Source organism: Dipodomys merriami, unplaced genomic scaffold (assembly GCF_024711535.1).
Source record: "Dipodomys merriami isolate MVZ:Mamm:240054 unplaced genomic scaffold, mDipMer1.0.p SCAF_17, whole genome shotgun sequence".
Lineage (NCBI taxonomy): Eukaryota > Metazoa > Chordata > Mammalia > Rodentia > Heteromyidae > Dipodomys > Dipodomys merriami.
In genome coordinates this window covers 10,250,050-10,393,227 of record NW_027203048.1, presented here as the reverse complement: position 1 = coordinate 10,393,227, position 143,178 = coordinate 10,250,050, and the positions used below count along the sequence as shown (strand labels likewise).

Sequence of the window (143,178 nt, the reverse complement as noted above, 5' to 3'; positions counted from 1 at the left end):
GAAAAGAATAAATGCCATGGAACCTCTATTTCCAGAGGTAGTTTAATATGCGCAAACCAGATGTTTTAGTTTTACAAAATATGATACATTGTGAATATTACAGAATACCGTCTCCTGTAACAAAATCAAAACAAAGTGCTGCCAGCCCCCATGAGAGGGGGGCCATGAGAGGCTGCTGGATGCTAGGAAGTGAGGTTTTCATAGGTCCCACAATGTCCCAACAGCCCATTATTAACCTCCACATACATGATACTTACCCACACATGTATCTCACACATCTCACCTCCCAACTTGATTCCTCTTGGCAAAAAAAAAAAAAAAAAATACAAATGCACCATGGAAAATCCAATCATTCAACATCTCTTCACTAGTCTCCACCATAAATGAGATTTCCCTATCCTAATTCTGGTCCAGCAGAGCTACAGTTAAAGAAATCCTCAAACTGGGCACTTGTGGCTTATTCCTGTTATCCTAACAACTCAGGAGGCTGAGATATGAGGATCAAAGTTCAAAGCCAACCTGTCCAGAAAAGCCCATGAGATTATCGCCAATTAAGCACAAAAAAAGCTGAAGTAAAGCTGTGCCTCAAATGGTAGAGCACTAACCTTGAGCAAAGAAGCTCAGGGACAGCTCCCAAGCCCCAAGTTCAAGCTCCAGGACTGGCACCCCCCAAAAAAAACAAAACAAAACAAAATGACACTTTTCCATTAAACATTCTTGTTAGTTGAAGAATATTTTCCAAGTTTTTCTACATGGAAGTAAAAAAGGAGCTGGGGGTATGGTTAAGCTCAGCAGAATGCCTACCTAACGTGGAAAAAAGCTTTAAGTTCCATCCCTGGCACCACTCAAAAAAAAAAAAAGGTAAAAGGAAACTTGTTTAACTGAGAAGCAGATTATTTAAATGAACATAACCAGAAGTCACTAGTCAAGATTAATAGAGCACAGCTTTATTTATTCAGGAAAATCCCCTCCATCCTCTGTCTCTACTGAATTCAAAGAACACTTTGTCCATGGAGTTGTTCAAGGCAATGTGGAGTCCACAAGATGCAAGAGAGCCTAACTTAATACACCATGAGGTACTTGTGTAAATGTCGAACATGCACACACCCAAGGACATTAAGATAAAGGCAACAGCATTGGCTACATGAGGCCTCAAAGAAAGGATAAAGGTTGGCTTCTAAAGGAGCAGCTTTTGGACAAACTAAAACTAGAATGATGGGAGGAGACAGGAAAGACCCTTGGGCTCCCAGGCCTTTAATACTGGGCTGACCACAAAGGAAAGCACTGGTTTTGTTTAAAAAATAAGTTTCTAGAAAAGGAAGCTGTGCCCATGTAGTAGAAAGAGCAGGCACTTGGATTTGGAAGGGTTAGTTTTAGACTTTGGCTCCATTATTAGTCAGCTATGAGTCTCTAAGCACATTTCTAAGAATATTCTTTTCTCCTTATGAGAAAGAACTCTATTTCCTTTGCTGTCATATACACAACAAGCACTCAATTTGTACTAGTTGAACTGAAATGACATGTTGCTATCCACAACCATAAATATAAATTAATTCTATCAAAACATTTGCTGTTAAATTCACAGAACAATGATTCTGTCAAGTTCTTTCCCTACAGCTAACCTACATCTATTGTCTCAGTTAAGTCTACATTGCCTTGTTTACTCATCCATAGAAATGAAACTGACAAGTTTTCAGTCTCTTTATGATAAACAGTTTAATAAGCTTACACCTTAGCCTTTAATCCTTCCTCCTTGGAAATTAGCAGCTAGTTTTGCTTTTCTGTGTTTTTTCTGTGGGTTTTGTGGTGGTGGTGGTGGTGGTGGTGGTGGTGGTGGTGGTGGTGGTGGTGGTGGTGGTGGTGGTGGTTGTTTGGTGGGCTGTGGGGCTTGAACTCAGCCTGGGTGCTGTCCCTGAGCTCTTTTGCTCAAGGCTAGCACACCACTTTGAGCCACAGTTCCACTTCTGGTTTCTGAGTGGTTAACTGGAGGTAAGAATCTCACAGGGGAGCTGGGAAAGTGGCTCAGTGGTAGAGCGCTTGCCTTGCATGCACGAGGCCCTGGGTTAAATTCCTAAACACCACATAAGCAGAAAAAGCCAGAAGTAGCACTGTGGCTCAAGTGGTAGAGCACTAGCCTTGAGCTGAAGAGCTGAGGGGACGGTGCCCAGGCCCAGAATTCAGGCTCCATGACAGACCAAAAAAAAAAAAAGAATCTCAGGGCTGGGAAGGTGGCTCAGTGGTAGAGCACTTGCCTTGCATGCATGAGGCCCTGGGTTCGATTCCTCGGCACCACATAAGCCAAAAGAAAAAAGCCGGAAGTAGCACTGTGGCTCAAGTGGTCGAGCACTAGCCTTGAGCTGAAGAGCTGAGGGACAGCGCCCAGGCCCAGAGTTCAGGCCCCACGACCGGACCCCCCCACCCCAAAAAAAAGAATCTCACAGAGACTTTTCTGCCAGAGCTGGCTTCAAACTATGGTCCTCAGCTCTCAGCCTCTGAGCAGCTAGGATTACAGGCGTGAGCCACCAGCGCCCAGAAGCAGCTAATGGAAAGGACAGAGGATGACATAGCTGCTTCTTGTCACAGAGTTCTATGAAATGTTTTTAACCTGATTTGACTCATAAAATAGACAAAACATTATCCTAAACCTAACTTTACTCATCACAGTAATACATGATGAGAGAACTATCAAACTATCTGGTACTCTAGACAGACCTCAAGGTAAATACCTTTATCACAAAAGTCTACAAAAGCATCTATTGGCAGAAAGCATGGCAGTTTCCTATTCCAGAACATTCTCTTCTGCTGTACTGCAAGGCTCTGCAAAGCCCTGACCTTCTTACTAAAAAATTCCTGTCTATTTGAAATTTATATATGAATATTTCCTTCTACTTTCTGAACTCATGGTCAAAAATGTTTACAGCTGTATCCTTTTCCCAATCTCAAAACTTTGACAAATGCTAAGTTCCCACTACCTACTCCACATGGATGAAAACTCCAATACATTTGTACACATAAACTAGCAAAGAAGTTTATTCCATCAACAGTAATTAGTGCTGTGCAAATTCCTAAATGTACTCTAAAAGAAAATTACAGAAAGCCTGGGCACTGGTAGTTCATGCCTATAATCCTAGCTACTCAGGAGGCTGAGATCTGAGGATCACAGTTCAAAGCCAGCCCAGGCAGGAAAGTCCATGAGACCCTTATCTTCAACTAACCACCAGAAAATCAGAAGTGGAGCTGTGGCTCAAAGTGGTAGACAGCTAGCCTTGAGACCCACAACCAAGCGCCCCCCCAAAAAAAAAATTCACAAGTTATTTTATTATACAGTTCATCACTTTTTGAGTTTCCACCCACTAACATAAAAAAGCAGAGAAAAAAACACCAAATTAATCCAGTAACAAATTTTTCAGGCTCAAAGAATGGATCAAGCAGTGCAGCAAATGCTTAAGAAGCACAATGCCCAAGTTCAAATCCTAATACCACCACCAAAAAAAAAAAAAACCAATAACTCTCCAAATGAAGAATCATCCTGAAATTGACTTCTAATCCTCAAGTATCAACCTAGAATTGCCTTTTTATTCTGAAATAACTAAAATTAATAACACTACAAAACCATGAGGGAATTTATTGCTATTAAAGAATGGAATTCAAGTAATTTTAAGCTGACAACTGGACTTCTCAAGAGATTTTTTTTTAACATCTCATATTATACAATCTTTCTCTTGCCTTTAAGAAGCAGTTATGAAGGGCACAAAAATGAAGTCAAAAGAACAGGAGGAGCCGGATGCCGGTGGCTCACGCCTGTAATCCTAGCTACTCAGGAGGCTGTGATCTGAGGTCCACTGTTCAAAGCCAGCCCGGGCAGAAACATCCATGAGATTCTCATCTCCAATAAACCACTAGAAAACCGGAAGTGTGGCTGTGGCTCAAGCGGCAGAGTGCTCTCCCTGAGCTGAAGAGAGCAGGGACAGGACCCAGGCCCAGAGCTCAAGCTCCACGACCGACCAAAAAAAAAAAAGAACAGGAGGCACTGCTCAAGTAGTAGAATTGTTGCCTCCAGCACACAAGGCCCGAAGTTCAACCCCCAGGACTCAAATTTTTTAAGGGCAACACTAATTAGTATTGTGCACGTTTCTAAATAAACTCTAAGAGAATTAAAATCAGAGAAAGTTATAAAGTTGTTTGCTAGTTTTGTACAAATCTGTCCACCAAATTCAGAAACAGGATGGACTTCTACCAACAGCCATCAGATTCTGACTCTACTTGGTTTGTGAGTAGACAACTGGCCAGGGGGAACACTAATCTTTTTGGGGGGCAGTTGTGGGGCTTGAACTCTGGGCCTGGGCGCTGTCCCTCAGCATTTCAGCTCAAGGCAAGTGCTCTACCACTTGAGCCATAGCACCACTTCTGGTTTTCTGGTGGTTCATGGAGGTAAGGGTCTCAAAGACGTTCCTGCCCAGACTGGCTTTGAACCTCGATCCTCAGATCTCAGCCTCCTGAATAGCTAGGATTACAGGCATAAGCAACCAGCGCTCAGCACATTTATCTCCTTTAAATAAATATTTCTCCCTACTGAGATCGTAAGTGACTAGATAATCCAGAATTTTGGTACATGGCACAAAATGGAATCAACTTCTCTGCCCTTGTGCACCAACACATAGGTACATATATCCCTTTGACTCACATCTGGATCCCAGAACATGCCATTGTCAGACACCACCCTGGCCTCCTCAAGACCCTTTGTTTCTAGAACCCTACACCTTCTCACCTTCATGTCATGGTAAACAATCCCCACTGGGAGACTCTGCTTAACTATCCTAGCTAATATAACTCATCCCACCATCCACATTCCCTCCTACATCTCCACATCTCCATCATCTCTGGCTAACAGCATTTATCAGTGTCACTTTTCCCCTCTCCCTCTCCCTCTCCATCCAGACTGTAAATGCCAAGAAAAAAGGGACAGAATCTCCCTGGTATCTTGGCTTATGCCACATCTGAACAGTACATGTGACAAAATTGTCACAGACAAATAGTCTAGAAAGAAGGTAATAGGCTTTGAAGGTCTTTGAACATATTGTGGAATCACTTCTCTGAATCTTACCAATTGGATCATAATGCAAAAGAGTCAGTTTCTCTCGGAGTCGGCTTCTCTTGGTGTTGAAGGAGAAACCTGTCCCAGCTTGGCTCACCATTTTCACCAGAATGGTTCTAAGATTAAAGAGTAAACTGTTACAAGCTGAGAAAACACACTGAACTGCTGTGAGTAGAGATCCCATTTTGAACTCTGAAATCACAGTGGTTGTAGATATCAGGTGGCCCAAGAAGGTTCAGTCCTAAGACAACCTACACTCCTATAAAACCCACTTTCAATTGATTCAAATTTCAAGGTTTAGTCTTGACCTGAGTGATTTGGTAATGACCTAACCAAATCAATAAAAAACAAGTGTGTGTGGTCACTACAGCTTTTAATAACTGTGTTGTCTGTTACTTTTCATTTGTCTTGTCTCCCCACATACACCATGTTATTTCTCATGTAATTACAAAACAAATTTCAACTATTTCAGACCATGTTACATACCACTCCACTGCTTTCACTGTACAGCACAATGATTAAGACAGACAATAATCAGTCATCTATTCAAGAAACATTCAAACAAATCTACCCAAGCCAGGCACTGGTGGCTCACATCTGTAATCCTAGCTACTGAGGAGGCTGAGATCTGAGGATTATAGTTCAAAGCCAGCCTGGGCGGGAAAGTCCTTGAGACAATTATCTCCAATAAACCACTCAGAAAACTGGAAGTGGTGCAGTAGCTCAAATGGTAGAGCGCTTGCCTTGAGCTGAAGAGGTGAGGGACAGCATTCAGGCCCAGAGTTCAAGCCCCATGACTGACCAAAAAAAAAAAAAAAAAAATCTACCCAGTGCTGACTAACTCTGTGAAAAACACTGCAGGAAGCATAAAGCTACTCCAGCCAGGCACCAGTTGCTTATGCCAATAATCTGACCTACTCAGAAGGTTGATACCTGGAGGATGGAGGTTCAAAGCTAGACTAGGCAGAAAGCCCACAAGACTCCAAAAATAACTATCAAAAAGCAAGGGTGAAAGTGTGGCTCAAGTTGAAAATCAACTGTCAAGCAAGTGTGAGGGAGATGCTGAGTTCAAACCCCAGTACTGACAAAGCAAAAACAAAAACAAAAAAAAAAAACTAGCTAAAAGTATGCAAGGTGAGTTGGTGTATAAAAACTAAAGGTAGGGGCTGGGAAGGTGGCTCAGTGGTAGAGCGCTTGCCTTGCATGCTCAAGGCCCTGGGTTCGATTCCTCAGCACCACATAAGCAAAAAGAAAAAAAAAAGCCGGAAGTGGCGCTGTGGCTCAAGTGGTAGAGCACTAGCCTTGAGCTGAAGAGCTGAGGGACAGCGCTCAGGCCCAGAGTTCAGGCCCCACGACCGGACCCAAAAAAAAAAAAAAAAAAAAAAAACTAAAGGTAATATATATCTGACAAATGTCACAAAATGATAAAAACATGAAATGCAGGGGATCCTTCTATATCCCAAAAAAAGCACAGGATTATTACAGAATCTAAAGGTGGGGATTTCAGACATAATAACGTAAGAAAAATTATGATTCTACTATTGAATAGTCAAATAAAGATAAAATATTCAGCCTGATACCATCGTGTGAATGCAGAGCTTTTGACAGAATCTAGACTTCAAATATCTTTTACCAGAGTAGCAATAGGTAAAGATCCTTTAGAGATGCTGGACAGCTGCTACTACTCCCTGTCACCCACAAGACACAGGGAAAGCAACCAATACAGCATACTGGGATGCTAGCTGTGATCTTCTGTAGGTTAGGTTTACTAAAGGCATTTCAGCTCACCATATTTTGAACCTGTGATGGGTTTTTCTGGAGGTAACACCATCACAAGTCAAGGAGCATCAGGATATCTTGAAAGAATTCATAAGGACAAAATAATTAAACAAACAATTAACCCTCAAATCTACTGTAAGAAAATTAAAGTCGGGCACCAGCGACTCACACCTGTAATCTTAGCTACTCAGGAGGCTGGCCAACTCAGGAAGAAGAGTCCAAGAAATTCTTATCTTCAATTAACCAGCAAAATCCCAAAGTGTTGGTGTGGTTCAAGTGGTAAAGCAGAAGCCTTAAGCAAAAAAGCTAAGGGTCAGAGCTTAGGCCCTGAGTTCAAGATCCAGTGCCAGCATTAAACAAAAAAGGAAAAGACAATCAAGGCAAAATGCTTAGTCTAATATAAAGAAATGCTAATTACAACAACTGGATTAACAAACCTCACATAAACAAAGTTCAAATGAAACAAAACCTTTTACTTACTTTGACTTGCTCTTGGCAACTTTTTGTGTAACGGTTGAAAGAGAAAAATACAAGTTTATTATTTTTATAAACAGTAATAAAAAAAAAACATTTAACTCATGAAGCATGCCGTAAGCTTTCACACTATTTTCCCTCAATATTAGGGAACCCACGAGCATCTTACAGGACCAGGATTGATCAGACCCACACAATGAGGAACGCAATGCTTTGCGCACTCACTGCAATGGGCTGGATATTGTTCAAGTCTTCCTAAAGTAATACTGGCCCCATTTTTTCGTCTAGGGTGTAGCTGGCTGCACTGTACAAGCCTCTGGTTGCACAGATCACTCTTTGGAAACGGTAGCGGTGGAGCAGGGACAGCACACAAACAGGGGGCGAGCCCACCTGCAGGAGGGGGCGCCCGGGACGGGAGCGGGTCCTCGTCTTTACGGTTAGAAAGCCTGCGATCCTTTCCAGCTGGGACATCGACACGTGCCCGCAAAGCCCCTGCAGGACTTCCCCACGCTGCCTGACCTAACTCCGGCGAAGCCGCTCGGCGGAGCCCAGGACCCGGGACGCCACACGGCCCCGCGCCCCCGCCCGCCCTCACCGCCCCGCAGCACCCGGCGCTGTCCCCCGCCCCCGCCGCGGGTCCCGCCACCACCACCGCCCCCCGCCCCCCTTACGGGAGACGGCCGAGAGCAGCATAGTGACCACAGCCCGGAACCGTGACCGGCAAACAATTGCTTCCGGGGCATCGGCCAATTCCGGAAGAGGATTTCTGGGATTTCCTAAAGCCACGCCCCCAGGCGGAACCTGCCAATCCTCGGGCCCCTGGTTCTCTCCTCCGTGTCTGTGGGAGCTGGGGACATAGGGTCCTTCGCTTGGCCTTTGGTGATTGAGGGCCGGCCAGTGGCTCCCTGTTCCACCCAAAGGCCCGCAAACATTCCTCTTCTTTTTCTTTTTTCTTTTTGGCCAGTCCTGGGGCTTGAGCTCGGGGCCTGGGCACTGTCCCTCAAAGCTAGCACTCTACCACTTGAGACACCGGCACTTCCACCTTCTTGTGTGTATGTGGTACTGAGGAGTCGAACCCAGAGCTCCATGCACGCTAGGCAAGCACTCTACCACCAAGCCACATTTCCAGCCCCCTCAAAGATTCCTTTGGGAACAATATACAATCCCCTAGTTATCAGACCTATTTAGTCAACAAGTATTTGGTATTTCCTTAACTAGCACGTTCTTTGTGTTTATTATTTCAGACCCGGCACTGAGCCACTTTTGAGAGGGAGAAAGGGCAGAGGGGGTTGTCACAGAGCACTTTTGAGAATCATCTAAAACCTATGGTTTATCCCTTATAGAAAAATACAGTACGCCCACCCACTATTTCCCTAAATGGTCCAGTAGGCCTCAACCTTAAATGGGATCACCTGGGAAATGTTATTAACTATTATTAGTGCCTGCCTCCTTGTAATTGATTTTGATTATTTATCTGTGTTTGTGCTGCCAGGCCTGGGCCTTGTGTACTCTAGGCAAACGTTCTACCACAGTTTGTCTTCAGCCTCCATAGAGCTTTTTAAATTCCTTTAGAATATTTTTCTGATGCACTGCCATTATTGAAAAGTACTGAACTTCATGCATTGTGTTAAGTACACAATCATACACCATCTATTACAGGTGTGTCCATTTAATTAACTTTGTGTGAGGAACAGCACTTATCTGGATAGAGAAAGGAGAGAAGAGGAGAGAAGTGTCAATTTGAAAGAATGAAAAAGTCTTGAAGCTGTAAACCAATAAAGGAGGCGCACACATGCATTCAGTAAGACTACAGAACACATAGCAAAGAAGAAGCTCTGACCCAGAAGAGTAAGAATAGGACATATGCTTTCTGGAAAGGTGAATAGAAGACTAGCAGACAACGCCCTTTCCACCCACACACTTCACCTGACCTGCTTCACTCTGAAAAGGCTGGCAGGCTTAGCCTTTGGGGAAAGTCAACCAATTACAGGTATGGCTTGATAGTTTGGTGAAGCAAAGGAGGGAGGATGGTGTCTATGGGAGCTGAAGTAAAGCATCAGAAAGGGTGTGGAGGTTTGGAGGTAATGGACTGAAACACTCAGCCTGTGGATGAAAAGGGTGGAGACTGGTCAAGGAGAGGCATTCCTGCAATGGGTGGGAAGCTGAGTTGCATCTCAGGCTGCCAACAGAGAGAAACCACACAAGCACTGCAGGCTGATTTTTTATTAGCCATGTGACTCTGAGCAAGGTCCTGGCCTTTGAGAGGCAGGCAATTGACAGTAATAAGGGGTAAAATCAGGACTTCACACCTGCTAGACAGTAGTGCTACACTTAAGCCATATCCTCAACCCTTTTTACTTTAGTTTGTTTTGGGGGTGGGGGTGAGACAGAGTCTGACATTTATGCCTGGGCTGGGCTGGACCACGATTCTCCTATTTCTACTTATTGGATAACAGATAACAAGTGTCAACTGAAGTAACCACCTGTACCCAGTCCTGGGTCTCAGTTTTAAAGGAGGATTTATGTGTTAACTTGAGTGAAGGCCACATTCCCAGATCATCTAATGCTTACTCCATTGTGAAATCTCAGAAATTTTGGAAAGTTACCTTACTCATAAGGGTAAGGGTGTGTGTATGAGAGAGAGAGACAGACACAGAGACAGAGACAGAAAGAGATCACATGTAATACTTTTTTTTATCATGGATTTCAAGTTCCTGTGATTTGCATGTAAATGGCAGACTTCCCTTAGTGGAAAAGACTTCCCTTATCTCTGGAAAATCAGTAGATGATGCCCACACTGCTGGCTGCACAGCCTGACCACTCCAAGTGTAATCCAAGCGGCGGCGGCAGCATCATTTGGGAGCTGGCTGGGAACATAGACTTCAGGTCTCACTTTGGGCTTATTCAGAGTCTGCAATTTAACAAGATCTCCATACGATGGGAAATAAATTTTGAGAAGCAGTGCTCTGAGAAAAAAAAAAAAAGTGACTTACTGATCAGACAACACAGATTGAAACTCAGAAACGGGAGAACAAACGTCATTTATGTGAAATGAAGTAGTAGGAGCTGGGGTTTAGCTCAGCAGAAGAGCACCTGCCTGGCGAGCACAAGGCCCTGAGTTCTGTCCTCAGCTCTGGAAAGAAAAAAAAAAAAAGCTATAAAAGAGCAAAAAAATAAGGCAACTTAAAATGTAGTAGTCAAAGAAGGGCAAAGACCTCTCTCAGTGTTAGTTGCTGTTACACATTGAAGCGCAATACAATGCCTGGTACATAATAGATTCTCAATAAATATTTGTCAAGTGGATGGACAAGAGCCGAGACCTCTAGAGCCAGAAAAAATTCCAGTGTGGGGCTAACAACCACTGTGACTTGATATTAACAACATGGAAAAAGTCTTCGTAGCCCCTATCTCTAGAACAATGTTAGTCCTTATTCTGGCACAGAAGAGAACTCATGGCCTGTGGATCCAGAGCAGGTTAAGTTACCTCCATTAGAGAGATTAAAAATCTACATAGAAAAGTAGGCAAGAGGGCTGGGAAAGTGGCTCAGTGGTAGAGCGCTCGCCTTGCATGCTTGAGGCCCTGGGTTCGATTCCTCAGCACCACATAAGCAGAAAAAAAAAAGCCAGAAGTGGTGCTGTGGCTCAAGTGGTAGAGCGCTAGCCTTGAGCTGAAGAGCTGAGGGACAGTACCCAGGCCCAGAGTTCAGGCCCCACGACTGGACCCCCCCAAAAAAAAAAGAAGAAGAAGAAGAAAGAAAGAAAAGTAGGCAAGAAGGTGAACTGGCTTCTCAGGCAGGTCTGCTGTAAGGATCAGAGGCTGAGCCAACCAATGGCAGAGTGGTAGCTAGAGAAGAGCTAGACCAAGAAATAACTAATCTACATGGGTGATTCTATATAGCTGCCTTCAGCACATTTGTAGTAGGCAAAATGTATCAATTTTGGTTCTTATTCTTTCCTGTCTTCAAAATAAATGTCGATATGACATTTCCCACAGTCAAAGCAACCACTACGACTCTTGGCAAAATTCCCCATGTTATAGGTAGATGGAGAAAGGTTTGTTATTAACTTACCTTAGAAGAGTGGATCAAAAATGTAACTGAATTGATCACTATTCCTAAGCTTCAGGGGTACCCATCCCAAAAACAAAGCATTCTTCAAACTCCAACATTGCACAAAAGAAAAAAAGTTTAAAATAACAAAGCATTTGTATTTGTGTTTTCTACATGTTGTATTATCCAGACTTTCTGGGTAACATTATAGTAGAAGGTAGAATTCAGGCCAAAATATAGCCACTTCTATCATGCCTTAGACTTTTGCACAGATTCTTCCTAATGGCAGATTCTTTTTCCTAATGATTATTTTTAAATATACTGTGAACAGAAAGGGGGGTGTGTGTGTGTGTGTGTGTGTGTGTGTGTGTGTGTGTGTGTGTGTGTGTGTGTGTGTGTGTGTGTGTGTGTGTGTGTGTGTGTGTGTGTGTGTGTGTGTGCTAGTACAGCTCTACTTCTGACTCCACTTCTGGTTCACTGGAGATAAAAATCTCATGGACTTTCCTGGCTGGCTGGCCTCAAACCACAATCCTCAGATCTCAGCCTCCTGAGTAGCTAAGATTACAAGCATAAGCAAGCCATCTGTGCCCAGTGAGAACATTACTGTTAAGCAGTGTTGTTTTTCACGTTGCCACAGTGGATGAACAGTAATTGTGCATTCCCAAGACCTCATTTGCCTCTGCCTTAGGCTGGATCCCATGTTTAAGGTAAAATGACATGAATGTGCTAAGGGCTCATCCGCCATGGCAGAGCTCCCAAGAATAACTATTTGAAAAGGCATCCTAATTTTACTGTTTCCACTGAGCTATCCTTATTTCTAACTGCCCCAGAATGGCCACAGAGCAGAGGGATGACGGGAGGGGAGGGTGAAATTTTGTCCCCGCCTGGTGCTTAGTCTGCCAAGTAGAGGGAGTAAGAAATCAGACATTGAATTAGTGATTTCAGATCCTTGAACACAACCTTCTTGCTATAGAACCAGGGAACTCTACCCTAGCTTTTTTTTGTTAGCTCATAGAAAACCAGGTAAAACTAACTTTCTTTTGAATACCATACAATCGGAAATTGCAACATTCATGCAAATTTGTTTTTTGTGGGGTTTTTTTTGTCTGAAACAGGGACTTGAATTTGATATCTGACACTTTTGCTCATTGGCTGGAGCTCTACCATCTGAGCCATGCCTCCGACCCCCAAATTCTGCATTTTTAAGCCACTTTTCAAATGTGTTTCTGTTGCATTTTGTTGACCTAGAGAGACAAGCACTTGTCATGTTCGCAAGAATGACCTAACTTGAGCTTCTGCGGTTTGGGATCCTGCCTGCGTGTGTTTCACCCTGTTTTGCCTCCAAGGCAAGAGCCCGGTCTCAGAGCCAGATTGTGGTTAGTTTCCTGGCCTCCACCCCAACCAGGGACACACCTGCACCCCTGAGGGAGGGAGAGCCTGTGGAGGGTCCTGGAGGCCAGGGCTGAATCACTCAGCTGGAGACGTGTCAAAAGGCATTGGAACAGCACTTTGGCACTTAAGGAACAAGAATCTACACAGAAATTTTTCTGCATGCTAACAATCTAGTCTGTTTTCAAGCTAAACAAAGAAAAGTCACAAAAGTTTGCTGTCCTCAATCTCCACATCAATGTTTTCTCTTCATATGGAATCACTCCAAAAGAAATCTCAGCCCTACCTGAGAGTCCAGGAAGACCCTGTTTGTCTTTGTTTGTTTTGTTTTTGTGTTTGATTTGGTTTGGTTTGGTTTACTGGTCCTGGGGCTTGAACTCAGGGCCTGGGCACTGTCCCTGAGCTTCTTTTTGCTTAAGGCTGGCACTCTACCACTTGAGCCATAGCACCACTTCCAGCTTTTTCTGTGTATGTGGTACTGAGGAATCGAACCCAGGGCTTCATGCATGCTAGGCAAGCACTCTACCACTAAGCCACATTCCCCAGCCCAAGATCCTGTTAATACTTCATCTCACAGCCTTTCCTGTCCACTCCCTATGGGCCTGGGCTAAGACTATGAGTGTTAGGCCCAGAAGGCTCCTCCCTCATAACTTAACATGCTATTTCCCTGGGCAACACTAGGCCCAGTAGTAAAGGCAACAAATGACTGGCCTCTACCCCCTTCACTCACAGATCACCCCTTTGGGATAACTATGACCATATAAAGCAGCAAGATCCCCCAAATCCTGGAAGTTATAAAAGGTCACCTGAGACAGTAGCCGGCACTTCTTCTCATTCCCTCTCACCTGGTGAGAAGGAGTCTTGCCTGTCCTTCACTGACAGTACACCCCTTTACTAGCAATAAATCTTTCCTTTGTTCTTCATACCTGGATATCAGCATGGTTTTCTGGCAGAGTCTAATTTACTCTAACAATAAGAATTCAGAAAATCATACTGCAAGCCATCGTGTTCGGTTAAATCACTTCTCTCTCCTGGAAAATTTTTGAAATGAAACTTGAATAAACCTGAGGCTTTTTCCACACTTGGGAAGGCTCACTTCAAAGGGCTGGTATGGCCAGGTATTGGTGGCTCACGCCTATAATCCTAGCTTCTTGGGAGGCTGAGATCTGAAATCATGGTTTGACAACAGCCAGGGTAGAAAAGTCTGTGAGATTCTTATCTCCAATTAACCAGCAAAAAGCCAGAAATGGAGTTGTAGCTTAAGAGATAAAGAGCTAATCTTGAGCAAAAACACCAAAGGGATAACACCCTAACACCCTATCCCTGGATTCAAGATCCAGTACTGGGGGCTGGGAATGTGGCTCAGTGGTAGAGTGCTTGCCTAGCATGCATAAAGCCCTGGGTTCAATTACTCAGTACCACATTAACAGAAAAAGCCAAAAGTAGCTCAAGTGGTAGAGTATTAGCCTGCAGCAAAAGAAGCTCAGAGACAGTGCCCAGGCCTTGAGTTCAAGCCTCAGAAATGGTTTTTTTAAAAAAAGATCCAGTACTGGTACAAAAAAGAAGGGCTAATATGTAACTCAGTGGTAGAACATTTGCCTAGCATATACAAGGCCCTGGATTTAATCCCCCAAACTACAAAATTAATACTAATACTAATACTAATAATATACTAAAGGTCCACCTTCACATGATGTTCCAGTCAAAAGAAACATAAGTTTCACTCTGAATATTCTACAACTACTGTACACTTTACTAAGTATCTTGAAGAGGTGGCCATTTTTCTACCCAAAGTCTCACCAAGTCATTCTCAATACAGACAGAAGCTTCCTGCCATCGCTTCTGAAAATTAATTAGCCTTTTTGATTTATTATTTCATCTTAACCATCACCTCTACCCAGTCCTAGGGACATGGAGGTAAGGATCCAGAATCCTCCCCAAAGGTTGGGAGAGAAGAAAGGTTGTATCCACTGATGCCTCAGGGTCTGGGTCCCTGTACGGTTAGTAAGGGCTTCTGTCTCAGACAAAAGAACAGGGAAAAGGAGGCAATAGGTTGGCCTCTGGTCTGCTAGTGCTATCCTCACAACGGCAGCCTCCAGAGCAGGCTGGGACCCATCATAGCCGTCCTGATGACCTGCTGCAGGTGAAGGGCGGGGCACGGCTGCCATCAGAGTAACCCTTGCCTCCACAGTCCTGGGACAACTGACCCCAAACAAAGAGAATCATCCCAAACTGTATTTATTTCTGTCTCCACAAAGCAAGCACTTTTTGAAAGATTGAAATGATGTGGATGTAATATGGTTTGCAGCTAAGAGAGAAAAACCTGACCTCGTGACTATTTGGATGGATGGAGGAAAAGCCTTTGAAAAGACAGCTTCCATATTTGGAATAATTGGGTCCAGTTTAATTTGGTGCGTAGCGAAGTGAAAGAGCTGCATGATGGCTTCAGTGTCTTTTTGCAGTTTCCCGTCACTAATTAGCTCTATGACTTAAAGGTTAATGAGATAAAACATCTATAAATCAAGTTGATGGCTAATCAAGTTGATGCAAAAGAAAGCCCCCAACTTCTGTTAGCTCTGTCGCCCTCTTTCAGGCTGTCCATTTGATTAAATTTGATTATGTGCAACTGCCTGCAAACAAATGTATAATTATAAACATTGTACTGAAATCATAACTACCTTGCCCCAGGCTCTTTTGTTGTTGTTGTTCTAGTACTAGGGCTTGAACTCAAGTAACTAGGTTCATAGGTGTGAACCACCTGTGCTGGGCTTTAAGGCTCATTTCAAAACACATTTAATACCTGTAAGAAAATAAGCAAATCATCAAATTAATAACAAAAATAATCATATCAGAATTAAATCGATTCATTGATAGGTTTAGCAGCACATCTGCCCACACAGAGAAGAAGTTCCTATGTTATATTAAAAAATACATTTCTTAAAATTTGGACATGAATAAATTTGTTAATTTTCAGATAACTTTTCTGTCATTTATTCTAAGTGGATCTTCTTTTGCATTAATTTAAATTCCATATATCTTCGTGGCATAAGTCCGGCCCAAATCCCCCTGAAGAAACCTTCCTTATATTCATTAGATCCAATGTACATTATGTAACTGTGTAACTTGAGGGTAGGAATGGGAAGGGGAAAATAGGAGAGAATGATGGGAGGAGTGACAGTGGTCAGTATGCATTGTCCTTATAACCTGACATGGGATTGAAAGCTTTATGTACAATTACTTAATAATTTTAAAAGAAATAAAAAGAAAAACTATTTGGACATTAAAAAGTCTTCCACTCTCAAGGCAGAGACAAAAGTATTAAGATTCAAACAAAGCCAGATGGATCAAAATATTAGTAAGACCCTATCTCAAAAACAGCCAAGTATGAAAGCTCATGCCTGTGGTCTCAGCTGCTTGAGAGGCAGAAGTACAATTGCGGTTTGATGCCAGCTGAGGGGAAGCGAACAGGACACCCTATCTGAAAACAAACTAAAAGTGAAAGGACTAGGAATTTGGCTCAAGTAGTAGACCACTTGCCCTGAGTTCAACCTCCAGTACCTAAAAAAAAAAAAGAAAGAAAGAAACTTTACAAACTAAAATAATTTGTTTCCATCAATTGAAGTTATAGGAGAATTGGGGATTTAGAGAACACTCTCCTGAGTCCTTTCGGTTTTTTTTTTGTTTGTTTTTTGTTTTTTGCCTTTTTTGGAGGGGGGTCTGGTCATGGGGCCTGAACTTTGAGCCTGGGCACTGTCCCTCCGCTCTTCAGCTCAAGGCTAGTGCTCTACCACTTGTGCCACAGCACCACTTCCAGCTTTTTTTTTCTGCTCATGTGGTACTGAGGAATCGAACCCAGGACCTCAGGCATGCAAGGCAAGCACTTTACCACTGAGCCACCTTTCCAGCCCCTCCTGAGTCCTTTTGTAGTCTGACAGATTCTATCCCACTTAAATTCTCTAAATGGCTCTGCCATTTACTATCACTGAAGTCTTAAGCCAAGTTACTAAAACCTCCATGCCTCAGTTTCTGCATCTATAAAGTAGGGATAAAAGTGGACTGTTGGGATGGGAAGGTGGCTCAGTGGTAGAGCGCTTGCCTTGCATGCAGGAGGCCCTGGGTTCAATTCCTCAGGACCACATAAGCAGAAAAAGCCGGAAGTGGCACTGTGGCTCAAGTGATAGAGTGCTAGCCTTGAGCTGAAGAGCTGACAGCACCCAGGCCCAGAGTTCAGGCCTCACGACTGACCCCCCACCCCCCAAAAAAGAAAAATGTGGACTGGATCTTTTTTGTGTTGTTTTGTTTTTGTCGGTCGTGGGGCCTGAACTCTGGGCCTGGGCATTTTCCCTCAGCTCTTCAGCTTAAGGCTAGCACTCTACCACTTGAGTCACAGTGCCACTTCCAGGTTTTTCTGCTTATGTGGTGCTGAGGAATTGAACCGAGACTCATGCATGCAAGCCAAGCACTCTACCACTGAGCCACCTTCCCAGCCCTGGACTGTATCTTATAAGAGTATTTTTTTGTTGTTTTTTTTTTTTTGTTGGTGGTGGGGCCTGAACTCTGGGCCTGGGTGCTGATCCTCAGCTCTTCAGCTCAAGGCTAGCACTCTACCACTTGAGCCACAGCACTACTTCCGGCTTTTTCTGCTTATGTGGTGCTGAGGAATCGAATTCAGGGCAAGACCTCTACCACTGAGGCACCTTCCCAGCCCATAAGGGTATTTTTGAGGATAAATATGATAATCATGGAAATTACTTAGTCCAGGACTTGGAGCATAGTAAATGCTCAGTAAATTCTGATGATAGGGAATGATGTGGGGCCTTACCGCACTTGGACTCTCCTTCTTGAAGCCTTATTCAGGGAATATGCCACTTGTGTGTGTGTGTTTTTGCAGAGTTTCCTGCCCAGGCTGGCTTTGAACTGCAATCTTCGAATCTCAGACTCCTATGTAGCCAGGTATGAGCCATTGCACTCAGGAAAATATGCAATCTTGAAGTGTGGATTTTTTAGTGAGAAAAAAAATTGTGTAATTTCTTTTTTGTGTGTGTGTGGGGGGGTCTGGTCGTGGGGCCTGAACTCTGGGCCTGGGCCATAGCACCACTTCCGGCTTTTTTCTTTTTGCTTATGTGGTGCTGAGGAATCAAACCCAGGGCCTCAGGCATGCAAGGCAAGCGCTTTACCACTGAGCCACCTTCCCAGCCCTAAATTGTGTAATTTCTGATGGATGTATAGTTACTCGTTGTTATGCTAGCTTAAGTGCAATATTCAGCAACTTGCCTTTTATCAAGGACTTTTTGCTCTCTCTCACTATGTAGCCCAGGCTGGCTTTGAACTCACAATCCTCCTGCCGCCATCTCCCAAGTGCACACTTTTACTTTTCCCTACTGCAGAATTTTTCTAACTTAAAATATTAAAGGAAGCCGGGCTCATGCCTGTAATCCTAGCTACAGGGGAGGCTAAGATCTGAGGATCATGGTTTAAAGCCAGACCAGGCAGGACTGGCTTTATCTTATCTCCAATAATCCACCAGAAAACTGGAAGTGGCACTGTGGCTCAAGTGGTAGAGTGCTAGCCTTGAGGTGAAGAGCTGAGGGACAGTGCCCAGGCCAAGTTCAAGTCCCATAACCAACCAAAAATTAATAAAATAAAATAAAGCAGTTAACAAGTTCTAAGCATCCAGATCCTTGGAGATAGGAAAGTAATTTAGAGCCTCATTTCCCTAACCAGGGGCCTTGAACAGAAATGGCATTTCCAAGGGCATTATTTTGGCCTTACAGAGGGAATTTCTGGATCTTCTGTTCCTTCTGGCTGGATCCATTTCCTCCTGGAATAGCTCATAGGAAGTATGGTTGGATGGGAGTAGATTCTCTACAATTATCCCATTCCCAGGCTCCCCGCTGCGTGTGTTTTCAGTCAACAAGGCTCTGCTCTGTGGCTACTGGTTGAACAACTACATGAATCCTAGACTAAGTACCATCTAGCAGCTCTGATGCTCAGATAGTCAATTCCATTTTAGCAATAAGGAGAAACAGTCTTGGAGAAAAGAAGAAGTTGAAACCCTGCAAAGAACAGGGCCTAGCAGCTGCAGCCCAAGTTGAGCCAGCCCTGCTGACCTTGTCTTTGTCCTTCAAGAACCACACAATGCCTGTTGCATCAGCTGCTACCCATCTGCCCTTCCTTTCCTCTCCCCAGAAGCAGGAAACAGTAAGGAGGGTTAAGCAACAACCGATGAGGCAACCACACAGGGAGCCTAGAGTCTGAGGGAGCCCAGCATTGGGGAAGATGGCCTTGCTCCTTTCAACCAGGCACTCCTTAAATCAAATTCATGAAAGGAAAGCATTCAACTGATCACAGTCATTCTACCTCACCAGAGCTGGGCACTCTGCTATAGCTAGGATAGACCCAGAATCTTGGAACTTTAGGGTTGGAAAGCCTGTGGAGCAACACCCCCATTCTACAAATGATGCAAGTGAAGCCCAGCTAGGTGCACCAGCCTGCCCAGACTAGAGATCACATCTCTGTCTTGAACAACAAACAGCAAAAGAATCAACATGCTCTCAGGGTTGGCCACACAAGCAAGGAGTGATCTGCGAAGTCTTCTGGGCTGGGCCCAGTTTTTCGGGAGATTCTAACAAGTGAGGCTCAAATCCATTTAAACCTATGCAGAAGACTTTTTCAAGTGGATTGGAGGAAAGCAGGCCAATGTCAGGCTGATATGGGCCCAGGGAAGGCTGTGGGGAAGGAAAGGGATCCATTCTGCAAGTCCAGGAAGCCCTACCTATACCTGGGTCCTCATGCCCTCAGATCCCCAGGATTCTGGGAAATACTGACGCTGCCAAAGCAGGTAGATGGATCTAGATTGACTGCAACTGCGCCCACTGAGGGGGAAGAAGGGAATGAACAGAGAGAGAGCAGTAATCAATACAAGGGGTTTGATTGGGATTCTAAAGTACTGGATTATGATAATAATAAAAATATAGTGCATGTGACTTAAAGGTATGTAAGCCATAACCACATATACACATATTTTATTTATTTTTATTTTTTACACACACACACACACACACACACACATATATTGTTGTTGTGGGTGGTGGTGGTGGTGGTCATGGGGCTTGAACTCTGGGCCTGAACACTGTCCCTCAGCTCTTCAGCTCAAGGCGAGTGCTCTACCACTTGAGCCATGGCACCACTTACGGTTTTCTGGTGGTTTATTGGAGATAAGAGTTTCACATACTTTCCTGCTGGGCTAGCTTTGAACCACGATCCTCAGATCTCAGCCTCCTGAGTAGCTAGGATTACAGGCATGAGCCACCAGCACCCGGCTACACACACATATTTTTTTTTAATTTTTTATTGTAAAGATACTATACAGAGGGTTACAGTTACATGAGCAAGGTAATGAGTACACTTCCTATTGAGCATTGTTACCCCCTCCATTGTTTTCCCCCTACCATCCCTTCCCTCCCTACCTTCCCCAGGTTCTTTTTTTTTTAATTGTGATTAAGTGATTACATAATTTCCCAAATGTCACAGTATTGTGGAATAATGATGCTCATTTAAAGTCACAAGTTCATTCTAACTTTCCTGGAGCAAATTGTCTATCACAGTCTATAACATATAACGGTGTACACATATACACCATACATGTGATCAGCAGCATGAGGATATTTAGTAGTGGTTCGACCAGATGAGTGGGAGTTCTTTGTTTCTTAAGTCCTGTTAATTTTGTCATATCACCTAACATTTTGGATTTAGCATCCACTTATCAGGGAGACCATGTACCGTTTGTCTCTTTGCTCTTGGCTTACCTCGCTCAACATGATTCCTTCTAGTTCCATCCATTTCCCTGCAAATGCCATTATTTTGTCATTTCTAATGGCTGCATAATATTCCATTGATGCACATATTTTTTAAAATTAAGAATAATGTGTGTTGCTGGGAGCAGGTAGTTCATGCCTGTCATCACAGCTACTCAGGAGACTGAGAGCTGAGGATCCTAGTTTGAAGCCAATGTGTCCAGGAATGCCCATGAGACTCTTAATTCCAGTTAACCCTCAAAAAGCCAGAACTGGAGCTGTGGCTAAAATGGTAGAGTGCTAGCTTTAAGCACAAAAAGATCAAGGATAGTACCCCGGCTCTGACTTCAAGCCCCAGCACAGTCTACCCCCCACACACACACTGCGCCTCTCCCCACCCCCCACCAAAAAAAGTGGTTATACTCTGTGTTAGAGTATATTAAACGTTGCCAGAAAACCACGCAGACCTCCAGGTACAAAGAACAAAGAAAAAGTTTATTGCCGGTAAAGGGACTGGCAAGACCCCTTCTCACAAGAGAGGAGGGAGACGTGCCGACTCTTGTCTAAGATGACCTATATAACCTACTGAGGCTAGGAGGGGCTAGAAGGGGGTAGGAGGTGGAGACCCTGGTATGGACGTGAGGGCCAGGGTCTCTGCCTTGGTGGATTTATGGCTGCTGTCCAAATAGTAGATAAGGGGCCCTGCGGCTGTCCAGACCTGAAGGTCACTCTAAGGGACTCTTATATGTTGCCTTATATGGTGGTAGCTACCCCAGAGAAATGCCATCTCAAAGCAAAGGGGGTTGGAGGCTGATTATTTACTGCCTTTACTACCTGGGCCCAGTGTTGCCTAGGAAGGGAGCATGCCAAGCTGTGGAGACGGGAAGGAGTGTGCTAAGCTATAGGAAGGGAGCTCATTGGGCGTGCACTCTGTCTTGACACAGACAAGGTAAGGACATTCAGTCAAGATCTTCATTTTACAAAGGAGAAAACTGAAACCCAGGGAAGTCACTCAGTAGGTTATGTGCACTATAATCACTCAGCCAATCATAACTGAGCTGGTGGGACTGGAACTATGGCTAGCTCTTAGTCCCACGTATTTGCATTTTCTTGCCTTCTATACAATTCAGTAAGTTTCTAACTGGTTGCAAGGGCTGCTTTATGAGCGACAGTTTGCCTTGGAGCGCCCTCTCCTGGCTCTGAGCAGCCAGTGAAGCAGCCGCGGTATAGATAGAGATCCTCAAACTTGAACCTACAACAGACCCACATGTAGAGCTGTGCTGACAACACTGCTGGTCGGGCTCCAACCTCGGAGTTTTTAACTTTGTAGATCCAGTGGCTCTCAAGAACTTACATTTCAAACAAGTTCCCTAATCAAAGATGCCACTTACGGGGCTGGAAAGGTGGGTCAGTGGTAGAGTGCTTGCCTTGCATGCCTGAGGCCCTGGGTTCGATTCCTCAGCACCACATAAGCAAAAAGAAAAAAAAAAAAAGATACCACTTGCTGACAATCTTCTGTGTAGGCAGAAGAGCACTGATTTAGGAGCTAGAATACTTAGGAGCAAATCTCAGCATGGGAGACTGTGTTCTGTTAGCTTGAACTTAATCTCTTGGCATCTTGATAACTCTTCTGGAAAGATGACACTACAAACCAAAGGACATCCATAGTGACAACAGCATTTCTTTTAATATTACATAAAAAATGCCACAAATCCAGAAAAATAGCATTTCTCTTTCCACAGACTTTGCCGGGAGAATGATTAGGTCTTGGTACTGTGTTGAGCGCACAAGGTGTATGGTGCAGTCTCTGCCCTGAAGGAGCCACTAGGAGGATGACAAACATGCAAATCCTAGTAATTATCTTAATGGGTGAGGAGCCAGGAAAGGAACCCTGTGCCTTGGAGCACCGAGCCACGAACCAAGGGAACCAAGCCAGGCTTTGAAGAAGCATCTGAATTTTAAGCAGGGTTTTGAAGGAGGGATAGGAGTTCTTTAAGAACAGAGTGGCAGTGGGCACTCTAGGTAGAGGAAATACAATACCCCTCTGGTGGTTCTCCATGGCTGGAAGCTCTAGGAGTCTGCGAAAGGATTTGGCAAGGAGGGCTGGGACAATATAGTTCAGAATCCTGGTTCCCAGGCTTACAATCCTGGGCATGATCTGAGTGTGGTGGAAAGCCACAGAAAGACACCCCATACCTTTCGGAGGATTCTTAAAAACAGAAAAATGAATAAATGTCCCCAATGAGCCCCCATCTTCACAGTGCCTGGAACTTCCCCTGCCAGGAAGCTCAGTCCAGAAATTCCTCCTTAAGGAGGAGGGCCCCCCCACACACACCCCAATCAGCCCTACTGGAAGGCCTGGCTGCCCTGGGCCCTCTTCCCTCCATCAGATATGGCAGCACTTTCCCCTTGGGTTTCCTCATTCCCTCCTCCACGGGTGTGGAGTCATTGGAGAACAAAAGGATGTTATCTAAAGCTAATAAGTTCTGGGAGAAAGGGGGAGGGGGAGGGAGGGGGGAGGAGGTGGGAGAGCCAGTCCTTCAGCACCTGATGCAATCCAGGAAGAGGCAGGTGGAAACCCACACTTGGGAGCAAAGCCTGGGCCTCACTGAAGACCGAACGGAGCCCACGCCTTGGCCCTAGTCCTATAGCCAGCTGCAACCTGGCCCTCAGTCCCTACTCCTGACTCCAAGAAGCAAGGTCCTAGGGTAGGCCCTCCTCCTGTCCTCCTGACCCTCTCCCCACTCTCCTCCCAGACCCGTTTTAAAACGGATTGTTTGGTTTCCAAATGGATCTATAATAGGGATATGCAAAGTGACCTCTGCTATTTTTGGAAAAGCAATGGGGCCGAGAGGGGACAAACTGCTATTTTAGGATGCTCGGGTTTAGGTTTTTATTCCAAATCTTCTGTCTCTTGTGGAGGTGGTAGCAACTTACTCTTCTGGGAGTAACCTGTTTTATTTTTAGGAAAATGTTTTAATAGGTCTTTGGGTTATGCAAGGATAAACCAGGAACCACCTCTTCTGGAAAGGAGACAATGCAATAGGAGACAATGCGAAGCGTGGGTTCTGCGCAGGCGCGGGGAGGGGGCTTCTGTAGGGCATCTCTGGCGGGTGCCTGGCATCTGCGTGAAAGCTGTGTTTGGGGAGTCATTGTATCCGCAGGACCAGCCAACAGGAGGGGCTGGCGACTAGTAGGAAGGCATCTGGACCAGGGGAATAAATTCCCAGAAGTCCTAGCAAACACCGGAAGAGGGAGCCAAGGGAAGGATGGGCTGGGGTTGTTTCTGTTTGGTAACATAAAGAGGCCATGACCTTGAAGGCAGGTGACAGGTGACTAGGAGTTGTTCCATACTGGTCCCCGAATTCACTGAGTCCTTTCTTTTAAAATGACAAATCCAGGTGACACTAGCACAGCGGATTCTAGGCTCCTTTCCTGAAGGAAGAGGCGCTCTCCCACTCTGCCATGAGGGGGTGTGGGTAACCCTAGTTTCTTAGGTCCTAAAGTCTTTGAACCACTTGTTTTCCCTAAATATTTGACCTTGAAAAGATAAAATACATTCCCTGGAAAGGGTTGTTATACGATCTCCCAGGATTGAAGAATGTCAGTCCTGGGCTGGGAAGGTGGCTTAGTGGTAGAGTGCTTGCCTAGCATGCATGAAGCCCTGGATCTGATTCCTTAGAAAGTCAGTTCTGGCAGGCTTAGGGAGGTGGAGTCCGCTAAGAACTATGGGAAAGAAGATGTGAGTATTTGAAGGTTAAGGTGCTTTTGTGTCATATCAATATAAAAATTACACTAATATTATTTGTATAATAATGTGAGCATAAATACATGCTATAGTGCATATTTATATTGTTTATAATACATTATAGAATATCCTTACTAGTTGATTATACCAAAATATATTTTCACCTAAGTATAATAAACTACCTCATACAAAATATAAAAATACATGTGAGCCTCACTTTTTTTTTTTTTTTGGTCCGGTCGTGGAGCTTGAACTCTGGGCCTGGGCACTGTCCCTCAGCTCTTCAGCTCAAGGCTAGCACTCTACCACTTGAGCCACAGCGCCACTTCCAGCTTTTTTCTTTTTGCTTATGTGGTGCTGAGGAATCGAACCCAGGGCCTCGAGCATGCAAGGCAAGCGCTCTACCACTGAGCTACCTTCCCAGCCCCGAGCCTCACATTTTTGTAACCCTAGCTAATCAGGAGGCTGAAATCTGAGGGTTGCAGTTTGAAGCCAGCTCCAGGCAGGAACTAACAACCAAAAAGCCAGAAGTAGAGCTGTGGCTCAAGTGGCAGATCACCAACCTTGAGCAAAAAATGCTCAGGGACAAAGCCCAGGTCCCGAGTTCAAGCTCCAGGATCAGCACACACATACACACAAATATATCAATTGCAAAATCCATAAACCGTACCAATTATCATACCACTCAAAATGACCAGTTATCGGTATTGTAACGTATTATTCAGACCTTATTCTAGGCATGTAAACACAAAAGCAGACAGGTATACTGAACATCTACTCATACTCATTTCACAATTCTAACAGAGAAAGAACATTCTTTTTCAATTCAGCAAAAGTCCCAGAACCAGCTCTCATTGGCCCATCTTGGGTCATGTGTCTATCCTGGAGTGATTCTCCCTTAGGAAATGTCAGGCCTAAACTGAAAGTTGAGTGTAGAAGTCTTCCCTTTACCTCCAATCCCAAAAGTCAGTGTGGTGATATCCAAAAACAAACAAACAAACAGCATTCTTTGTGGGGCAGTCACAATTAACATGTCTACTACAGGATGTCACTGAGTTCCACATATCAAATTATCCATTGTGCCTTCATATGTGGGTTTGTGATGATCTCTGCACAAAGTTCCCTGCTATCACTTCCAGTTTTCTGGTGGTTAACTGGAGATAAGAGTCTCACTGACTTTCTTGCCAGGTCTGGCTTTGAACCACGATCCTAAGATCTTAGCCTCCTGAATAGCTAGGATTACGGCGTGAGTCACAGGCACCCAGCAAAAATGTTTTTTGAAGTTACAGCCACAGGGGTACAGAGAATGAATGAAAACAAGGGCACCAGTGTACAAGAGTGGTCAACAATTGTAAGGTGACCGAAGTGTTTCAGGAAAGCCTAAAAGTTGGCAGATGATAACTCAGGCACACGCTCAAGCAGGAGGTGAGACCCGATCCTCAAAATACCAGTGAAAAACAGAGCAGAGGCATGACTGAGCAGTATGGTGCCGACTCCGGCCTAGCAAGCCTGAGGACCTACCCTCCATACCACTAACAAGAAACAAGTTGTATGTTAAAAAAGAAGTAATCGCAGGTCGACAAAGAGCTCTAAAAAACTGAAAAACATGGTTCCTAAAACAAAAGATTTGATAACAGCATATAGAAAATGAAGTTGAGAGATCACCCAGAAAATAAGAAAAAAGATAAATGAAACCAAGAAGAGAAAATAGCATCAGAATTGAAAGAGTTTCAATATCTATATTTAGTTTCAGGAAACAAACAAACGAAAAGCTAGAAAATGCTATATAACAAATAAGCCAGCAAGGGGTGTGTGTGTGAGGGAGAGATGGGAACACACATCTACACATGCCTGCCTAAAAGCCCTGTGATCAGGAAAAGCTGATGCTCAACCTGGTAAGAAAAAGGCTGCCGGAACTACTTGATCAGAACTAGCTTGACTGCTTGACTGTATGCTTTAAGTAATTTTTGAGAAACTGCAACTGATGGAATAAATAGAAACTCAAAATACCTGTGCTCTAACCTGGAACTAAAACCCAGAACCCAAGTGCTTTTAAAGCATTGCACTCCGGTTGGTCTTGGCTCAGACTATGGAATAGGAACATCTAGGAGCCTGCTGGCATAATGAACCTGAATTTTCCAACTCTCCTAGTGCCGCTTACTTCTTCCCAGAGTAATTCTTTCACAACACCTGCACTAGAGAGACTGAAGGCAGGAAGATCCCAAATTTGAAGCCAACCTGGACTAGATACTGAGAGATGCTGTGTCAAAAAAAGATAATAAAGTAATAATAATAAAAAAATATTTATTACTATTATTATTAATGTAAGACAAAAAATCCCAAAAGTGAAGACATAAATCTCCAGATTAATAAGCCTTGGTGCATTGACTCAAACCTGTAATCCTAGCTCTTGGGGAGGGTAGACGTCTCAGTCCAGTTCAAGGCGAGCCCAGACCAGGTGCTCATGGCTCAAGCCTAGAATCCTAGCTACTCAGAAGGCTGAGATCTGAGGACTGGGTTCAAAGCCAGCCCTGGCAAGGGAAGTCCATGAGACTTTTAGCTCCAATTAACCACCAGAAAACCAGAAGTGGCACTGTGGCTCAAGGTGGTAGAGGGCTATCTAATGACCTCAGGGTTGAGAAAAATCTATGGAGGCATGGGCAAAGGTGGCAAGGAATTTTTATTTAGCAGGCCGTGACTGCCTCATCCCAGGACCAAGAGCAGCCCCAAACACCAGCAGGGCAGAGCATATATATATAAATACATATATACACACATATATGTATATATACATATATATGCACACACCTATATGTATGTATATATACATACATACATATGTGTGTGTGTGTGGTGTGTGTGTGTGTATCTCAGAACCAACACAGGTGGGAGTTCACAGAAGCTCAAAGATGATTGGGGGGGTGGGATATTCTTCAGCTGTGGTCAGGATCAGACAGACAGTATTTTGGAGGCCAGAGATTCAGGATTATAAGGGGGGATTATCAACAAATGAAAAAAAATCTGGGTTATTACAGCTAGCCTTGAGCAAAAAGAGCTCAGGGACAGTGCCCAGGCCCTGAGTTTAAGCCCCACAACCAACAAAACAAAAACAAAAGCTTCCATGACACACATTATGTGCCATGTACAGTGGCACACAGCTGTCATCACAGCTATGGGGAGAGCATAATGGCTGGACATGATAGCACGCACCTGTCAGCCCAAAGATATGAGGAAGCACTAAAAGAAAGATTACAGTCCACAAATAAGATCATGTTTCAAAATTCAGTATGTCAGGATAATGGTAATAACATATAGCTTCTAAAGATAAAAGCCACATCCCTGTGAGGGAGTATGCACAATACCGAGCTGAGCAGTCTTGAGCACCCCAAGTTCTGAGTGAAAATTACCTTTATCCTAGAATGCTATACTTAGCCAAAATAAGAGATAAGTATGGAAAAAAAGATATTTTCAGACAGGTGAGAACTCAACATTTTTACCTCCCACACACCTTTTCTTGGGAAGATAGTAGAAGATATGATTCAGTGAAATAAAAGACTAAGCCAAGAACAAGGAACAAAGGATCTCTAGAAAACCGAGGTGCAATCCAAAGGAAGATATTGATGAAAAGGAGTCCCGAAGGGACGCCAAGCCCCAGGTAGAGCGTAATTAATCCAAATTGGATGGAGATGACAGCCCGTATGGAAGGGGGGCTTCCAGCAGTGTGTGGAGAGATAGATGAGTGATTATTTGATATACTTAGATATTCAGGGGGAAAATAAAACTGGGCTAAGATAGTGAACAAATATCCATAGAAAATTTGAAAAATATTAGCAATAGCTATTTTAAAAGCCAAGCAAGTGGGGGAAAGTGAGAAAAAAAGAAGACACCAATACTCACACCATTGTTTAGGCATGGTCCTGATTTTACAGAAATGATAACATCAAGATGAACTATCAATTTAATTTTAAAAAACACCCTATACTTTTATGGGAATATGAAGGAGGGAAAAATCTAAGAACACTAAAACTGAAGTTAACATGACTAAATCAATATATAGGATCTGTCCCATTTACAAATTAAAGACAAGACAAGGCTGGGCTCTGGTGGCTCACGCCTTAATCCTAGCATGGCAAGAGGCTGAGAGTGAAGAATCATGATTGGAAGCCAGGCTGGGCAGGAAAGTCCATTGGACTCTTATCTCCAGTTAACCATCAAATAAGCCAGAAGTGGCACTGTGGCTCAAATGGTAAAGCATTAGCCTTGAGCAAAAAAAACAAAAACAACAACAACAACAACAAAAAACTCAGGACCTGAGTTTAGCCCCAGGACTAGCACCCCTAAAAAAGGTCAAGATCCTATAAGAATTCTGTTTTGGGTTGTACTACAGTTTCGAACTCAGGGCCTCAAGCTGGCAAGCACTCTACCACTTCAGCGATACCCCTAACTCAAGTAGTAGAGCCTTAGACAAGCATGAAGACCTGAGTTCAATCCTTGGTACTAAAGAGAAAAAAAAAAAAAGCAAAACAAAAGACAAAAACTTAAAGTAGAAAGGTCATGACAAAAAGACAAAAAGTCTTGAAATGGCATTAGTAAAGATTGTATATATTTGAAGTACACAACATGATTTTATATACATATATATAGCAAAGTAATTACTAAAATCAAGTTCATTAACATAACTATCACCTTACATAGTTACCACATTTTTTTAAATTGGTTGTGGGGTTTGAACTCTGGGCCTGAGCATTGTCCCTCTGCTCTTCATCTCAAGGCTAGTGCTCTACCAGTTGAGCCACAGCGCCACTTCTGGTTTTCTGGTGGTTTATTGGAGATGAGTATCTGGGACTTACCTGCCTGGGCTGGTTTTGAACCGCAATCACCATATCTCAGCCTCCTGAGTAGCTAGGATTACAGGCGTGAGCCATTGGCGCCTGGCACCACATTTTTCACCTGGTAAAGATGTTTAAGATTTACAGTCTTAACAAATTTTAAGAATATAATGCAGTATTATTAGTTAGTTATATCATTATTATTAGTTATTAGTCATCATGATGACTAATATCTCCAGAACTTATTCTTTTTTTGTTTTGGTTTGGTTTTTTTTTGGTCGGCCGTGGGCTTGAACTCTGGGCCTGGGCGCTATCCCTCAGCTCTTCAGCTCTAGGCAAGCGCTCTACCACTTGAGCTACAGCACCACTTCCAGTTTTCTGGTGGTTTATTGGAGATAGGAGTCTCACGGTCTCTCCTGCCCGGACTGGCTTTGAACCTCGATCCTCAGATCTCAGCCTCCTGAGTAGCTAGGATTACAGATGTGAGCCACCAGCGCCCAGCATCAGAACTTATTCTTTTTATAACTGAAAGTTTGTACCTTTAACCAACATCTTTTTTTCCTAATCCTCCGCGGCCCCCCCTCCCACACCCCCAGACAAGTTCTTATTATGTATCTAGGCTGGCTGGCCTAGAACTTAACTATGTAGCCTAGATTGGCCTTAAACGTTTTTATTTATTTATTTTTGTCAGTTGTGGGGCTTGAACTCTGGGCCTAGGCACTGTATCCAAACTCCTTTTGCTCAAGGCTAGCAGTCTACCACTTGAGCCATAATACTACTTCTGGATTTTTTTTTTCTTTTCTTTTTTTTTGGGGGGGCAGGTCCGGTCATGGGGCCTGAACTCTGGGCCTGGGCGCTGTCCCTCAGCTCTTCATCTCAAGGCTAGCGCTCTACCACTTGAGCCACAGCGCCACTTCCGTTATTTTTTTTTTCTTTTTGCTTATGTGGTACTGAGGAATCGAATCCAGGGCCTCAGGCATGCAAGGCAAGCGCTCTACCACTGAGCCACCTTCCCAGCCCCCACTTCTGGATTTTTCTGTGATTAATGGGAGATAAGAGTCTCATGGGAGCTGGGAATGTAGCTTAGTGGTAGAGTGCTTGCCTAGCATGCATGAAACCCTGGATTCAATTTCTCAGTACCACATACGCAGAAAAAGGAAAAAAAAAAAAAAAAGACTCATGGACTTTCCTCCCAGGCTGGCATCCAACTGTGATCCTCAGATTTCAGCCACTTGAGTAGAGGGGATTAGAGGCATGGGCCACCAGCACCCAGCTAACCTTAAACTTCTGATCCTCCTGCCTCAGCCTCCAGGATACTGGAATTACACATGTACACCCCATGCCCAGCTTATTTACTTGTGTTGTTATGACTTATTCTTCTCCTTTTTGTTTATGAACAAATTCACACATAGACACACAACGACTTCTCTTTTTTAAATAGTAAGCACATGATATGTATTTTCTCTCGGCTTTTTCATCTTAATAATGTATGCAGGAAATCAGTTTATATCAGCACAAAGCGATGTCTCTCCATTTTCACACCTGCCTAATACTCCACTGTGCAGATATACTAGGATTGTTCCAACCAGTCCTCTAACAGTGGGCAAAATTAAGGTAGAATATTTCATACTGATAAAAGCAAAGCTTCAGGGCTGGGAAGGTGGCTCAGTGGTAGAGCGCTTGCCTTGCATGCTCGAGGCCCTGGGTTCGATTCCCTAGCACCACATAAGCAAAAAGAAAAAAAGCTGGAAGTGGTGCTGTGGCTCAAGTGGTAGAGCGCTAGCCTTGAGCTGAAGAGCTGAGGGACAGCGCCCAGGCCCAGAGTTCAGTCCCCATGACCAGACCCCCCCCCCCAAAAAAAAGCAAAGCTTCACCAAAAGGATAAAACTGGGAATTTGGATTTTTTAGATTTTGTTATTATTATAAAAGTGTGTACAGGGCTGGGAAGTTGGCTCAGTGGTAAAGCGCTTGCCTTGCATGCCTGAGGCCCTGGGTTTGATTCCTCAGCACCACATAAGCAAAAAGAAAAAAGCCGGAAGTGGCGCTGTGGCTCAAGTGGTAGAGCACTAGCCCTGAGCTGAAAAGCTGAGGGACGGCACTCAGGCCCCACGACTGGACCCAAAAAATAAAAAAATAAAAAATAAATAAAAGTGATGTACAGAGGGGTTATAGTTACATAAATCAGGTAACGAGTACATTGCTTTTTGGACAATGTCACTCCTTCCCTCATCTCCTCCAAACCTGGAATTTGAATGTACTTAACACAGTATTGACATGTATATAAAATAAAATCTAACAGAATGAGAGAAAAAGCTTGCTGGCCTCAGGCCTTTCCTTCCTTCCAGCAGACTGAGTTCCTCAAAGGCTAGAATGTGTGTGTGGGGAGGAGGGGAGGGTTGTTTTGTTTTCTATTTTGTCCCAGTATCTAGCACATGCCTGGTATACAGAAAGGCTCAATAAATGTGTATCAAATTCATGAATAGGGGGCAAAGATAGAAACTGTATAATCTGTAAGCTATTGGGAAAGAACCGAAGACCAAAGATGGTTCGAAAGAAACAAGTCAGTGTCAGACAGAGGTAAACTCCCCGCACTTCTGCCCTTTAGCTGCGCCTCTGGCTTCAAGGGGCCACAGACCCAAGAAGCATGTCCCTCACATGTGAAAACACACATGGGGAGTTTTCTCCCTATGCCCAAGGAAGCCTGACTGGATTGGACTGGGCTGGACTGGACTGGGATTTAGATTGGGAGAGCTTTGGTTCCATTCACCACCAGCCTTCACCATTTGGGATAGAATTGGTCATGTGGAGTTCAACACTGCCAGAGAAGAGGGGAAAGCACGGAAGGGGGAACGCCTTTGTGTGCAGAAAAATTCTGGGGGAGTTTTCTAAGCAGTGCACATGGAAAGCTCTGCTCCTTGGAGTTCATCTGAGAGGGTGAGCCGGACCAGGGCTGGGTGGACAGAGGGAGGGAAGTGTGCCACTGGCACCAGCCCTCTCCTCCTGGGTACCCACCCACAGCCCTCCACTCAGCTCGAGCTCAGGTGACCCCCCTCCACAAAGCCAGCTTTGTGGAACAGAAAGATCTCTCCTGGGGGAGGGCAGGGGAAAGACGGGGTAGGGGAGGAAGGGACAGTGTAGAAGGCCAGGGGGATAAGAGATGAGGCTAAATTAATTTTGGAAACCATTAAGTCTTTGAAAAGAGAGTGTGTTTTCAGCAGGGACAGTGAATCACTGTGATTTGCCGAGACAGGCACAAAGCAATTAGCCATCTGGATGCTGTGGCATCCAGCCCCCCAAGCGGAAACTTCAAGCAAGCGGAAGGCTGGTCATTACGCAGCCCAGGCCTAGCACTGCAGGCTCCACAGATATCTCTTGTGCCTCCAGCCGAATGGAAGTCCAAAGGCTTGGGACAAAGGGCCACTTGGCAAAAGGACTCAGAAAATGAGCAGGAAAAGCAACATCAAACAGGGGAAGCCTAAGTACTACTTCCTCTTTCCAGCAAGCTTCCCAAAGAATCCATTTACTCACTTGATGAGCACTTGGTAATCACCTACCATCTCCCAGGCCTGGTGCATAAATCATGTCACTTCATCCTCCTGACAAACATATATAATATGTATGTATAATATGTATTATATAATATATGTTACATATATTATATATATTATATATGTATGAGAAGCTCCACCCATGGAACAATTGTGTTTGCTGGGCATAGCAAAGCCTCATAGACTTGACCAAGAAAGATATTTTATTGTATTTTATTTTTTGGGGTCCGGTTGTGGGGCCTGAACTCTGGGCCTGGGCGCTGTCCCTCAGCTCTTCAGCTCAAGGCTAGCACTCTACCACTTGACCACAGCGCCACTTCTGGCTTTTTTCTTCTTTTTGCTTATGTGGTGCTGGGGAATCGAACCCAGGGCCTCATGCATGCAAGGCAAGCGCTCTACCACTGAGCCAATCTTCCCAGCCCAAGAAAGATATTATTTTAATCAGTGAGGAAATAAAAACAAAACAAACACAAAAGAAGAAGTGAATTTGCTCATGATAAGTAGCAGGGCTGAGAGGAAAAGGAAGAATCTGCTGCCCTTTTGTATGATTTGTGTGTACAAATTGCTCCTCTGTGTGGCCCCTTAATGTTGTGAGAAGTAATACATACAGCAATGAAAGAGTTTTATCAAGTGTAAGGTACCATATACAGCAGAATTGTTACAACACAGTCCCGGCCTCCTCTGATCCCACTGTGACTCCTAAGTGCTGCTTCTTAATCCATTCTAGAAACTGCTAGGGAGTGTTGGATTAGCAAGCATTACCAGAAGAGAATGCACACCAACCAACCAAGCAGGAGCGCTATGCCCAAGGAAGCCTGACTGGACTGGACTGGGATTTAGATTGGGAGAGCTTTGGTTCCATTCACCACCGGTCTTCACCATTTGGGATAGAACGGCCATGTGGAGTTCAACACTGCCAGAGAAGAGGGTAAAAGCACAGAATGGGGAACGCCACCTAAACGGATCAGAGACCTGTGTGTGCAGAGGCATTCTTATCTCCTTGCCTGCTGAGTTAGTAGACAAGGACCTTTGACTTGTCCTTCCTGCTTCCTGCTTTGTAAAATGTCTCCCAGAGCTTCAGTAAAGGACTGTTTAGCTCCGCTCTGGACTCCACAGCCGTCTAAAGGCCTCAGAGTTTGAAGGCCAAGGGGGTGACATTCACGTCTCACTGCAATCCATCCAACTGCTGCTTGCTAAGGAAGCTGATCTCCAACAAGGAAAAGCAGAAAGGGCGCCAGGAGCCTGGCTCCTCGGGAGGCCAGCTTTGTCTCTCCCACCTGGGGCCTTGGGCAAGACAGCTGGGCCGTCTTCTGGCTTTCTCCCTCAATAAAATAAATGAGCAGTGGTTGGTAGGGACTGAAGGAGGTCGCAGGTGCCCTTGAACTGTGCAGAGTTTAAACAATAAGGGGTAGAATCATTCTCCGCTGCCATGGGACAAAGCAGAAGGATTCTGGATCCTGCCACAACTGCCTTGTGATGCAAGCTTGCTGATGGTCAGAGTTTTTTATTTGTCCAAAAGAATCAGAAATTGGGATCTGTATGTGAACCTTCCCAATTTTCCTTGTTGGTTTGTTTGTTTTGGTGGTTCTGGGGTTTGAACTCGGCACCCCGAGCTTGCTAAGCAGGTGCTCTACCATTTGGGCCATGCCTCCAGCCCTTGACTTTTCTTGATTTTCAAAACCTATGAAGAGGGGCTGGGAAGGTGGCTCAGAGGTGGAATGCTTGCCTTGCATGCATGAGGCTCAGGGTTCAATACCTCAACACTCCATAAGCAGAAAAAAGCCAGAAGTGGCTCTGAGGCTCAAGTGGTAGAGCACTAGCCTTGAGCTGAACAGCTGAGGGACAGTGCCCAGGCCCAGAGTTCAGGCCCCACTACCGAAAAACAAAACAAAAACCCTATGAAGACAAAGGCAACAGAGCTGCAGATAATCAAAGAGGGCACTCTTGATACCCACGATGCTCTGGGCACCCATGTTCCTAATTTACCTCTTCCTACCTGCCCTACCCCAAAGCTCTGCCCCTCACCCCCCATGCTTTCTGCCCCCACCCCCCATGCTTTCTGCCACCACTTGTCAAGGAGGCTGGGGTAGCTCAGTGCTGGGGTCACCCGCTGAGCTTAGGCAAAGCAAGCTGAACCAGGACTGCCACTTGGAGCTACTTCCCCAAGAGAGGGAAGGGTGAAGCACAGAGATCTTCAACTATAATATTAAGAAAGAATGAACCATTGCTGTCTCAGGCTGAGCTTGGAGCTAGGAGGAGGAACTCGATATTCTGGAGGTTCTTCTGCGCAAGGGGGAGAGAGTACCCAGAAATCCTCTCCCAAGGTTGGTGTGGCCTTTGGCTGGGAGTGGCACAAGGAAATCAGTTCAGGGCCAAGAGAAGCCAGCCACCAGCCTGCTGCTCCAGACTTGCCTTTGCATGTGATTAGAATCTGTGCAGCCACCTCTCCCCTGCTTGCAGAGAAGCAGCCTGGGCTGGGACTGGGGGCCCAACAGGGCCCAGGGCACCTGGCACAGCCACGTTCCCAGAAGCTGCCTGCTTCCAGCCCCAGCCTGCTGTGCCCACCGCCCTTCCCATATCCCAGCACCGGGCTCCTGACGCAGCCTTTTCAGGGCTACTTAGATTCCCTGGGAAGGGCCTGGGCAAAGCCCCCACCCAGGCTGTCTGTGGTGATCATTCTTTTGCGGGAACTTTTTGAGCTGCAGAAGGGATGGGAAGGGGTTGGAACTTTGTCCCCAGCCAAGACCACTCTACCTGAGCTGCAAGCCACCTGACCTCAGTGCCCACCCTACCTCAGTGTCCACTGCCCTATTGGACAAGGTATGAGACATCAGACTAAACCTGCTGGAAGGGGTATTTCGCACACCAGGAATGACTCTGTTCTGGACCAGAGGCTGAAGAGGCCCCATAGCTAAACACATGGCTGATCTCTAATGGCATCTTGCACCAGGGGGAAAATGATGCAAATAATTGGCCACATTGAGCATAATAACCGAGAAATTTGAATACTGTATTAATGTTAACTTCCTGGTGTCAATTGTTAAAATGTGGCTTAGAAAGGAATACTGTTGGTTTGCTTTCTCTGATATGTTTAAGGATAAAATGACGTGTCTGCATCTTAAATAATGACAATAAAGTGTGCATTATTTCTCCCCAAACAGGTTAGCATAGTGATATAACCCAGCAAATCCATTCCCACAGTACATGCCCAAGAGAAATGGAAACAATGGCCTACATTTGGACAGAGTGGCATAGCAGCATCATTCAAAATACAGAAACAACCCAAATGTTCACGGATCAATAGGCTAACTAGAATGTCACATAGCCATGTACTACACCTTCTGGAAGAATGACACCGCGGTACAGACTACTGCACAGATGAACCTAAAGGAAATAAATGAGTCATCAAAGTCAACATATGACTCCATTTATAAGCAATTTGCAGAACAGGCAAATCTATGGAGACAGAGAATGAATTGGTAGTTGCTTAGGGCTGAGGTGTATGGGGACAAAAGGTGACAGCTGAAGGGTATAGAATTTCTTTTTGAAAATGGTCTATAATTGGCTTTGGTGATCATTGCAAACATCTGTGAATACACTGAAAACAACTGAATTATAATCTTCAGCTGGGAAAATTAGGACATGTGACTTGTACATCAATAAGATTATACTACAGCCGCTCTCATGATGATGATAAGCATGTATTTTCAGGCAGAGACAGAGAAAGAGAAAGGCAGTAATAAAGCATAAGTGGGTAAACAGTAGTGGCTGTTGAACCTCAGAGAAGGACATTCAGAAATTCGTTATATTATTCTTGTGTTTGTCCCAACTTTTAATTTTTTTTTAAATTATAAGAAGTTGATTTGTGTGTTTGTGTGTGTGTGTCTGAGTCTATGTCTGTGTATGTCTGTGTCTGTGTGTGCGACAGTACTAGGATTTGAATTTATGGCCTCCCATTCTTTGCTTGGCTTTTGTGCTCAAGGCTAGTGCTTTACCACTTGAGCCACACATCCGCTTCCAGCTTTCTGCTGGTTATTTGGAGATCAGAGTGTCATAGACCTTTCTGTTTAGGCTAGCTTTGAATTGCAATCCTCAGATCTCAGCCCCTTGAGTAGCTAGGATTATATGCAGGAGCCACCAGCACCCAGCTCACAGTAAGTTCTTAATTGTTAAGTGTTCACACATAGAAGCTGTTACTCATTTTTAAAAAATGTTAAGTAGTGTTGTTTCTTATTGCAACGTGGAAGTTTTAAAAAATGCAAAATCACTGCTAATATTTTGGGACATATTTGGTGCTGTGATATATTGACAGTTATATGGCATATGTTATTTTGTATCATGCATTTTCCTTTTTGGCCATACTGAGGTTTGAACTGAGAGCCTCATGCTTTCTAGGCAGGCATTCTACCACTTGAGCCATGTAATGATTTCAGATAGGATCTCACATGTTTGCCTGGCTGGCCTAGCCCATGATCCTCATATTAGTGATTTTCACAGATTGGTTGAGACTCAAGGTTCTTAGGAACTTTTGGTCCTATCTGGCCTCCAGTTATAATTTCCTGATCTCCACCTTCTGAATAGTTAAGATTACAGGCATGAGCCACCATGCCTGACTTGCACACACGCTTTTTAACAGGCACCTACTGAGTATTTTTTCATATCCCAGGCATTGAACTTAGTGCTAAAGACTCTGACATCAGGGGCTGGGAAGGTGGCTCAGTGGTAGAGCGCTTGCCTTGCATGCCTGAGGCCCTGAGTTTGATTCCTCAGCACCAATAAGCAAAAAGAAAAAAGCCAGAAGTGGCGCTGTGGCTCAAGTGATAGAGCACTAGCCTTGAGCTGAAGAGCTGAGGGACAGTGCCCAGGCCCAGAGTTCAGGCCCCACGACTGGACCCCCACCCCCACCCCCCAAAAAAAAGGCTCTGACATCAATGGCCAGACACCCAGCGCGTGACAGTGAGTGAAATCTAGAACTGAGAGAGACTTATTAAATAATAGAGAGATTAATTTGATGAAAGCCATGCTGATGAAAAAGAGGACCTGCCCTGCTCAGCCTAGACATGTTGGTAAAGCTATTGACAAGTTCTCAGCAGCTACAGAGACGTTCCAGACAGAGAAACAGGAAGTGCTGTCTGGCAGAGGAAATGAGCACAGGCCAGCTGGGGCATGTCCATGGACTGTTTCCGTAAGTGGACCATGAAGGAGGTGGGGGGAGGGGGAGGGTCTGGAACCAGATCACCAAGGGCCTGAAATGTCATGCCAGGGTTTCTGAAGTACAGCCTAGACTGGGAAGGGCTGGAGATCTGCAACCTTCTCACTCCTTCTCTCCTTGGAGGCAGATTGGTTATGTCTCAAGATGTTTATGCCACTTGCCAGTTGTGTGACCTTAACCTCTCTGCGCCTTGATTTCTTAACACTGTTGTTTATTCATTTTCCATGTGGACTAAACTGTTGGGAGGATTCAATGATTTTATAGTAATATCTGGCACATAGAACATCCTACCTTCTATTTGTTAACCTCCTATCTCCTCAGTCCTCTTAGGAAATATCAGAATCTTTCATAACTAAACCCTAAGAAAGTGTAATAAAGAGCAAGATAGTACTGGGGAATCCCAGGAGTGAGCTGTTTGCCAGGGCTGGAGATGAGAACACTCCCTACAGTGGAAACAGGTCAAGAAAGGAAATGCATTCTACCAGAGGCCTTGATTAACATCTGGTCTGACCTTTCCTACCCCAATTCCCGTCAGGAAGGCATCCCTCCTCCCCCTCCCCCACCCCCAAGCCCAGGCCTGGCCCAGCTGGGCCTGCACAGCTGCCTCTCCGGTGGAGGAGAAAGCTGTGATGGGAACCTTTTTGTTGAAGGAGGAAATGGGCCAAGAATGGGAATGACATTTGGGAACCCACCAGTATGCAAATCATCCAAAGAGACAAAGGATTTTGCAAGAAAACACATTCTGTTCCCTTCAGAGAATTTCCCTTGAAGTCTGGAACCCACATGGGCAATCAGGGTCAGAGCCACTGTCTAGGGAGCTCCCGGCCCCTGACTGCCTCCCAAGACCCAGCTGTCTGCTGAAAGGGAGGCTGCAGACAAGGCAGCTGGGTAGCGGGAGAGGTGAGCTGGCCAGGGGGAAAGAAGCTCTGTCACTGCCAAGTTCTCCCAGCTGGGAAGGAATGGTGGAGCAGTGTCTGAGAAGTCAGGAGTCCTGGCTTCTGGTGCTAACTCAGCCCCTAACTCACAATTTGCCCTTAAACAAGTCCTTTCCCTCTCTGACCCAGTTTCCCAATCTGTCTATTGAGAAAGATAAAGTAAATCAAGTGTTACAACTTGGGGTTATATACCCTTAAATCATAAACCCTTAAGTCAGGTTTTAGGGCATTGGTGCCACATCCCATTTGTAAGCAAGATTGTGTGTGTGTGTGTGTGTGTGTGTGTGTGTGTGTGTGTGTGAGAGAGAGAGAGAGAGAGAGAGAGAGAGAGACAGACAGACAGACAGAGAGAAAGAGAGAGAAAGAGAGAGAAAGAGAGAATGAGAATGAGATTTGGTAGTATTGGAACTCCTAAGGCCTTGCACGTGCTTGCTTGCTCATGGTGGTCACTCTACTGCTTAAGCCATGTCTCCAGTCCTGCTTCTTGCTGGTTCATTTGGAGATGGAGACTTTTCTGCCCAGGCTGATCTAGAATCACCACCCTTCAGATCTCCAAATAGCCAAGAAAATACTGGAAGTGGAGGTGTGGCTCAAGTGGTAGAATGCCAGCTTTGAGTGAAAAAGCTCAGGGAGAGTGCCCTGGCTCTTAGTTCAAGTCCAAGAACTGGCACACACACCAATTTAAAAAAAAGCTGGAGAAGGTAACAATGCTCCATAGGAAATGTACTCATTAACTTACTCATGTAACTAACCCCTCTGTGCACTATTTTTACAATAAAAAAAAGTATTTAAAAAAAAAAAGCTTCTGCACAAGTTGTCATGTCCAAAACGAGCTTTACAACGTTGGTGCGGGGGGGGGGGGGGGGGGAGAAGGAATAGGATTGGGATGGGGGGGAGGGGGGAGGCTGGGAAGGGATGTGAAGGGTAAACAAAGGAGGAGGCTGCAATGCTTGGTAAGAAATGTACGCATTATCCTGCCCATGTAATTGTAACTCCTCTGTACAGTATGTTCACAAATAAAATTAAATTAAATTAAAAAAAAAAAAAAAAAGCTTCTGGAATCTGCCTAGCTCAAGGACAGGGAAGTTTAAGGTTCTAGTCTCTGCCAGCCACATGCCCCTCTGGCACCACTTGACTCCTATGGGAAACTCAACTCCAGTCCAATCCATGAGTGACTAGGCCAAAGACCCACCTCCCACCCAATCCACAGCATGACCAGATCGTGGTCAAGCTGACCTCGGACTATATTTTGGCCACTGACTTCAGCATCAGCCTTGGGAGAAATCCTGAGCTTGTATCCAACTTCCTTTTTCTTTCTCCTCCTCTCCCACTGCCAAGAATCTCCAGAAGGAATTATCTTTGTCAGATGGGCCTATTTGCAGAATATTGTTAAAACAATCATACACAAAGGTATCTCCATTCAACTAATACCTATTAATAATGCTGAGCACCTACTTATTTCCAGAGTTTTCCTGGGCACGTAGGATACAGCAGTGAACAGAACTGAAATGCTTCAGAAAATAAAAAAAGCACATTGGTTTTAATATTTTGGAGGTTTGGAGGTATTTGTATATACATAATAGGATATGCTGGGAGGAGAATAAGTCTAAACATGAAATTCACTTATGTTTCAGATGTGCCCTTTTAAAACCATAGCTTAAAGGTCATCTTATACAGTATTTTAAATAACTTTTGCATGAAAGCAAGTACTATAAAGATGTGTTTTTGTTCTCCCAGCATTCTCTTTCTTGGAGAACTATTCCTTCACCACCCCTACAGGTCTTGATGGAAGAAGCTTCCAGTTGTTGTACTGTCCAGGGATTATGTGAGTTGTAACTCAGTAGGAGCCAGTCAACAATAGAAAGACTTCATGGCAACAGTAATGAGGCTAGGAATCGTTACATGGCCCAAATTGAACAATCAGAATGCTTCTTTAACTTTTTCCTTTTAAATTTCTAAAGTTATTTTTAAAATACCTGTTATATGTGGATATGGTAAAAAAAAAAAAAATAAGTAAATAAAAATGAAAATAAAATCAGGCTGGGAAGTTGGCTCAGTGCTAGAGTGCTTGCCTCACATGGATAAGGCCCTGGGTTCGATTCCTCAGCACTACAAAAGCAGAAAAAAGCTGGCAGTGACACCATGGCTCAAGTGGTAGAGTGCTAGCCTTGAGCTGAAGGGCTGCGGGATAGCACCCAGGCCCAGAGTTCAGCCTCCACAACCGACAAAAATAAATAAATGGATATGGTAGTATTTAGGGAAAAAAATTCAAATCTGATCATTTCCTTCAATTCCAATCTTTTACCTCTCCAGAGAGAACCAAGACAATTTAGCATGACTCTAGACTTCTATATACATTTAGAAATATAAGTTACAAGTATGCATATAAAAATATCTATAATGGGCTAGGCACTGGTGGCTCATGCCTGTAACCTAGCTGCTCAAGAGGCTGAGATCTGAGAATCACAGTTCAAAGCCAACTGGGGCAGGAAAGTCCATGAGACTCTTATCTCCAATAAACTACTCAGAAAAAGCTGGAAGTGCCTCAAGAGGTAGAGTGCTAGCCTTGAGCAAAAGATGCAGCACCTAGGCCTTGAGTTCAAGCCCCAGGACCAACAAACATAAATGTAAATATAAATATAAATATATTTCAAGGGTTTTCTTTTCCTTTTTGTGATTCAGTGAGATCATATTGTATATATCTTTCTGAAAATCATTTACCAAGATGTGTTATGAACTTATGTGAGTACATACTTGATGTTTCTGGCTTTTTATTGTTGCTATTGTTGTTTTTAATTTTTTGTTTTTGTTTTTTTGATACTAGGGTTTGTTGGTACTGGGTTTTGAGTTCATGGCTCGGGCAAGCCTCTGATAGCAATCCTCTGGCCTCTGCCTCCTAGGTAGCTTGGATTATACGTATGAGCCATCACACAGGTCTTGCTAGGTAACCCAGGCAGACCTCAAACACTTGATTCTCTGGCCTCTACCTTCCAAGTGCTGGGATTATAGGTATGCCCTATCACACCCAGCTCACACTTAAATTTTCTTTCCTTTTTCTTCTTCTTTTTTTTTTTCTTATGCTAGCCCTAGGGCTAGAACTCAGGGCCCTGGGCATTATCCCTGAGCTTTTGTGCTCAAGGCTAGTACTCTACCACTTGAGCCACAGCTCCATCAGCTTTTTGTGGGCTAATTGGAGATAAGAATCTTACAGACTTTTCTGCCTAGTCTGTCTTCAAACTATGACCCTCAGATCTCAGCCTCCTGAGTAACTAGGATTACAGGCATGAGCCACCAACACCTGGTTTTAGTTTCCGCATTTTCAGAGTATGAAATATAGCATAGTTTAAAGATCTATATTTAGGTTATTCCTGATTTTTTTTGTCTTTGTCAGTTGTGGGGCTTGAACTCAGGGCCTGGATGCTGTCCCTGAACCTCTTTGTACTCAGGCTAGAGCTCTACCCCTTGAGCCACACAGCACCACTTCAGGTTTTTGAGTGATTAACTGCAGATAAGAGTCTCATGGGGACTTTTCTGCCTGGGCTGGCTTTGAACCACAATCTTCAGATCTCAGCCTCATGAGTATTACAGGCATGAACCACCAACACCTGGCAGTGATCCTTGATTTTTATACCATAAATAATCATTCAAGTAACCTCCTTGACTTTGCTTTCGTCATCCCAGGTGTGAGAGTTACTGGTCTGGGTTTTGAAAAGTGACACAATAGATCCATAGCATCATTTAAGATCAGAATAGTTACTGCCAACCTTCTTCCACACTCCCTCCAGTAGCGTGCTGCATCATTACGGTCTCCATCCTCTCATTCCTTCATCAACACTGAAGAGAAACGAAACAACCTTTTTTGAAATTGTATGATTCTTCTCATTGAGGCAGGTTGGGAAGATCCTCTCCTGTGTGGCTCTGGGGCCATGAAGAGGGGAGCAGAGGCCTCCACTCTGAGAACTGGTGGGTGAACCGATACCCAGAGGGCCAGGAAGTCCTGAGAATCCACAGCCCAAGCCCAGCTGTCCCGTCTCTGCTGTGTCCTCAGTGAGCTAATATGAGACAACATCTTCCCTTGGGGATCAAGCTAATTAGAGTTGTGTTTCTGTTATTTTCAGTCACAAGATTGAACTCCTAATTAGTACCGTAGATGACCTCTGCCCCCACTATCTTTCCCACCCTCAACTCACCTAGCCCCAGTGCAATATTCAGCCGGGTCCCATCACCCCTAAAATCTCTTTTGGAAAGGAAGAGCAGAGCAGGGAACAAAGCCTCTGGGAACAGAGATAGGAACAGTTATCTGTCTGTGCTGGAATCTTCCCGAAGGCACACAATCTTAGAACCTAGTTTTTCCACCTCGACATTATCAGAGATGGCCTCAGACAGGTCAGTATTACTTCTTTTTTTTTGGTTGGTCATGGGGTTTGAACTCTGGGCCTGAGCACTGTCCCTCAGCTCTTCAGCTCAAGGCTAGCGCTCTACCACTGGAGCCACAGAGCCACTTCCTGTTTTCTGAGCAGTTTATTGGAGATAAGAGTCTCCCGGACTTTCAAGCCTGGGCTGGCTTTGAACCAAGATCCTCAGATCTCAGCCTCCTGAGTAGCTAGGATTACAGGCGTGAGCCACTGGCGCCTGGCTCAGTATTACTTCTTATGAGAGAGAAGAAAGGGGGGGAGGGAGAGAGAGAAAAAAGTGAATGAGAGAGAAAGAGAAAGAAAGAAAAAGAAAGACAAGAACAAGAATGGACAGACATCTGCTCTCCCTTTTGTTTTTAATTATCATACCCCCCCAACACTAAGTGGAAACTTATTTTGTTAAAAAAATCTACATAACAGTTGTAGTTTCTCAGAGGCAGACACAACATAAACACATAAACACAGGCTGTCAGTATTCCTTTGATGTACTGTGTTTATTGTTGTATTTTATCAACAAAAGAGTGAGAATGAGGTGCTAAATGACATCCAGTCAAAACTAAGAGAGTAGCTCAACTCTTACCCCAGGCTAGCATCATCTGTCCCATCTGTAAAACAATAGGCCCTGTCTTCTGCTCCCCCAACACTGAGAACTACGGACTCTGAGGGATGTCACTGGTTGACGTGGCCCCACGAAGTTAGAGTGGAAGGAAGAAGGACATAGAACAGTGCCATTTCAGGAAAGACAGTCCCTGGAGAAAGTCACTGTGTCCTTCCAGGCCAAACAGTGAGAGAGAGAGAGAGGGAGGGGGAGGGGAGGGGAGGGAGAGGAGGGGAGGGGAAGGAAGGGAAGGGAAGGCTCTCAAGATCCTCTGGCCCACCAGGAGTTGGGGTTGGAGCTGGGGAAAGGAAGGGTCGTGTCCTCCATGGCTGCATGGCCAAGGATCTTTTTTGTTGTTGTTGTTTTGGGGTTTTTTTGTTTTTTGTTTTTGGGTCTGGTCGTGGGGCCTGAACTCTGGGCCTGGGCGCTGTCCCTCAGCTCTTCAGCTCAAGGCTAGCGCTCTACCACTTGAGCCACAGCACCACTTCTGGCTTTTTTCTTTATGCTTATGTGGTGCTGAGGAATCGAACCCAGGGCCTCAGGCATGCAAGGCAAGCGCTCTACCACTGAGCCACCTCCCCAGCCCGGCCAAGGATCTTTTATCTTGAGACTCACAGCCAGGCTGTGAGGAGCAACAACCTCTTATTCTTTTTTTAAATTTTTTATTTATTAACTTTTATTGTAAAAATGATGTACAGAGGGGTTACAGTTACATGAGTAGGGTAATGAGTACATTTCATAGCGAGCATTGTTACCTCCTCCATTATTTTCCCCCTACTATCACTTCCCTCCTCACATTCCCAACTCCTCCTGCCCACCCCCACATTGTAATAATGTTTGTTTTCAATATAGTGTCCTGTACATCTCGTCATCACAATGGGTCAGCCTGCATCCTCATTTAAGCGTTCTGCAATATCCCTTCCCCTCCCCAAATTACAAAAATATATATACAAGGTGCAGAGCACCAGCATCAAGTCCAGTGAAAACAGGGGTTATACCATGGGGGGAGAACATACTAGAGAAACAAAAGAATCACATAGTGTATTGTAAGTACATTAAAAACACTAGCAAGAAAGAAAAAATAAAAACCCTCTGTGTCCCTGTCTTGGGGTACATTTTGCTTAACATTATCTCATATGGTCATAGGTACATAGCCTTTGACCTACTCTGCTTGTCCTAGACATGTACTAGTCACTGCAAACAAGGGAAACCATGGGACCTATGTTTCTTTGGGCCTGGCTTACTTAATATGATTTTTTCCCAAGTCTTTCCATTTCCTAACAAAAGAGGCAATGTCATTTTTTTCTGACGGAGGTATAGAATTTCATTGTGTATATATACCACATTTTCTTGATCCATTCATCTACTGAGGGGCATCTGGGTTGGTTCCATATCTTAGCTATGGTAAATAATAACAGCGTCTCGTTCTGACCTAGGAAATATTCAGTAAAAATTAACCCTCTGAGTCTGGCACTGGTGGCTCATGCCTGAAATCCTAGCTACTCAGGAGGCTGAGATGTGAGGATTCTGGTTTAAAGCCAGTCCAGGCAGGAAAGACTATAAAACTCTTATCTCTGATTAACCACCTAAAAACTGGAAGTGGAGCTGTGACTCAACGTGGTAGAGCACTAGCCTTCAGTAAAAAAGGTTCAGGGAGGGGCTGGGAAGGTGGCTCAGTGGTAGAGTGCTTGCCTTGCATGCCTGAGGCCCTGGGTTCGATTCCTCAGCACCACATAAGCAAAAAGAAAAAAGCCGGAAGTGGTGCTGTGGCTCAAGTGGTAGAGTACTAGCCTTGAGCTGAAGAGCTGAGGGACAGCACCCAGGCCCAGAGTTCAGGCCCCACGATCAGACCCCCCGCCCCCCAAAAAAAGGTTCATGGATAGCGCCCAAGCCCTAAGTTCAAGTACTGGGACCCACAACAACAACAAAAAATTAACCTTCTGTTCCTATCTTTGGTGGGAAATATCTTTTTGAAGATACCTAAGGGGCTGAATTTTGCATTACATTGGCTGAAGTTAGAACAGCTCTCAATTACGAGTGTTGTCTATGAGACATTAATATGTGCATATTTGTTTTATTCACAGCTGTCTCTCCAGTATTAGATGGCATCTGGCAGATAGTAAATGCTCATGAAATATTTATTAAAATGAACTCTACACCTGCAATTTCTTTTGTTTTTGTTTTTATTTTGGTGTGTGTAGATGCCAGTACCGGGGCTTGAACTCAGAGTCTGGACACTGTCCCTTAGCTTTTTCTCTCAAGGCTTGTGTTCTACTATTTGAGCTATGGCTCCACTTTCAATTTGGGTGGTTAAATTGGTGACTCTTAAAGTCTCATGGACTTTCTTGTCTGAGCTGGCTTCAAACCACAATCCCCAGAGCTCAGCCTCTTGAGAAGCTAGGATTACAGGTGTGAGCCATGACCCCCATTAATATCCAGGCTCCCACTGCATGCTGGGAGGTCCTCCGAGCCTCTTGGTCCCCTTCCTGCCTGCAGTACTCACAGTAGCCTAACCTGCTACCCAGTGTGCTCATCAAGATGTCACCGCTCTCCCGTGAGAGAACGTGGGCCAGTGAGAACTAACAGCCTTCTGTCTTGTGCCTGTGGCCAGGAGAAGGCTGTGGACTTTCCAGCCTAGTTCATAAAGCAGGACTCTCCAATCCTGCCACCTCCTGTGGAAATGGAGGGGCTTCACCCAGGGCACCAACTCTGAGGCCGCTCCCATTTCCAGTATCTTTGCCACGGTATTCTGAGCAAGGGCTAGAAGTTTCCTCTCTCGCTCATGCTAAGCTCTATGACTCCAGGCAACGGCTTAACTTTTCTCAGCTTCAGATTGTCCACAAGGGGGGGGGAAACAGCGGAAAGCAGCAGCCTTGCACAGGGGACAGTGAGACGTGAGGCCAGACATGTGAAGCTCCCAGACATGTGAAGCTCCCAGACATGTGAAGCTCCCTAGGGGCTGCAGAGCCAGGCAAGCTGAGCAAACAGCAACATTCCATACCTTTACTCTGCAGGCTCAGGACAGGACCCGACGAGCTCCCTGCTTCTCCACAGCCCTCCAGCGCCTGGTAGTGCAAGCTCTGGTTGCCTGAGGCACAGGCTCTTACACTGCCTATGGGACCCCATGGGACTCCTCGGCCGAAGCTACTGGTCCGAGGAGGAGAGCCCTGTCCCCTTTATTAGGTTACAGCATCCAATGTATCAGTCATCCATCCATCCATGCATCTACTCATCCAACCACTGGCATGCAGAAGGCCTCAGTAGCTTGGGTTAGATGAATGTGGGCTGAGACAGAAACCAGCGGGCTAGCAGAGACAGGCCTCATGGCTCTTCATACCAATGACCCCCACATAAGATCGCAGAGCAGGTGTGGGATGCAGAGGCTGGTCCTTTTCATGGTCTGGCCTGAGAAAAATCCCCAAGGCCCTGGTACACAGAAGTAGAAATGAGACATCCCCTATAGGTTGCCAAATTTAGCAAATACAAATAAATACAGGACAGACAGAGATAGACTTGAATTTCAGAGAAGCAGCAATTACTTGTTAAATGTAGGTATAGGGCTAGGGATGTGCTACAATGGTAGAGTGCTTGCCTAGCAAGCATGAAGCCCTGGGTTCGATTCTTCAGTACCACATACACAGAAGTGGCGCTCTGGCTCAAGTGGTAGAGCGCTAGCTTTGAGCTAAAGAAGCTCAGGGACAGTGCCCAGGCCCTGAGTTCAAACCCCAGGACTGGCAAAATAAATAAATACATAAATAAGTATATACATATATAAATAATAAAATAACTGTAAGTATATCCCATTGAATAGTTGAGATACACTTACACAAAACTTACCTCACTTTTTTCTGCTAGCCAATTTAACCAGATGTTGCCTGTGATTCTTTTACTGTATCTGTTATATTTCTTTTACCCTATCTGCTCCCCAGCACTCCAGAGCTCAAGAGCTCAGGGTGCCCAGCTCTTTCCCAGAGGCCGCAGTAAGGCCCTACTGGAGGTTTCCAGAACTCTGGGGGCCCCTTCCTGACTGCCTGTCAGAACCGTGTCTCTACTTCTTGGATGATAAGCCGGGCAAGCCAGCACTGAGAGGTCACCTTACGTCATTTCATACTGAGCCTCCGTGAGGCAAGAGTCACCTTCACAAGGACAAAAAAAAAAAAGTCACATCCAAAGAGGTCCTGGTGGGCAGATGCTTTAACCTTCTGAAGCGCTCTCCTTCTGAGAAGGCATTGTCTCAGGGGCTCACCTGCCTTTGCTTAGTGCAGTCCTCTTCCCTGAGTCCTCTCACCCAGCCCCTGGGTCTAATTATGTCCACATGGCTTCCTGTTGGACTGTAGCTCCTCCTTCCTTTTTTTGGTTGGTCATGGGATTTGAATTCAGGGCCTGTGTGCTGTCCTTGAGCTTTTTTTGCTCAAAGCTTGCACTCTACTACTTTAAACCACAGCTCTACTTCCAGCTTTTTGAGGGTTAATTGGAGATAAGAGTCCCATAGACTTTCCTGCCCAGGCTGGCTTTGAATGGTGATCCTCAGATCTCAGCCTCATGAGTAGCTAGGATTATAGGCATCAGGCACCAGCACGGGGCTCTAGCTCCCCTTTTTAACAACCAGAGACTCCTATTTTCACCTCCTTACTAGATAGAGCCAATGGATCCTTCTATTCTTTCTCCTAAAGATTTCTGGTTACTGTTTGGTCCCTCCAGCCCTCTCTGCCACTCTCCATAGGCACACCCTTATCTAGCCTTTGCCTTGGGTTAGAATCAAATACCTGTCTCTCTTCTGGTCACATGCAGCCATGTTTCTTGTCCTGCTGCAAACTGGCCAGCACTGATCTAATGCCTGGCAGTTCCCCCTGGCCGGCCCTGCCCTTTTCAACAGCCTCCACAAATCGCTTTACTATTCCTTTGCCTTGTGGAGCTTCCATGTCCTTCCCAGTTGTTAGAGTTGAACATGAAATGCCCTCAGCCCACTGCTTATGTATTAAAGGCTTGGTTCCCAGTGAATACAAATCTTTTGAGAGGTTCTGAAACCTTAGGAGGTGGGGCCCACTGAGTGATCTAGGTACCTGGGTGTGCCGGTTATGGCTACTCTCTGATTCCTTCTTTTTTTTTTTTTTTTTTTTCAGTCATGGGCTTAAATTCTGGGCATAGGCACTGTCCCTGAGCTCTTCAGCTCACGGCTAGTACTCTACCACTTGAGCTAAAGCACCACTTCCGGCTTTTTCTATGTATGTGGTACTGAGGAATCAAACCTGGGGCTTCATGCATGTTAGGCAAGCACTCTACTACTAGGCCATATTCCCAGCCTTCATTCCTTATTGTCTCTGCTTCCTGTCCACCATGATATAAGTTGCCTCTGCCACACATTCCCAAGGCCAGCATGTTCTAGTCAAGCACATGGGATCAGGCAGCCATGGACTGAACCCACTGACTGTGAGCAAAATAAATCTTTCCTTCCTTAAAGTGTTTCTATAAGATATTTGGACATAGCAGTGAGGAAACTAACTAATATACCAATGGAATGAGAGTACTGGGGCTGGGAATGTGGCTTTGTGGTAGAGTGCTTGGCTAGCATGCACAAAGCCCTGGGTTCAATTCCTCAGCACCACAGAAACAGAAAAGGCCGGAAGTGGCGCTGTGGCTCAAGAGTGCTGGCCTTGAGCAAGCTCAGGGACAGTTCCCAGGCCCTGAGTTCAAGCCCCAGGACTGGCAAAAATAAAAATAGAATGAGAGTAGCTTGCCAGCTTCCCAGAGCTTCAAGAAGTAATTTCTCTAAAGAGAAAAGTGATTTAAGCTGGGCACCAATGATTCATGCCTATAATCCTAGCTACTCAAGAGGCTGAGATCTGAGGATCAAAACCAGCCTAGGTAGACAAATCCTTGAGATTCATCTCCAACTAACTGCCACAAAACCAGAACTGGAGATGTGGCCCAAATAGTAGAAGCTGAATGATAGCGTAAGTACCCAAGTTCAAGCACCAGCACTGGCACATGAATGAATGAATGAGCAAATGAATGGATAAAAGAAAAAGGATATAAAACTATTTTGTAAACTGAAAAGGTTTGAGGAGAAGTGAAAAACAGAATGACAGGTAGTCTGGGATGGCCTAATAGGCTTTTTATAAGCTGACCTCAGATGCCACAAGTTCAGAAGACTACTGTGTGAATGGAACAGGGAAAGGAAGGCAGTTTCAGCCAGGAGAGGGGGAAGGCAGGGGGAGGGGCAGGTAATTACTGCAGCAGCAGGAAGCTTCCTCCTCATGAGTGTATGGGAGGCTGGGATGGTGATGGGATACAGGAAAGTGGGGCTTTAGCCCCTTCCTTTCAGCTCAGCCAGATGAGTCATCTAGAGGGGCTGGCCCCAAATTTCACCCTCCTCCACTTGAAGCTGAGCTCAATGGTCCAGAGGATGGAGCAGGCAATACAGCGAGTGAGTCACAGCGCTGAGTCACAGCCCACTCAGCCCCTTTGGGGCGCTGACGAAGGCTGTGCCAGCACATGGGCATTCTTCCAGCCTTGCCTGCCCTTTCTCTCTCTCCCTCTCTCCCTCTCTTTCCCTCCTCCTCCCTCGCCTCGCTCTTTCTCACTCTCGCTGTCTCCCTCTTCTCCAGATCAATGACCTCACAGCATGCTTCTCATGCCTTACTTCAGGGATTCAGTGAATTCCTTTGGGATCTCCCACATCATAGGCTTTCCTCACTTTCCTGCTTAGTCATTCATTCATTCATTTGTTCATTCATTCATTCCTCCTTGCTCAGCCCTCACCTTCCTAGAGCTCTCCACCCAGCAGAAGATCTGTTCCCTTCTATGCCTTGCTGTTACCTATGAGAGGGCAAGATGTGGCCATAGCAAGGCCTCCTTAACCCTCAGGATCTCAAAACACAGGACAGGGATTAAAAGAACCAGACTGAGGAAGGTGGTACTTATACAGATCCAAAGAATATTCTGACTTCTTCAAAATGTATCTGTTGACAGAGCCCACACAAGGGTCACAGAACAGGTTCTAACCTGATCTGTCCATGTTCAGTATGGTGACTGAATTTTTACTTTTTTGGCAATACTTGCTAAACAGCCAAACCCAACCCATTTTGCTTTCACCACTGAATAAGGTCTTACTTGTTACTCAAACTGACCTCTTACTTTCACATCCTACATAGCTGAGATGGTAGGCAAGTATCACTGTTCTTAGACTTTTATTGATTAAGAGGGAGAATCTCATGAAGTTTTTTCTTGGGCTGGCCTGAAACCATGATCCTCATAATCTGATCATCCCAACTAGCTAGTATTACAGCTGTGTGCCTTGTGTGGATTATTTTTTCTGTTGTTGCTTACTTTTAGAGGAGATAAGTCAATTCTGCTGCCCACCTTGGCCCCAGTCTGTCTCAAGCAATCTTCCTGACTTAACCTTCAGCACATCCGCAACTCTTAAGTGTGCACCACCAAGCGTGGTTTAAATTCTGTCTTTGAATCACTATCAGTAGGAGTCATTTGACCATTAGTAAATGTACATGATCAGAACTGGTATCCTAATTCTAGTGTGTTTCATTGTAAAAGTAGAAATTCAGGCCCAGAGAGGAGGAAAGAGCCTTTTGATAATTTCTATCTATTTTTCTGTCTTAAAAACATTTCTTGCTACAAAAGCAAACCACCTTAGAGAAAGAGTAAAAAAGAAATATCACATCAATCCCATGCATTATATAATCACGGATGCCATTTTGCTATTATTTCCTTACTAGTTCTTCTTATGCAATTGTAATCATACAATATATAAAATAGTGATTGTGACTTTTTCATTTGAATTCATATTCTAAATATTTCCATGCTGTATCAGTCTTTGTACTATCATATTAAATGATTGTATGTTATTCCAGCAAGGGGATATTCTTTTTTTTTTCTTTTGTTGGTCATGGGGGCTGGATCATGGGAGCTGAACTCTGGGTCTGGACACTGTCCCTCAGCTCTTCAGCTCAAGGCTAGGGCTCTACCATAGTGCCATAGTGCCACTTCTGGCTTTTTCTTCTTACGTGGTGCTGAGGAATAGAACCCAGGGCCTGATACATGAGAGGCAAGCACTCTATCACTGAGCACCTTCCCAACCCCGAAGATATTCTTTTTTTGTAACTTACTTAACCATTTAAGTTATTCTTAAACCTTGGACATCAAAATGTTCTATATTGTTGGTGCCTATAATTCTAGCTACTCAGAGGCTGAGAGATGAGGACCATGGTTCAAAGGCAGACAAGGTAGGAAAGTCCATGAGACTCTTATCTTTAATGAACTACCAGAAAGCTGGACATGGAGCTGTGGTAGAGTGCTAGTCTTGAGGGAGTGTACCTAGGCCTTGAGTTCAAGTCCTAGGACCAGCACACTAAAAAAAAAAAAAAGCTATATATTGCTTTTGGGGTGTGTCATAGAGAGGTGGAGAGTCTTTTTGTCATCAAGGCCCATGTGGATATTTATAACATTGTTCTATCCAGAGCCATACAAAATTATCAATACAGACGGCTGGGGCAGCCGATGAGAAGCATAGGAGCAGCCCATTGTCTGTCTTGTCATGTATCAAATGATTTTGAGGGCCTCATATGGCCCACAGGCTCTACATTCTCCACCTCTGTTAAAGTAATAGGGATGAAGACTGTTTGTTTTTTTTTCCAGTCCTGGGTCTTGAACTCAGGGCATGGGCACTGTCCCTGAGCTTCTTTTGCTCAGGGCTAGCATACTACCACTTGAGCCACAGCACCACTTCCAGCCTTTTCTGAGTAGTTTATTGGAGATATAAGTCCCATGGAGTTTCCTGCCTTAGATCCCACCTTCTTGAGTAGCTAGGATTACAGGCATGAGCCACTGGTGCCCTGGACGAAGACTTTTAAATTGTTCCATAGAGACTCACAAGTTGCTCTAAGATTGTACTAAACTGTTACCAGCAGCACAAGAGCATATTTTCACCACATGACTTTTATTGTACATAAAATAACTTGTCCATTTCAACATGTGAGTGAAAAGTTTATATGCTACCCTCTGACATAACAATCCCACTACCAAAGTATGGCACACTATCAGGTGTGCGCTGACATTTGCCTGATGTTACTGGAGAATATGGTGCTGATATTCAACTTCAGAAAATGTGTGTGGAAATCTATGAAGAATGGAATTATGAGGAGGGCTTTGTGGAGGTTTGAGGAAGTTGGGTTTTGAGGGGGAAGTGCTTTTGCTGGGGCTCAACTCAAGGTCTTGCACTCTTGCTTGGCCTTTTCTACTCAAAGCTGATGCTCTACTATTTAAGCCAGTTCCAGTTTTTTTTTTGCTAGTTAGTTGGAGAGAAGAGTCTTTGGGATTTGTCTACCTGAGCTGACTTTGAACCTTGATCCTCAGATCTCAGTCTCCTGAGTAGCTAGGATTACAGGCATGAGCCACCAGTGGTGCCCAGCTGGGCTTCTATTTTTGTTTATACCCTTTTGTGTCATTTCAATATTGCACATTGAGCATGTGTTACCTTTTTATTCTTGACCTGATGACAAGGATATGTCTGTTTTGGAGGAGGGAAAATTGCAAAAAGCAGTACCTCATTTTCCTTTTCAGTTAGTAGGCTGGTTGAGTGTATGAGAATCTAGCTCTAAGCTTACAAGATCTTGAGGCTTTCTGTGAAATGGTAATGACACTAATGTCACAGAGTTATTGTATCACTTACATGAGATCATTCCTATAAAACCTGCAGCAAAAAGCCTTGCACTGACTGAGGCCATAGTATTAGTTCATATTCGCTTATTGTAGGCTAACATTTCTGTTAGTGTGAGGAGGGGCCTATTCCCCTACCCAGAATCTAGCCCCCATTTCTCTTCTCTTGCCCAATAACACACAGTCCCCAAGGACCAAAGCTAGTGTGATGCCATACTAGTCGCATACCTTTCCATGATTGTTTGACAAGTCTATAAGCTACTAACTCTCAAGTGACACAAACGCAGAGGGAGGGAAGCAGGGGAGCGCATGTGTGCGTGGGCTGTGCACTCGAGTGCAAATCAATGCTTGTTCCATTCCAGATGGCACTGGGGACACTACATGCAGCATCTGAAACTGGCAAAAATGAGAGAGCTTGTTTACAGTAGAACAACAGCTGGGGGAAAAGATAGCCAGAGAAGTAAAAATAAGAATATGGGAATCTTTTTTTTTTCAAAAATGAAATTTCCAAGCATATGCAATGCTTCATGATTATTTTCAGGGGGGGAAAAAACAAAAATCTTTTTTTTTTTTTTAAGAAAGAAAAGCTGAGTAGCAGAACACTAAGCCACGAAGCTTTGTTCAAGTTCAAGAGCACTAAGCTGAGAGGCTGCTCAAGTTCAGAAAAAGCCGAGATGCAGTAGGCTTCCCTGAGATACAATCCCAGCTCTTCTGCAAACTCCTATGATCATGTCATGTCAATTCATCTTTGTGTGTCTCAGTTTTGTCACCTGTAAGATAGGAATCTGGGTGTATAAAAAAGCCAGAAGTAGCAATGTGACTCATGTAGTAGAGCACCAACCTTGAGCAAAAAGTCAAGCAAGAGCAAGAAGTCCTAAGTTCAAGCCCCAGGACCAGTGTGTGTGCGCACAGTGCCTTCTGGGGTTGTGAGGGCTAAGTGAAGAGATAAGGTGGATGAATGCTGTAAGTGTTGGCCCTTATTATTTTTATACCTGGCCTGCTCAATCTGCCTGCCTGCCATGCGTTGTCTCTGGCATGGCAAACTCCACAGGGAGTCAGTGATCTTTGTGAAGGCCATCCTTGTCCTCACCACGGTGCAGAGAGAAAGAGGGAGTCCCTGACAGCAGGCAAAGCTTTCCCCCTCTCAAGCCTTAGGGACACTGGAAAAGGAATCCTGGCCCTGACCCCAAAGAGGCAGGGAGGTGCTGAGGGCAAGATGGCCAGGGTGGTCACTACAGTCAGACAAGAGGCGTTGACCTTGGTTATGACTGCCACAATGACCTTGGCTTGGCTGCTTAGGAAGGCAACTTATAGAAGAGGCAGAGGCTGGTGAGGTTGTGAGGAGAAAGTAAGAAATGGTAGGAGGGCGAGGAGAGGGGAGGGAGGGAAGGTTGGGAGAGGGAGGAGGACTGGGAGGAAGGCGCAATGGGAAAGGTGGTAGGGGGTCTGGAGTCAATGAGGGAGGAGGGAGGAGGGAGAGGGGCTGCTGGGGATGGGGATAGTGGGAGTTCTGGCCTGGAACGCCGGGAGGCCAGGCGGGGCTCCCCGTCCCCCCACCCCACCCCCGGCGGACTGTCCAGGGCCCCGCCCCGCCCCGCCCCGGGCCTCGGCCCAGGCCTCCGTGGCCTCCACGGCGTGGTCCGCCCTGGGCCTCGGCCTCGGCCTCTCTGAGCCTCCCGCCGGCTGCCAGGCCCACACGGCGGGAGCTCCAGCGCCACCTACTCCCGGCCTCTCCCCCAGTGGATGCTTCTATTTTAGGCACCACATTATTTCCTGCTGTGATTTTTTTTCCAGGCTTCTAATTCGGGCTCTGAGGTAAGCCATGACATCCGCTGGCGTCCGCGGCCCCCTCCGCGCTGCTCTCCGCGGGCGCGGGCGCCTCGGCCTCTGCAGCCCAGGGCGCAGGGGGGTGCGGGGGGTGGGGGGGACCCTCGGCCAGGCACCCGCGCCAACAGGCCCCAGAGAAGGGCTTCCCCCGGCAGGGCACCAGAATGCAGCTAGAGTGGAAGTCTAGGCAAGCGCTTAGAACAAGATCACACACACACACACACACACACACACACACACACACACACACACACACACACACACACACACACACACACACACACACACACACACACACACACACACACACACACACACACACACACACACACACACACACACACACACACACGGGACCAGGGATGCTTCCACGCCTATGGAGGGGAGGGGGACAAAGGCCCTTTGAGAATCTGATGAAGACTGTGCACCCTCCCCCGAAAGTGCCCAGCAAACCCATAAACACCCACAGCCCCTGCAACTTCACCACTGTGATTTCAGGTCTGTGTACCTGCTCCAGGTAGAGCACCCCAAGTACCCCAGTTCAAAGATCCGGGTGTCAGTCGTCTCCGGCTCTTCGTTTCTTCCCCTGCACCCCTCACCTCTGATCACCCTCATCAGAGGCAATCAGTGTGTTATGCAGACATCTGGTATGCTCAAGTATTTCACCCCCACGTGGGCAAATGAAGATTCCTCAGGGGGCTGCCCTGCCCCTTCCTTCTCCCTTGGAGTTCCTTAGCTGGGTCCTGCTGGCATCTGGTAGTGGAAGGACACTGCATTTGGACCAGGGGACTTGGGTTCAAATTTATCACTTTTTTTTGACAGTAGTGGGGCCTGGGATAGCACCTTACCACTTGAGCCACAGCACCATTTCTGGCTTTTTTCTGCTTATGTGGTGCTGAGGAATTGAACCAAGGGCCTCATGCATGCAAGGCAAGCACTCTACCACTGAGCCAACCTCCCAGCCCCCAAATTGATCATTTATTAGCTTTCTTACCTAACCTCCCCCAGCTTGTAGTTCATTTGAACAATGGGAATTCTATAAAGCTTCCTCTCATGACTAAATGAGATCTTGCAAGAGGAGACAGCTTTCAAATGTCCTTCTTTGTATGAGAGGGACCTGGTTTGCTTATTTGAATCTCATTCATCTTGTCTGTAACCTCACAGAATGGGCAGCATTCAATAGTTTTGTTTTGTTGAGCATGGTGTTTGAATTTGGGGTATGGACACTGTCCCTGAGCTCTTTTTGCTCGAGGCTAATGCTCTACCACTTTGAGCCACAGTGCCACTTCTACATTTCTAGTGGTTAATTGGAGAGAAGAGTGTCAGGGACTTTCCTGCCTAGGCTGGCTTTGAACCACCAGCCTCCTGAGTAACTAGGATTACAGGCATGAGGCACCACCTGGCTGTCTTGTTTGGTAATGTCTGAATGTCATTGTCACACACACACACACACACACACACACATTTGTTTATAATTGAAACTTAACATCCAACACAAATAGTGCTGAAAAGAGGTGACTATGGGAGATGATGGGATTAAAAGGGCTCTGCCATCATGAATGAGATTGTTTTTTATCAAAAAATAATAATAATAGAAGTGGAGAGGAGGCTTTCTCTCTACCCAGCCATGTTGTCAGCTGCTTTGTCTTGGGAGGCGTCCCACACCTAAGGCACAAAGATGGTGGCCATCAAGAAGATGAAAATGTCTCTGAAGTCATTCTCTAGGCTCCAACTTGTTATAGAAAGTGGAAAGTACCTGCTGGGGTACAGCAGACTCTGAAGATAATCAAGCAGGACAAAGGGAAATTGGTCATCTTTGCCAACAACTGCCCAGCCTTGAGGAAATCTGAAATGGAATACTATGCTATGTTGGCCAAAACTGGTGTCTATCACTACAGTAGCAATAATATGAACTGGATACAGCATGTGGGGAATACATCAGAGGATATACACTGGCTGTCCTTGATCCAGATGATTTTGGTATCACTAGAAGCAGGCCAAAACAAACTGGAGAAAAGTAAGCAGTGCATAAGTTTTCTCTAATAAAACTTTCCAAAGCTGTTTAAAAGGTGGGGAGGGGCCTTGAGGGGGTTTGTTTGTCCCTGCTGCTATGTAGAGACATAGACGCTAGCATCCCTGACCAATAACCCCTCACTAGACACCAGATCTGCTGGTGACTTGAAATCTAGGATATCTAAATATTGTATGTTAGCCATCCACATGAACTAAAACATACGGGTAAACTGAGTCCAAAATAAGGAGTGATGTGACATTGGTGGCTCATGCCTGTAAATCCTAGCTACTCAGGAGATTGAGATCTGAGGATTGTAGTTCCAAGACAGCCCAGGCAGGAAAGTCTGTGAGACTCTTGCCTCTAATTAACCACCAAAAAGCCAGAAGTGGCACTGTGGCTCCAATGGTAGAGTGCTAGCCTTGAGAAAAAAATAAAAATAAATTGGTAATTAATTCTGTGGTTCTTGATTTATTCACCAGGTGGAATTTTGTTTAGTTGAATTGTCTGGTTAATGAAAGTTACTGTACACATTTCAAAGAACAAGAATACAATGAGCCTTTGGTTAACTGACATTCTCCAGGGTTAACTGGAAAATCCCCTCAATCAAGGTTATTGTTGAGAGGCTTTCTAGAACAGCAGAGTTAGTTTCCTGCCTTTCTAAGCACAGGGAATATAGCAAGGGAACGCATGAGTCAATGTCTAGGGATGATTCTGCCACCTGGGTGGAAGCAGGGCCCAGACAAGGGGGCGGAGAATTCTCTCAGACCACTCCCAGTCAGGGGGCAGTATCAAAGACCCCTACAAAGCTGGTGACATAAAGTAACTGTACAAAGGGGCTCACCAGTCTCTTTGCAAGATTCAGACATCCAGGTTAAGCATCCTCTTTTAGAGCATGGCTCACTTGTAAGCCAGGAAAGAGCTGAAAAGCAGAGTTCCCTGCCATGACGCAACCCAGGGCTCTTTGCCATGGAAAAGAATTTCACCCATCCAGACTCTTGTACTTTTTAGCTGTAAGACTTTAGGCAAGCGCCCGAGTCTTAGTTTCCTTGTCTATAAATTGGAGGGAACAAGACAGTCCCATGGAGCTGTGATCAGGACTGGATGAACTAATGGACGAAAAAAGACTAGTGTAGCATTTAGAATTTAGTGAGTGTTGATAAATGGAAGGCATTATTCTATTAGGAATGGAGTAATTCGATTAGATCTCTTCTCCCTCCTCCCTTCCATCCCACCCTATCACTGTAGAATAGATAGCAGACTTGACATCAGAACCATATCCACCATTTTGTAATCATCATACTAACAATTGATTCCATCTAGATTCATCAGTGGCTACAGAAGTTTAAGAAGAGCAGGATATTCAGTCTTAAAGTATCTTCCACCCATTTACTTATTAATTACAAAGGGAAAAGTAGTAACTTTACAATAGCAAAGCTGACAAATCAAAGAGATTATCACCAATTTCTACACAAGAGCATCACACAGCATCTTCTGGGAGTCTGCCAGCAAATGCCTGGCCTGACTCTAACCAGAAGCACATCAGACTAATCCAAACTAAGGAGCCTGCTACAGAACACTAGCTTGAACTTTTGAAAAATATCCAGGTCTTGAAAGGCAAAGGAAAGCTGAGGAACTATTCTAAACTAAATAACGGAGACTGCAAGGACTATGTTATTGGAATTGGATCCTAGACAAGTTAAAAACAAAACAAACTTGGACCAGGGACTGGTGGCTTATGCTTGTAATCCTCAATGCTCATGAGGCTGAGATCTAAGGATTTGGGTTTGAAGCCAGCCCAAGCAGGAAAGTCTGAGACTTTTTCCAATTAACCACAAAAAGCCAGAAGTAGAGCTGTGGTTTACCTGGTAGAGCACCAACCTTGAGCGAAAGACCTCAGGGACAGTGCTAAACCCTAGGATTAGTTTTTTTTTTTTTTTTTAAGAATATTATTGAGAGAATTTGATACGTCTTGATATGGACAGAATTTGGTACCATAACTTTACAGGAAACAGAAAAGAGACCCACCAATCAAAAAGCCATCTAATGCTCACTAGTTAACCCAAGACCAAGCGCTATAATGAAGAAGATAGCTGAAGATGGCCCAAGATGGCAGACATAGGCTAACCTGCCATCGTCCCTGTGGCATGTCTATGCCATGTACTATCTCTGCTATATTTCTTTTCTGATAAACTTTCTACTATCTTTAACTTTTAAAAAAAGGGTTTTTTGGTCAGTCGTGGGGCTTGAACTCTGGGGCTAGGCGCTGTCCCTCAGCTCTTCAGCTCAAGGCTAGCACTATACCACTTGAACCACAACGCCACTTCTGGTTTTCTGGTGGCTTATTGGAGATAAGAGTCTCAGGGACTTTCCTGCCCAGGCTGGCTTTGAACCATGATCTTCTGATCTCAGCCTCCTGAGTAGCTAGGATTAGAAGCATGAGCCACTGACTCCTGGGTCTTAAAATTTTTAATATGGAGTGTATATTAAATATAGCATTATATATATTTGATGTTCCCTGACATGTGAAGGATCTATGTGTTAAAGAAAATCACTCTGAAGTATTTAAGGGTGAAGAAGTATAATGTCGGGCTGGGAAGGTGGCTCAGTGGTAGAGCACTTGCCTTGCATACTCGAGGCCCTGGGTTCGATTCCTCAGCACCACATAAGCAAAAAGAAAAAAAGCCAGAAGTGGCGCTGTGGCTCAAGTGGTAGAGCGCTAGCCTTGAGCTGAAGAGCTGAGGGACAGCGCCCAGGCCCAGAGTTCAGGCCCCACGACCGGACCGAAAAAAAAAAAGAAAAAAAAAAAGAAGTATAATGTCTATAATTGATCCTCAAATGATTTAAAACTGTAAGTATAAATGTACATATACTTTAAGAAAGAAAGAGAATACTAAAACAAATGTAGCAAAATATTACCATCGGTGAAGTTGAATGAAGAGTACTCTAGGACCTCTGTTAGCCTTAAAGCTTTTAGGTAGATTTTATTAAAAAAAAAAAAAAAAGTGTGGGGGGAGGCCAGGCTCATACCTGTCATTCTAGTTATTCAGGAACCTGAGATCTGAGGATCATGGTTCAAAGCCAGCCAGGGCAGAAAAGTCTATGAGACCCTTATCTTCAACAAATTACCCAAAATAACTGGAAGTGAAGCTGTGGCTCAAGTGGTAGAGCGCTAGCCTTGAGTAAAAGAAGCTCAGGGATAGTGCCAGGGCCCTGAGTTCAAGCCACAGGACTGGCCAAAAAAAAAAAAAAGTGGAAGGAAGGGTCAGAGCTGGGGTGCCATACACCCAAGTTACCATCTGCTCCTGCAGAGGAGGAGAAAGGAGAAAGCTCTGACTTACAGACAGGGCTAAACCCAAGTTCTCAACTGCAAGCTACATATCCCTAGGTTCTGGTCTCCTCACTCTAAAATGTAGAAGATAGCAGAGTGCCTTCCTCTTGGGATTGTTAAAAGGACTAAATGAGATAGTTTATACACACACACACATATTAAAGTTGGTGCCTACCAAAACATGATTCACATACTCTACCACTGCATACTGCTAAGAGTGTAGACAAAATTCTTGCCCTTAGGTAGCTTATACTTCAGTCAGATGGAAAGCAAGTGAGTAAACAAACAAGCACATACATACTTGCAGACAGCTGTAAATCCTGTGAGGATGATGAAGCTGGGTAGGAGAGCTGGGGAGAGCTGGAGGACCCTGGCATTCCGTACAGGGCTATCAGGAAAATGGCACTGAAGCTGAGACTGAATGATGGGCATGGGGGTTGGCAAGGCTGGTGGTAGAAACGACAGGAACAAAGACTCTGGGGTGTATGCAAGGCACGGTTGCTTCAGACTCCCTGTGTGCCCCGGAGCACAGCCGGGAAGGGACCCTCAGGAAGCGCATGGGAACTGCACACAATGGCAGAGCTCTGAGCAAATGCCCATGAAGAGATCCCTCCTTTTCCAGGCCTTAGTGTCTGAGGTGGTGGTGGAAAGAAAGGAGCTTCTGAACCTTCAGTTCTGCAGGTCTTCCTTCAGCACAAGCTACTTACAGCCCAGACCCCCCAGCACCTTCCCTGCCCACCCCCACCGAAAGGCCCTGCCCCTCCTGGTACAGAGGAAGCAGCAGAGGCCAGGCCTCAGGACAGCTTTGAGGAAGGCCTGAGCTAGGGGTGCCATGTCTAGTGCTCGCCAGCCCCACAGCCTGCCTTGTTTATTTGTTCAGTGGGTTTGTTTCAGCCATGGCACAGTTTGTTCCGATTCTGGAACATTTATGAGATGGGCCAATTATTTTTTTTTAAATCACAGAATATAAATGGTTTGTTCTTGAAGCTAAAGGGTGGGGCAGCTGGGGTGGGAGAAAGATTTCAGGCCAGTTTTAGGGCAGAAATCTGGCTTGTCCTTTGCTGTAATTCTTTTCCTCTCCTGCCCTTGAGAACCAAAGGGACTCCAATGGGATTTCCGGCCTCCATTTCTCCAGACTATGATGTAGAAAGACTAGAACAATGGACCATTTGATTTCTGGTTCTCATCCCCACCTCATTAGTTCCATTCCAAACCCTGGCTTCTAACCACTGAGCTCAAGCCTGATCCAATGATCAGCCTTGGGGTGGAGGTGCTGGGACACACCGGACCATTCCACATCTCCGGCCATCCCACATCCCCCCACCACCTCTTTCCACTCTTTGCTTGTGAACTCTTATGTATACTTCAAAATCCAGCTGTATCTCATCACTTCTTAATCCTTACACTGAATCCCCTGTAGTCTGCCAGCTACCTTTTTTAATTTTAAGAATACCAACTAGGATTAATGACTAAAATGTTGAATTCATTCTTTTTTTCTGGTTAGATACTTATTCAGTGTTGTAATATTAGTATTATCTGTTGATCGGAAACACTCAACTGCAACTATGTAAATATTTCACTAACAAAACCTAGAGATATTTATGTAACTGTAATCCCTCTGTACATCACCTTTATAACAATTTTTTTTAAAAATTCAAAAATGAGATAAAAATCCTTAACCCAAATATATAATCATTGAAATTTTGACACTTTCCACAAAAAAAAACCCTAGAAATGAATAATTGGTAGGTTCAATTTATTTGGCTAAGAAATTGAGTTCATTAACTCTTAAATTTATTAAAGATTATTATTTTGGGGGGGTCCAGTTGTGGGGCCTAACTCTGGGCCTGGGCCCTGGCCCTCAGCTCTTCAGCTCAAGGCTAGCGCTCTACCACTTGAGCCACAGCGCCACTTCTGGCTTTTTTTCTTTTTGCTTATGTGGTGCTAAGGAATCGAACCCAGGGCCTCATGCATTCAAGGCAAGCGCTCTACCACTGAGCCGTCTTCCCAGCCCCTATTAAAGATTATTAAGCTGGGTGCCAGTGGCTCACACCTATAATTCTAGCTACTCAGGAGGCTGAGATCTGAGAGGATCGCAGTTCAAAGCCAGCTCGGGCAAGAAAGTCCTCAAGACTCTTATCTCCAATAAACCACTCAGAAAACCAGAAGTGGCTCTGTGGCTCAAGTGGTAGAGCACTAGCCTTGAGCTGAAGAGCTGAGGGACAGGGCCCAGAGTTCAAGCCCATGACCAACCAAAAAAAAATTATTAAATCTTAAATGTATTTAAAATTTAATTAAGGCCAGGTGTGTTGGGCATGCCTACAATCCCAGCACACAGAAAGCAGAGGCTATTGTCTCTAAAATAATTTTTTTTAAACAAGGGAGTGGGGAATAAAAACCCCAACCACTGTTAAGTCAGGGGTACCAGAGGGGGTGAGGTGGAAAGAACGCTGGGGGTAAAAATGGTCCTATCTGCCCTTCTGACTACATGTGGCTGCCTCCTTTTTCCAAAAGGCCTAGCACAGAGTACTCATTGAGTACCCATACTCAAGGTAGGAGCACAAGGATGAAGGGTACTCCTTGACCCCTGGGTCACTGGCGTCTCAGTCTAGCCTAGTTATCAGTCCCTTAAGGACCATGTTAAGGATCAATTCAGGAGCTGTCCCAACCCCAGCCCCGTCGCTAAGTGAATGGGAAGTCCAGTCTTAGTACTCAGCTAAGGTAGACACTAAGGCCTGTGAGCGCTCGGGATGGGGCGGCAGGCTCTGGACCCCCTCCCAGGAGCAGGGGCAACATTCTGGATTTCAGAGCCCACTCCAGCTGCTTCTGCCATTTTGCTAAAGGCAGCTCCCCAAGAAGCAAAGTCTAGCCAGCTGTGGGAGGTGCTGTTCTTCACTTCCAAGATTAGCTCAGACCTTAAAAATCACAGCCCAGTGCCTGCTCTTTGTGCCAAAGAAAACAGTAGATGTCAGAAGCCTCCTTGGGTATCTGGACAGAACAACTCCTGCTGCTCCTCCCTTCCTCCTATGAGGTCATTGAATGAGGATGACAAAGCAAACAGTGACATGTGCTGGGACTTGTTCCCAGACTCATTCCAGGGTTCCTCCAGCCCTTCCCTCCTCCACACCCTCAGAAGGCAACCCAGGTGTGGACAATGAACTGGGGTTTCTGGGAAACAGAGGCATTCTCCGTGGTGCCAAAGAGGCGATCCTCTTGGTAAAGGAGGGCAAAGGGAAAAGGGGGGGAAAGTGGGTATTAGCACCACTGGACACTAGCATGGTGTACTCCAAGTGTCAACAAAAGGAAAGCAAGAATTTGTTCCTGGCTTCACAGATGAGGAACCAGGCTCGTTGAAGGCCAGCAGCGTAATCAGAGTTACATGGCTTACACATGATAGAGCCAGACTTGAAATTATTTTTGTGACTAAATAGTTTTGTTACATCTTCCTACCTCACCATAATTCCTTGGACTTGCCCCTGGTACACCTGCTTCATGCTTTTTGCCTTACTGCCTACTAACAATACAATTCTTTTTTTTTTTTTTTTTGGGGTCCAGTCATAGGGCCTGAACTCTGAGCCTGGGCACTGCACTTGAGCCATAGCGCCACTTCCGGCTTTTTTTTTCTTTTTGCTTATGTGGTGCTAGGGAATTGAACCTAGGGCCTCAGGCATGCAAGGCAAGCACTCTACCACTGAGCCATCTTCCCAGCCCCTAACAATACAATTCTTAAGTACTTTTTCAGACCTACTGTAAAAGCTGACCTCATTTAAGCAACACGATGTGATATATATATATATATATATATATATATATATAATTTTTTCATATATATGTATATAATTATATATCATATTATATCCTATATTATATAATATATACATATACATATATAATTTTAACATATATTCAACACTTATTCTATCACCCTCCCTGTATTACTAAGGAGGGGTCTTCATAGGCTGGAAGCCAAGTGGAGCACTTGAACTGTTCAGCCAATAGGATCACTAAAGCCACCACTGTCTTTTAAATCACAGAATTACTGAATGGTGGTGAGTAAGAGATAAATAATAGAATCCAGCTCCTAAGGGACAGACCTTACACAACACAGTCACAGGCCCAAAGATTAAAGGCACCATTCAAGGCTCTGAAATATGAATCAGCAGTCTTTGTTCTTAAAAACTCAGCTTACAGGACTGGGAGTACAGTTCAGCTCAAGGCCCTGGATGTGATTTGATCCTTAATAACATATAACAAGCAAACAAACAAACACTCAGTCTAGCTAGGCACTGGTGGCTCACAAGTTTAATCCTAGCTACTCAGGCGGTCTGAGGATCACAGTTCAAAGCCAGCCCAGGTAGGAAAGTCCATGAGACTCATCTCCAAATACCCACCAACAAAACAGAAGTAGAGCTGTGGCTCAAAGTGGTATAGTACTAGCCTTGAGCACAAGAGCTTAGGCCCTGAGTTCAAGCTCCACAACCACCACCAACAAAAAAGAACAAACCTCAGTCTACACACATAAACAAATGAAAACTAGAAGGAATAAGATGAGGCTCTGGAATCAAAGAAATTCATACTTGATGTGGTTCTAGCACAAATTCAGCATGCTGTTGGGCAAGTCACTTCAAGTTTCTAGTCTGAGTTTCCTTCAACAGAACAATGATATCTCTTCTGCCTTTCAAGACTGATAGGAGATAAGGTGCTTTTTGTAAGTGTGAAAAATTCTCTCTCTCTTTTTTTTTTTTTTTTTTGCTGGTCATGGGGCCTGAACTCTGGGTCTGGGCGCTGTCCCTCAGCTCTTCAGCTCAAGGCTAGTGCTCTACCACTGGAGCCACAGCGCCACTTCCGGCTTTTTCTGTTTATGTGGTACTGAGGAATCGAACCCAGGGCCTCATGCTTGCAAGGCAAGCGCTCTACCACTGAGCTACCTTCCCAGCCCAAGTGTGAAAAATTCTCTATAAACCATGACGCTATAATATAGCACATAAAGAATAAACAGATAATGCTCAAATTTCTCCAAAGAATGTTTGCTTTGTAACTGGACAATAACTTTCTCAGGGGGAAACCTAGAAACAAACCAACAGGTTGGGAAGAGATCTGTAAAACAGACTTTGGATCTTACAAATGTTTCTGGCTAATATAAAGCATCCCCAAGTCTTGGGCTAGGAAAGACAATGGGGGTAAACTGAATCTGCATGCTGTCCTTGTCTCCTTCAGAATCCTGGGATTTGATTCTGTCTCTTCTGCTTTGGAACATTTCTCTCAGCCCCATGTTGGATTTGGCTGCATGGTGGTGGGTCTTTACTGCCCTCATGTGGCCACCCCTGCCAAGGCTACATGCACTTCTGAAGGAGTGTGCGTGACCTGAGGCAGCCAGGGCCTCAAGATCAGGATTTTCCACAGCTAGCAGATCTGAAATCCAAATTAAAGCCAGCTGCCAGAATCCAGAGCTCCTTGATGGAAGGGGTGGGAAAGTATCACTGTGGTGGGGATTACTGACAATCTCTCACATGTATGGGCAGGGATAAATGGAAAAATCTCTAAACCTTCTGCCCAGTTTTGCTATGAAAACTACTGTAAAAAAATATTTAACTACTCAAAAAGGAAAACCACTGTATGATCCTCCAATGAAAGAACAATTTTATTAACTCCAATTTGAAGAAGGCAGTATCAATTAGCAATCTTCTGCTAATAAATAAACCTCTAGGTTCTCATCCCTTTTTATCTACAGGGATGGTTCCAGGACCTTTTACAGATAACCAAATCTAGAAATGTCTAAGTCCCTTATACAGAATAATACAGCATTTACATATAATTTCTCTAAAGAAATAAGGTCTATTAAAAAAGGTTGGGACTGCCTAATAAACATGAACAAGGAAGATCATAAGGATTCTATTAGCAACTACATCTCAGGGAAGACTGATTACATGTTTAGAATAGCCAACATATTTTTTTGTTGTTATTGTTGGTTGTGGGGCTTGAACTTGGCCTGGGCACTGTCCCTGAGCTTCTTTGTCCTCAAGGCTAGTACTTTACCACTTGAGCTACAGTTAATTGGGGATAAGAGTCTCACAGGGACTTTTCTGGGCTGGCTTTGAACCACAATCCTCAGGCATGAGCCACAAGCGTCCAGTTTTGTTTTTGTTTTTCCCAGTCGTGGGGCTTGATCTCTGGGCCTGGGCACTGTCCCTCAGCTCTTCAGCTCAAGGCAAGTGCTCTACCACTTGAGCCATAGCACCTCTTCCGGTTTTCTGGTGGTTAATTGGAGAGTTCATGGTCTTTCTGGGCTGGAGAGTCTTACCTGGCTGGCTTTGAATTGGATCCTCAGATCTCAGCCTCCTGAGTAGCTAGGATTACAGGAAAGAATCTCCAGTGCCCAGTTTGTTTGTTTGTTTGTTTTAGATAGATATTTCAATTAATCTTCACAGCAATACCACTTGGTAAGTGTTAAATACTTAACAGTCAAGAAAGCTGGGTCGAGGCTTACAGAGCAAAGCTGGATAGGAATATAGGTAGAACCATGGGCATGATGACACATTTGTATTCCCAGTACTTAGAAGGCAGAGGCAGGAGGATCATGAGTTTGAGGCCAGCCTGGGCTACAAAGTGAGATCCAGGAGGAGAAGGAAGAGGAGGAGGAATAAAAGGAGGAGTAAGAGAAAAAGAAAGAAGAGAAAAAGGAGGAAGAGGAGGGCTGGGAAGGTGGCTTAGTGGTAGAGTGCTTGCCTTGCATGCATGAGGCCCTGGGTTCAATTCCTCAGCACCACATAAGCAGAAAAAGCTGGAAGTGGTGCTGTGGCTTAAGTGGTAGAGCGCTAGCCTTGAGCTGAAGAGCTGAGGGACAGAGCCCAGGCCCAGAGTTCAGGCCCCATGACTGACCCCCCTTTCCCCCCCCAAAAAAAAAGGAGGAAGAGGAGCCAGGCACCCGTGGCTCAACCTATAATCCTAGCTACCCAAGAGGCTGAGATCTGAGGAGAGCGCTTCAAAGCTAGTTCAGGCAGCAAAATCTGTGACTCTTATCTCCAATAAACCACTCAGGATACCAGAAGTGATGCTGTGGCTCAAGCGGTAGAGGGCTCGCCTTGAGCTGAAGAGCGCAAGGACAGCGCCCAGGCCGAGTTCAAGCCCCACGACCGACAAATTAAAAAAAAAAAAAAAGGAAGAAAGCATAGGCAGAATGAAAAGCAAAAGGTGTGTTTAGAGCAAGCTGTTAGGTACACCTCATCGGGTAGCATAAAGGAGATTTCAGAGCAAGATGTCCTTCCTGTTGGAAACCTGTGGAGGAAAGCTGATAAGGAAGAAACAAGGAAGAGAGACCCATGGAGAGTTATTAGATGAGGGATGTTTGGGTTAGGAAAGTGGCCGATGGAGAGGGATAAATTCTAAAACCTCTCTGTTGAGAAATGAAGATAGACTAGCTGGGTGTCCGTGGCTCACACCTATAATCCTAGCTACTCAAGAGCTGAGATCTAAGGATTATGGTTCAAAGCCAACTCAGGCACGAAAGTCCATGAGACTCTTAGCTCCAATTAACCACCAGAAAACCAGAACTGGAGCTGTAGCTCAAAGTGGTAGAGTACTGGCCTTGAGCTGAAGAGCTCAGGGACAGCGCCCAGGCCCAGAGTTCAAGCCCCACAACCGACAAAAAACAACCAATTTAGGTAGAGCTACCCTTATGGGAAGCACTACTGTCTCCTCCATCCCCAGCTGAGTCTCAGACCTCCCTTCCTTATTCTAGGTACTACAAGGGAGAAACTCCCATGTAATATAATTCTCAGTTCCACTCTGGATTATAGTGTGCCAAATCTCTAAATCCAAACCAAGGCAAGGTCTGCTCAGAGACCAGAGAAGTCTTGAAAATTGTTCTCAGTGCCCCTATCAAGTGAAGGATTCTTAAATTCAAAGTGGCCAGTTATAAGAAGAGACCAGACCAGTTTGATTCTGTGACCCCTGGCTAAAAGGACAAAGTGTTTTATGTCATTTCCCAGCAGTCCAGCATCTGGTTGGACCAAATCCTGTATGGGAACTCAGCCCCTGCCCCCAGCCAAGGCTCTGATTCCTGCCTTTGATTGCCACCGTGTTGGCAGGATTCCCCCTGGCTCCCACTCTCTCCGGAAGCCATCCACAGCTGCTGGCCACTTGTCACACCCTATCCGGGAGGTGGCAGTATTTCAGTGGTAAAGCAACAGACTTTCAGGCTGTGGCTAAGGGCTTCAGTTAGTCAGGAATTGTGTCCTATTTCCAAATGGAGGCAACTCCTTCCAGTTCAGTGAAGATACAGTATGAAGGAAAGGCTTGGACTTCCAAAGCTGGGTTTTGTATTTCCTATGCTGGTTTGGGACAATTCCAGAGAAAATATTTATAGCAAGCAGTCAACAAATAGTAATTATGTCCTAAACATTATGCATAGCAAGAATAGTCTCTAGTCTCAGGGACTTTTGATTCTAGGAAGAGAAACAAGAGTCTTTTCTCTGTGTTTTCTTCCTCAAAGTTTTGGCAATGCCCACCTGTTTCATTAATTGGTTGTTTTTGCTATTGGCTACTACTGCCCTGAAGTCATTCAACCACTCCACCTGATGAGAATGTCTGTGTCCAAGAAAAAACAAAACGTAGACATAAACTTTTTTTCCTAAAGTACATAATAGTATTGCTTTTTAGGAAATAGATATTTGAATATACTCCCAAAAGAATGACATGGAAGAATACATCTTCTATCCTGAAGAAACTTTGAAAGTCTGATCAGGAGTCATTCCATGCAGTAGAAATCTAGTACCAATTATGGTACTTGGAGCATTTTTTTTATATAGCATTTGATCCTCTCCAGTATCCTTGGGGATAAGTAGAGCACTTTATTTTCCTAGCTGTTTCCAGGTGAGGAAAAGATGACAGTGTACCAGCACTAACTGTACTAAGTTTTCAAGGACAGGAGGTGGTGACTGCAATTGTGAGTGAGCCACAAAGCCTTAGTGACTTCACCTGCAAAGTCAGAGGATTTGCCGGAGAGATCCTGAAGATCTCCTCCTTGGTGGCAGGCTGTTAGCATGCCCTGCTCATAACTACTACAAGACTCAAGTGGCCAAATCATACAGAGCAGGCATCTGACTTAGAGAGGATGTTCTTTCCTCTCAAAGTGTGGTGCTTATAAAGGATATCAGATATGAGTGATACATTTCCAAAATGAAGTCCAATACTCAACTAAAATAAACAGGATTTCTGGTTTATTTTCTGAGCAGGGTCTTGCTATGTAGCCTATATGTATATAGGCTATATATGGATATAGCCTATATATGTAGCAATTATGTTGCTATACATAAGTTGGTGGTGAGCTCATCACCTTCCTACCTCAGTCTCTCAAATGCAGGGATTAACTGCATTTGAACTACTATATTCAGTAGACCAGGTCTTTACAGTGGTCATGTTGTAGTGATGCTAAGATCTTTATGGTTTAGTTGTTCCTTACTCATGTTTTATTTATTCCCTTTTCAGTAAGTATCTTTAAAATACTATAGTTCTAATATTTAATAGGCAAAATTATGAAAGCAATAAACAAAACCTTGTTTGCAGGGTCTGGAGGAGAAAGATGAGTAGGTCAAACACACAGGATTGTTAGGCAGTGAAACTATCCTTCATGGTACTATAGTGGTGGGTACATATCACTATACATTGGCCAAAACCCATCAAGAGGGACTTCTAATGTCTACTAGGAAGTCTGACAATATGTCAGCATAGGTGTGAATGTAGCAGACAGACCACTCTAGTGTGGGTCAGTGGGATGTTGGGGATGGGGGAGCAGGAGGTGTATGGGATCACTGTACTTTCTGCTTACCTAAAACTGCTCTAAAAGTCTTTTGAAGCTAGCTGTGGTGATGGTCACAACTGGAATCTCAGTAACTTGGGAGGTAAAGGCAGGAGAATGAGGAATTCAAGGCCATCCTGGGTCAAATAAAAAATTCTAGGCCAGCCTGATCTACATAGCACGACTCCCTCAAAACAAACAAAATGTCACTCAGGCTAACTTGAGTCTGGGTTCCCCAGACAGTCACTTCATAGTTGGATCAGAGTAAACTCTTTTCCTATTTCTTGAAGCAGGTTTGGTATTTTACATGGACAGTGACAAGAGATGTAAATTGAATAATAAAATATTTAGGTAAATATTTCTCAAGAAATGTGAGATTATTTAACAATAAGAGGCTGTTTAGTATAAAATATTTTTGATGTTTATCACTCAGGTTGTAAAACTTTCAATTTGAGAAACAAATTAAACACAGAAGATGAAAATAAAGTATATTAATGATACTGTAGTCAGTGCTGGTGGTTCAAGTTTACAATCCTAGCTGCTCTGGAGTCTGAGATCTGAGAATCGTGGTTCAAGGCCAGCCCAGGCAGACAAATCTGGAGACTCTAACCTCCAATTAACCAGCATAGCCAGGTAGCATAGCAAGGTAGACTGCCAGCTTGTAGCAATAAAGCCAAGTGAGAGTTCCTGAGTTCAAGCCTCAGTATAGTATATACTTGCACACACTCACACCACACACACACACACACACACACACACACACACACAAAGGGATTGGATTGGTGGGTTCATATTCTTACCACTGGAATTTTAATAAAAGATGAGTTTTGGTTTTACTACTGAAGTTTTAATCTCCTAATGTGACAAGGAGACTTGTTTTAATATTAGCATATACTGGTAAGTTTTCTCTCCTGGGAAATCCTTCAGTAAATTCAGTACTTACAATCAGAAAAAGTTTGTTCCCTATACTAAAGGAAGGGAGAGCCATACAAGACAGTATGTTGTGCAATTCCTGTCTGTTGCCTGGTATTTATTTATTTTTAATTCTTTTGCCAGTCCTGGGGTTTGAACTGAGGGCCTGGGCACTGTACCTGAGCTTCTTTTGCTCAAGGTTACCATTTGAGCCACAGCACCACTTCTGGCTTTTTCTGCTTATGTGCTATTGAGGAACCAAACCCAGGGCTTCATGCATGCTAGGTAAGCACTCTCCCACTAAGCCATCTTCGCAGCCCTCACTTGGTATATAAGTGGTACTACCTCCCCACCTGACTCTGAGGTTCATCTGGTAGATGATTGCAATTGTTTTCCAGCTCTTTCTGAGATCCAGGCCTACATATTTGGCTTTACTCTTGACATTTTTCCTTAGGCAAGTAAAAGGACATCAAATTTAATTTGTTCAAAGTTAGGACTAAGCGTGTGGATCAAGTAGCAAGGCACATGCCATTCAAATGTGAAGCCCTGAATTCAATCCCCAGTACCACCAAAGTTGAACTTACAACTCTCTATCTCTAGCCCATTCCTACTGTAATTTCCCTGACTTGAGGAAAGAATAGAAACTCTTTAAGTATCCATGAAACTAGGATATCTTTTTTGTTTTTGTTTTGCTTTTGTATTTTGTCAGTCATGGGGCTTGAACTGTGGGCCTGGGTATTGTCCCTCAGCTTTTCAGCACAAGGCTAATTACCACTTGAGCCACAGGGCTACTTCCGGTTTTCTGATAGTTTATTGGAGATAAGAGTCTCATGGACTTTCCTTCCTGGGCTGGCTTTGAACCGCGATCCTCAGATCTAAGTCTCCTGAGTAGCTAGGATTACAGGCATGAGCCCCAGGTGCCCGGCAAACTAAGAAATCTATTGTCTAGAACAGAGGTTGGCCAACTACAACCTGCCTCTTTTTTTTTTTTTTTTTTTGTCGATTGTGGGGCTTGAACTCTGAGCCTAGGTGCTGTCCCTGAGCTCTTCAGCTCAAGAAGAGGCCTATTGAGCCATAGTGCCACTTCTGGTTTTCTAGTGGTTAATTGAAGATAAGAGTCTCACAGACTTTCCTGCCTGGACTGGGTTTGAAGCTCAATCCTCAGATCTCAGCCTCCTGAGTAGCTAGGATTATGGGTGTGAAGCACCAGCGCTTGGCTGCCATTTGTTTTTATAAAAACAAAAAACTGCCTGGTGCAGGTGGCTCATGCCTGTAATCCTAGTTATTCGGGAGGCTGAGATCTGAGGATTATGGTTCAAAGCCAGCATGGGCTAGAAAGTCCATGAGACTCTTTTCTCCAATAAACCACCAGAAAACTGGAAGTGGTACTGTGGCTCAAGTGGTAGGTAGAGTGTTCACTTTGAGCTGAAGAGCTGAGGGACAGCACCCATGCCCAGAATTCAAGCCCCACGACTACAAAAACAAACAAACCAACAAAAACTCATTAGAACACAGGTACATCCATTTGTTAACTGTTAATGCCATTTGCACAACAGCAGAGCTGAGTAATTGGGACTGACTGTATGACTTGCAAAGCCTAAACATCTGGTTCCTACCAGAAAAGGTTGGCAGAAGAAAAGTGTACAGATTCCTACCCTGGGCAGTACGTCAGAGCCGAGGGTGTGCAGGAGGGGTCACCCCAGGCATTCTGCTTATGTTAGTCTGGAGTGGAATCCTAATTTCTTCAGATGGGCGGGGGGGGGGGGGGTAATAGCTCAGTGTACAGCATTTGCCCACTATGTATGAGGCTTTGGGTTTGATCCCCAGCTGTAGAGGTTGGGAAAAGGGTGGAGAGGAGAGTTAAATTTCACAGCTGAAAAGGAAAGGAGTTAATTCATAGTTTGAAATTACTGATCTACTCCAGTTTCCATTTTTACAGAAAATTAAGTCATGTTGGGTTCTGTTCCTTTTGTTTTTCCTGAGTTGTAGGGCTTGAACTCTGGGCCTGGGCGCTGTCCCTGAGCTCTTCAGCTCAAGGTTAGTGTCCTACCACTTGAGCAAAGTGCCATTTCCAGTTTTCTGGTGGTTTATAGGGGATAAGAGTCTCACGGACTTCCTTGCCTGGGCTGGCTTTGAACCATGATCCTCAGATCTCAGCCTCCTGAGTAACTAGGATTACAGGTGTGAGCCACCAGCTCCTGGCTCTGTTCCCTTTTTTGCAATAACTACAATTACTATCTCTAACTCCACCTCCACTGTCTCATTTGATCCTTAGAATACCTGAGGTCAAATACCTGCTGCCCCTACTTTAGAGGAAAGAACTGAGACTCAGAATTTAGTCCTTTCTCCTACTTTGTAGAAAGAGCTAAGATTTTCGGGTCTTTTAATCCAAGTCCATTGGCTTATTATGTTAATTGTAAAAACGAAAAGACTCAGATTTTACTTTGGGGTATGGAATTCTGTATGCTTTCAGTGTCTCTAGATATGTGACTAGACCTACTGTCCCTAGGGAAGATGCGGCAATGTGGCTGTGCTCTGGGAGGGCATATCCCTCCGGGTCATTGTAAGAGCAGAGTGAGGACAAAGCCTGTAAGCTGATCTCTAACCCCTGTGCCTTCACTTCATCCACAGTAAGTGTATGTTTACCTGTCCAAATATGAGGATGACACATGCAACTGTAAATAGTTTCATCTTGAAAGACCACTGACCTAGCTCAGACATTTGCCCATTGTATTGATCCAAGATGTCATTGTCACCCCACCCCCAAATTCCTTTCATTTCTTATGCTATCTGCCAGTTCTTCCCTACTGGTTTAAATGAACTTCAAAATAATCTCTTAGAGCATCCTTTTTGAGAAATGAAAGAATTACTTTTAGCAAGCCAGAATTCCTACATCAGCCAGAGTCAATGAGTTGCTCATGACCACCTCCTATCTGCCTTGTGCACGCTGCATAAGCCATTCCAGGAAAGCAACAGTCTTGTCCACTCTCTAGCTGGGACACAGCACTTCTCCCACTGAGGATGTCTGCCTTTAGCCCAACCCAAATGCTCTTAATCTTTCTGTGCTCTTACACTTGCCTCTGGACAGAAGTGAAGCATTAGTAATGGGCAAGGGAGGTCAGAGAATACAACACTGTTGCATTTCTTCCCTCTTTCAGAGATGAATGAGCTTTAATTCCTCCCTCCTGTCAGAACATACTCAGCTTTTCATTCCATGATCTTATCTGTACCTTTTACAAGAAGAGGAATGACCAACTGACTAGTGAGGGTCCAGAACATTCAATAGATTAAGCACAAGCATAAGAGGTGGTGCTGTAGTTAATAATGTCTTCCCTAGTAAGTCAGGGTCTGTTCTCAAAGCGAGCAGGAAACTGCAAGTGAAGGCAGCAGGAAGACTCCACTGTGAATCTGTTTTCAGTTCCAAGAATGACAGGGACAGAGTCACAACCAAGGCATGTCAACACAATTCAACAGTTATTTGCGGTAGCAATAGTGACTCCCACAGCCTAACCACCAGAAGTGCCCCAGTGCTTCAGAAAAGCAGTCTCCCAACTTGCTATTGTTTTTTTTTAAGGGGTAGCCAAGCACTCTGCCACTGAGCTACATCCCCAACCCAGTTTCTAATCTTAACCTAAGAGGCTATGACCTTAAATCAACATTAGAGATATTTTCATTTTCTGATTTTATCGCATATCACATAGCACACTTTACTAATTGTCAAAGTGTCTGGTTCTCTTTTTACATATATATATTCACAAAAGCTTTTAAACATAAATATCAAGTTGGGAAAATCAGATAAGCAGATAAACTTAGGAAGCCAAGAACACAGATGAAAAGTCCAGTCGCCAGAATTTACAAATGATCATCTGGACTCCGTCTGCCATTCAACTGGACATATCATCCCAAACAGCCTGCATCACATGGTCCGTAGTTCTTCCTTCAAGTTCTGGAGCAATCAATAGCCATACTTATCATTAAGATGGGTTCTGCCATCTCCACTTTGACCTAGATCACAGTATTTAAAAGGAAAGATGGTTACTCTCTCAAAGTCTAGAGAGAATAGATATCTACACATCAGTAAGCCAAAGTAAAACAAGTAAGTAAGGAAGTTTCTTCCTGTGACAGAATTTTTACTTTTCGTGTATACTTTCAGAATCTAGTTCATGTCACGTCAACACTAACATTTATGAACAGATTATAGAGGGGCTGGGAAAGAGAAATAGGCTCTGTGGGGTGGTAGGTTCTAGAGGGAGGGGGCTAGCTCGGAGGATGAAAGAGGATGAAGATGGTGGAAGTAGAGGTTTGCATCTATGAAAACAGAACAAGGAAATCCATTTTGGGGGGAGGAATAAAGCAACATGTGAAGAACATGGAGATAACAAGTATCTTGTACATGGACATTAAATGTGTCTGTATGCCCAGCTCATACTTAGCTACTGAGGAGGCTAAGATCAGAGGATCTAGGTTCAAAGCCAGCATAGATAAAAAAAGTCTGTGGGCATAAAGTGGGGCTGGAGGTGGGGTTCAAACCATGCTAGTTGAGCAACCAAAGCCAAGCAAGCACAAGGTCATGAGTTCAAGCCCCTACCAGCAAAAAAAACCCAAAAAACAAAAAAAACAGGGTATGTATGAACACAAAACCTGTGCAATCTTTATAGAAAGCAATTTAGACTATCTTAAAATGATCATAGATTTGATCCAGCATATTAACTTCTATTAGTTCTCTTCTACAGATGCACCTCAATGCTTTATACATACATACATATAACTATATATATTACTATACATAGTACACACATTTATAGTATATAGTATAGATATATTATATATTATATATTACAGCATATAATATATCCACATATATGTATACTTTCTCTATATATAGTAAAAAATTAAGGTTAAGAGGTTGTTTATTATAGTATTGTTTGCAATGTCAAAAGACTGGGAACCAACCAGGCATTGGTGGCTCAAGGCTATAATCCTCCCTACTCAGGGAACAGATCTGAGGATCACAGTTCAAAGCCAGACTAGATAGTAAAAGTAAAGTCTGTGAGATTCTTATCTCCAATTAACTACTAAATAACTAGAAAAGGAGCTGTAGCTTAAAGTGGTAGCCTTGAGCAAAAAACAGCTCAGAGATAGTACGTAGGTTCTGAATTCAAGCCCCACAACTGACAAAAAAGCAAAGAAAGAAAAGAAAACACAGGCTGGGAATGTGGCTTAGTGGTAGAGTGCTTGCCTACCATGCATGAAGCTCTGAGTTCAGTTCCCCAATACCACATTCACAGAAAAAACCAGAAGTGGTGCTGAGGTAGAGTGCTAGCCTTGAGCAAAAAAAGCTCAGGGACAGTTCCCAGGCCGAGTTCAAGCCTCAGGACTGGCAAAAAGAAAAGGAAAGAAAAGAAAACACAGCTGTCTAAATCTATTTAGGTAGGTAAAAGTATATACCATGAAAAAAGCCTATACTGCCACTTTGTTGAGCATGATGATATACCCCTTATTATCCCAGCACTTTGTTGGGTATGATGGTATATCCTTTATAATACCAGCACTTAGGACCTGAGGCAGGAATATTATGATTTTTTTTTTTAATTGTGAAAATACCGTACAACCAGCACTTAGGACCTGAGGCAGGAATATTATGATTTTTTTTTAATTGTGAAAATACCATACAGAGGGGTTGCAATTACATGGGCAAGATAATGAGTACATTTCTTATCAAGCATTGTAGCCTCCTCCTTTGTTTTCCCTTCCCATCCTCCCCCCCCAACCCTCCCTTCTCCCCCCTCCCCCCGTACCAAAGTTGTAAAGTTCGTTTTCAACATAACAACTTGTACATCTCATTGTTGCAATGGGTCCACCTGTATCCCTATTTAAACGATTTGTTTTTCCCCTTCTCCTCCACAAATTATACTGACATCAAATACAGTGAAAGCAGGGGTTATACCATGGGGGAGGGACATACAAAGCAACAAAGAAATAATCTTATAAATGTGTTAGAAACAATCGCATGAAAGGAAAAAAAAATTTGAATACATATCTTAGGGTTCATTTCCCTAACATCAACTTATCTGACCTTTTCTGCTTGACTCAGACATATACTAGATATTGCAAATAAGGGAAACCATGGAAACTATGTTTCTTTGGGCCTGGCTTACTTCACTTAATATAATTTTTTCCAAGCCTTTCCATTTCCTAACAAATGGGGCAATGCCATTCTTTCTGATGGAGGCATAGAATTCCATTGTGTATATATACCACATTTTCTTGATCCATTCATATACTGAGGGGCATCTGGGTTGGTTCCATATCTATGGTAAATAATGCTGCAATAAACATAGTTGTGCTGGTAGCTTTAGTATGGTCTTGTTTGTGAACCTTTGGGTAAATGCCCAAAAGTGGGATTGCTGGGTCATAAGGGAGCTCTATGTGGAGTCTTTTGAGGAACCTCCATACTGCTTTCCAAAGTGGTTGAACAAGTTTACACTCCCACCAACAATGCAGTAAGGTTCCCTTCTGTCCACATCCCCTCCGGCATCTGTTGTTATTAGAGTTCTTGATTATAGCCATTCTAACTGGGGTGAGGTGGTATCTCAATGTTGTTTTGATTTGCATTTCTTTTATGGCTAGAGAGGTTGAGCAAAAAAACTGGGCACTAGTGGCTCACACCTGTAATCCTAGCTACTCAGGAGGCTGAGATCTGAGGATTACGGTTCAAAGCCAGGCCAGGAAGGAAAGTATGTAAGACTCTTATTTCCAATTAACCAGTAGAAAACTAGACGTGGCTCAGTGGCTTGAAGTGATCCAGTGCTACCCTTGAGCAATAAGAGGACTCAAGGACAGTGCCCAGTCCCTTGAGTTTAACCCCATTACAGAAAAAAAAAAAGAAAGAAAGAAAACAACATTTGGTTATCTGTAGAGAAAAGATTAGCAGAGGCATAGCTGAAGAGTTTTTCCTTCTGTTAAAGAAAATATAAAATCCATGGAAAAATGGAAAAATATATTGGACCCTCATCCAGCTTTAATAACGAGCCATATGTCACCAACCCTGTGGCAACTATTTCCTGCCCCCCTAGCCTCTCTTATCCTCTACTACTGATTACTTCAAGGTAATCTCATAAGCCATTCTATCTGCATACATAAAGACTTTATTTGCTATATATTCTTGTAACATTTTTTTTTTAATTTTTTATGGTACGGTTGTGGGGCCTGAACTCTGGGCCTGGGCGCTGTCCCTCAGCTCTTCAGCTCAAGGCTAGCACTCTACCACTTGAGCCACAGTGCCACTTCCGGCTTTTTTTCTTTTTTGCTTATGTGGTGCTGAGGAATCGAACCCAGGGCCTCGGCATGCAAGGCAAGCACTCTACCACTGAGCCACCTTCCCAGCCCTCTTGTAACATTTTTGTTGCTGTTTTTTTGTTTGTTTTTGTTGGTCATGGGGCTTGAACTTAGGGCCTGGGCACTGTCCCTGAGCTCTTCTGCTCACGGCTAGCACTCTACCACTTTCAGCCCCAGTGCCACTTCTGGTTCTCAAGTAGTTAGTTGGAGATAAGAGTCTCACAGGGACTTTTCTGCCTGGGCTGGCTTCACACCGCTATTCTCAGAGCTCAGCTTCCTGAGCAAATAGGATTACAGGCAGGAGCCACCAGTGCCTGGCTTTGTTTTGTTTTTTGAAACAGGGTCTCCTATATAGTCAAGCCTATCCTTGAACTCTCAATCCAAAGTAAGATGCTGCCTCAGCCTTCCAAGTGCTGGAATTATAGCACTGTGCCCAGCTTCTCTTGTAACTTTCTTAATTTGAACATTAATATTTATTACTTATTCCAAAATATAAAGAAATCATAGAGGAAAAGAAAAGTCAAAACAATATATACATACCTTCTGGTGGCATCCACACACAGTAGTCTGGATCATCTTCAGGATATTTGGAAGAAAGTACAGGCGGAAACTGCAAAGAAGAGATGGATTATTTCTCTCTCTCTCTCCATATATGTAATAAATATAATATATAATTATATAACCATATATCCATATATATCTGTCATATAATCATATGTCTATTACATAGATATAGTTACATATAACCATATACATATATTATATGTATGGTTACTGCTATCCTGATAATGGTGGCTCAGTGTGTCTCTACTGCACCAACAAGGCGGTTTATTTTGAATAGCTGGTTCTTGGAATATGGAATTTGGGTACATGTATGGAATGCTTATCTGATCGACCCTCAGTAAAATTCTTTGGCACTGAGACTCTTAATGAGCTTCTCCAGGCAGCAACAATTCATACTTGTCATGGAACTTAAGCATATCCTGTGTGTCTCAAATGCAAAAGGATCTTTCAAGTTTGCAACTAGTTTTCACTAAATTTTGCCCCAGGGGCCTCTTCTGGTTGTGCCTGGTATCCTTTTGCTGTAGTGAATCACAGCCATAGTTCAATCCCAAGTACCGTGAGTTCTCCTCTGAATTACCTCGTGATGGTCTTGGGGGCCTCCTGACACACCCGAGCACTCCCACTTCTGGGAACTTGCCATATCCACACAAAATCATGTACACATAAGTTTTCATTACAGCACTGATCTAATGAACGACTAGAAGCAATCCAAGTGTCTATTTATACATATGTGGTTAAACAGGGTATATCTGTGCAATAAAGAGCACCTTATAGATTGATATAAAATAGTTTCCATGCAAGGGTAAAAAAATAGGATGTACGATGGAGTACATTAATTATACCTTTTGTGTAACAACAGAAGGAAAATAAGAATGTCACAATTTATTTTTATAATATACTAGATATGAAGAAAAATTGCATATTAAGAGTTTTTGTAGCCAGGCACTGGTGGCTTATACCTGTAATTCTAGCTACTCAGGAGGCTGAGTTCTGAGAATCATGGTTTGAAGGCATTCCAGGCAGGAAAGTCTGTGAGACTATTATCAGTATTAAACAACCAGAAAAGCCAGAGATGGAGCTGTGACTCAAGTAGAGTGCTAGCCTTAAGCAAAAGATGATCAGGGATAGTGCTTGGGCCCTCAGTTCAAGACACACACCCACACACGCACGCACACACGCGCGCGCAACTATAAGGAATAGGGTGAATGGAATAATAGAAATTTAAAAAATAAAAATCAGAGTGCAGATTTCTAGATTAGGCTAAAGTTGCTGAGAACTCTAAGTCTCCAAAGACTCATTCTTCAGGATATGGTTTATAATAAGTGGTTTCGTTTTTACTTTCCGAGAAGTACTTACTTTGTATGAACCTGGCACTTTCTTTTTCTTCAATTCATCTCTGCTTTTCTCATATTCTTTTTCTGATGCTAATTTAAGAAAAAGAAAAAAAGGAATGAAAATAGCTATTTTCAGAAAAAGTAATATGAAAGGAAAAAGTTCCCCTTAAAGTGGACTTCTGTGCCCAGGCTGGTTTTGAATGGTGATCCTTAGATCTCAGCCTCCTGAGTAGCTAAGATTAGTCATGAGCCACCAGCATCCAGCTTTCAATCAATTTATTTTAATAGGTTTAGGATAACTTCTATGGTAGGACACAATGCTTTCTAGGAGATAGAGAATTAAGGAAGGTTTTGTATGACCAGAGGCCCATTAAGACATTAAGTGCTTTGTAGAGCAGAGAGAGGGAACTCTAGAAGGTAGAAAAGTACAAGAAAGGCAAACAGTGGCACCAAACACAAACTTCTTACACTTCGCAAATTTGTTCAAGGCTCTATTGACTGCTTCTACCTGGTGTCCGCATGGCCCTTTGTTGTACTCCCTTATGGGACAGAAGCCAACGACTCCATATGAAACCAAGTGGCACCCACATGAAGAGCAGCAACACAGTCTGCTCCACAGCTTACCAGAGGGTTCCTCATGTGATGAAGTTATTTCACTAGTCTCTTGATCATTTTCATTCTGTTCCACTTGGCTGAATTGAGAGCTGTGCTCTATAAAAAGCAGCACCAAAGCATGTTGTTACTTATTTCATGATAGAATCCATGAATACAAAAACAGAAGAGAAGCTATATACATATATAATCACCAGTTTCAGCTAATCTTCAACTCATCTTAGTAGGTTTCCAATAAATGTGCCTTAATAAAAGTCTCTTAGAGAATCACTTAAAAATTTGCTGAACTGGCAGGGGTGGGGGAAAAAAAAAAAATTTTTTTCTGAACTTACTGAAAGCCTTAAAAGTATACATACTTCTTGGTGTAAAAATTCTTTTTTCAGGAATATACTTTTAAATACTCAGAGCTAAGCACTGAGATTTATTATTTACACAATGTGTTTTCACAATATGCTTTCATAATAGCAATGGGTTTTCACAATACCAAAAATTATCTAACTTACATGATTAGTTTCACAATACCAAAAATTATTTAACTTACATGGTTAGCAAATGAAAGCTAAATAATGGCACATGCATGCAATGGCTCACTATATTCCTTAGTTAAAAATTTTCTTTTTTAATGTAAGACAAACAAAAGGCTAAAAAACAGCCTGTGTAATATAAACCTCATGCTGTTAAAAAGAAAAGGAAGGAGGGGGACAAGTTCAGAATTCCTTATCAACTTAAGATTATTTTTTGGTAGTACTAGGACTTGAGCTCAAAGCCTGTGCTTGTTAGGCAGGTCCCAACTTCAGCTATAGACTGATTATTCAATCTTATAAACCAAGTTTTAAAACCTTTGTTAGTTTTGCACACATATATTTTGTTCCCTAAACATATAAACAAATACAATACTTATTGCCCCCTTGTGCTGATAATAACCAAAAACCAGATCAGAAAAAAAAGTATGAATAAAATACCTTTGTGAAAGGCATTTTGCCAGTAAGTAAACAAAAAAACAAAATGGCAAATATAAAAGGTGGACCTCTCATAGATGTGGGAAAAGTTAACTTCTCTGTTCCTGTGAGACCTGAAGGTGATTCAAGAGAAAGTTATATCCCAGGCTCATTTTTAAATAGAAAAGCCTGCAAGACACCAGTGACTCACACCTGTAATCCTAGCTACTCAGGAGGCTGAGATGTGAGAACTGCAGTTCAAAGCAGCTTGGGCAGAAAAGTCCATAAGACTAAACTAAAAAAAACTACAAAAAAAAAAAAAAAAGCCAGAAGTAGAGCTGTGGCTCAAGGCTAGAGAACTAGCCTTGAGCACAAAACCTCAGAGATAGCACCCAAGCCCAGAGTTCAAGCTCCAGGATGGGTAACAAACAAACAAATAAATACTAGGCAAGCCTGATTTGTTTGGAATCAGATATGGATTCATTCCTATACACATTGAATGCAGTTTTAATTTTTCCCTAATATTTCCTATTTTCTGTAAAATCTTAAATTTGCTAAGCAGTTCAGCAAGCTGCAGAAAAATAAATTCTGATGTTGACAAAGGAGAAGAGGGTATTAAAAGGTAAAGCTGGGTGCTGATAGCTTACATCTGTAATCCTAGCTACTTAGGAGGCTGAGAACTGAGGATCACAGTTCAAAGCCAACCTAGGCAGGAAAATCTGTGAGATTCTTATTTCCAATTAACCACCAAAAACTGGAAGTGGTGCTGTGGCTCGAAGTGGTAGAGTGCTAGACTTGAGGAAAAAGAGCTCAAGGACAGCACACAGGCCCTAAGTTTAAGCCCATGACCACCACCACCACTAACAACAACAAAGTAATTTCTAGGGATGAGATTCTGAGAGTTTTCTCTTTTATTCTTTGGACTTTTATGCATGGTCTAAAATTTCTAAAATGAATATATATGTATTCCTTTCTCAATCAGAAAAATAAAATAAATAAAATAAAATCAGTCAATCCTCTCTTTCAGCATTTTTCATCAAATCTTTTCAGAGGTAGCTATATGCTAGGCTCTCTGCTAGGTACTATAGACAAAACAAGGAATGATCTTTCTTAAGAACATCAGTTCAAGAAAACCATCTCTGCTTTAAGGATAGGGAGTAAAGTAAGGGGAGGCTCATCCTGAGACCATCAATCAAGCCCCACCATCCACATTACTCCATTGTCTTCCAATTTATTCACACAGTGACAGCAGCAGGATTATAACTCAGCAGCTATGGCTTCAGATTCCACAGATATCAATCTTGTGTAATTCTAAAATACACTGGAAACACCTGCCCTTAATTTGCAATGGCATAAATAATGGCAAAGAAGATCAAGAAAATATGTCTCTTTACTATACAGCATACCATATATACAGGGTTAAAATACATAGGCAAAAATGGCTTTTGCCTTTTTTTGTTGTTGGTCATGGGGCTTGAACTCAGGGCCTGGACACTGCCCCTAAGCTCTTTTTGCTCTACCACTTTGAATCACAGTTCTCACTTCTGGGTTTTGAGTGGTTAACTGGAGATAAGAGTCTCACAGAGACCTTTTCTGCCTGGGCTGGCTTCAAACCATGATCCTCAGATCTCAGCCTCCTGAGCAGCAAGGATTACAGGCATGAGCTAGTGGCAACAGGCTGCTTTTGCTTTTATAACAGATGATTCAAGTTAATGCAAATGTCCCAATGAACAGTAGAGTGAGGGGAAGATAGACATTACCATGGCTTTTTGTTTCCTCAGAACATGGGAGATCGGTGGGAGCACTCATTCCCTGCACTGCTGTTTCTGGTTCTGTCTCCTCAGGCAGCCTACTGCTTCCATCCTCCATTTTCTTTTCATGCTCCTCCTTTTCTTTCTCTTCCTCCTCTTCTTCCTCTTCCTCTTCTACTTCAGGCTCATCCTTGGTTTTCATAAGAGCAGGAGGGAGGTCTGGACGCCTGGGGGGCAGCTTCTATAAAAGAAACAAAACTACATCTAGAGTGTCCACACAATGATAAAATGTCTAATCTTTTCCAGGGGGTTAAAATGTGTAGAATTTAACCTCTCTAGGTTAATAACCCCTGCAAAAGTTTGTTGCAAGTTGAAATATCACATGGAATTTTGTCCACCTATGGACCCTTAGCAAATGTCCAAGGTATTGAGACTGTTAGGCTGGAGCTGTAACTAAGTTGTAGAACACTTGCCTAGCATGTACAAGGCCCAGAGTCTGACCCCTAGCTTGTAGGGAACTAATTTATTCCATGTAAGTAACAGTAGGAATTGTGTCCTGTTGTATCTCTTGATACTAATGGACCTTAATTACAAAATCTCCTAAGAAGTAACATATATATTCCCAAAAAAGAAATCATTCATATTGCATTCTCATTTTCTGTGTGTGGGTTGTGAGGCTTGAACTTTAGGCCTGGGCACTATCCCTCAGTTCTTCAGCTCAAGGTGAGTGCTCTACCACTTGAGCCACAGGGCCACTTCCCATTTTCTGGTGGTTAATTGGAAATAAGAGTCTCACAGACTTTTCCTGCCTGGGCTGGCTTTGAACTTCAATCCTCAGATCTCAGCCTCCTCAGTAGTTAGGATTACAGGCATGAGCCACCAGCGCCCAGCTGCGGGTTTTTTTTGTGTTTTTTTTTTGTGCCAATCTTGGTGCTTGAACTCAGGGCCTGGGCACTGTCCCTGAGCCTCTCTGTGCTCAAGGCTGGCGCTCTACCACTTGAGCCATAGCGCCACTTCTGGTTTTTTCTGTTTATGTGGTACTGAGGAATTGAACCTAGGGCTTCATGCATGCTAGGCAAGCACTCTACCTCTAAGCCACATTCCCAGTCCAGCATTCTCATTTTTTTTTTTGGGGGGGGGGGGTTCGGTCATGGGGCCTGAACTCTGGCCCTGGGCGCTGTCCCTCAGCTCTTCAGCTCAAGGCTAGCGCTCTACCACTTGAGCCACAGCGCCACTTCCGGCTTTTTTCTTTTTGCTTATGTGGTGCTGAGGAATTGAACCCAGGGCCTCAGGCATGCAAGGCAAGGGCTCTACCACTGAGCCACCTTCCCAGCCCAGCATTCTCATTTTTGATAGCATGTTTTCAAGGAAATAACATATATAAAGTAATAAAACAGCTCCTGAAAAAGGGAAGACATTTCTCAAAGAATAAAGCCATAGATGTATATATATATATATATATATATGTGTGTGTATATGTATAAATATGTATACATATATATGTATATAGCCACACACACACTCATACACAAACACACACACACATATATGGCTGGCCTATTTATTATTATTTTTTGGAACAATGTCTCCCTATGTTGCTCAGGCCAGTCTTGAACTTGGCCTCAAGCAATCTTCCTGCCTCAGCTCTCTGCCACCATACCCAGGTCACATATTCTAACCAAAGCCTTTCAATAAAAGTGCTTAGAAGCCAGATGAAAGGTGACTCATGCCTGTAATCTTAGCCATTCTGGGGACTGAGATCTGAGGACTGGGGTTTGAAACCAGCCTAGATAAAAAAAATCTGTACAACTCTTTATTTCTAATTGACTACCAAAAAAACTGGAAGTGGAGCTGTGGCTCAAGTGGTAGAGCCTTGAATAAAAAAAGCTCAGGTATAGCACCTAAGCCATGAGTTCAAGCTTCAAGCTCAAGTATAGCACGCGGACACACACACACACACACACACACACACACACACACACACGCACGTACACGCACATGCACGTGCACACACACACACATGCACACCTGCAAAATGTTCTTAAAGGTGCTAGTTGTAGGGTTCATTCCTTTAAAACAAGCACAAGGGAGATAACAGGCAGGAGGATTGTGAGTTTGAGGTCATCCTGAGCTACCCAGCAAGACAATGCCTCGAAAAAACAATAAAATCCAAAAGCACTTAGGAAAAAAAGGTTCCATTTTCAGAATAGGAAGATATCAAAGTATACTTGGATCTTTTTTTTTTTTTTTTGGTGCTGGTCCTAAGGCTTGAATTTGGGGACTAGCCCTATCCCTGAGCTTCCATTGCTCAGGGCTAGCATACTACCAGATGAGTCCTAGCCCCGTTTCCATCTTTTTTGATAGTTTACTGGAAATAAGAATCTCACAGAAGCCAGATGCTGGTAGCTTATGCTTGTAATACGAGCTGTTCAGGAGGTTGAGATCTGAGGATTGCAGTTCAAAGCCCACCTGGGCAGAAAAGTCCATGAGACTCTTATCTCCAATTAACCACCAGAAAACTGAAAGTGATGCTGTGGCTCAAAGTGGTATAGTGCTACACTTGAGCAAAAGATCTCAGGAACAGTGCCCAGGCTCCAGGTTCAAGCCCCATGACTGGCAAAAAAAAAAAAAAAATCTCACAGACTTCCCTGTCTTGGCTAGCTTGGAACCACAATCTTCAGCTCTTATCTCCTAATTAGCTTGAATTACAGGCATGAGACACTGGCACCTGACTATAAATCTTTTTATGCGGGGGGAGAGTCCGGTTGTGGGGCCTGTACTCTGAGCCTGGGCGCTATCCCTCAGCTCTTCAGCTCAAGGCTAGCGCTCTACCACTTGAGCCGCAGCACCACTTCTGGCTTTTTTCTTTTTGCTTATGTGGTGCTGAGGAATTGAACCCAGAGCCTTAGGCATGCAAGGCAAGCACTCTACCACTGAGCCACCTTCCCAGCCCCTATAAATCATTTTTTTAAATACAACATTCAAAGTAATCTTCTATTTTAAGGCCCCATTGTCACCCCTAAAACCTCCATATTAGGTAAGCCACATAACTTACTCAGGTTATACAGGCTAGTTAAGGGCTAGCAATGAACTTTAGTGGTAAAGCGCTTGCATACCATGAGAAACTACCTGCATTTGATCCCTAGCACAAGAAAACAGAATGTATCGACTTCAAACCTCTACCACCAGAGGGCAGTTTACAGATTCATTTCTTTTCTTCACAAATTTGCTTATGGTCCAAACACCTAGTACTTCAAATTGTAACTGTATTTGGAGATCATTCCTTTAAAGTGATTAATTTATCATGAGTCATTTGGGGTAGGGCTCTAAATTGGTGTCTTTAGAGAACACGCAAGGACACAAATGCACAGATGGATAATTACATGAAAGACCAGCAATACACAGCCATCTGCAAGCCAACAAGGAAAGCAATTCTGCCAGGATTATGATCTTGAACTTCTACCTTCTAGAACTGTCAGAAAACAAATTTCTACGTTTTTTTTTTTTTTTTTTTGGGTCCGGTCGTGGGGCCTGAACTCTGGGCCTGGGCACTGTCCCTCAGCTCTTCAGCTCAAGGCTAGCGCGCTACCATTTAAGCCACAGCGCCACTTCCGGCTTTTTTCTTTTTGCTTATGTGGTGCTGAGGAATCAAACCCAGGGCCTTGAGCATGCAAGGCAAGCGCTCTACCACTGAGCCACCTTCCCAGCCCAAATTTCTACGTTTTTGCGTTTTTGTTTTGTTTTGTTTCTGTCGGTCATGGGGCTTGAACTCTGGGCCTGGGCACTATCCCTAAGCTCTTCAGCTCAAGGCTACAGCTCTACCACTTAAGCCACAGCACCATTTCTGGTTTTCTGGTGGTTTATTGGAGATAAGAGTCTCACTTTCTTGCCCAGGCTGGCTTTGAACCATGATCATCAATTCTCAGCCTCCTGAGTAGCTAGGATTACAGGCGTGAGCCACTGGTGCCAGCGAATTTCTACGTTTTAAGCCACCAAGCTGTGGTACTTTGTTAAAGTAACTCAGGCAAACATACACAGGGTTCAGTACTTTGGAGTGACAAAAATCTGTACAAAAAACAAAAACACATATCAGTGAGGCATTATAGAAAAGTAGAAAAATCATGAAACTCAGGAGACCAAAGATCCACATCTGATTGTCATCTTAAATACATGACTGTATGATTTGGTATTTTCCTAACTAGCTTCTCATTTGTAAGGCATAGTATTTCCCACACATGAAAGATATTGGACAGGCTAAACCAAGTATGGAAAAAAAATATATATGGCAGAGGTGAATGCATAAGCTATAGTACTCCATTCCTAAATTCAACATTCATTAAAAATTAATAAAATGATTTTCTAATTTACAAATCAATTACTTGTAAATTTTCATGAATCACTCTGTCAATTCTTGATAACTCTAAACTAAAAAAAAAAAATCTAATAGCCCAATTCTGGGGAAGATATGATATGACCATACCACGCTCACAAGAACTTTTCATATCACTATGGAATGAGTCATTTGTACTTTTTTTTAAAATATTACCCCATCACTGAGGGAAAAAAAAAGGAAGGAAGGGGAAAGAGGGAGTAAGAATGACTAGCTCAGGGACAACTCAGCATTTTGACTCACAACTTACCCCTACTGTTCCAGTTTTTAATTTGAATTTGCTTCCTCCTTTCATAGCACCAAAGAGAGGCAATGTAAGCTTCTTAGCTTTGTTTTCCAAACCTGAATTACGTGGTTCAGTCCTAGAATGAAAGAACAATTATACTCATCTCTTCCAGTGAGTCTAAGGTTTTCCCTAAAAATACCAAAAGTAACTTTTGACAAAACCAAAAAAAAAAAAAATACTACAAATTAGGCAACAATGCTTCACCCCAGTAATCTTAGCTACTCAGGATGCTAAGATCTGAAGATTCTGGTTCAAAGCCAGCCAGGGCAGGAAAACTTCATGAGACTCTTATTTCTAATTAACTACAAAAAAAAAACAGAAATGGAGCTGTGGCTCAAACAATAGAATGCTGGCCTTGAACAAGAAAGCTCAGGTACAGCACAGGCCCTGAGTTTAAACCCCAGGATTTGCAGTTCAGTTGACAAGATGCAACTTTTTAGATTAGGCTAAAGTGACAACTAGAAGTAGGTAGTGGTGACAATGAAACAGGGCCATGCCGAGACAGAGGAAAGCTTAGAAGATTCAGGATGGGGGCTGGGAATGTGGCTTAGTGGTAGAGTGCTTGCCTAGCATGCATGAAGCCCCGGGTTTGATTCCTCAGTACCACATACACAGAAAAAGCTAGAAGTGCCACTGTGGCTCAAGTGTTAGAGCATTAGCCTTGAGCTGAAGAGCTCACAGACAGTACCCAAGCCCCAAGTTCAAGCCCTATGACCCACAAACAAACAAACAAAAGATTCAGAATGGTCTGGGGGGTGGGGGGAACCCTATGCTTCCTCCACATGGACAGACTGACCATTCCAACTCATAGTGACCTGTATCAGATACTGACCACCAAGCCAGGTGCTGAGTGGCTCATGACTGTAATTCTGGTTCCTCAGGAGGCTGGGGTCTGAGATTTGCAGTTCAAAGCCAGCCCACGCAGGAAAAGCCTATGAGACCTTTATCTCAACCACACAAAAGGCTGTAAGTAGAACTATGGTTCAAGTAGTACAGCACTAGCCTTGAGTGAAAAAGCTCAGGGACAGAACCCAGGTCCTGAATTGAAGCCCCAGAACTGTCATTTTAAAAAAAGGAAGAAAGGAAAGAAGGAAAGAAGGGAAAGAGGGAGGGAGGGAGGGAGGAAACTGACTTTCCTGGTCCACCCTGAAGCCACCTTTTACCAAGTTTATCCTTGATGGTGTTCTAGGGCCCCACCTCCCTGCCTTTTCTCCTGTCAGAAACCACTACTTTGTTGTTGTTGTTGTTTTGACAGTCGTGGAGCTTGAACTCTGGGCTTGGATGCTGTCCCTCAGCTCTTCAGCTCAAGGTGAGTGCTCTACTGCTTGAGCCATAGTGCCACTTCCGGTTTTCTAGTGGTTTATTGCAGATAAGAGTCTCACAGATTTTCTTGCCCAGGCTTTGATCTCAGATCTCAACCTCCTGAGTAGCTAGGATTACAGGCGTGAGCCACTGGCACCTGGCAGAAACCACTACTTTGTTAAGGCTACCAAAATACCCTCCTCCAAATCATGAACCTTCACACCAATCCTCAGGCCTCAGGAAGGCTTTGGCACCAACACAGATGTTTTTCAGCTGTACTAAATTGTGATATTTAACAGCAACATTAAACAGATGGGAGTGGCCTAGAGGATATGCAAAAATTTGCCCAAAGGAGGTGACAATTCTTAACAAGAAAAGAAAAAAACATGTGTTGAGGGTGCCATAATCCATGATAAGAATCAATCCTGTTCATAAACTGTGAAGAAAGCAAAATTTATACTAGTTTTATGATTGTACTTCAAACTGCAAATGCTAAAGCTACAGTGCATATAAAACCTATGGTACAGGTTTTATATATGGCATATAAAAGCTATGGCATAGGTTTTATAGACAGGATGCAGGGCATAATACATGCTTGCTGACAATCTAGAGGGCTGCCTAACCAAATTTTCTGCAACAATGGAGATTCTTTTTAAAATTTTCTACATTGTACTATCCAATATAATAGACACCAGCCCCATGCGGCTGTTGAGCACTTGAAATGTGGCTATTGCATCTAAAGATGTAAATTTTTAATTTCACTGAAAGAAGCTTTCATTGTAATAGCACATAGATACTGAGTGCAGTATATACTAGGCAGTGCAGACCAAAAGAGAACAAGAAACATCCTGCAGCTAACCATCTTTGTAAGTGAATAAATCCATTTTTCTCTTGGTTCTGTTAGTCTTTATATATTGGAAAAATTGGGCTTGGTACAGTTACTCTTTTTTTGTTGTGTTTTTTTGTTTTGTTTTATCAGTCCCTGAGCTTCTTTTGCTCAAGGATAGCACTCTACCACTTGAGCCACAGTGCCACTTCTGGCTTTTTCTGAGGAATGAAATCCAGGGCTTCATGCAACCTAGACAAGCACTCTACCACTAAGCCACATTCCCAGCCCCACATTTGCTTTTCAAGAAGTTTATTATACACTAAAAGATTAAGTTAAAAGAAAAAGTCATAGTCTTGCAATGTACCATAACTTCCTCTAAAAACACTCCAGGCAATTTACATTCACAAATGAAAGCAGTTTTCAGTGTTTCTATGAAAGTGGCTTCTGTGCTTTCAAGGATTTCTGTGCTGGGGAAGGAAATGGCTGTGATAAAGTGCTGGACTATTATGTCTGAGGCCCTGGGTTTGATCCCTATTACTGCAAAAAAACAAAACAACAACAACAAAAAACAACGGTTGTTTATATTTCTATTTTATAATTGTTATCCAAGTAGATTAAAGGATAAGTCAAAGCATTACATCTGTTATTATGCTTATTTTAAATTCCAAATTAACTACTTACTTCTTTAGCTCTGGAATCTCTGCTGGCTTTACAATTTTTATTAACCCTTTAAGTCTCTGTTGTTCTTTTCTTAGTTCAAAAGTTCTCAGGTGAAGTTTCTTCCGGGACACACCATCTAACGCACTACCTGATTTCATTTCTGACATGAATGCATCTAAAGAATCTTGAGATGGTGACTCTGACAAAGCTGTTGAAGGAAAGGAAAACAAGACTTGTTTAAAAAGATGGCCCCCAGGGTTGGGACTATGGCTTAGTGGTAAGAGTGCTTGCCTAGCATGCATGAAGACTTGGGTTCGGTTCCTCTGTACCACATAAACAGGAAATGGCGCTGTGGCTCAAGTGGTAGAGCACTATCCTTGAGCAAAAGAAGCTCAGAGACAGTGCCCAGGCCCTGAGTTCAAGACCCAAAGCTGGCAAATAAATAAATAAATAAATAAATAAAATATTGAAATTTCAGCCAAAGTTTCCACAGAGAAGTCACCAACAGAAAGCTGGATATCTCTGGTATTGAGAGTAAAAAAAAAAAAGAAAAGAAAAGAAAATCATGTTATAGTCGTGAAACCTGGAGAAGGATTTTGTCTGACTGGGTTCATTCCCTTCAACTATTATGGGATGAGGTTAACCCAAATGATATAGAATGTTCTTTCTAGCTCTAAAATTCAACAGCAAATGTAGCCCCAGGACTAAGCACATTATCATTACAAGTGTTCAAGAAATATTTTATGACAGCCTTACCTTTGCTTGAGGCCTTGAGTCTCTCAGAAATTTCAGAGAGCTCCTTTTCAGCATCATTTAACTTTGCAACCTATAAAAGCAAAATTGACAGGGCTGGGAAGGTGGCTCAGTGGTAGAGCGCTTGCCTTGCATGCTCAAGGCCCTGGGTTCGATTCCTCAGCACCACATAAGCAAAAAAAGAAAAAAGCCGGAAGTGGCGCTCTGGCTCAAGTGGTAGAGCGCTAGCCTTGAGCTGAAGAGCTGAGGGACAGCGCCCAGGCCCAGAGTTCAGGCCCCACGACTGGACCAAAAAAAAAAAAAAGCAAAATTGACAATGCTAGTTTTTCTTCTTCCAAATTATGTTTATCATCTTCCTTTTTTAACTTATTATTGTAAATTTTGAGAGAATTGAGAAATCCAGCTAAATCTGATCATTATGTAGTTAATAAATATTTATGTTTATTCCAGCTGAATTTCTAACTTAGAGAACTGAGATTAAACAGAATAAGTAACTCAACATTTTACTCAAAAGAAAGTGTTCAAGATATTTTTTTCATTGATGATAAATAAATGAATACTGTATAATGGTTTAATCTCTCAACATGATTAGTGTTAAATGCATGCAATCTTAGGATAATTCTAGGAAGGCAGATTAATATCAAACTATTCTAAAATTCCTTTGATTCCTCTTGACTGTCAAAGTCCTAAACTCAATTTCACCTGTGATGCCCTAACTCGGAGCCTTTTCTTTTCCTTTTTAGGAGTATGTTTATTTATTTATTTAAATTTTTTTGTCGGCTGTGAGGCTTGAACTATGGGCTTGGGTGCTGTCCCTGTGCTCTTCGGCTCAAGGCAAGTGCTCTACCACTAGAGCCACAGAACCATTTCTGGTTTTCTAGTGGTTTATTGGAGATAAGAGTCTCTCACCTACTTTCCTACCTGGGCTGGCTTTGAACTGTGATCCTCAGATCTCAGCCTCCTGAGTAGCTGGGATTACAAGCGTGAGCCACCAGTGCCTGGCAAGAGTATGTTTATTAATGAGTCAATACCAACCTGGAGGAACATTTCTAGCAGAAAGACAATTTTTCCCCAATAACTTGGATAAAACTGGTTGTTCGTTAGCATTACATTTACACTTCACAAAAAATCTATGTCAGGACCAGATTTCTATCCTTTAAAAACTGGAACTATCAGCCGGGCACCAAGGGCTCATACTTGTAATCCTAGCTACTCAGAAGGCAGAGATCTGAAGATCTGGGTTTGAAACAAGCCCAGGCTGAAAAATCTATGAGACTCTTATCTCCAAATAACCAACACAAAGCCAAGAGTCTAGGCTTGGCTCAAGTAATAGAGTTCCAGACATAAATGAAAAACCAAGCAAGAGCACAAGGCCCAGAGTTCAACTCCCAGTTATTGGCATCAAAAACAAGTGTAACTATCATAAAATACATTTAAATAATAAACTGTGGTGTTTTTTTTTTAATAAACGACCACAAGTACTTCTATAAACTTGCCAGTGATTCGAAGGTCTCTGGCTTCTCATCGATCTTCCCAGCCTTCTTCATTCGGTTCAGACGCTTCTTCTCCACCAGGCCAGTTCTATCAAGGAATGTGTCATCATCACTATCGTAAAAATCTTCATCTTCCCAGTTCTTGGCTTTCCTTTTCCGAGATACTAGATATAAGGCAGATTGATAATTAGACTTTTTTAAAAGTGAAAAGAAGGAAGGAAATTAAGCAAGCAGCTTAATAAAGGATTCTACAAGCTGCCAACCCACATATGAAAACAAAGTAATCCCAGCACTCAGGAGAATGAGGCAGGAAGACCCAAAGTTCAAGGCCAGCCTGGGCTATATAACAAGATTCTGGCTCAAATAAATAAAACAAAACCTAGACAGCTAAACCTTGAAAGCATTATACAAAGTGAAGAAAAGTCAGACATAAAAGGATATGTATCTCATTATTCTATTTATATGAAGCATCTAAAGTAGTCAAATTTGTAGATAGAAAAGTAGAATGGCAGTTGGTTCAGCTGCAGTATGGAATAATGGATAGTTCTGAGATGGACAGTGATGATGGCTGTACAGCAATGTGAATATACGCAGTAAACACTTCAAATGGTACAACAAAAAAATGAATAGTTAAGTGAGCAAAAGGCTCTTAAAAATCAATGAGTAGGGCTGGAATGTGGCTTAATGGTAGAGTGCTTGCCTCGCATGCATGAAGCCCTGGGTTCAATTCCTTAGTATCACATAATCAGAAAAGGTCACAAGTAGCACTGTGGCTCAAGTGGTAGAGTGTTATCCTTGAGCAAAAGCTCAGGGACAGTACCTAGGCCCTGAGTTCAAGCCCCAGGATTGGCAGAAAAAAAAAAAAATCAACGAGTAGCTGAGTGTCAGTAGCTCATGCTTGTAATCCTCCTCAGAAGGCTGTCATCTAAGGATCATGGTTCAAAGCTAGTCTGAGCAGAAAAGTTCAGAAGACTCTTTTGTTGTTGTTGCTGGTGGTGGTGGTGGTGGTGATGGTGGTGAGAAGGCTTGAACTCAGGGGCTTGACTTTGTCCCTGAACATTTAGTTCAAAGCTAGTGCTCTACCACTCAGAGACACAGCATCACTTCCCATTTTCTGTGGTTAATTCTCACATACTTTGCTGCCCAGACTGGCTTTGAACTGTGATTCTCAGCTCTCAGTCTCTTGATTAGCTAGGATTATAGGTGTGAGCCATTAGCACCTAGCCCATGAGACTCTTATCTCTAATTAAACATTAAAAAAATCCAAAAACCAAAAGTGGTGCTGTGGCTCATGTGGTAGAGCATTAGCCTTAACAAAGCTCAGGACCCAGGCTCTGAGTTCAAGCCCTAGGACCATCACAAAGACAAAATAAAACTAAAATTATAATAGTAAATAGCTCAAGCTGGCTTCAAACTTGCAATCTTTCTGCCTCAACCTCTTAAGTTCTGGGATTGCTAAGTGTATGCTACCACACCTAGCTAGAATTTATAATTTTATAAGATTCATATTGTTCAAAAAAATGGATAAGGGGCTGGGTGGCTCAGTGGTAGAGCGCTTGCCTTGCATGCATGAGGCCCTGGGTTTGATTCCTCAGCACCACATAAGCAAAAAGAAAAAAAACCAGAAGTGGCGCTGTGGCTCAAGTGGTAGAGTGCTAGCCTTGAGCTGAAGAGCTGAGGGACAGCACCCAGGCCCAGAGTTCAGGCCCCACGACTGGACCCAAAAAAAAAAAAAAAAAAGGACAAATCTTAGTAGTTAGCAGCATTAAGTAAAAGGAATATGGTATATGCCTGTGATCTCAGCAACAATGGGAAGCCTAAAAATAGGCTGATCATAGCTAAGGCACATGCCTGGGCAAGATGAGTGATTCTATCTTTAACTAGTGTGAAACAGGTCTAGATGCAAAGCTTAGTAGTAATGTCCAGGCCTAGCAAGCATAGGGCCCAGAGTACTCTCAGTATTGGGGGGGAGGGAATCACTGGATTAGAAATAAACTAAGATTTATAAGTTAAAAGCCCATACAAACATAAGCATACCATATAATAATATATACTAATAGCGTTAATGGGTGTATAAAACAAGACCCTGAGGTCAAATCTCAGTACCACAAGTTGGACCCAGTGGTATACTCATGTAATCCTAATACTTGGAAAATGTGGCAGGAGGACAAGCTCAAGGTCAGCATTGATTATATACTGAGTTTCAGGCCAGCCTGAGCTCATAGCAAGACCTCTCTAAAAGGAGAGGAAGAGGGGAGGGAAGGGAAGGAATGGTTGGCCTAGGAGTATAGCTCAAGTGGTAGAATATTTATGTAGCATACACAAATTCAATCATCAGTACTGACAAAAAATAAAAAAAGACTCACAAAAAAAGCCTAAGTAATATGACTGCATTTGTATATCTTTTTTATAGATAGATAGATAGATACCTATCTATATATATCTTTTTTTTTTTTCAGTACTAGGAATTGAACTCAGGGCTTCAGGCATGCTACGTAAGTACTTTATCACTAAGTTACACCTCCTGATCCTTAGAATCTGGTTCTAAACACACATACATATATATAGAGAGAGAGAGAGAGCCAGGCACTAGTGGTTCATGCCTATAATCTAACTACTCAGGAGGCGGAGATCTGAGGATTTAAAGCCAGCCTGAGCAAGAACGTCCATGACTTTCACCTCCAATAAACTACCAAAAAAGCCAGAAGTGGAGCTGTGGCTAGACTTGTGGAAGATTAGTAGAGTGGTGAATGCTAGCCTTGAACAAAAGCAGCTTAGCAGAGGCAGTATCCAAGCCCTGAGTTCAACACACACACACACACACACACACACACACACACACACACACACACACACCATATATATTATATACATATAATATATATATACACACATATATATATCATACACAAATACACACACATATGTATATATATACACACACAGACACAAATGTGTATACGTGTATATAGAATGTTTGGGAAAATATAAACAGCAGCTACTTTGGGTTTTGAAATAGAGAATTTTGATTTTTCACTTTAAAAAATTCTATAAAGCTCATATAATCCCCCCCCCAAAGATACTATATTACTACTTCTTTTTTTTTCCCCCCCAGTCCTGGGGATTGAACTCTGGGCCTGGGCACTATCTCTGAGCCTCTTTTGCTCAAGGCAAGCACTCTACCATTAAGCCACATTCCCAGTCATTTTATTACTTCCTGTATTGTTTTCCTTCCTTCTTAACTCTCATACACAGACCTGCTTCCTGCCGCAGCAATCCCAGAGTATCGAGGATCCGACAAGCCTCCAGTGAGCACTGGATCATCGCTTCTTTTTTCTTTCCTGAGTGAATGGCCTCAGCCACCAGCTGCTTCCCCGTTGAATCATCCACAGGTAATCTGCATAGTTAGAAGGAATTATAGCACAGCAGTAAGTTCCAACTAATATGCTGTGATGAAGTTCATGGTTTCCTAGATGGCTTTTCAATCTCTCAATTTACTCAATTCTATCTTACCAAGGCTGGTCTTCATTTCCTTCCACCTCTGAACATTGTGTTATTAAACCATCAAGGTCCAAGTCTAAGAACAGCCTAAAACTAAGACTAAAGTTACTCTGTAGACTGTTGTCTTCAACCATAAGTTAATCTGAAATTGGTCACTTTGCTGATAAGAACATTAATAAGAAAAGCACATACCTCACTCTACAGAGCCAAGTACTATGTCCCTGTTCATCAAACTCATATTCTAATTCTTCTCCTGTGGGAAGAAGACAAAAAACAGTTTTAATAGGATCTGAAAATTATTAATTGGTTACGTGAGAAAAGAGCAAAAGTTAAATAAGGACATCACATTTCCATACCACAATAAATACTAAATTCCAATATAAATACTGTATTTCACTTACTCCTAGGGATTATCATCTGAAATAAGAATAGGGGGCTGGGAAGGTGGCTTAGTGGTAGAGCGCTTGCCTTGCATGCTCGAGGCCCTGGGTTCGATTCCTCAGCACCACATAAGCAAAAAAGAAAAAACCGGAAGTGGCGCTGTGGCTCAGGTGGTACAGTGCTAGCCTTGAGCTGAAGAGCTGAGGGACAGCGCCCAGGCCCAGAGTTCAGGCCCCACCACCGGAGCAAAATAAATAAATAAATAAATAAAGAGTAGGATGGGGCTGGGAAGGTGGCTCAGTGGTAGAATGCTTGCCTTGCATGCCTGAGGCCCTGGGTTCGATTCCTCAACACCACATAAACAAAAAGAAAAAAGCTGGAAGTGGCGCTGTGGCTCAAGTGGTAGAGCACTAGCCTTGAGCTGAAGAGGTAAGGGACAGCGCCCAGGCCCAGAGTTCAGGCCCCACGACCGGTGCCCCCCCCCAAAAAAAAAAATAGTAGGAGACTTTGACACAAAGAAAATCTCAGATCATGAGCAGAGCACCGGTGCCTCATGCCTGTAATCCTAGCTACTGAGGAGGCTGAGATCTGAGGATCACGGTTCAAAGTCAGCCCAGGCAAGGAAACTCTGTGAGACTCTTATCTCCAATAAACCACTAGAAAACCAGAAGTGGTACTATGGCTCAAGAGGTAGAGCACTCGCCTTGAGCTGAAGAGCGCAGGGACAGCGTCCAAGCCCAGAGTTCAAGCCCCACAACCGACAAAAAAGAAAAAGAAAATCTCAGATCAAAGCAACCAACTTCTGAGGGAAGGGTGCAGCTCAGAGGGAGAAAGCATACTTAGCACACATAAGGCCTTTGATGTGGCTTAGCACTGCAAAAACTAAAAGCAACAAACCACACGGGCAAAAACTGAGCAAGGAAGATAGAAGATACAATACAGTATTTCTCAGCATGAAGCTTAACCTAAAGCTCTATAAACAACTCCACTATGGGTACATTTTACCATAAGATTGGAAACTTACATACCTTCCCGATCAAAGAAACCTTGGAGAGCCTTCTTTGGATCTTTTATATAAAAAGCCTCCCTTTCCTGCTGAAACTCTAAGACAATCGGGTTCTCTTCAGCCTCATCCTCTACAGCATCTTCTCCTGCAGGATATAAGAAAGGATGGAAAAAACAGACATGTGAAGAGGACATCTGAATGATACCATCTTTTAGGTTGCGTATAGACATCCAAGCTATACACAGTAGTGCTGCATCCCTGTAATCCTTGAACTATAGAGGTAGAGGCAGTAGGATTGTGAGTTAAAGGTCAGTTTGGGCTACATAGATCGATGCTGTCTCAAAAATAGACAAATAAATAAAGCCAGGTACCAGTGGTTCACACCTGTAATCCTAGCTGCTAAGGAGATGGAGATCTGAGGATCACAGTTCAAAGCTAGCCTGGGTAGAAAAGTCTGTGAAATGCTTATCTTCAATTAATCACCAGAAAACTAAAAGTGATGCTGTGGCTCAAAGTGGTAGAGTGCTAGCTTTGACCTAAAAAGCTCAGGGACAGTGCCCAGAACTTGAGTTCAAGCTTCACAACTGATTAAAAAAAAAAAAAAAAAGAATATATAGTGAGAAAAAAATTCCTTTTTGTGCCAGTCCTGGGGCCTGAATTCAGAGCCTGAGTACTATGCCTGACCTTTTTTGCTCAAGGCTACCATTCTACCACTTCTGGCTTTTCCTGATGTTGAATTTGAGATAAGAGTCTCATAGACTTTTCTGTCATAGCTGGCTTTGAACTGCAACCCTCAAATCTCAGCCTCCTGAGTAACTAAGATTATAGGCATGAGCCACCAGCGCCATTCCCTGAGTACATATTTTTAAAGGGATATAGTTTTATGTGATGAAAAGGAAGATAGTTGGGGGTAGAGGATGAAACAGCCATAAAACCACCACTATGAGCACCTTCAAGTTTTATACATTATATACAAATCAAAACTGGTTTCCATGGCTTGCTCTCTTTCTCCCTCTCCCTCTCCCTCCCTCCTCTCTCTCTCTCTCTCTCTCTCTCTCTCTCTCTCTCTCTCTCTCTCTCTCTCTCTCTCTCTCTCTCTCTCATCATTATAAGGCTTGAACTCAGGGCCAATCTGCAGCATGCCATCCCTGAGCTCTTTTGCTCAAGGTTAGTGCTCTACCACTTTGAGCCACAGCTCTACTTCTGCTTTTGAGTGGTTAATTGGAGATAATAGTCTCTAGGGGACTTTTCTGCCTGGGCTGGCTTTGAACTTCAATCCTCAGATCTCAGTGTCCTGAGTAGCCAGGATTACAGGTGTGAGGACTGGCAACAGACTCCATGGCATTCTTTTCTCATAACTTATTCCAAAGGCAGAATTCACCTAGTACATTCTGAAAAAAGAAAAAAGAAATCTGAGCTCTTCTGCCTGGAGTTCTCTCTCTCTCTCTCTCTCTCTCTCTCTCTCTCTCTCTCTCTCTCTCTCTCTCTCTCTCTCTCTCTCTCTCTCTCTCTCTCTGTGTGTGTCAGTCATGGGGCTTAAACTTTAAACTCTGGGCCTAGGCACTGTCCCTCAGCTTTTCAGCTCAGGCTAGCGCTCTACCACTTAAGCCACAGTGCCACTTCCGGTTTTCTGGTGGTTTATTGGAGATGAGTCTCACAGACTTTCTTGCCCAAATTGGTTTTGAACAACTATCCTCAAATCTCAGCCTCTTGAGTAGCTAGGATTACAGGTGTGAGCCACCAGTGCCAGCAGGATTCTCTCTTACACTCAAACTCACCTCTAATACCTTTTCATCAATATAGTATCCTAGAACTGCTCCTAACTGCCAAACAGAATGGTAAACTCATTACTACGTTAAAACCATCAGTCCCTACCCAGAACACCAATTCCAATATGCAGCTTTATCAGGGCTACTTTTCTTTTCCTTCAAGTTCCAGTTCAAAATTCTTCTGCTTATAAACTTATAAAGTGTCCCAAAGATGTAAGCCAGTGCTTTCCAAGAGAAATATAATGAAGGCCATACATAGGACTGGAGGTGTGGCTCAAATGGTAGAACACCTGCCTAGGAAGCATGAGATCCAGAGTTTAAACTCCAGTATAGAAAGAAAGAAGGGGAAAGGAAGGGAGAAAAGGGAGGAAGAAAGGGAGGAGGGAAGGAGGAAAGAGGGGGGAGGGGAGTAGAGGAGAAGGCAGGGGAGGGGTGGGGAGAAAGGAAGAGCAAACATTCAAGCTTAACTTTTTTTTTTTTGTCAGTTGTGGGGCCTGAACTCTGGGCCTCATGCATGCAAGGCAAGCACTCTACCACTGAGCCACCTTCCCAGCCCACCAAGCTTAAATTTCTATAAGTTACATTAAAAAAAAATTTTTTTTAAAAACAAGTGAAATTATTGTCATTTAAACTTAAGTGTAACCAATACAAAGAATATAAGAGAATACCCTGGATTGAATAACATTTCATTTTACTTGACTGAATGTCATTTCATTCCCTTTAGTGATAATTATAAAGCATGAGATTGGTATTTAATAAATATTAGTTAAATCGTAAAAACTAAATAAATTGTATTCTTAAGAAAAGACTTGAATAATAAACTGTATTCAAAATGTATTTAAAATACCCATCATAGGGGCTGGGAAGGTGGCTCAGTGGTAGAGTGCTTGCCTTGTATGCATGAAGCCCTGGGTTCGATTCCTCAGCACCACATAAGCAAAAAAAGCTGGAAGTGGGGCTATGGCTCAAGTGTTAAGAGCACTAGCCTTGAGCTGAAGAGCTGAGGGACAGCACCCAGACCAGTTCACACCCCACAACCGCCAAAAATAAAAGAAATTTAAGCTTGAATGTTTGCCCTACCTTTCTCCCCTCCCCTCCCCTACCTTCTCCTCTCCTCCCCTCCCTTCTTCTCTCCCTCCCTCCCTCCTCCCTTCCTTTCTCTCTTTTCTCAGCACCCAGGCCCAGAGTTCAGACCCCATGATGACAAAAAAAAAAGGGCTGGGGAAAGTGGCTCAGTGGTAGAGCGCTTGCCTTGCATGCATGAGGCCCTGGGTTCAATTCCTCAGCACCACATAAGCAAAAAGAAAAAAAGCCGGAAGTGGTGCTGTGGCTCAAATGGTAGGGCATTAGCCTTGAGCTGAAGAGCTGAGGGACAGCGGCCAGGCCCAGAGTTCAGGCCCCACGACCAGACCCCCCCAAAAAAAAAAACCATAATAGAACACTTGTCTACCAAGTACAAAGCTGAGTTCAAACCCCAGTATTGCAAAAAAAAAAAAAAAAAGGATAATTACCCATAGTATCTATAATTTAATCTTTTTTCATTGATAAAGTTAATGACTTGGTTTTAGACACATTTATACAAATTGTATTTACCCTATCTACCCCAAAGGTTCATGGAATGGTTTTTTTAATATATGTTTTTTAAGAATCACTAGTACAGGGTACCATGTATGATTTTTTTAATGCTAGAAAAGGCTACCACTAGTAATAACCTCAAAATAGTACTTCTGGCAGCATTTAAAATTCGTGAACTCAGGGCCTCATCATCTTGCCTGGGTTTTTTGCTCAAGGCTGGCACTCTACCATTTGAGCCACACCTCCACTTCCGGCTTTTTGCAGGTTAATTGGAGATAACAATCTCATGGAGTTTCCAGCCCTGACTGGACTGCTACAACTCTCAGATTTCAGCCTCCTCGGTGGCTAGGACTACGGCATGAGCCACCAGCTCACCAGCTTACCCATTCCCCAGGTGCAACCCATCTCATCTTCTTGGCCACCAGCATTTCTCTTCTTTTCCTCAGTATCTACTTCCTCCTCTTCATCTGAATCTTCTCCTAGCATCTTCTTCTCCAACAACTTTTGTTGCTGCTTTCGAAGCTCCTTCAACTGTGTTACTGTTAACTCCGATTCTGCCTCTCGGTCTTCCTCTGGTCCCTGATGAAATAGCCCAAATCGACAAACTAGAGTTCAGGAATGTGCAAAATTACTTTCAGAACTATAGCAATATAAACAGAGGTCTAGAGATTAAAATGCAGGCACTTTTCTGACTAGGACTATCTCCTTCCTCACCTAAAAGTTTAAGAAGCTCAGAATCCCGGCAGGATGAAGTCCTAAGGTATTTACTTACTTACTCGCTTACTTATACTTACCTGCAGGATGAAAAGTCGAGTGCTGCCTCCAAAGCGAAAAACGTGTCCGACGTGGACTCTGCAATAGGTGCGGGGTGGAATACGAGTTTTGTTGAGGAAGGTGCCATGGGTACTGCCCAGATCATGCAGGTAAAAGCCCTGCTCCTGGCCGTCGCAATCTGCGTCCGGGCCTGGAGCTCTGTGCTGGAGCACGGCGTGGTACCGAGACACGGAAGGATGCTCCAGACATACGTCACAGCTCGGCAGCCTCCCGAAAAGACAGCAACTCGTTCCTTTCAAGCTACGGGTGCCCACGATGGTGCCACTCTTCAGGATCTCTAGGCTGTAGGGAGCTGTGGCTGGGCTGCCCCAGGGAGGTTCTTGGTACGGGGGAGCCCGGGAAGGGCCTCCAGGACCGGCGACAAGCGTGGGGAGCCGCGGCTGCTCCTGGGGGAGACTCGAACTCGGGGCCTCCTCATTGACTGGCCGAGGCACAGGAGCCTCGGGGTCCCCGGGGCCGGGCTCCAGCAGCGACGGAGGACATTCCTTCTTCCCCTCTCCATGATCTGTAGGACTAGCGGCCGGAGCCTTACTCCTCCCAGCCGGCGGCACTGGCAGAGCAGGTTTCTTGAAGTCGCCACTGAGTTCTGGCGATGCAAGCGGCTCCGACTGGGGGAGAGGATCAGCCATCATCAACCGGCGCAACGGCGAAACGCGTTCCGGGGAAACCTCGCCCTTCGCGCCCCACGTTCCCCTCCGCCACTCCCTCTTCCCGCCTCCCAAAAGCTTCCTGAGCGGTAGCGAAAAGGTTAAGTCCTTCAAAACCAGGGCGTCTTAAAACGTTCGTGACACGGGAAGGTAATCATTACAAGAAACGGCTGCCGCGGTGCTGAGCAAATCGGGGACATGTTTAGGTGTTGCAACAAGATTGTAATGACTTCCGGTGGCAAAGCTTGATTGACAAGAAGCGCTTCCGGCAGTCTTGGCTCAGCCTTGTAGGCCTAACCAGGCCCTCGCCTCAGGCCTCCTGGGGTCCCGGCCTCAGACCTCCTGGATCCCCGCCTTTTCCTGGGACGCGGCCGCGAGGGCTCGAGGCGCTTTATTGGGTTCGGGCCCATGACTCCCCGTCTTCCTGCAGGCGACCCCAGGATCTTGTGATTGGCGCCTGCTGACTGTGACCGAGAAGCCCCCCGGAGGAACTTGGGCTTTCCCTTGGGTCAGTACCAGCTCTTCCTGCTTCCTTCAGTGATACTAGGCAAGAGACCAGGGTTTTGTTAGTTTGGTCATTCATTCCTTATGAAATGAAGTATGGCTTAGTGACACTGGGCCTCAGCTTTCACATCTGGAAAGTGGGGTCTCAGTGACATCTATTTCATAGGATTATTTGGTAGTGGTTTTGGGTTTGTTGTTGCGTATGTGTTCTGGTGCTGGTACTGGGACTTGAACTTGAGACTGGGGTGCTGGCCTTGAGCGTTTACTCCTCTTCAAAGCTAGCACTCTACCACTTGATCGTTAATTGGAGGTAATAGAGCCTCAGCTCCATTTCTCCTTTTTCATCGTCAATTAGAGGTAAGAGTCTCATGCACCTTCCTGCCACCTTTGGCTTCAAACTGTAATCCTCAGTTCTCAACTTCCTTACTAACTAGGATTACAGACTTGAGTGACCAGCGACTGACATATTTAACAGGTTTGGGGGAAAGAATCGAACTAAAAAATAAAATAAAACTTCCAACATAGTCAGCACTTAATAAATGCCAGGCACTGTACCAAGATCATAGCCATCACAGGTAGGTGGGAGAATAAAGTTGGTTGTGATAATCCCAGGTTAAACTCCAGGGATAAATCCCAAGACACAAGACATGTGAAGTGATCTGAGATTATAAAAGGGAATATTCATTTGGGAAGTGGTAGAAGGTGATGACTTAAGCCATAAGAAAAAATACCAGATGGCAGGGCACTGGTGGCTCACACATGTAATCCTAGCTACTCAGGAAGCTGAGATCTGAGGATCACTGTTCAAAGCCAGCCCAGACGGACTCATCTCCAATTAACCACCAAAAACACAGGAATGGTGGTGTGTCTCAAGTGGTATAGCTCTGGACTTGAGCTGAAGAGCTGACGGACAGTGCCCAGGCCCGAGCCCCACCGAAAAAAAAAATTAGCAGACAGCGATGTAGAGGATGGTGGGGCAGAGATCACAGTTTAAAGAATCAATTGTGAACCTGGTGTTAGTTGTTCACACCTGTAATCCTAAGGACTGGAGGCTGAAATTTGAGGATCAAGTTCAAATCGAGCCTGGGCAGACAAATCTCTTTTCTCCAGCCTTGAGCAAAAAAGCATATGAGTATGTGAGGCTCAGAGTTTAAACCCCAGTGTGGTCACACATGTATTCTTGTGCACTCATATGCATGTACATACAAAAGAGAGTCAATTGTGGGAATGCCTGGCATTCTCAAGAAACTGAGTTAAGTGCCCATGGTTCACATCAATAATCCTAGCTACTCAGGAGGATGAGATCTGAAGATAGGGGCTCAAAGCCAGTCTGGGCAGAAAAGTAAATGAGACATCTCTAACCAGCAAAAAGGGAATTGGAGATGTGGTTCAAGTGTTAGAGTTGAGGTCCTCAGTTCAATCCCCAGTACTCCCAAAGGAAGAAAGGGAGGAGATTGGGCGATGATATTGTTAGAACTAAGGTGGTCATTTAGTCCAGAAAGCTGTGTGCTTCTACCATACCATTGTACCAAGTCTATGCCTTAAAACAGCACTTCCCTTATCCTTTCATATTAAAGTATTTCTCTTTCTCTTCCTTTTTTTCAGGTTTAAGAGCTTGAACTGTCGGTCTTCATCTCCTTATATAATGTCTGGCATTTAATTAATGTTTGTTGAACTTGAAAAGACATGGGCAATGAATCTAGAAAGGTGGGTTAAAGCCAGACTGAGTTTTGTTGACTAATAAGGCAAGGAATTCTGACTTTTTCCTACTGGCAAAGGAAAGCCATTAGATTTGAATTTTAAGAAGATTTACGTAACCTACAAGTGATTGGCCACACCTCTAATTCCAGTACTCAAGTGGCTGAGTCTGGACTACATAGCAAAATATTGTCTCCAAAAAAGTCAAGTGCTGGTAACTCATGCCTGTAATTCTAGTTACTCAGGAGGCTGAGATCTGAGGATCTTGGTTCAAAGCCATCCTGGGAAGAAAAGTCCATGAGACTTTTACCTCCACTTAACCATCAGAAAGCCAGAAATGAATGTGTGGCTTAAGTGGTAGAGTAACAGCCCTAAACAGAAATAGCTAATCAACAGCATGAAGCCCTGAGTTCAAGCCCCAGAACAGGCACATGGGAGAGAGTAAGGGAGGGTGGGGGCAGGAAAAGGTACCAGTTAAAAGACAACAGAAATCTGCTTCTTCTGTATATATGTAAGAAGTGAAAGCACTGGACTAGATTAGAGGGTCATAAATTTTTCCACCAGGATCAGTTAAAATGTTCCTGTGTCAACACACAGAGAATAAGAACCATCTATTAGTATTTTTAGTGCTATTGTCTTTCTCAGTTATGTTAAGATACCTGAGAAATACTCTAGGCTTCATATTTAAGTATTGCACCTTGCTAATTGTTTAGGTTTACGTGTGGTGGTAATGAATTAGTGAAGTGAAATAGAAAATGTGGATGCTAGAGCCCAGACACCTTTACAGCTGTCCATCTACTAATGACTTAGATTGTACCTTATGGTTCAGTCAAGGAGAATTGTCATTGTGTAAAAGCAATTGCATCTTTGCAGGGAAATGGATGGAGCTAGAAGGAATCATGTTGAGCGAGGTAAGCCAAGAGCAAAGAGACAAACGGTACATGGTCTCCCTGATAAGTGGATGCTAAATCCAAAATGTTAGGTGATGTGACAAAATTAACAGGACTTAAGAAACAAAGAACTCCCACTCATCTGGTCGAACCACTACTAAATATCCCCATGCTGCTGATCACATGTATGGTGTATATGTGTACACCGTTATATGTTATAGACTGTGATAGACAATAAGTTGGAATGAACTTGTGACTTTAAATGAGCATCATTATTCCACAATACTGTGAAATTTGGGAAATTATGTAATCACTTAATCACAATTAAAAAAAAAAAAGAACCTCGGGGAAGGTAGGGAGGGAAAGGATGGTAGGGGGAAAACAATGGAGGGGGTAACAATGCTCAATAGGAAGTGTACTCATTACTTTGCTCATGTAACTGTAACCCTCTGTATAGTATCTTTACAATAAAAATTTTTTTAAAAAAAAAGGTAATTGCATCTAACACTTGTATTTCTCTCTTTTTTTTTTTTCAGGGAGAGTATCTTTGGCCCTACAGTTTGCTGATACTGACATTGTTCAGAGTGGTCTTAAAATAACTTACTTTTTATATAAATAACTGCCTAGACGTCACATTTTTCACTACAGTTGCCAGAGATTTAAGATATCTTTTAAGATATCATCTCCATTAAAACTGAGACTTGTTCCCTTCTTATTTCAAAATGTTGAGATACTGGGGAGAAATACCAATATCCTCAAGCCAGACCAATAGAAGTTCCTTTGATCTGCTCCCACGGGAGTTCCGTCTGGTGGAAGTCCATGACCCACCACTGCATCAGCCCTCAGCCAACAAGCCAAAGCCCCCCACTGTGCTGGACATCCCCTCGGAGCCCTGCAGCCTCACTGTCCATACCATACAGTTGATCCAGCACAACCGCCGTCTTCGCAGCCTTATTGCCGCAGCTCAGGCTCAGAATCAACAACAGACAGAAGGTATAAAGACTGAAGAGAGTGAACCTCTTCCTCCCTGCCCTGGCTCACCTCCTCTCCCTGATGACCTCCTACCTTTAGATTGTAAGAATCTCAATGCACCCTTCCAGATGCGGCACAGTGACCCAGAGAGTGACTTTTATCGGTAAGGGAAAGCTTTGCTCTCTTACTTTCCTCAAAAAAATGAAGTTTCTCAGTCTTTGTTGAGTCTGTATTTTTTTCGGTTTTCTGATGCATTAGTTTTTTATTGAGTGCCTAGTATTAGGAATCTACAACTGTATACAAGAACCTGTTTTTTTCCAGTTCCAGGGATTGAATCCAAGGTCTTGTACAAGATAGGTAAGCACTATACCACTGAGCTACATCTCTAGCTCAAGAAATTTTAGATTGTGCATTTTCATTTTGATAACATTATTTAAAAAATAATAATGCAAAAATGTTCTTGATTGGGCTGGGAAGGTGGTAGAGCGCTTGCCTTGCATGCCTGAGGCCCTGGGTTTGATTCCTCAGCACCACATAAGCAGAAAAAAGCCAGGAGTGGTGCTGTGGCTCAAATGGTAGAGTGCTGGCCTTGAGCTGAAGAGCTGAGGGACAGCACCCAGGCCCAGAGTTCAGGCCCCATGACCGGACACAAAAAAAAAAACCCAAAAAGTTCTTGATCCTTGTTACTCAAAAATCTGATCCAGTACCAGCAGCATCAGCATACCTGGTTAGTAGTTAGAAATGCAGAACTCTACCATGGACCAGTGGCTCATGCCTGTAATCCTAGCTACTCAGGAGACAGAGATCTGAAGATCATGATTCGAAGCCTGCCCAGGCAAAAAAGTTCATGAGACACTTATCTACTGTTAACCACCAGAAAGCTGGAAGTGGAGCTGTGACCCAAGTTATAGCATGCTAGCCTTGAGCAGAAAGCTCAAAGGGACAGCACCAAGGCCCTGAGTTCAAGCCCCAGGACCAGCACCAAACAATAAAAAATAAGATAAAATTCCTTTGTCAGAGGCAGGCAGATACCAGATAGTAAATTTCTAGAGGCAGCTACCTAATTTTTAAAAAATGAAAAAAAATTTGTTCAAAATTGTTTTTAGTAGAGCAGACAGAAAGCTGTTTTTAGAAAGCCTAAAATTTCTGCAGTATTATGAAAAAATATGGGATCTGGAGTCCAAAGACCCATTATTTACTAATAGCAAAACAACATTTGGCAAGTCAGTTCCTCTGAACCTCAGTTTCCTTTCCTGGTGATTAGGAATGATAATAATATTGGGCTATCTACTACTTTACAGCAAAGGGTAGGATGTAAATGCTTTGTAAGTTGCATGTTTTAGATGCTTTTACAAAACTGAGTTTCCTTCTCAGTAAAAAAAAAAAAATGGCCTCTGAGCCAGGCGCCAGTGGCTCATGACTATAATCCTACTCAGAAGGCTGAGATTTGAGGACTGCAGTTTGAAGCCAGACTGAGCAGGAAAGCTTGTGAGATTTCTTATCTCCAATTAACTACTAAAAAAACTGCAAGTGGAGCTGTGGTGCAAGTGATAGAGTGTTTGCCTTGAGCACAAAGCTCAGGGACAGCACCAGGCCCTGAGTTCAAAATCCAGGACCTATGCCAAAAACAAAGGTCTCTGTAGTTGGAAAAGAATTACCCTAGCAAAACTAGAAGTGTGGCTAAGTGGCACTGAGTTAAACCAGTACTGAAAGAAACAAACAACAACAACAACAACAACAAAAACATCATGTGTGTTAACTATTGAGAAATAGCGCCTCATTGAACAGGATATGAGCTACTCTGTTATGCTTCATTCTACAAGTGATCAATATTGAGCTGTCAGGAGAAGGAAGCTTCCTTTCCTCCAGATAACCTTCCTACTGCTTATTGTAGATATGTGGCATCTACTCAGTATGTAAGTGGAAGAGCTTAGAGGTGCAATCACAGGCTGTGAGACACGGCCTGAGAGCCATGGGATGAAACAGCTGCTTTCCCTGGAAAGCTTGGCATGTGATTTGACTGAAATGGTTAAACTTCTCGAGAGACAGGTCACTCTTTGGCAAGAGCAGTATTAACAGTACCATGTCTCCACTTTCAGTGGGAAAGGGGAACCTGTGACTGAACTCACCTGGCACTCCTGTCGACAGCTTCTCTACCAGGCAGTGGCCACAATCCTGGCCCATGCAGGCTTTGAGTGTGCTAATGAAAGTGTCCTGGAGACCTTAACCGATGTGGCACATGAGTATTGCCTTAAGTTCACCAAGTTGCTGCGCTTTGCTGTGGACCGGGAGGCTCTGATGGGACAGACCCCTTTTCCTGATGTTATGGAACAGGTGTTCCACGAAGTGGGGATTGGCAGTGTGCTTTCCCTCCAGAAGTTCTGGCAGCACCGCATCAAGGACTATCACAGCTACATGCTCCAGGTGAGATGACCCTGGGAGAGGGAGCAATTCAGCAGGATCCAACACTGTTGCTCTAGACCAGAGAACGCCGGTTTATAGAACAAAATGAATTTAACTTAATTTTCTCTCATTCCTTAGCTGTGTTCCATTGGCCTTTATCAATTGCAAGCCTTCCCCCTGCCCCCCAAATTCAGTGATACTTCTAGAAGAAATACAAAGATGTATGAAGTCCAAGGCTGTGGTTAGCATCTTTCATTCAACAAATATTTATCGATGGCTTATTGTGCATCAGGTGTTGTGGGATATCACTGTTAGGAAGACAAATTCTTTTGAGCTTTCTTTCAGTCTTGTTGAAGGGAAACAAAACCAGTAAACAAATCATGACCACAGCAATTTCAGATGACAGAATAACGAACACATAGCAGAATACAGTGATGTTGCCTGGAAGATGGGAATACCAATTTTAGCTAGACTGCAAACATCTCATTTCCCTGATCCTCGAGATCTTAAGTCAGTTATTTATTCACTGTTTTCCCCAAATCTAAGATGGTAATTTTTAACATCCAACCAAAAAAAAGAGAGAGAGAGAGAAAGAGAGACTTTGCTAAGAGAGAGAGAGAGAGAGAGAGAGAGAGAGAGAGAGAGAGAGAGAGAGAGAGAAAGAGAGAGAAAGAGAGAGAGAGAGAGACTTGGCTAAGTGATCCAGATTTCCCAGCAGTTTAGTATTTGCCTAGGGTATATAGGTCCAAGTTAGGAGGGTTTTTTTTTGTTTTTGTTTTTGTTTTTGTCTAGTCGTGGGGCCTGAACTCTGGGCCTGGGCGCTGTCCCTCGGCTCTTCAGCTCAAGACTACCGCTATACCACTTGAGCCACAGTGCCACTTCTGACTTTTTTCTTTTTGCTTATGTGGTGCTGAAGAATCAAACCCAGGGCCTCATGCTTGCAAGGCAAGCACTCTACCACTGAACCACCTTCCCAGCCCCACGTTACGGGGTTTTGTTTTTAATTTTTGAGTCAGGTTTCACTATGTAGCCCAGGCTAGCCTCAAACTCTTAATCCTCCTTCCCCATCCTTCCATCCCTTCTTCCCTAGTACTAGGACTGTAGGTACATACCACTATGCCTGCCCAAATGTTAGTTTTTTGGTAGGGATTTTTGTTTTGCCAGTGCCAGGGTTTGAACTCACTGTCTTGAGCTTGCTCAGCTTCTTTGCTGGCACCCAACCACTTGAGCCATGCTTCTAGCCTGGCTTTATTGCTAGTTATTTTGGAGATGAAATCTCAGATTTTTCTGCAAACTGCAACCCATTGGATCTGTTCCTTCGCAGCTGTTTTGTTTGCAGGTGTGAGCCACGGGCACCCAGCTCAAGAGTTCATTTTTATGGACAAAAATGTAATCTTTCATTCCATTCTGTTTTTTTTTTACTTTTATGTAAATTTTTTTGTTTTAGTGCTTATACTAAGACTGAACTCAGTGCCTTGTTCTTACTTAATTTTCTTGCACATGGCTGGCACTCTGCCATTTGAACTATGCCTCAAGCCCAGCTCTTTGCTGGTTATTTTGTAGATGGGAATCTCAGGGACTTGTATTCCTGGGCTGGCTTTAAAATACTATCTTCTAAAGTCTCAGCCCCCTAAGTAGCTAGCATTACAGGCATGAATGGTGAAGCATTTTCTGACTAATTTTCTTCATGTGTTTATCATATGTAAATGCAAAGTCAACACCTTACACCAAAACCTTCCACTGGCAGTGGAAATTGCTTCATTGTTTTGTGGTGCTTGGCATAGGACTCATGACTAATCACACACTGAACTAAACAAATGCTCTACCACACCCAACCCTGGTAGGGGCTTTAAAACTCCTGTGTTCCTCCTATTCTGTTGGCTTCTCCATGGGCTGCCACAAGCTAACTATTCAATTTTCTTCTAACATGTGCTTGGAAAATTAACTCCTGCTTGTCAACAGATCAGTAAGCAACTCTCCGAAGAATATGAAAGGATTGTCAATCCTGAGAAGGCAACAGAAGACACCAAACCTGTGAAGATCAAGGAGGAACCTGTGAGCGACATTGCCTTTCCCGTGAGCGAGGAACCGGAGGCTGACCTTGCCTCTGGAGATCAGTCCCTGCCCATGGGAGTCCTCGGGGCTCAGAGTGAGCGCTTCCCGTCTAACTTGGAGGTGGAAGCTTCACCACAGGCTTCAAGTAAGAGAGCTCTATGTACTTATTTAGTTTGAGGAGATCCGTCAGTCAGCACTTAGTGCATTTTGGAGTCAAGCTCTAGAGGTGGGAGAACAAAAGTAGGAGTGGGCAGAGTGGAAAGTTCTAAAACTGACAAGCTTCAGTGATCTAGAGAGATGAGCTCTGTCCTGTCTAATGGTGGAGAGAGGCCTGGCTCAGCTTTATACGCATTCCTTCAAATAATCTCCAGTTAGGTCCTGAGTGCAGTGTGTGTTATCCTGTTGATTACTAACCTGACTGCAGCTGATCCAGCTGCTTGGGCAAATCTCCTGTCCTGCCTTTGGTAGTCTGTGCTAGTTCTTCCTGTGCCTGTAATTGATATGTGAGGGAGTGTTAATTGCTCATGCTCTGGAGGACTTACAACAGGTTATAAGTGAAAGAGATTGAAATACTGACATTGTTGGAGATAGGTGGTCTCTTGCTGGTAGACACTGGGATAAGTTTAGAAACCAGGACAGCAGACCTGTTACTTTCTTATTACAATATTGTGTATTTATTTTATCTCAAGCTTGATCTCAGTCTTGAGATTCTCCTACCTCAGCCTCTCAAATGCTGAGATAACAGGCATGAGCCACCAGACTCAGCCTCATGCAATACTTGAGTCACTTAAACTGCAAATACATCAGGGCACTTATTTGTATACAGATATAAAGTGTCACTTCATCAGTACACAAATAATTCAAATAGCAAATCCCCAAATGTGACTCAAGTGGGATTAAGCTGGTGTTGGGAAGAATGACTTTACCAGGGAAGAAACAGGAATTACAGCAGGACAACCTTAGCTGATCGCCAGTGGCTCATAGCTGTAGTGCTAGCTACTCAGGAGGTTTAGATCCAAGGATCAAGGTTCAAAGCCAGCAGGGGCAAGAAAGTCTATGAGACTCTTATCTCCAGATAGCTACCAGAAAAGCCAAAAGTAGACCCATGGCTCAAATGATAGTGCTAGCCTTGAGCACAAAAGCTCAGGGATGACACCCAGGCCCTGAGTTCAAGGCCCAAGCTTGGCACTATAAAAACCCCCAGCAGGACAACCTTGCTAGAATACATCGAGAGTGACAGGAGGTAAAGGAGTAAGGAATATGACTCAGTGAAGACAAGAAGGGAATTGCTGTCAGCATTGGGTAGTAATCATTATGTTTTCATCGTGGGAAAGGACCAGAGTGAAAAGGCAGGAAAACAAGTCAGCCCATAAAAGAAAGAAAGACAGGCAACCTAAACAATTGATTAAGTTGTGGTTTTCTGTGAGCTGTGGAGTCTTTGCACCTGTAGTTTTATTTTTTGGTTTAGGGGAACATGGGACTAAGAGAGGCAAAGCAAGGACAGATGAAAGTAGTAAAAAAAAAAAAAAAAAAGGTATGCAGAACAGATTGGGACTGGGATTACACAGTTGCACAATTTTTGAAGCACAGATTAACAACCATGTGCTCCAGCCAAGTACAGAATCAAAGTCAAACCTGAACTCCTAGGACATTAGTCATTGTGGGATATTACCGTTTGGTTTACCAGGCTGTTCCCTGTGTCTCTAGGTGCAGAGGTAAATGCTTCTCCTCTTTGGAACCTGGCCCATGTGAAAATGGAGCCTCAGGAGAGTGAAGAAGGCAATGTGTCCGGACACGGTGTGCTGGGTGGTGATGTCTTCGAGGAGCCCATGTCAGGCATGAGTGAAGCTGGGATCCCACAGAGCCCTGACGACTCAGACAGCAGCTATGGTTCCCACTCCACTGACAGCCTCATGGGATCCTCCCCTGTTTTCAACCAGCGCTGCAAGAAGAGACTGAGGAAGATATAACAGCAAATGTGTTAGCATTTGTTTTGATAACTGATTTGATTCCTATTCTTAGGTACAATGGGCCTATCCAAGCAAGGTTACATTTTACTGTGGCATTGCTTTTATAGTTTTCTACAACAACCAAGCCACTGTTGGTGAATTGATCACAATGCTGGCATAGTAATCAGACGACCAAAGCACTTTCCCTAGCCATTGTTTTATTGGCTGATGACACACATTCCTTAGCTTCTCTGCAGCCATTTGTCTTGCACAACTGAGAAGAACCAGAGTGATCTACCTTGCACACAAAGGAGGACTGAGATATTGGCTAAACTTCAAAACTTTGTTTGAACAGACTCATGCCAGTATCACATACCATTTTTTTGTAACTTAGTTTTGGTTCAAGTCATTGAGAATCCATTACTAATATTTAACAAGAAATAGCTAAACACAACAAAGCTTTTGTCATTGTTTTTCTGAGCTGGTACCTGAGTTCAGGCTAGAGCTTGAACTCAGAGCCTTGAGCTTTCACTTGATCATACTTTATCACTTGAGTAATGCCTGCACTTCCAGCTTTTTGTTGGCTAACTGAAAATAAGAATCTCAGATTTGTCTGCATAGGCTGGCTTCAAACTGTGATCCTCAGATCTCAGCCTCTTGAGCAGTTATGATTCTAGGGGTAAGCCACCAGTGTCCACTTAACAGTCTTATTTTTTTATCAGTCTTATTTTTTAGGCTGTTTTTGCTCCCTATGAAGTCTCAAGAAATTAGAGATCTGTGGTGACATAGCCATTTTATTTAGATAGCCTCTTTGGTTTTTATTTTAAAGAAAAAGAAGCTTATTGGTTCTACTGTATTTTGTGATGCCTGTGGCTTGAAAGTCACAGAGATGAAAAATAATTCACATATTTGATAGAATTAAAGTGTATTGTCACCTTACATCACATTACTTGCATTGAGCCTCTATTAATTATTGCTTTAAATTCTACTGTGTTAAATCTTAACAAGAAATCTTGAAATGTTGTTCTAATACCCATTTTACAGAGGCAGAAAACAAGCTGAGGGGCAAAGTGAGGGGCAAGTCCACTAGGCTAACTAGTACTGAACACCACCACCACCTCACAGTTAAAATGTGAGCTTCTCAAAGAGAGAATCTCTGGCACCAAGAACAGTACCTGCCATCATGATAAAGAATCTACCAGACCAACTGACTTCAAAGTCTTTGCCCTTTCTGTTAAATCACCTGCTACTCTGTGAATTGGCCTTTTAAAATATTAGAGCGCTGGGCACCAGTGGCTCATGCCTATAATCCTAGCTGCTTGGGAGGCTGAGATTTGAGGATTATGGTTCAAAGCCACCCAGGCAGGAAAGTCCTGAGAGCACCAATTAACCACTAGAAAACCAGAAGCAGTGCTGTGGCTCAGTAGTAGACTGCTAGCCTTGAGTGAAAAGTTCAGGGAAAGTGTCCAGGCCCTTAGTTCAAGCCCCACAATTAAAAAAAAAAATTAGAGGGGCTGGGAAGGTGGCTCAGTGGTGGAGCGCTTGCCTTGCATGCCTGAGGCCCTGAGTTCGATTCCTCAGCACCACATAAGCAAAAAGAAAAAAGCCAGAAGTGGCGCTGTGGCTCAAGTGGTAGAGTGCTAGCCTTGAGCTGAAGAGCTGAGGGACAGTGCCCAAGCCCAGAGTTCAGGTCCCACGACCGGACCCAAAAAAAAATAAAATAAAATGAGTAGTACATCACTTTACTACTATGAGGAACTGAGGTCCAGAGAGATGAAGTTAATTTGCTTAGCATTAACAAAGGTCTGTGAACCAAGGTTCTGGATACATAATACAAGCTGTGTGACCTACTTCCTTTTACCAGGAGAGCTAGAGACTGACGAGAAAGTTGAATTCAAGAGTTTCCCACCTGGCAGCCAAACCCAACCTGAGGTTGGAGAAATGTTAAGTCCCCCATGAAAAGGTAGAAAATTAAGGGTTAGCCGGGCACTGGTGCTCAAGCCTGTAATCCTAGTTACTCAGGTGGCTCAGATCTGAAGATCACAGTTCAAAAGGAAAGTCCATTAAGACTCTTATCTCCAGTTAACCACACATGAAAAAATGGAAGTGGCAGTGTGGCCAAGTGGTAGAGCACTTGCCTTGAGCTGAAGAGCTCAGGGACAGCGCCCATGCCCAGAGTTCAAGCCCCATGACTGACCAGAAAAAATAAAATTAGGGTTACTGGTTTTTGTGTTTGCCTGTCCTGGGGCTTGAATTCAGGGCTCTTGCATAGCTTCTTCACTCAAACTGGAGCTCTACCACTTGAGCCAAACCTCCACTTTTTTTCTTTAGCTTCTTTGCTACTACATTGGAGATGTCTCATAATCTTGCCAGTTGCTGGTGGCTGAGATCTAAGGATAATGGTTCAAAGCCAGACCAGACAAAGAATTGACTCATTTCCAATTAACCACCAAAAATCAAAAAGTGGAGCTGTGACTCAAAGCTTAGGAATAGCACCTAGTACCTGAGGTCAAGCATCAGGACTTGTCCCCCCCACACACACACACAAAAAAGTCTTTTCTGGTCAGCAGTATTTTCCCTTTTCTTTGGCAAAAGCAGTCCTCAGGCAATGGAAATAGCCATTTAGCATTTAGGTACTTAATTCATTTGTTCAAACATGTAAAGTGCTAGTTCCTGTGCTAGCAATATAAGTATGAAAGCTTACTACCACCCTTTTAATAGACCTAATAGCACAAGGTAAGTTATATTTTAAGGAAAAGAATGTGAGCAGACACTGCAGAGAAAAACAAAGCATGTTCATTTTTTTTTTTGGGGGGGGGGGGTCCGGCCATGGGGCCTGAACTCTGGGCCCGGGTGCTGTCCCTCAGCTCTTCAGCTCAAGGCTAGCACTCTACCACTTGAGCCACAGTGCTACTTCCGGCTTTTTTCTTTTTTCTTATGTGGTGCTGAGGAATCGAACCCAGGGCCTCATGCATGCAAGGCAAGCGCTCTATCACTGAGCCACCTTCCCAGCCCACATGTTCAGTTTTCTTTGTAAAGTTTCCCCATAAAGAACAGGTCAAGCTGGGGATAGTGGTACATATCTACAATCCCAACACTCAAGGTGAAGGTTCAAAGCCAGACCAGGCTATGCAGCGTTTAAAGCCAGAACTACTCCACAGTAGGAATGTCATTTTTGGAACAGTGTCTCCTGATAGGTATGGCATACTGCAATTGGTATTTCATAGTAAGATATGTGCATTGCTTTGGAAGGCTTGTGTTGGAGAACAGGCATCATAGGATAGAGATCAGGGTACTTGATATATCAAGTCATAGGATCATTGGCACCTGTTCCACCTGGCTTGCAATTATATTATAGGCTTCCAAAAGTTTCAAACTGCTGTGCACAACACCCTAGCTTAGTGCCCTTCACTGTTGCTTGGGTGACACTGACCATATATTCAGAGTAGCCAGGAAAAACCCTTCTAGTCAGGGATGGATGATTGTAAGCCTAACTGAAAGCCATGGCCTTGAACACATCACTAAAGATACTCTGCAACAAATACAGTACAAACAGGCCTGGCTCAGTACCTGATCAGGTGGCAGTAATGGGAAATAACACTTCACTTCCCTACTGAGACAAGTTTGGACATCTTGCTTTAAGGCTCACTGCTGAGCAGCAGTGAATCTATTTGGGATTATACCATTTTCTAATTTGAATTTTTTTGTTTTGTTGGTCATGGGACTTGAACTCTGGACCTGGGTGTTGTCCCTGAGCTCTTCAGATAAAGGCTGGCACTCTACCACTTGAGCAATAGCGCCACTTCAGTCTTTTGGTGGTTAACTGGAGTGAAGAGTCTCACGGACTTTCTTGCCCAGGCTGGCTTTCCACCAGAATCCTCAAATCTCAGCCTCCTGAATAGCTAGGATTACAGGTATGACCCACTGGCGCCTGGCTCAATCTTCTAATTTGAAATAAAAGACAGGCTTCTGACAGAGTTAGAAAAAACTTTATCCAAGTCACAATCTAAGTAAGACTCTTATTACTCAGAAATCATTTTTACCCACTTTCTTTAACAAAGCAGGTGTGTCTTATAATGAGATAATATGCCTAGTGTGAGGCATGCTTCATGCCAGCATTGACTGGCTGCCAAGGGCACCCCACTGCCACTCCAGACGAGCTCATACTGCCCCTCCCTTCCTGCTAAAAGAACAATTGGTGCAGTCAAGGGTCCAGTGCTGCACAAGTAGAGGCTGTGGATCCAGCTGAGACTTGAAGTGGTTATCAGGATGGTGAGTCCATTGCATTCCATTCACAGAAAAGTGTCTGAGTTCAAACGCCAAAACGCAAGTTTAGAATAAGGGGTATCAGTCTCCAAGAATGGTACAGGCTTCCTTGCATAAGTACAAGGAAAAGGCCAGCTCCACCGTGTCTTCTATCCTTCACAACATTTCCCTTAAAAGAGAAATTCTGTAATTCCAAGGAAAACTATTTATTGTAGCTGCAAATCACAGGTCAAAACAGCTTCTTCACATGAAGTTCCGGGGTCTTGGACTTCTAGAAACAAATGAGATCTCCTAAGTCTCCTTTGTGTTATTTCGCTTCCAGTAGTGTGCCTTTGTTTCTTGCATAAAATTCTGAAATGCTGGTTCTTCGTGGCTTTCTTCTGTAACTGCAGGGAAACAAAAAGGAGGTATTTTTTAAACATTTGAAATAAGCCAGGCATCAGGGACTCATGCCTATAATCCTACTTGGAAGGCTGCAATAGTAGCCTGGGAAGAAAAGTTCCGAGACTTCAAACCCCACCTGGGTACAGTGTTATGCCAGTCAGTCATCCCAGATCATGGTATCAGGCCACCTGGACACAAAGTCCATGAGAATCTGTCTCTACAAGAAAATGGAGGGCTGGGAAGGTGGCTCAGTGGTAGAGCGCTTGCCTTGCATGCCTGAGGCCCTGGGTTCGATTCCTCAGCACCACATAAGCAGAAAAAAAAAGCCGGAAGTGGCGCTGTGGCTCAAGTGGTAGAGCACTGCCTTGAGCTGAAGAACTGAGGGACAGCGCCCAGGCCCAGAGTTCAGGCCCATGACCGGACCCCCCCTCAAAAAAATGGAGGGCTAGGAAGGTGGCTCGGTGGTAGAGTACTTGCCTTGCATGTATGAAGCCCTGGGTTCGATTCCTCAGCACCACATAAACAGAAAAAGCCAGAAGTGGTGCTATTGCTCAAGTGGTGGAGCACTCACCTTGAGCTGAAGAGCTGAGGTACAGTGCCCAGGCCAAGTTCAGGCCCCATGACTGACAAAAATAAAGGAAGATTGACACCTTGGCATGTGCCTTTGAACCTATCAATGACAGGACACCTAAAAGTTGGCAGATTTAGCTGGGCATTGGTGGCTCATACCTGTAATCCTAGCTACTCAAGAGGGTGAGATCAGAGGATCGCAGTTCAAAGCCAGCCCAGGCAGGAAAGTCCCTGAGACTCTTATCTCCAATAAACCACCACAAAACCGTAAGTGGCATAATGGCTCAAGTGGTACAGCACTAGCCTTGAGCTGAAGAGCTGAGGGACAGCGTCCAGGCCCAGAGTTCAGGCCCTACGACTGGACCAAAAAAAAAAAAATCATGATGCTAAGTTTAAAAGAAAAGTCAGACGATTAAATACTATCATCCTAATTATAGGACATTCTGGAAAAGGAAAGATTGAAGGCACACAGCCAGTGTGGTGGCACACTCCTGTAATCCCTGTACTCAGGAAGCTAAGCTAAGAGGATCATAAGTTCAAGGCCAGCCTGGGCTACACAGCAAGATCTTGTCTCAAAACCAGAGTGAAGCAACAAGAATATCAAAACATTGTGGAACAGCAGGCAGCCATGGGTGCTAGAAACAAGGTATTGAGGAAGAAACTGAATGTAAGGGGCACTAGACAACTTTTTGGCATGATGTATCTTGACTGTGACAGTAGCTGTGAATGTTTGCTAAAATTCATCAAATGACATACATAAAAGGCGTTAGTTTTACTATTTATAATTTACTTCTCAGTAAATCTTATAAAGTAGTTTGCATAATAGATCCATTTGAGAATAAAGAGAGGGCCAAGACCTACATCTTAGAGCTGCTGCAAGAAATATATCTGAAATCCAGAAAGAGTAGAAATAGTTTTCTATGTTCTTCTGTCTTACTGTTGTATTTGTTTAGGTCTTTACTTATGATCTCCTTATGTATTTTTTTTAAATAGGGTCTCCTATTTCAAGTTAGAGGCTAGCCTCCAACTTACAGTCCTCCTGACTTACATACCCAAGTGCTGAGATAAGAAGAGGGCATCACCACATCTGGTTCTGTTGTGGGGCTTGAACTCTGGGCCTGGGCGCTGTCCCTGTGCTCTTCAGCTCAAGTTGAGCGCTCTACCACTTGAGCAACAGCATCACTTTCAGTTTTCTAGTGGTTTTTATTGGAGATAAGAGTCTCACAGACTTTCCTGCCTGGGCTGGCTTTGAGCCGAGATCCTCAGATGTCAGCCTCCTGAGTAGCTAGGATTATAGGCGTGAGCCACTGGCACTCAGAGATTCTTAGATATTCTTAAACATTGGATGCAGGGCTGGGAAAGTGGCTCGTGGTAGTATGCTTGCCTCGAATGCATGAGGCCCTGGGTTCGATTCCTCAGCACCACATAAGCAGAAAAAGCCAGAAGTGGCGCTGTGGCTCAAGTGGTAGAGTGCTAGCCTTGAGCTGAAGCGCTCAGGGACAATGCCTAGAGATCAGGTCCCATGGCAGGCAAAAAAAAACACCAGTTGCTAGGGAAGATGCTCAGGTAAGGGTGCATGCTTAGCAAACACGAGGCCTTAGCATGACAGGTAAAAACCACAAACCAAATAACAGACATAAACCTGGTTTCTTCAAATTGAGTTCAAACTTCAAGATGAGAAGACGTAAGTCCAACAAAAGGCCTGCAATCAGCTCAGCAGTAACCAATCCACAGAAGGACAGGAACGTTCTAGTGTCGTGCCCTTTACCAGCTACCCTTCTGCTTATTACTACAGCATGGCTGAGGTCTTGCCTCAGTACTGACCACTATCCTAAAGCCCCTCTGTGTTCATGAGCCACTTCAGCCACATCTCACCCCTGTGGTCAATGTCATCAGTATCGCTGTCTGCTTCTTCATCCTCTTCATCCAAGGTTCCTCGAGTCAGGATCAGGTCAGAAGGGCCCAGCACAGGAGACATACTGTCTAGAGTGAAAACCCCCGTATTAGTACAAGTGTGCCTCTAGGAAAGTGACTCTGAGTTAAGTAACTATGATTATCGACCAGCAGCGTGAGATTGCTCACAAGGCCTTACTACTTCTAAATGTTTTACTAAGGCTACTTATTATTTCCTAGTAATTCAGTTCACAATGTTCTTTTGCAAGCCAAACAGTGCAAGGAATCCCACTGAAGAGAATACAAGTAAACCACTTAGAAAAAGATGGAAATGGCGGTGTGGCTCAAGTGGTAGAGTGCTGGCCTTGAGCTGAAGATGAAGAGCTCAGGGACAACGCCTAGAGCTCAAGCCCCACAACCAACAAAAAAAAAAAAAAAAGAGAGAGAGAGATAGAACATGAACACTTGTCTTAGGAATACTGGTGTTGTTTCATCAGCTTACAGCCTGCAAGAGGCTGTGCTTTCTAATTATGAAAGCTAAAGACAGAACAGATTCAGTGAGCTGCTGAGGCAGCTTCCCGGTTGGATTAAAAGTTCAAAAATACAGAATGGGTTGAGCAACTAGCATGTCATTCAAGAAACAGGAAATACAAATGGAAATATTCAAAGGAAAGGAGTGTATATTTGTAATTTAGGTTTGTTGGGGGTTTTTTGGTTTATTTTTGTTGGGCGTGGGGCTTGAACTCTGGGCTTGGGCACTGTCCCTAAGCTCTTCAGCTCAAGGCGAGCACTCTACCACTTGAGCCACAGCACCACTTCCAGTTTTCTAGTGGCTTATTGAAGATAAGAGTCTCACGGACTTTCTGCCCAGGCTGGCTTTGAACCATGATCCTCAGATCTCAGCCTCATGAGTAGCTAGGATTACAGGTGTGAGCCACAGGTGCCTGGCTTGTAATTTAATTTTAAATAACTGAATAATAGTATATATTTAAATGATATATAAAGTCATGTGGTATATAAGAAGAAGATTGAGAAAGACAGAAATGAGGGAAGGGACAGAGAGGGAGAAAAGGAAAAAAATATTTTGGAATTATCAAAAGTTATGACAAGGGCTGGGAAGGTGGCTCAGTGGTAGAGCGCTTGCCTTGCATGCTTGAGAGCCTGGGTTCGATTCCTCAGCACCACATAAGCAAAAAGAAAAAAGCCGGAAGTGGCGCTGTGGCTCAAGTGGTAGAGTGCTAGCCTTGAGCTGAAGAGCTGAGGGACAGCGCCCAGGCCCAGAGTTCAGGCCCCACGACTGGACCAAAAAAAAAAAAAAAGTTATGACAATTCTTTGTATTAACCTCTGACACCAAATCTTCAGTAAATCTAAATTTCAGTCATAAGACTGTAAACTTTTTTTGGGGGGGGGTCCGCTTGTGGGGCCTGAACTCTGGGCCTGGGCGCTGTCCCTCAGCTCTTCAGCTCAAGGCTAGCGCTCTACCACTTGAGCCACTGTGCCATTTCCATCTTTTTCTGAGTGGTTTACCGGAGATAAGAGTCTCATGGACTTTCCTACCTGGGCTGGCTACAAACCATAATCCTAAAATCTGTCTCCTGAGCAGCTAGGATTACAGGTGTGAGCCACTGATGCCTGACTTGAAATGTATCTTGAAAGCGAATGAATATAGTTGTGGAAGGGAGAATGACAGAGAGGGTGAAACTGGTTGGAAAATACTGTAACTGTGTAGATATGTAACAATGAACTCCTCTTCCACATAACTTATATAAGCCAATTTTTTTTAAAGGCTGAAAAAAAACTGTTGTAAGAGATTAAAACTGTCACCAAAAAAAAAAAAAAAATGCCAGAGCAGACATCAAGACATCAAGTATCCTGTCAAACACATGTGCATATACACACTCTTCCATTATCCATTTCTGTCTTGTGATATACAGAAATACTCCTGTTAAGTGGAATAAGCACTCCCTCCATATGTCTCACACCAAGCTTCCTCCCCCAGCCCCAACCACTACCAATACCTTTTCCAGTCCCTGAGTCCAAGGCTACGGAGCCCAGATCCTTCCGCAGGCGCTCCAGCTGTTCTTTCTGCTGTTCACTCTGGGCACTTGCCTGTAAGCACAGAGGAAATGTCCATGAACTTAAAAAAGGAGCCGAGTGTGTTCGTAACCTGTAAAAAGCCCTGGGCTCAACCCCCAGCACAAAGAAACAAAATACACCGAAATAATAAAGGAGCACAAATTAAAGACCAGCCTTCTGAGATGAGTGGAAGAATACACATACTAGAGAATGAGAAGGAATGGCTGATATCAGGACAGGAAATATGAGCAGTATGGGCCAAGACTAGGGAAATCTGCAGGCTGATTCAGCAATCACACCCAAAAACACATCCAAAGAGCTTCAAATAGACCTAAACAAGAAGATCCAACGTAGGCTAAGGGCAGCATACTTAATCAGTTGAGAAATGTCGTGAGCCACCATTTTTTTGTGTGTTTGTGTGTGTGAAGTACTGGGGACTAAACCCAGGACCTCACACTTGCTAGCAAGCACTCTATCATGGAGGCCACACCCTCAGTCCTTTTGTATAAATAATGAGTGGAAAAAATATTTATGTCAGAAAGCTTGAGGAAATTGCCTTTTGTTTTAAAAGACAGGGTCTAGCGACATTGCTCAGGTTGGCCTCCAACTGCTGGGGTCAAGATTTTCTCTCCTATCAGCCTCCAAATGGCTGGCCTGTGCCAGCTCTGGGTGTAGGTTGCTTTTTTTTTTTTTTTTTTTTTTTTTTTTTTTTTTTTTTGTCGGTCGTGGGGCTTGAACTCTGGGCCTGGGCGCTGTCCCTCAGCTCTTCAGCTCAAGGTTAGCGCTCTACCACTTAAGCTACAGCGCCACTTCCGGTTTTCTGGTGGTTTATTGGAGATAGGAGTCTCACGGTCTTTCCTGCCCGGGCTGGCTTTGAACTGCGATCCTCAGATCTCAGCCTCCTGAGTAGCTAGGATTACAGGCGTGAGCCACCGGCGCCCGGCTTAGGTTGCTTTTTTGATGGCCCTAACATATACATACAGCCTCTTTTCTTACCAGTGATTTCTTCAGACGTTCATATTCAGGACGATACTCTCTGGAAAAAGAAACACTTTCTAAATTCATTTCCTGAATAATCCACCATGACTACTCAGATCACTATCATATCTGATGGAACACATTCTAGTCAAAGCCACAGTGCCTCCCTAAACCAACAAGAAAAAAAACAACTCCTGACTACAGGGCTGGAAGGGAAGACACCAGGACTGAGCAGCTCATCGTTCACGTGAGGGGAATACATAAAAAGATAAGCCCCTGGAGCTCAGGAAGCCCTATAATAAGTGATGAATCGGGATACCAAGTAAGGATCCAGAAAACAGTCCTTTCTGAACCTTGGTGACATACACAAAAACCCTTGCCAAGTGAGTCAACATGAAAACAGTATGTCTAAAAACCATGATGGAGCCGGGCACCAGTGGCTCAAGCCTGTAATCCTAGCTACTCAGGAGGCTGACTTCTGAGGATCGTGGTTCAAAGCCAGCCTGGGCAGGAAAGTCTGTGACTCTTATCTCCAATAAACCACTAGAAAACTGGAAGTGGCACTGTCACTCAAGCGGTAGAGCACTCGCCTTGAGCTGAAGAGCGCAGGGACAGTGCCCAAGTCCAGAGTTCAAGCCCTACGACGTACGGGGGGGGGGGGGGGGGGGAACCAAACATGATGGGGCTGGGAATATGGCTCAGTGGTAGAGTGTTTTCCTAGCATGCATGAAGCCCTGGGTTCGGTTCCTCAGTACCACATAAACAGGAAAAGCCAGAAGTGGCGCTGTAACTCAAGTGGCAGAGTGCTATCTTTGAGCAAAAACAGACACTCAGGAATAGTGCCCAGGCCTGGCCCTGAGCTCAAACCCCAAGACTGGCAAAAAAAAAACAAAAACAAAACAAAACAAAACAAAAAACCAGGATGTGGTTGTTAGGGTCCCTCCAAGTATGAAGCCAAAGCAGCATACTGGTCAGGAGCCACTCAGACTATGGCTGAAGTCCATGCCAGGTGAACAGGATTCTAATATTAGCAATGACACAGGTCTAAGGGCCATTTCTCAGGAAATGTATTACTTCATGTCAGTAAGTGGGCTAAGGACTTTACATGTATTTTCTCAAATAACCCTCACACTGAACTTAATGTCAAATTTGCTAATATTTTGTATGAATACAACATGACCCTCTGTCTAGATAGTCTCTAGGTGCTTTTGTCCTACAACGGCAGAAATGAGCAGTTGCCCACAAAGCCCAAAACATTTAGAGTAGTTCATTACAGAATAGATTTGATAATCCCTGCCTCCTATACTTAATGAAGATCTTACACTTTAAAAAAAAATGTGAATTAAAACTTGTTACACTTAAGTGTGATCAGGTCTAGTACCTAAGGACAAGGTAGACAAACTACATACACAATGGTAACCTAATGCTTTGCCTGGCCAAACAGCTACCATTATTAGAATTGTGTCTTCCTGAGAATGTCATCCATAGACTTTTCTTTCACCTCACCTTTCATATTCTTCTGCAGCACTGGTGACTTGCACACACAGCTCATCCAAGCCGGTACCCAGAACGGCAGAGACACCGACCACCCTGAGGGAGCTATAAAATTCATCTAACACTAGACTCATTGAACGAGTCAGGTTACTAACATATGTGGTCTCTTGATTCAAGGCATCTTGGAAAGCTTCAAAGTCCTGCATCCATTCCACTGCAAAGCTGTGATCAATGATGTCGGTCTATACCAGGGAGAAGGCAACTATTTTAGCAACTAGAAACTATATCATAGACCAAACAATGGCAAAGTCATTTTTAAGTTAAATGATGGCAACAGAGAGCATATCAGCCACACGCTTTCTTCCTGTCTCCCCTACTGCATCAAACAATAAAGAAGTTGAAGTTTTCTTATCTTTTCTTTTTTTTTGGGGTCCGGTCATGGGGCCTGAACTCTGGGCCTGGGCGCTGTCCCTCAGCACTTCAGCTCAAGGCTAGCGCTCTACCACTTGAGCCACAGCACCACTTCTGGTTTTTTCTTTTTGCTTATGTGGTGCTGAGGAATCGAACCCAGGGACTCAGGCATGCAAGGCAAGTGCTCTACCACTGAGCCACCTTCCCAGCCCCAAGAAGTTGAATTTTTCTGTTTAATCCATACTCCCACTATATTTATTTTCCTTCCCTATTCATATAATTCTAACCCTTCTTTTCCCCCTCTAGTACTGGTACTAGGGCTGAAACTGAGGGTCTTGCACTCTTGCTCAGGTTTTCCCATCTTGGCTGGTGCTCTACCACTGGAGCCATGCCTCCAGCCCCACAGTCCTGATTCTGAGGGATAAAATGACTCTAGGTAAGAGTCAGTGCAAAGTATTCATTCCAATTCATTGAATCCAGTTCTCTGATGTGCCAACTACTTGATTCAGCAAAACCAGAATCTGCTCTCCAGGACCTAGAGTAGTAATAGTAACTCTTCGCACCCCTTCGGCCCCCACAACATCACACAAGGCCCTGCTGTAAAAAGAACGTTGAAATCACAACAGGTGGCATCCACTTACTTTGTTCATGACTACAATGAAAGGCAGCTTGGTTTTGTACAAGATGCTGAAAATAAAACATGGAGACGGTATTAATAAAATCATGTAAGCTCTTATTTGCCAGGTGTCAATCTGTTGGGACTAAGTAAAGACAGAAGAAACAGCTTTCTGCAGATTCCAAAGTAGTTACCTGTTTTTTTTTTTGGTTTTTTTTTTTGTTTGTTTGTTTTTGGGTCCGGTCATGGGGCCTGAACTCTGGGCCTGGGCGCTGTCCCTCAGCAATTCAGCTCAAGGCTAGCGCTCTACCACTTGAGCCACAGCGCCACTAATGGCTTTTTTCTTTTTGCTTATGTGGTGCTGAGGAATTGAACCCAGGGCCTCATGCATGCAAGGCAAGCACTCTACCACTGAGCCACCTTCCCAGCCCCGCAGTTACCTGTTTTGACATGGCCTTGTCTCCTCTCTCAAGAGGAAAAAAACCAACAAGTGTCTGCCACCAGGCCTACCTTAGATAAAACATTTTGTTCCTCATATTAAAATTTCCCTCTAATTATTGTAAGACATGAAATCACTATTCAGACACTCTTCTGTTAATATTTGGTTTTCTCTCACCAGGAAGCAATTATCAAAATGTCTGTATGCATCTATGCCCTATTTTAGTGACAAGCAAGAGAAGGTCAGAAGAAAAGTGCTGAGAGTGAATGGCAACTATGTGTCTCTTTTCTTCTCTGGCATTGTCCCCCCCCCCAAAAAAAAAAAAAAGAATAAAGAAAATAACAAAAAAGAAGAAAGCCTCCTACCTTGATAGAACATCATGCACCCCAAAAGTCAGTTACCTGCAGGCATACAACATATTGGACATAAAGGTCACTGGGTTGGTGCTTCGTGATGTGTCCATTACATAGATGACCACTGTTGCAAATGAAGAAGCCTAAAACCACAAAATAACGAAAGCCTCAGTGCCCCAAACACTTTCCCCACCTTCCTCAACAGGGGAGAGAAAACCACTGGAGACAGGGTATATAGAGCTTCTCCTCCTCCTTCCCATGTACAATCACACACAATTAACCAGATGCTCACCCAGTATCATCCTCTAGCTACTTTCAGGGACAAGACCTAGAACACTCACCAGGGCTTCGGTGATGATTGTCCCAGAGGCTGACCAGGTGAAGACCTCAATCTGTCCAGGTGTATCAATCAAGACATACCTAAGTCAAGGAAGACCATGAAAGAAGTGTTCCACTTACACAACATTGAAAGACATTTCATCCATATAACTAAATATTTCCAGGCACTGGTGGCTCATGGCTGTAATCACAGCTACTCAAGAGACTGAGATCTGAAGATCACGATTCAAAGCCAGCCTGGGCAGGAATGTCTGTGATACTCTATTCTCCAGTTAACCACCAGAAAGCCAGATGTGAATCTATGGTTTAAGTGGTAGAGCAAAAAAAAGCTCTGGGATAGACCCAGGCTCTGAGTTCATGCTCCAGGACTGGCATAAAAAAGAAAAACAAAATCCTAAATAATTGCTAACCCAAGACTCTGTACACTGTCAAGTCTAATTTCCTGCTATAGCTCTTAAATTTTCTAACATTCTTTCAAATGCTTCATATCCAGTATTCATGCTAATAGGAACAGAAAGTGGAGGTTGGCCGCAAATGATCACAGGGGAAATTACAATCATTACTGAAAGGCATTGTATTGAAAATGAGAAATAGATTCTTCGGAAACCATCAGGTTTCTCAGGGACAAAGAAATGGAAGGGAGAAGGAAAGAGAGAGGGATAGAGGAGTGTGACTTACAGAACACCCAGTACCTTTCTGAAGTGATGAGAATGTTCTAAAATTGACTACAGGGGAAACCAGGCATGGAGACACATGCCTGTAATTCCAGCCATGACAGAGGTCGAGGTAGGAGGACCGTAATCTGAGGCCTGCCCTAGGCAAAACACAAGATCCTACCTGAAATAAGCTAAAGCAAGAAGGGCTAAAGGGCAAGGCTCAATAGTAGAATGTCTACCTAGCAAATAAAATGGCCTGAGTTCAAACCCCAGAACTACCAAAAGAAAGGGGGGTGGAGGGAGAGGGATTGACTAAGGTGACAGTAGTACCATTTTGTGAATGTATTAAAAGCCACAGAAGCTGGGTGCCAGAGACTCACACTTACATTCCTAGCTACTCAGGGGCTAAGATCCAGAGGATCACAGTTCAAAGCCAGTCTGGGTGGAAAAGTCCAAGAGACTTTCTCTTCAATTAATCAACAAAACCAGGCTACAGGTATGATTCAAGAGGCAGAGTGCAAGATGAGCAAGCAAGTCAGCTGAGCAAGCATAAGACCTACATTCAAATCTTAGTAGGAGTCAGGCACTGCTACTAGCTCACATCTATAAGCTTACCTACTCAGAGGCTGAATACTGAGAACGAAGTTCAAAGCCAGCCTAGGCAGACAAATCTTCAAGATACTTATCTACTGCTGGCACCAGTGGCTCATGCCTATGATGCTATCTACTCAGGAGGCTGAGATCTGAGGATTGTGGTTGGAAGCCAGCCTGGCAAGAAAGTCCATGAGACTCATCTCCAATAATGTACTCAGAAAAAGCCAGAAGTGGGGCTGTGGCTCAAGTGGTAGAGCCCTAGCCTTGAACAAAATAAGCTGAGGGGCAGAGCCCAGGCTCAGAATTCAAGCCCCAGGATGAGGGGAAGAGGGGAATGTTTATCCACTTAATCAGTAGAAAACACTAGAACTGGAGGCATGGCTTAGCTACACACAATAAAACTGAGCTTCAAGAAAGTTCAAGGTCCTAAATTCAAACCCTTTATTGGCACACAAAAAAGCCACTGAAGTGTACTCTTGAAATTGGTGAACAGGATCTCAATAAAGATAATTTTTTAAACAAGTAAACTTAAAGACACAGATGTAGGTCAATGGTAGAATAAGTACTTTGCATGAGCTGGGTGCTGGTGGCTCAGGCCTGTAATCCTAGCTACTCAGAAGGCTGAGATCTGAGGATCGAGGTTCAAAGCCAGCCTGGGCAGGAAAGCTCATGAGACTCTAATCTCCACCAGAAAACCGGAAGTGGTGCTGTGGCTCAATTGGTTGAAGCATAGCATCCAGGTCCAGATTTCAAGCCCCACGACCAATGGGGGTGGGAGGGAAAGATGGGGGGGGGGGGTTAGGGGGTGGGGACTGTGCATGGGCTCATAGCATGTGATGCCCTGGGTTCAATCCCCAGCACTACAAAAATAAATGAATGGGCAAACAACAATTAATAGAAATGGGTGAAACTTTTAATAGACATTTCTCCAAATATACACCAATGTCTAATAAGTACATTAAAAAAAAATTCTATCTTGGAAGTGGTGTTGTGGCTCTAAGTGGTAGAGTGCTAGTCTTGAGCAAAAAAAAAAAAAAGGTCAGGGACAACATCCAGGCCCTGAGTTCAAGCCCTATGACCAACAAAAACAAAAACAAAAAGCTATCTCATCAGTCATGAAGGACATACAAACCAAAACCACATTGGCTTCACACCCAATAGGATGTCTATGAGGAAAAGAGAAGAAAAATTTGTCAAAACTGTACAGTAACTGGTGGTGAAGAAACATATTGCTGGTGAGAACCCAAAATGGGACACAGATCTTGGAAGAACTGGAGGAAGGGAAAAGAAGAAATAACTGCTAATGAGTATAGAGGCTTTGGGTGGTACATGAAGAAAATGGTCTGAAATTGGATGACTGTGATAGATGCCCAACAACTATATGAATATATCAAAGTATTAAGTTATAGACTTTAAAGAATGAGGTTTACAGTATGTGAATCATATCTCAATAAAGCTCTTTAGAAACAAATAAAAAACTAATATAATCTCATGTTTGTAACAATTCTTCTATTCTTCCATCTAGCTATGGATATATGCACAGAAACGTGGAATGACAGTTATGGAATAATTAAAATAATGCATCATTTGATTGCTTTATATTGAATATATAGCCTTTTTAAAAAGCAGAAAATTATTTTTCTCTCTTAGAAAAAGGAAACTTATCAAAAATTTAACAATTGTTAAATCTAGGTAATAAAAATGGTATTTTATGTTTTGTTACTTCTTACATCAGAAAATTTTTTTTCTGAATCTTGCACATTATGCTCCTTTCAACAATGGTTAAAAAAAAAATTTAAAGCCAGGCACCAGTGCTCACGCCTGTAATCCTAGCTACTCAGGAGGCTGGGATCTGAGGACTGTGGTTCAAAACCAGCCCAGGCAGCAGCAATGTTCATGTAACTGGGAGTGGGATAATGGTAAATTTAGCTTTATACACATACCATCTCAGTGATGTTATTCTCCCCTTTTTACTTCTAATACCTTCATTTAAATTAACTCCCTTTCAGATCCTACCCAACAACACCACCCAAATCCTTTCAAAAGCCAACAGATGTGTTGACTAAGGAGTAACAAAACACTTACTTAGATGTTTTCTGGGCTTTCTCAATAAATTTCATCACCTAAAAGAAAAGATACCAATTACCATAGTATCTGCTTTGGACACAAAACCACAGGGCCCCCCAGGGAACATGTCTCACAATTGCCATTATGAACAGAATTGATGTTCTTAATCTTAGGACACCAAGTAATGAACTCATCCATGGACAGCTACTCCATAGCAGCACTACAATATCCTGGGGCATAATACAAAACCAAACCTTGACCTATCACAAAGAAATCATATCTCTTAGCACTTTTAGCCAGTATCTTTTGTTTGTCAATTTTCTTAAAGAGCCAGTCCTGTTGTTCCTGAACTACTTGCTTCAATCAATTCTACAGCTTCAGCCTTCTGAGCATCTAGAAGTGCTGGTATGCACTACTTTGAGCAGCTCTGATCTCAGGTTAACAGCCTATCTCATGAAGTTTTCCAAAACAGGGAAACAAGTAACCTGACAACCTAAGAAATGAAAGCCATTTGTTACAAAGTAAAAGCATAAATTCTTACAATTTCTTGCCTGGTAGTGCATCCCAGACTCTTGTTCCCACCATACCATCCTCAGTGTAACAACGTAAGTCAGTAATAAGTCAGAGAAAGAACCCAGGTCTCTTTTTTGTTTTACTGGCTATCACAAACATTAAGTGTGAAGCATCTCATCATATTGATATCCTCTCACAGCCTACTTGTTTGTGGACCAAAATATCTGCTTATTTTCTATATTGCTCTTCAGGTAGGCTGTTCTTCTTTACCATTGTGATCAAGCTAAGGCATGTTAAGAGCCAGGTTTCTACAATCATGTCTATGAATATAAAAAGAGCCATACCTGATCAAATCTGGTAGCAAAGAGATTGAGTGAGGTCACGATGCCACCATTGGGCCCAAGTCCATATCTGGATACTCAATTCAGGATTTAAATTGCACACATTAGATTAAAAAAGGAAAGAAAAGTGACCCAAATTTAATAGGCAGATACATCAGGCACTGACAGAATGCTAGCACTGACTATGAAGATCTATATAACATTTAGCTCTGATCTGTCTTAATCAAGCAACTAGTTGACTAGAATGAATCTTCCTTTCTACATTTACACTACAAGGAGTCTACATATGTCCTATAGCAATGTACTGAACATACTCTCTTGAGTTTCCCAGTCTGAAGATACAGTCAACAATAAAATGTATTCTCCAAGCAAATACCACCTTGCCAGACCTAGCGAGCTACCAGCCTCTCATTTTCTCCACTCTCAAATTACAACTCCCTATAGTCTAGAGGCAAAAATGGTATTACTGATAATCTATAATACCCAGCCTGCATTCTTCTATTCTCAATAAAACCATTTTGTAGCTTTTTTTTTTTCCAGGGCTGAGGAACGAACCCAGAGCCTTGCGCGTGCCGGGCAAGCGCCCTTCCGCTGGCCTAAACCCCCAGCCTCAATAAAACCATTTTAAAGCAAATAATTCTTCTATTTGGATACTGGACAAGAATTAGTAAAAATCAGTCTCTCAAAGTCACAAAATATACACAGAAGCTGTGTATACTCCTTTCTAGGAGTCAATACCAAAGATGGGAAAAAGGATACTGTTTCATGACTTCTTTATACTTCACAGTGTCACGAATATCTAAGAGAGAGAAAAAAATACTAGAATTTACATATAAGACAATATTATGAGAATTTCTACCTTTAAGTTATACCAATAGGTCTCTGTCATTTATCCTTCTCCAAGATAAAAAAATAATGTTTCTCTCTTGGAATCTGAATCATATTCTTCATTTGGGGGTGGAGGTAAGAGTTATTTTTGTGCTGGGATGGGGGTTTGAACTCAGAACCTCAAGATCTCACTGGGCTTTCTGCTCACCTCTGGTGAGCTATGCTCCTTCTTACAGCTTTTTCCTAGTTATTTTGAGATAAGACAGCCTGGGCTATGGGGCTGGGAAGGTGGCTCAATGGTAGAGTGCTTGCCTTGAATGCATGAGGCCCTGGGTTCGATTCCTCAGCACCACATAAACAGAAAAACCCAAAAGTGGCTCTGTGGCTCAAGTGGTAGGATGCTACCTTTGAGCTGAAGAGCTGAGGGACAATGCCCAGGCCCAGAGTTCAAGCCCCATGGCCAACCAAAAAAAAAAAGAAAAAAGACAGCCTAGGTTGGTGTGGAACAATGATCATCAGATCTCAACCTCCTGAATAGCTAGGATTACAGGGGTGAGCCATTCATCCCCAACCTATATTTTTCTAAATTTTTAAGGCTAAGACCATTGAAATTCAATTGGAAAAGAAGTAAAACATGAAGAAAAAGACTAATTTTTTTTCTTTTTTCTTTTGTTGGTCATGGGGCTTGAACTCTGGGCCTGGGCGCTGTCCCTCAGCTCTTCAGCTCAAGGCAAGCACTCTACCTCTTGAGCCACAGCGCTACTTCCAGTTTTCTAGTGGTTTATTGGAGATAACATACTTTCCTGCCTGGGCTGGCTTTGAACCACGATCCTCAGATCTCAGTCTCCTGAGTAGCTAGGACTACAGGCCTGAGCCACTGGTGCCGGCTAATTTTTTTTCTTAGAGGAAATTTTTTCCCACAAATTCTTCCTAAAAGGATCTCTGACTAACTCTTCAAACAAAGCACTCTTCCTTTTATCAGTATGTTTGGGTAAAAGCTTAATAAAATTAACAAGTAAAGTCTGGTGCTGGTGGCTCTCACTTGTAATCCTCGATACTCAGGAGGCTGAAATCTGAGGATCACAGTTCAAAGCCTGCTCCGTGAGACTTCTCTCCAAATAAACCATCAGAAACCAGAAGTGGCACTGTGGCTCAAGTGGTAGAACGCTAGCCTTGAGCTGAAGAGCTGAGGGACAACGCCCAGGCCCAGAGCTCAAGCCCCACAACAAAAAAAAAAAAAAAAAAAAAAAAGGAAAAAAGGGAAAAGACTAACACACAGTGAGAGCCTGGGAATCAGAAAGCCTGGACCCTAGCAGGAATCCTAACAAAGCAACACACCTCCATTCTTTCTGACAGTCAATCTCCTCTAAGTCTTGTGAAAATTGAGAACCTCTCCTCCAAACAATGCATGGGTCCATATTATAAACATTTGCCCATGGAACCTGACAAGTGGAAGTAAACTTCTTACAGATCAATGGGTGAACTATAGTAGAAAAGTCTTTTTTTTTTTTTTTTTTTTTTTAGTTATAAGGTTAATTTAATTCAAGATTTTAAGATTAAAATTAGGGAATCAGAAATACAGTGGTTGAATGACAAGCGGTTGAATGGCAAGTCAGATACCATTGGAGTCAATGACTCAAAATGCAATTTATGACCCAAAATAAATCAGTAGCTAGAATTAGTATAATTGTATTTGTTCAATTACACCTTTTACATCCTGGAAAAAGCCATATATCCCAGAACCCTTTTGACATTATGGCCTCTGTTCATTTGCATGTAGTTCATTGAGGATACATTTATATGATTCACATAGAGGAGCATTTATGATTTCTGATTTGGTGTGAAGGCTAAACCTAGTAAATAGAAAATTTTTTAAAATCAAGGAGACTTGGAGAATTTCTGCCACCGTCAGCTTTAATTTATTTTTATTTTTATTTTTGTTGGTCCTGAACTCAGAGCCTGAGCACTGTCCTAGAGCTTTTGTGCTCAAGGCTAGCACTCTACCACTTACGTCACAGGGCCACTTCCTGCTTTTTTTGTTTATGCAGTTCTGAGGAATCAACCCTAGGGCTTCGTTCATGCTATGCAAGCACTCTACCACTAAGCCACATTCCCAGCCCTCTTTAAACTCTATGAAAAAAACTAAATGAAAAAGTTTAAAACCCTTCAGAGGTGGCTGAAGGGCTTATGGCCTGGTTGATTGTATACTGACTTTCCAACTATTCCAAGTTTCCCAATTATATTCTCTCACACATTAGTGTCAGGAAGAGGAGAGATATAAATGCAAATGGGAAAGATACAGTGAATTTAGGAAACTGGAGGGGCTAGGAATATAGCTCATGTTAGAGTACTCAGTGCTAGCTTGGTCTAGGTCTTGTGTATGATCCTCAGCACTGCACAAAAAAATACATACATACATACATCATAAGTAAATAAATAAAAGGGGGAAAGTAAAGAGAGAGAAAATATGAATAAGAAAAAGCCTGTTTAGGGGCTCACAGAAATCCAAAGGAAGTAGGTTAGAAAACTCTCTCTCTCTCTCTCTCTCTCTCCCTCTTTAGGGGCTCACAGAAATCCAAAGGAAGTAGGTTAGAAAACTCTCTCTCTCTCTCTCTCTCTCTCTCTCTCTCTGAAGGCACCAAAGACTGGTAATCGAGAGGCTTTCTATTCTCTATTAGGCACGTTACAAGTTCTGGGATAGTTAACTCACCAATATTGGCAGGAAAGGGGACTTCATGCACAGCGGGGTCCAGGTTGATGATATAAGGTGTAGAGCCTTGGCTATGCAAGTGTCCTGTAAGCCTCTGTAGAAATATGGGGAGACAGTTGGAGAGTTGGCAAGAGAGTACTTCTAATCCTTTACTGACCATGCCTGAAGGTTCAGCACCACATCCTTCTACGCCTAGGCCCAACACTAGCCTCTCAGCTCACATGCTACCTTGCTTCATCACCCCTCTAACGGTCTCCCCATCTTTGACATTTGCTTTGTGTTTGTACCGGGTTATTATTCGTAGTACTCGACTGTTACACATCAACTCCGTGAAAACCACAATCTTGTCAGTTTCGTTTTCCTGTTTTTCGGGTGCTTAGAACACGGTTGGGGCGCAAGAGATACTTCCTTGGTCCCTCGATCTTCGGCGAAAAGCTGTGCTCCACTCCGCAGCCCGGGTTAGGGGAAGCTGGCAACTTCATCAGCAAGACGCGGTGAAGTAGGTCACGCAGGCAGGCGCCGAGGGAGTGCGGAGGGCAGCCCTCCCGGCCGGGGCGGGGTCTCGGGTTTCCCGAGGAAGGAACCCGAGCTGATGGCAAGACCAGAAAGCCCCGAGCCTGGACCCCAACTCTGCACACCCCTCCCTCCGTGACCCCGGGCCCTCCGCCCGGCGCGGGCAACCTGTCACGCGTCCCCATCACGCCTTCGCCTCACCTGTACAAAGGTGGTTTTCCCAGATCCCGCCATTCCCAACACCAACAGACAAATAGGGGACCGAAGACCCCCGGAAGCCTGCGGCTCCGCCGGAGTCGCGGGCGCCGCCATCTTCCCACCAGCCCGGCCCACAGAACCACAGAGGTGCCCGCCGCGCGCCTAGAGAGACGTCCCCGCGTTCGGGGCTGTGATTGGCCCTAAATCAGAAATCGCCACCAAGGAACTCTCGCGAGAGCGGCCCCTAAAAAGCATTGTTAGCCGAGCACTGTAGGCAGCCGGGTGTATAATGAACTTTCCGCTTTCTTCACTTTCCTCTTTCCGCCACATCCCCGTGTCCTGTTTGTACTGGCGTGTGAGTAGCACATTCACACACTGAAAACAACATTCGTACCAAATGAACTTTGCGTCCCACACATCCCAGGAGATGCAAACCCTTAGGGAGAAAAAAATCACAAAGTAGTCAATGGACCTTCACTGTGAGTTCCCGACCCCCTCCTGGCTGCCCTAAATTAGTTACCATATTGGGTTGGAGATATATATATATATATAGTTTGGGCTGTCCCTTTCAGAGTCAAGGCTTGAAAAACCTTAAAGGTGATTTCATATTTAATGATACTTTTAAATCTTCATCCTCAGGTAAGTAGAAAATTGTCTAGCTAAGATGTCAATTCACTTTTTTGCCGTCTGTGTAATGAAAAAAAGTTAAACGGTGATGATGATATAGAAAATGAGTGTTATAAAAATTAGGCTAAGACTTGAATAATAAAAATGAAACTGACACAGGAAATGGCAACAATGAATGCCAAGGTTCCAAAATGGGAAAAGCCAGTTGGCTTTTTAAAGGCCCATTTTATACATGCCCCCTTTTAAAAAAATTCTTAAGAGTTGCAGAATATTGCATTCCAGATAGAACTATTAAAAAAAAGGGGGGGGGCTGGGAAGGTGGCTCAGTGGTAGAGTGCTTGCCTTGCATGCATGAGGCCCTGAGTTCGATTCCCTAGCACCACATAAGTAAAAAAAGAAAAAAAAAAGCCGGAAGTGGCACTGTGGCTCAAGTGGAGAGCGCTAGCCTTGAGCTGAAGAGTTGAGGGACAGCGCCCAGGCCCAGAGTTCAGGCCCCATGACCGGACCCAAAAAAAAAAAAAAAAAAAAAAAACCCTCAAGTGACCTTGAACAAAAATGTTAGTACAGGCAAAAAGGTAGAAGGAAGAGAAAATACACAAAGAACCCAAAATCTTTATATGTTACCTTTGTAATTGAATTTTAGGATAAAATTATTTGGTCTTCTCAGATACAAGAGTAACGAGTGGATGTGGGGGAGGGAGACTTCACTGTTGAGGTCTTCTTGGAATCCCAATGATAATGAATGTTTCATAAGATATGGGTCCAGAATGAGAGAGCACAACAGATAAAGTAGTCACCATGTTAATAAAGAATTAGGTAGGTTTACTGGACACAGCCAGTATCACCCAGAGCTTCTTACCTTTGAGGTAAATTGTCTTGCAGGGGACAGAAAAAAAAAAAAAAACCCTTGGCAGCTTCAGTCACACAGACCCAATGATTGTTCTTCCAGGCTTGAACTCAGCTGCTTTTGGAGCTGGGAGCAATCCCATTCCCAATACCCTTTTGTGTGCATATAAAAAGGAAATCTTTGTTCTGTCATCCTCAAGGTCATTCCTTACTGGAGTGCTCCCCTTGGAGATTCAGGGAAGTACTTCTGGAGTGGCTTGGAGGCATTATGGCTTCTCAGAGATTGGGCACATTTTGGATAGGTTCAGCCTCTGATCTAAGTTCATGTCCTAGATGTTTGATCTGAGTCTAAGGAGTATGGGTGTCTAGTGTGTCAATTTCTGAAGTTTACTCCTAGTAGAGGAAATCGATTGTTTAAATAGTTACTAAAATAGTAAATAATAATAATATACTAGTAGTAAATCAACTTGTTGGAACAAAATATTCAAATATTCAGAGCAAATCAGGCATTGTTGTGCAGAGAAATGTCTAATTTCTGTACAGCAAGAGCAATCACATAATCCCCTACCACTACAGAAATAAGGTAAGGATATGGATATAAGAACTAGTGGGGAAAAACAAGCCACAAACTGAACAGGAATTGGGAGACTAACTTACCAGGATTGAAGGAAGATATCTACCTGCTTCTGGTAAAGATCTCCTTGACTCTGTTGGCTTGACTCACCCAAAGATGTTACCAGATTATTCAAGTTAACAGATCTAGGGGCCAAAAAGTACTTGGGTCTCATTGGTGAAAGAATTCAAGGTGAGACACAGATAAAAGTTAAGCAGGAATAGTTATATCAATATAAAGCAAAATGAAAGCAGAGCAAAAGTATAGTCCTTGATGGGAGAGATGGCAGGCTCAAAAAGAAGTGCTGCTGCACTGGAGGTCCTAAGACCTCAAATTATTTTTGTTGGTCATGGGGCTTGAACTCAGGGCCTGGGTGCTGTCCCTAAACTCTTTTGCCCAAGGCAAGCACTCTACCACTTTGAGCCAAAGCTCCACTTGGAGATAAGGGTCTCACACATTTTCCCACCCAGACTGGCTTTGAACTGTAATCCTCAGATCTCAGTAACTATGATTACAGGTGTGAGCCACCAGTGGCTGGCAAGACCTCAACTTTTTATTGAGGTCTGTAGACATGGAGTGGTCAGTGTAGGGAAATGTGGTTAACTCCTGGATATACTGAGTTATAAGCCATCAACTCCTACAGGTCAGGTAAGGAAAGTGTTGGCCAGGGCTCTCATTTTCCCAAGATTGTGGGGACTGTGGATTAGATGGAAAGAAAAATTATTTCTCTGTACATTATGTATACTTCATGGCATTTCGTGGGTTTTCTAAAGAACCATCTTTTTGTCCTGTTTATTTTCCTCTTCTCTTTGAGTAAATACTAGCCTTCTATATGTTTGTCTATTTTGTGGCATAGTCCATATAAAAATTAACTTTAGTATGGTAAAAATTGAAAGACCCCCTCCCCAACCAACCAGGCCCTGAGCCTCTTTGTAGGGGAACAGAGTTTTGTATCTAACCAAGCTATTTCTGGCTTCTGTAACATGCTTTGCTAAGAAAATTATATTACCCCCACACTCCCCCTTTGATAACTAACCTTACCAGTTAATCAATAAGTCCACACCCTACTAACTAATCCCACCCCGCAGTCAGCCCCCTGGTGTGAGCGAACGACAGGTGCTGACTGGGACAAAGGTCACTTCCTCATACCAAGGGCCGGAGACACACAACTCGGCACGTACACCGAGGGACCCCCTCGAACAGTGATTGACCAAAACATGTGATTTGTTTTAAAAGGATTGGCTGCCTGCGTGCAGACCAGGTTGTAACACTTTAAATTTACTGGCTGAAAAAGCTCGGGCACTTCTGTAACGGACAGAGGGGTCCCATAAAAGGACCATCCCCGGGACTGCTCAGGGCTCCCAGCCACTGACCCGAACCTTGCGGATCTCGAGGTCACGTGCACCTGGGAACCTGGGCATGCCCAAATAAAATCCTCTTGCCTTTGCATCTGGTGTTGTCTGACTGGTGCTTGGGGCAGAGAGGTCCTGATTTGGGGGACACCCGAAGTCGGCGGTCTTTCAAAATGCTATCTTTTCAAATTCTGAAAAGCTATTCTCACCCTGTACTTGAGGCAAGATAGCTAGGATTAGATGACAAGGAAATAAATACATTTTTTTCAAAAAAACTAAGTCAAGTTCAGGAGGTGAGAAAACCAGGAAACAAGACTGAAAAATAACTAGAACAATAACTAGAAAAATAACTAGAACAATAAGAATATATAGGCCTTCATTCTTCCTATTTCCTCTCTTTACTTTTAGATGCTAAAAAAGATATACTGCTCTTGGAGTAGTTAGGTCCAGAAATAGGTGTATTGAAACCTGAGCAGAATACTGCCAAAATGTTTTGAAACAAATGAAGAAATGGTATATCCATGCTACATTTTCATTCCTAATTGTGCACTTAAAGCCCTGTCAGGAGATTAGCAATGTCAGGGAGAAAAAATTAAGATGCTATGTTAATTTCTGGTGAGGAATAATGGAGAAGGATTAGTAACAATAAAATGACCCTAGATTAGAATGATATATCCAGTTATTTTTAGGCTGTGACCTCTTACTTGATTCTTTTCTGACACTATAGAGGGTTAAAAATGGCTGAAGATAGTGGTGAATTTGAAATAAGTCCCAAATACAGTTGTCTTCGTAGTTTTCAAATCATTTATTTATTTATTTAATGAGACAAGGTCCTGCTATGTAACCCAGGCTGGATTTGACTTCATGATCCTTCTGCCTCAGCTAGGATTATAGGCATGTTCTAAAGAAGCACTACAACCCAGTGGTTCTTTAGTCTTGAAACCTGCTGGGTAGTATGAATAATTTGAGGATTTGAGGAAATGGCTATAGGAACTCTGTCCTGTCCCTTGTACAACATTCTTCATTTTCCTAAGGCAGAGATCAGCAGGATTCAATATAGACTGTGCTAATCACACTTTTCAGGTTTTAAGCCTTTAAATAACTCACTAGAATAACATAAACTAAGTTTGAGCATATTAGTGCCTGTAGGGTGAAGAACGCAAAAAACATATATATATATATACATATATATATGTATATATATATATATGACAGCACCTAACAGCCATTTTTGCTTCTGTATGAATTGCTTTGTACTGGATGATTGTATGGTTTTTGTATGATTTTAACTGTGACTGGTTTTAGTTACTTAGTAGTGGAATGTCAGCCTGGGAGCCTAGAGTTGCTTAGTAAAAGACTTCAAAGGGTTTACAGCCCTGACCAAGTGGGCAAAGTCCTCAGAATTATCCCCACAGCTGCAATGCCCCTCCTGGAGGCCGAGGCAGTAAGGCCCTAGGGAAGAAATATAATGTTTTAAGAAACCTAAGCAACTCCATTTTTGTTTAACACTTTATCTCAGTTCTGCGACTTGACTCGTGATCCATTTTAGCCCCAATGCTAGGAATTTATGACAAAAAGCCATGCACAATTCTTGGAGCCATAGATGGCATTTGCTTAAGGCAGGTGTTAGCCCCCAAGTGGTGTTGCCCCCCCACCCACCTAGGACTAAGAGTTGTTAACCAACCCATTCTTCAGAGCCCGGGGCAAGACATGCCATGCATTCTGTTCGTCCGGGTGTGACTGGTAACCTTGGGTGTGACTGGTAACCTTGGGTGTGACTGGTAACCTTGGTCAAGCTATGGACCAAAGACATTTTTCTGTAAAGGTCAACCAATCATGTAATTTCTTATGTAAAAGTTCCTTAAAGTTGTTTGTTCAATACTATAAAAACTGCGCTGATCCTATGCTCTGGGCCTCTTAGCGTCACCAGTTACCATGTGCGCGGAGGACCAAGCTCGAGCTTGCAATAAACCGGCTCTTTGTTGCTTACATTGATCGTGGTCTCTGGTGGTCTTCTGGGGGTCCCCGAATTTCGGTATAACATAGGGTTGTTAAATAATTGAATCTTCATGCATTGGTTTTAGTGTAAATTGATACTGTTTTGAAAATGATTGGACAATATATAGTAAACATAAAAATATACCTAAAGACAACTGGGCACTGGTGGCTCACGCCTGTAATCCTAGCTACTGAGGAGGCTGAGATCTGAGGATCATGGTTCAAAGTCAGCCTGGGCAGGAAAGTCCGTGAGACTCTCATCTCTAATTAACCACCAGAAAACCGGAAGTGGCATGGTAGTTCAAGTGGTAGAGTGCTTGCCTTGAGGTGAAGAGCTTAGGGACAGTGCCCAGGCCTAGAGTTCAAGCCCCACAACGGAGACTGAGCAGCCCCATCCATAAAGTAGGTGCTGAGAGAGATATATAAGAATGACTGTTGCAGCCAGGCACAAGTGGCTTATGCCTGTAATCCTAGCTACTCAGGAGGCTGAGATCTGAGGATCACAGTTCAAAGCCAGCCCAAGTAGGAAAGAGTGTGAGACTCTTTTTTTTTTTTTTTTTTTGTCGGTCGTGGGGCTTGAACTCTGGGCCTGGGCGTTGTCCCTCAGCTCTTCAGCTCAAGGCGAGCGCTTTACCACTTGAGCTACAGCGCCACTTCCGGTTTTCTGGTGGTTTATTGGAGATAGGAGTCTCACGGTCTTTCTTGCCCGGGCTGGCTTTGAACCGCGATCCTCAGATCTCAGCCTCCTGAGTAGCTAGGATTACAGGCGTGAGCCACCAGCGCCCGGCGAGTGTGAGACTCTTATCTCCAATTAACCACCAGAAAACTGGATATGGTGCTGTGGTTCAAAGTGGTAGAGTGCTCGCCTTAAGCTGAAGAACTCAGGGACAGTGCCCAGGCCCTGAGTTCAAGCTACACGATCAAAAAAAGAAAAGATTGACTACTGCAATATAGTTTGCAGTAGAGAAACACTGTATGTATCAGTATTACCTGTCCATCAAAATATTCTATCATCTTCCTAAATTCTAGACTTGTAGGACAAATAGCTAGACTCTGTTTCCTACTTTTTGCTTCCTCTATGTTGTGAAAAGGTGTCCAGGTAACTTGTCTCTCATAGAATGCAAATAGAAATGATGTGCCACTTCCACGCTAGCATTTTAAGACATTGAGTATAGCCTATGCTTTCTTTACCCTTCTATCAGCTAGATGCAGATGATGATAGGGGCCTACAGGATGGGAAAGAACAAAATGGAAGATAGTTGGCTCCCTGAATTATCCCACAAATGTCAGACACTTACTGACCTGGGACCTGGGACTGAGGAATTGTCTTTTTGTGTACACTGGTCCTGGAGCTTGAATGTGGGGCCTGGATGATATTGATGTACTTTTTTGTTCAAGGCTAGTGCTCTACCACTTGAATCACATGTGGCTCCACTTCCAGCTTGGATTTTTTTTTTTTTTTTTTTTTTAGTTTATTGGAGATAAAAGTTTCATGGACTTTCTTGCCTGAGCTGGTTTTGAACCATGATCTCAGATATCATCCTCCTGAGTAGCTAGGATTACAGGTGTGAGCTTGTGGTACCTTTCTCTTTCTTTCTTTTTTCTTTTCCTTTCTTTCTTTCTTTCTTTCTTTCTTTCTTTCTTTCTTTCTT

General features: G+C 43.6%; 4 protein-coding genes and 1 pseudogene across 5 annotated transcripts in view; 2 read left to right on the top strand and 3 right to left on the bottom strand.

Moving 5' to 3' along the window:
• Mrpl33 (mitochondrial ribosomal protein L33) overlaps positions 1-8,090 on the bottom strand; it is a 10,217-nt gene extending 2,127 nt beyond the window's left edge. Inside the window, exons 1-3 of the mRNA XM_070025285.1 lie at positions 8,020-8,090; positions 7,355-7,373; positions 5,105-5,211 (exon numbers count right to left, since the gene is read on the bottom strand). Coding sequence (XP_069881386.1) covers positions 5,105-5,211; positions 7,355-7,373; positions 8,020-8,041 — 148 coding nt within the window. The 5' untranslated portion in view covers positions 8,042-8,090. The remainder of the gene's footprint in view (positions 1-5,104; positions 5,212-7,354; positions 7,374-8,019) is intronic.
• A 48,954-nt stretch (positions 8,091-57,044) lies between these two features.
• Positions 57,045-57,462, top strand: LOC138829009 (large ribosomal subunit protein eL30 pseudogene; annotated as a pseudogene).
• Positions 57,463-72,659: 15,197 nt separating this feature from the next.
• Slc4a1ap (solute carrier family 4 member 1 adaptor protein) lies at positions 72,660-103,425 on the bottom strand. The gene is made up of 14 exons (XM_070025278.1): positions 102,693-103,425; positions 102,282-102,477; positions 98,577-98,699; positions 97,360-97,420; positions 96,924-97,063; positions 93,670-93,830; positions 92,177-92,246; positions 91,442-91,628; positions 88,594-88,705; positions 83,963-84,194; positions 81,277-81,363; positions 80,675-80,742; positions 79,295-79,364; positions 72,660-75,421 (listed from the first exon to the last, which is right to left on the bottom strand). The coding sequence occupies exons 1-14, from the start codon at positions 103,362-103,364 to the stop codon at positions 75,372-75,374; spliced, it is 2,229 nt and encodes a 742-aa protein (XP_069881379.1). The 5' UTR covers positions 103,365-103,425; the 3' UTR covers positions 72,660-75,371.
• A 207-nt stretch (positions 103,426-103,632) lies between these two features.
• On the top strand, positions 103,633-114,796 carry Supt7l (SPT7 like, STAGA complex subunit gamma). Of its 2 annotated transcripts, XM_070025280.1 has the most exons (7): positions 103,633-103,887; positions 105,489-105,590; positions 106,455-106,492; positions 107,008-107,606; positions 109,543-109,867; positions 111,809-112,046; positions 113,609-114,796. In XM_070025280.1, the coding sequence occupies exons 4-7, from the start codon at positions 107,194-107,196 to the stop codon at positions 113,869-113,871; spliced, it is 1,239 nt and encodes a 412-aa protein (XP_069881381.1). In that variant the 5' UTR covers positions 103,633-103,887; positions 105,489-105,590; positions 106,455-106,492; positions 107,008-107,193; the 3' UTR covers positions 113,872-114,796. The 2 variants fall into 2 exon arrangements, with proteins under 2 accessions (XP_069881381.1, XP_069881380.1); XM_070025279.1 differs by lacking the exon at positions 106,455-106,492.
• Positions 114,797-117,817: 3,021 nt separating this feature from the next.
• Positions 117,818-136,222, bottom strand: Gpn1 (GPN-loop GTPase 1). Its single transcript, XM_070025277.1, has 13 exons — positions 136,094-136,222; positions 135,380-135,473; positions 132,601-132,640; positions 131,845-131,911; positions 131,006-131,043; positions 127,673-127,751; positions 127,380-127,474; positions 126,565-126,610; positions 125,525-125,754; positions 124,037-124,076; positions 122,983-123,073; positions 120,946-121,053; positions 117,818-118,502 (listed from the first exon to the last, which is right to left on the bottom strand). Exons 1-13 carry the CDS (start codon positions 136,202-136,204, stop codon positions 118,408-118,410), a joined length of 1,134 nt encoding a protein of 377 aa, XP_069881378.1. The 5' UTR covers positions 136,205-136,222; the 3' UTR covers positions 117,818-118,407.
• Between the last annotated feature and the right edge of the window lie 6,956 nt (positions 136,223-143,178).

What these genes read in the sequence shown, in the direction of transcription:
- Slc4a1ap (XM_070025278.1), bottom strand. Translation starts at nt 103,364, where the DNA reads ATGATGGCTGATCCTCTCCCCCAGTCGGAGCCGCTTGCATCGCCAGAA. An exon ending in ATCACATGAGGAACCCTCTG is followed by an intron (nt 80,743 to 81,276) that starts GTAAGCTGTGGA and finishes TTCTTAAATTAG; the next exon opens with CATCAGAAAAAGAATATGAG. An exon ending in AAGTGCCAGGTTCATACAAA is followed by an intron (nt 79,365 to 80,674) that starts GTAAGTACTTCT and finishes TCTTCTTTGCAG; the next exon opens with TTTCCGCCTGTACTTTCTTC.
- Gpn1 (XM_070025277.1), bottom strand. Translation starts at nt 136,204, where the DNA reads ATGGCGGCGCCCGCGACTCCGGCGGAGCCGCAGGCTTCCGGGGGTCTT. An exon ending in CAATCATCACCGAAGCCCTG is followed by an intron (nt 127,475 to 127,672) that starts GTGAGTGTTCTA and finishes TTGTGGTTTTAG; the next exon opens with GCTTCTTCATTTGCAACAGT. An exon ending in AATATGTTGTATGCCTGCAG is followed by an intron (nt 126,611 to 127,379) that starts GTAACTGACTTT and finishes TTTTATTTTCAG; the next exon opens with CATCTTGTACAAAACCAAGC.
- Supt7l (XM_070025279.1), top strand. Translation starts at nt 107,194, where the DNA reads ATGTTGAGATACTGGGGAGAAATACCAATATCCTCAAGCCAGACCAAT. An exon ending in CCAGAGAGTGACTTTTATCG is followed by an intron (nt 107,607 to 109,542) that starts GTAAGGGAAAGC and finishes CTCCACTTTCAG; the next exon opens with TGGGAAAGGGGAACCTGTGA. An exon ending in ATCACAGCTACATGCTCCAG is followed by an intron (nt 109,868 to 111,808) that starts GTGAGATGACCC and finishes GCTTGTCAACAG; the next exon opens with ATCAGTAAGCAACTCTCCGA.